Raw genomic sequence first — 115288 nt, forward strand, 5'->3', positions numbered from 1 at the left:
CGGCGCCCGGAGCAGACTCTGGGAGCTGGCAGAATATGCCCAGCGCCTCTGGGTCACAGTGGGAAGGCGGCTCAGGAAATGCGCCCTCCGCTGGCGCCGGGTCGCGGTTCTGGCTGCGTTACTTTTTCCTTGCATCTGTGGCCCGGCGCGTCAACCTGGACACTGGAGATCCCAGGGCCGGCTGAAGAATGAGAAGTCCGAGCTGCGGGGACTCTAGGTGTCTGCGCTAAGCGGCCACAGCCTGGCCACCCCGGGTCCCCGCTTTCCCACCTCCCTTCGCACCAGGGCAGAAAGTCCCAGGCGCCCATTGCGCGCCCAAGATCGAGCCGTGAACCCTTTTTCTACCCGTCCCGTTCCCCGCCAGGAACCCAGGATGACACCCCACACCCAAACACCACTCTTTCCAGGGGCAGATGCTCCGGCGCGTCCTGCGCCCTGGAAATTCAACTTGGAGTCCAGGTCCGCGCGGGACCCCGCTAGGCGGAGCACACAGGCTGAGCGCCCCGCCCGGGATCCTGGGTCTGTGGCCTCAGAGCGAGAACGTTGGCCCCCTCCCCACCGCGGGGCGCGGTCGGGAAAGCGCGCCCTGCAAGGGGGTTTTGTAGATAAACAAAAGCGTTTGCTCTTCTGGTTTGCTTTTATTTTCTTTATTTGCCTGTCACTTCCTTCTTAATCTCCCTCTTCGCTCTTGTTTCTTTAACTTCTTTCCCTTCCTCATTTTCCCTTTCTTTTCGTTCGCTTTTTCTTGTCACTCTCCTTCTGGCTCTCTTCTGTCTCTTTCTGTATCTTCCTCTTCCATTTTGGCCCCTTCTCTGCCTTTGGGTCCCTCTCTTCTCTGGCTCTCCCTTTCCCCGGTCCCTCACTCTTCCTGGGCTAGGGTGCGCCGTCTTCTTGCATCATTTTTCCGGGCTTCGCCGCCTCTATCTCACTTTTTCGTTCTCCCGGCGGCCACCGTCTGGCGGACTTGGGTCCGGCTCCCCCGCCGCCGCAGTGATTTATTCGCCTCGCCCGGTGGAATCAGGTGCTGAACCGAGCCCCGGAACGAGGGAACAGATTTCTCCCAGGAAGGGTTTTGTGAACTAAACGATGTTAATTACGGGGTGGGGGATGCGCCGCCCGGGGATGGGAGACGCGCTGGGCCGAGAGCCGGCGGCGAGGGGAGAGACCCGGGCTGGCCGAGGCACACCCGGGGCGCCTCCCCTGCACCTCTCGCCCTGGCTTTCGCCTTTCCCTGGGAACTTTCCTGTCTGAGTTAACTATTAACCGCCGGCGAGAGGCAATTTGCTTCGGAATTTCAGCGATTTCCTTTTCGCGGTGGACTCAGATTAACATGCAAACGATGAGAGTCTCGGCTTGAGTCTACGCGCGGGCGAAGATGCCTCTGTCGCCCCAAACAGTGTCCTTCGCAGCGGCGGAAAACTACAGCCCGCCCCCGCTCCCATGCCTGCCCAGGAAGCCGTGACCAAGCCAGTGCCCGCCGGTGCCCGGAGTGGAGGTGGAAAAAGCCGAGCGCTCCTGCTTGGGGGCGGGGTTGAGAGGGGGAGATTAACCCCGGCAAGCTAAGGGGACCTCAGACTTGCGGTCAGGGCCGCCACCCGAGGAACCCGCGACACAGCCTGGTCCCTGCCCCCCTGTAGGGACGCTCCTGAAGGCTGAGACAAACCCCGAGAAATGCCCTCCCCCACCTGCAGAATCCCCAGACCGTCCCTTACTTCCTCCCTCTTTGCCACTGCCGAGCTTACATAGGCACCACACACCCCTCTCTGGCTGTGACCGCAGCAAACTTTGTCAAACTTGAACCGCCGGGTGCAAACTCCTCGCCTTTTTCTCTCCTCTTGCCTGGGCCGGCTCTTCCTGGACCAGGGAGGGGAGAGGTTCTTGGCCTCCAGACCTGGGAGAGGAAAGTTTCCGAAAGTCAGAGCCTTGCCTCGCTGTGACATTAGACGCTTGCCACCCACCAGACCGCAGGACACCAAACACATTGCTTGCAGGAATGCGCTAGTAGTTGCAGCGGCCAGCCTTGGCGGGCCCCTGGCCCACCACCATGCCACTGTCCTGGCTGGACTTTCCCAGGGTGTGGGTCTCCTGCTCCCTCACTATTAAGTTGGGGCTGCTCTGGGCTTGGAGCCCGGGTTAGGGGCTGTCAGCCCCTTGCCAGCTGTCTGTGCTCTCTGCCTTTCTAGCTTATTTTCCCCAGCTCTGGCCCTGGGTTAGCTCTCTCCCCGCCCTCCATGCAGTCGCCCTCCATGCAGTCTCCGTCTCTGGTGGGGCTGCCATTGTCTCTCAGTCTCTCCATTTCTCTCTGTCTCTGTCTCTCTTGTTTGTTTCAACGCATGGACACTGATTGAGCCTTATGAAGTTCTAACTGGTTGTGTGTCAGGAAGATCTTTCTCGCTGCTACCCAGCCTGGCGTGACGGATTAAACATCAACTAGTTAAATAAAAATTAATATCAACTGCCTCCTAACTTCTAATGTCATGTTGTTTATAACTAATGAACTGATTAGGGGATAAACACATCACGAAGACATTCAACTCTCCTGCCTCGGCTCCGGCTCCGCTGCTGCCTGGTGCCCACTCCCCAGCATGGCCTGCGGGTTGCCAGGCCAGAAGGAGGTTGGGGAGGGGGCTGGAGGCAGGACGGGCTGGAGGGGTTGAGTGCTCCCTGGGGCTTGCTCCTCTTCCCATCTTGATCTCTTTCCTCCCTTTCTCTCTTGTCTTTCTTGCTCATTTCCTTCCTCTGTACATTTCCTCTTCTCAGTCTCTCCTTATTTCTGCCTCCCTCTCCCCTTTCCTTCCATCCATCGCCATCCTCCTCCTCTGCCCTGCGTTTCTCCGCCTCTGTCTCTGGTAGTGTTTCTCTCTCTCTGCCAGTCTGGGCCCCAAACCTTCCCTCTCTGGTTCTCCTCTCTTCCTCCCTCTGCTGTAGTTTCTGCCTCTCTCTTCCCTCTTGCTCCCCCTCATGTAAATTCATTCCTCCCTGGCCAGTGCAGAGCATAATGATTACCAGTCCTTGCGACTGGGCCTCTGCCCTGCTACCAAGTGGGGGGCTGCAGCCTCTCCCGCAGCACCTTGCTGGAAACTGAGGCTCCTCCCTGCTCCCAGCTATTTAGGGGAGAAGGAGGAAACTAGAAGAAGTGAGGGTCCTGCGTTTTATTCCTCCTCTATTTTATCTGGAACAGGAGTGAGGAAATACAAAATGATTTTTAAAAACTTTTGTTTTGCATCTGGTTCTAGAAGCAATTAATACAGGCTCAAGTGCTAAATTTAATTTTCAGGGAGAGAAACACTGCCCTGATACCTCTCCTTCAGGGGTTTCAGCTCTCTCCCCAACCAGCCCCAGCCTGACCCAAGCAGCCTCCTGCAGGGCCTTTTTCCTGAAGATACTTAAACCAAATCACAATTGTCATCATGACAACAATAAAGGCAGAGAAGCCAGTAATCACAGACCCAGCCCCAGTGATTTTTTTTTTTTTTTTTTCCCTAAGAAGCCACAACGTTTAAACTTGGTTTGCCCTGGACCGCAGGGTCTGACAAGACAATAACAACAGAAAAAGCTTTTAAAACCAATTTAGCACACGTGAAAATGTAATTCTAATGAAGAATCAATAGGCTGGCGGATCATTTTTCCTGGGACTCCTTGGAGAACGTGAGAGAGACTTTCAATCAATGGGGCGAGCAATGAGCAAGAGGGCCCAAGAGACAGTGCAAGACAGGGGTGAGGGCCAGGAGACAAAGAGAGGCAGAGCCTGAGGGAGGAGGCTGGAGGGAGGCTGAAGTACAGGGCTGGGCCCTTTGACTGACATCACTTTGCAGGCTTCCGGAGGAAAAGTATGAGAGCCAGAGGTAAGAAGGCACCTTCCTCTTCTTGGCCCCTCTGGTATGCGACAGGCGACTTTGCACAATGGCCTCAGCTGCCTTCTCCTAAGCCTAAGCCCTGGCCTTGGCACTGCCCCAACTCTGGGCCCTGTGTTCAGGTAACTGTGACCAACTGGCTCAGGAGCAGGTAGGGGACACTGAGTACGTGTGCTCCCAGTTCAAAACACCTGGTTCCCAGTGGGTGCTTCCCTATGTACGTGCTGGTACACTGGGTCTTAGTTCAAGTCCCTGGTAGAACAGAAGCAAAAGCACCTGAAGCATGTGTGGTCATACTCCACGTTTTACAAGCCACTTGCAAACACACTCTATCTCAAGAGAAACCTGCCACAAGGGCAAGGATCATCTTCACTATTTCAGAGAAAAAAACACAAAGGGGCGCAAAGAGCTGTGCAGTGAAGGTGAGACCAGCTGGCCACACAGCCCCTGTGCATGAGTGGGTGTGGTTCTCAGTAGGTGACAGTGAGAGGCTAATTACAGGTGTGATCATCTCACATGTATGCAATGGAGAGATCACGTGATGGTGCGAGATTTTTGTGTATGTGACTAGGGTTTCATGTGTACAGATTGCTCTCCATACCTGTCCTTGGAAATGTTGCTCTGTGTATAACAAACTGAATTTTTTTTTCTTCTAAGTATTTGTGTGCTTGGGTTGGAAAATCACTGTTTGGTAAAAAAGAAAAAGGAAAAAAACTCACCATGGTCTGATATTTTAAATCACAAATATTAGAGATGATAATTTGGCCATAAGTTACCTGAAAGGGCAAAAAAAAAAAAAAAAAAAAAAATCTCTCCCTGTAGGAAGATATTTAAATTTTAAGTCACAGAACCATGATGTAGGTTTTGTCTCTGGACTCTTGTACCCCTCTGGCTTCCTGTCCTTAGTTATACAACCTTTCTAAAAAAAAAAAAAAAAAAAAAAAAAGTTGAGCAGAAGTGGATGGGAGTCCCTTTCTAATTCCTGGAGGAAGCTGGCCCAGTGGGCCTGGTGAACTGGCTGCCTAGCTCGTCTTGGTGCCTTCCTGCCTGGGGCCTGGTGGGGTGTGCTCAAGATGGGGCAGCCCCAGCCTCTGTCTGCCCACAGGGGGTTACCCGGCACTTTGCTTGATGGCCTCTCAGTGTTCCTCCGTGGGTGTGAGCCAGGCTGTGTGAAGTGGGAGGCCCAGGGCACACGGATAGGGGTATTAGGTGGAGCAAATGAAGAAGGGGAACACTGGGGAAGGCAGGAGTGGGAACTGTGGTGCTCAGGAGGTGTGTGTGTGTGTGTGTGTGTGTATGTGTGTGTGTGTGTGTGTGTGTGTGTCAGAAGTAGGAGTACAAGAAAAAGGGTTTAGATGAGCAACGAAGTTGTGAGCATTTTGAGAGGGAACCTGTGACTGAGGTGTGAGAGGTGTCAGTTCCAGGCTGGGGGCAAAGCTAAAGTGGGCCTTTGATCAGGGTTGGAAGTGTCGGTGTGCTGCGAGAGGAGGGTGAGAGTCTGAGGGTACAAGGCTCTTGGGACCAGGATGCTATGGATGGGCATGGCTCCAGCGTGTGGTCCTGTGAGTGTGGCAGGAGCTTGGAAGGGTGAGATCCTCCTCCCTTCTCCCCTGGCCCTCACTAACTCTGTAAGGGCAAGGAAGCCAGAACTTTTTTCTTTTATTCGGAGTTTAAAAATAAAAAGGATCCCGGAGCAGGAGAGCCTGTGAGGGATTTAGCGAGCACTTCCACACTGAACATAGTGGGGACAGGGCCCTTCTGGAACCACTTGTGTGGCCCGAGAGAGTGAGGGCACGTCTGCGGAGATCCTGGAAAGGGAGGCTGGGACCCAAGATTGTAGTTGCAGGCTGTGGAGCCTCACGTTCCAGAAAGTGGGGTGAGGCGAGAGCTGAGAGTCGTGGGGAAGGCGAATCGCACCAAGTTGGGGAGTAGGCGAGAGCGGGGACGCCCCTGAGAGCCAGGCTGTGGGACTGGAGGGGGGCGTGTGACGGTGAAGAAGAGGGGGTGGGGTGAGAGGGTGTGTCGGCGTCTAGACTGGGCTGCGGTCCGTGGGCGCCTCAGGCAGCGAGGGTGGCTGCTTGCCTGCGGCTGGCTAGGGTCTCGGTGCTTGTGCGCGCGTGTGTGCGGGGAGGAGAGCCGGGGGATCCTCGGGGTGGCGGGGCCTCGGCGCGGCCGCGAGTGAGAGAGCGGGCGCGGGCGGAGCTCACAGCCGAGGCGGCGGGCCGCCCGGGTTATCTGAGACGCTTGGTCTTGGGTGGCTGCGCCCAGATCTCCGGGCGGCGGCGGCGAAGGCGAGACGCGTTGTCCGGCCGCAGAGGAGCGGGACAGCCAGACCCAGGCCCAGGACGCGGCGGCGGGGAGCAGAGCATGGAAGAGCGCGCGGGTCGGGCAGGTACGAGCGGGAGAGACCCGTCAGCGCCGCGGGCAAGGACGGGGCCTGGGGGCAGCCAGGGCCGGGGCGGGCTCCTCTTCTCTTTTATCCCGGTTCTCCGGCGACTGTGAAGCCTGGGGACTGAGGCTCTGCAGACTCTGCGCCCCGCGGCCTCCTGGGCCGTCCCTCCCGGCGTCCTCTAAATCTTACAAAAACTTTCCACTCAGGAAACGTGAGTTTTACAACTTCGCTTGGTCCCTTTGCAGAACTTGGCTTTTTCCTTTCGGCTGTGTGGTTAGGACTTTCTAGTTCTACTTTCGGCACACAGATATTTTGCAGAACTTCCTCCAAGTTGAGAGCATTGGGAAGGCCTTAGCATCCAGTAAGAAGCGAGCGTGAGCTGGGCCAGCGCCGATGCCAGAGGGTGGGGAAACGCTGTGTGCACCTGTGTGTAGGGTCTTGTGTATTTGATTATGAATACTAGTGTCTATGTACCTAACCTGTGTAGGGAGAAGGCTCTGTCCCTCAACTCAAGGGCAGCATAGGGGAGAGAGGTGGCAGGCCCCAGGGGACTCAATGGGGAGAGAAATCGGAAAATGTTTACCCAAAGGACTAAGGGAGTGGAGTGCTGCTCTCTTTTTCTTCCTTCCTTCTGTCTCCCAGGGCTGCCAACTCAGCTCTGACTGCCCTTTAGGTGCCCTGCTGATGTACAGGGGTGGGAAGCCAGGCACCCAAGTTTAGTTTTGGACTGCGGGGGAGAGAGAGAGTTGGATTCGGTTTCCAGAGTTTTCCAAATAATTCCACGGAGGTCAGAACCTAATTCGAGGCCTTTGTGGGTTTTTTTTCCCCCTCACTCCTCACCTTTCCCAAACCTCATTCCTTGCTCCCCCTCCCCCAGTTCAGGTTCCAGTTGATTCAGCTGATAACCCAGGTCCCACCCCCAGCTCTACCCTTGATCTAGCTTCTCGACCCAATCCCTGGGCTCTACCCAATTCCCCTCCTAAGGCCATGTCCCCACTGGGAAACCTGAACCCCCAGGAGCGTCAACTGTGGCCACCTGAGCTTTTAGGGCTCTGGGCAGACCCTCTGCACCAGAGGTTTAAGTAGGGAGATCAATAGCAAACAGTTGTAATGATCTAATTAATTATGGCAAAATTAAAAGCGAGTACAAAATCAATCTCTGATGGTGTTGAAGATGGAATTCAATTGAGAGCCCATCTGTGCACCCCCTCGACCGTATAAATATTCAGCCCAAGGACAGACCTAACGTCTGGGCCTTCCTGAGAACCTCTCTCCCCTTTCTTCCTCTCCTGCACAGGGCTTTCTCTCCCTCACTCTTTCTGAATCTGTTTTGCTCCTTGATGCCTCCTAGCCCCACCCCTCCTTCCTTCCCTGTCCCATTTGCTCAAGCTCCTGAGACTCCTGCTTTTCCATCTTCCCTCTGGGCAGGGCTCTGCCTGCATTGAGGCCTGAATTTTTTGAACCGGGTTCCCAGTCCCAGCAGGTCTCCCAGCAAGGCCTCTAGGCCCCTCCCCAAGACTGGGGAAAGAGAAGGCAGTGTGATGGAGGGCATCCTTGAGTGCCTGTCAGGGTCCTCATTCCAAATTTCCTGGCGCTCAGGAAATTCCAGAGGAGACCAAGGCACTCTTCACTTACCCAGGGGCGCCTGCGCCTACCTGTGCCTGGCGGGTCGGGGCAGCCGCTCCCCCGGCGCGTCTGGCACTGCAGCCGGCGGCCCGGGTCCACACCGCACTCCCTTTCCCTTCCCTCCTTACCAGCCTTTACCGGTGCGGGGCTGGTGTTCCAGGCGGCAGCAGCTCCGGGAAAGGTGGGGAGGAGTTGCGGGGCTGGGCAGGAACAGGGCTGTGTCCGACAGAAGGAAACCGCCCTTCGAGGCGGCCCCACCAAGCAGAGCTGCGGAGTCTTCTGCCCTCCCAGCCGCCTTCTCTCTTTGCCTCTTTCTCTTTTGACCGCCTCTTCCCTCATCTCTTCGGTAGCCGCGTTTGGCTGGGGCACGACTCCCGGGAGGCCCTGCCTCCTCTAGACAGCCCCAGAGCCCTTTTGGACCCCATCCGGCTAGTTTAAAATGACAATGACAGACGCGCCTGACCGAGTGTGCCTGCCGGATGCCGCGGCGCAACTGCCCCGCAGCCGGGTTTGCGAAGGATGCGGGTTTTACTTAGACTCGCTGAGCCTGTTCTGGAGCAGCGAAAACCATCAGGAAAGGGCGTGGGAAGGAGAAAGGGGATTGAATCAACAACTAGGCAATGGTGATCTTCAGCGATCGCTGCCTATTCCCTAGAACTTATAAAAACAAGCAGTTTATTCGATGTCCTCCTTTTCTCGGCTGCCCTGTCCCAGCCGGGTCTCTGGCTTTCTGACGCTGGTCCCCTGCCTCTGCCTTCTGGGGCCCTGAGCTCCCTCCCTGGCCTGCACTGAGTTCCCAGGTTTCTGTCTACCTTGGGAGGCTTCTCCCTCTCCCCACTGGGGCGCCAGGCCCTCAGAGCCTGGGGGAGACACAGCCTGACGACTCCCGGCCCTCTTTTGCCAGGCCTCCTCACCCCGTTATTAATTGCTGTGTTGACCTGCAGGATTGATTGGCCGCCCCGCTGGAAGAGGCTGCCGAGGCCTTGGCCTCGGAGCAGCCTCAGCAGGGAGGGGGGAAGGGGTAGGTGCTGGATATGGGTCCCCTGCTCCCATCTCAGCCCCGCCTGGATCACTGTCGTCTGCCTAAACACCCTTCGCCACCCTCTCGCACTTTTTACACACCCTCACAACACTCAAGCACACTCTCACGATCCCCTTATCCAGAGGCTCAGCCACCGAAGAGACACATCAGAAATTCCGCTTAATTGATTCAGAAATTGAAAGGGGCTTCCTCCCCCCAACAGTTTCTTCAATGTATTCGTTATCCGCGGGTCTAGACCTCCCAACTGGTCTAGACTTGGTGGAGCGAAAACCTGAGCTTTTTTCTTTCCATGATTTACTTTGCCCCTTTTCTTTTTTAAAGAAACAGTTACAGAAAGTTAGGAAATAATTCTGGAGGCAGGTGACCCTTAAAGTCTCAAACCAAAGTTTTTTTTTTTTTTTTTTTTCCAGAAAGAGACCCTGTCCTGGCTCCTGGGGGATTCGGTTCAGCTCTTTTGTTTCAAGTCCGGGGAACGGACGGCTCTGGATCTTAGAGGGCAGAGGCTGGCAGTCGCCTGGGGCAGGGGTCTCACCCTACAGCGAGGGTCCTCGGCTTCTCCCTTTCCCCGCGGGCCTAAACCGTCGCGCGCGCGCGAAGACACACACACACACACACACACACACACACACACACACGGCCCCCACAGCCACACCAACACCCAGCAACACCCCTAACCCCGACTCGAAGCCCCAAGACCTAGGGCCAGGAGGCCCCGGGACGTCCCGGCTCCAGGCTGAACGTGGGCAGAGGCTGCAGGAGTGGACAAACCCAGGCGGGTCCCCAGACGCCCCTTTCCTCGGGCCTCTTCCTGTCTCAGCCAGCCGCTCTCGCCCCGAGTCCCTTCTCCCTTGCGTTCGAATCCTTTGTCTCCAGCCACCTCGCAGCCTGCCCCAGCCTCGGCGACCCTGCCCTTCGGCCTCCCGGTCTCGCTGGAGGGTCCCCCTGCCTTACCCGCTCCCGGCTCTGGCGCGCTCTCCGCCTGCTCCTCACATCCACACAGCTGTTGGGAGAGGAGGAAGGGAGGGCGGGCGCGCTGCGGATGGATCCGAGACGGTAGATTTGGTGCCTGCTCGCAACTCCGGGAAACTCAGCCCGGTCCTCCCGCCCCTCTCCAACTCTCCCCAGCGCGGCCCGGCCGCGACCGCTCACCCGCGGGGCCCCTTCCTTATCCTGTATCTCAGCTGTGGCTGTTTCGTTCCCTCTAGTCTCCCCGCCTCTGGAGTGTGCTCCCCTGGCCTTGCACTCCGCTCCCTTTCGGCTGCCCCCGCTGTCGCGTGCCCCCACCCTCCGCAGGTCCCTTGGTCGCGGCGGCGATGACGGTGGCGGTAACGCCGGGGACGTCCTGGGTCAGCCTGCACTGTGTCCCTCGACCACAGCCCGATGAGGCCGCGGGCTCCGGGCCGGGCTGCTAAGAGAGTTAATCATTACTTCGCCACCAACTCTCAGCCTCCCTCCGACTCTTTCGCCCTGCCTAGGGGAGGAGGGGAGGGGACAGCTGGCCAGGTGGGGACTCCGGCTTCGCACAAACCAGCCTCTTCAGGCCTTCCAGAGACGGGTGGTGCCTTCTCCGTTACCTCAGGCCCTCTTAAGTCCTCTTTCTTCCCCGCTGTCTCCCCCTCCTTCAAACCTCCTCCCAGGCAGGCCTCTCCCCATCGTCTCCTGTCCGTCTGGCTTTGACTGATTAACTGCAGGTCCTGGGAGGACCAACTTTCTTTGTTTGGAACCGGACCGGACGGGATTTCCTTCCCCAGGTCTCCGCCAATGGGCCAGCTCCTCCCGACGGTTTTGGCGGACTGGCTGAAGGGGACTGCGCCTGGAGGCCACAATTAACCCGGCTGTTGGTGGTGATGGTTGGGGGGTGGGCGGTGAGGAATTTAACCGACCCTCTAGCGGCTGCGCTGGTGCAGTTGGTGGGGGGTGCAGGAAGTGGGAATGAAGGAGTGGCAGGAGGGCTAGACTGAGAGAAGAACGGGAAAGCTGGACAGGGTGTGGCATAGCCAATGGAAAGGGCAACAAACAAAACAGAACAGGAAGGCGGTGCGCTCAGGAATCCCCAGTAACCTTTATGGGACTGAAGCTGGGTGGAAAACATCACCTCCTGCCCTGTCTAAGCACTCAGATCCCTCCTTTACTTCTTTGTGGAAGGGGAAGAGTTCAGAAAGCTGGGCGTTTATTCCATCCTCTGCTAGAGAGATGTCTGGGTGCAAAATCCCTATTGACGAGCTCCATGGAGTAGTCAAGACCGGCGTAATCAACCCCATTTTACAGGTGAGAAAACTGAGGCTCAAAGAAGCAAAGGGACTATGTATGTAGTGGCTGTCACTTTTTCCTGAAGGCTGTGGGGTGAGTGGTCCCTTTAGCTGTGCAGAGGTCCATGGGTACGTAGGGAGGGGGTAAAGGCTGTGTCGAGTTCTGAGCCACGAGTACCAGGGCCTCACTGGGCTCCTAGCCCTTGAAGCTTGTTCTCTGTTGGACAGGACCTTCACTCTTACTCTCTAGATTTGCTGGCCGGGTTTCTCCCAGCTTCACTATTTTTTCAGCCTCCTAGCAGAGTGGCCCATGGACAGCAGCCACCTGGCTGGCCCGTGCCACTAAGAGGCAGCTTTGGTGGCCAAGTGGCTTGCATTGTCATTCCTCCTCAAAGGGCCTGTGAAGGGCCGGGCAGGTCGCGAGGACCTCTTGTGAGGGGAAGCTAGATTAAAGGGGGAGGAATCCTGGAGGATAAAGGCCCAGCAAGTGTGCCTGGACTCCACAGGACCAACAGACCCAGCAGGCGGGGCCAGCTGGGAGTCAGGCCCCCCGGGCTTCATGCAGGGAGCCCAAATATTGGGAACAAAAGCAGGAAAAGAAGAGTGAGAGCAGGAGGGAGGGAGGGAGCGAGGAAGCAGAAATTAGGGGGTCTTAGATGAAAAAAAAAAAGAAAGTAGCTTTAGGGGGAATGTGCTGTGGAGTGTGAAATTGCAGCCCATGGTGCTCCATATTGTACCAGAAGCTCTTCCAAAAAAAAAAAAAAAAAAAAAAAAAAAAAAAAAACCATCCTCCAACGTGACCAGAGGGCCAGGGGGGAGGGGCGGGGAGAGAATGGGGAAGAGGAGGGGGAAAGGGCCGGGCAGAAGCCGGTCAGGACTCTCTGCAGAGGAGGACGGGGGTGTGAGTTTCGCCTGCCTGAGATCTAACCGCGGAGGGTTGCGCCCTGGGGTGCACTGGGACCCAGAGGGAGAGTGAGCCTCGGTGGTTGGCCCTGGAGTTCGGTTGTCAGAACTTTCTTTTCTTTTTGGTGCTGAACTTTCAAAAGTGGGAATAATTCAGAAATGAAGCTCGGCTGCGAAGCTGCAGCTCTGCTCTCCCTCTCTCCCCTCCTTCCTGCGTCTCTTCCCTTCGGACTAGCTTTCCCTCCTTGGTTCTAAACAGCTTTGTCCCCCCTGAACTTTAATGCGTTTAATTTGGTCCGCGCTGTGGGGAGCATTTCCTGGGGAGATGCATTTAATTTCGGAATTTCTAAATCCCTAGCTCCCCTAGCCGCTCCCCGGGAAGTGGAAGGAGGATGGCAGGTCCCGGCCACGGGGGAGGGGCGCGGCTGGGATGCTCCTGCAGCCCCCCGCCCTCCCCACCCAGGCTCAGCAGCCTTCCCAAGCTGCTGGAGGCCAGGAGCCTGGGCCCCGGGTCAGGGCCCTGCAGGGGTGGGGAAGGCAGCCACGCCTCTGCCTTTTCTCGCCACCGCAGAAAACACCCGGGCCAGGGAACTGGAAACCGGAAAACGGGTGAAAGGGTTTCTGGAAGGGAGCGGGAGCGAGTGGCAGCAAACTGGGTCTACACCGGCACTTCACTTTTTCACAACACGCCCAGAAACGCATTTGAAAGCCCAGGAGTTGCGCTTGGCTTGGCTTGGGGCGCCGGTGCGTGGGTACATTCGAGGTGTGGGGTGCTTATCCGCCACCCCGACACCTATGCCCAGGCAGAGCGGGAGCGGCCCAGTGGAACCGCCAGGCAGGCAGTAGCTCGGCCTGCAGGGCGGAGACAAGGCTGGGGGCCGCCAGGCGCCTGGGCAAGCCTGGCAGGGAAGGGAGCCGAGAAGGCAAAGGAGCCGAGATCCACAAGGAAGATTTATTGGGCAGATCAGATGCACAGAGGCGGCTAATGAAGCAAATCCCGAGATGGGTATCAGAGCAACTCCCCAAAAGTTTATTTGCCTTTAAATTTCCGCAGGGAGGCGGGCGCCTTGTTTGAAGTGTAAATGCCCCTAGGTTGGGGGGTGGAAGGGCCGCTTTGAAAACACCAGAGAGAAAAGGTTCATTTAGAGGCAGACGGGAAAAGCGACCAACCCTGACAGGTCGGAGCCCGGGTAGTGTTTGGGGTTGGGTTGTTTTCTTTCTTTCTCTTTCTTTTCCCCTTTCCTCTTCTTTCTTCCCTTTTTGCCTTTCTTGCTCCTCGCCCCCCCCCCCACTTCTAGACTCTACAGAAGAAAGAGAACAGAAGAGGGGGAGTCGGAGGAGCGGCCAGTGACTGAATGAAGGCCAGCCCTTCCTCCTGGAGCCCTAGAAAGCAGAGCTTTGGCGAAAGGGGGTTCTTAATCACTAGGGAACATTGCTCGTTGACTTTCTAGACCCAGGAATGGGCTGGAGCTACGGAGGAAGGGGCCAGAAGCCGGCCTGGGGGGAGGGTGAGTGTCCAGCTAGTGCAGTGCTGGGGAGAGGGTCCCAGGAACAGGGGAACGCCTGGGTTAGCAGGGGCTACCTGGGAATCAGACTACCGGAAGGGTCTTGGCTCCTCAGAGGGTGCAGGTGAAGGACAGGTGTGTGAGAACAACTTCCAGCATACCTGGTGCATGAAGTCCCCTTCTCTACAAAATGGAAAATCCTTCTGGCCCAACATGTGAAAATGGTTGTGGGCACCCACATTTCGCGGTACTTGTAACATAGGGATCTGTCTAGTGGTTCTAGAAAAAGCTGTGTCTGTGTGGAAGAGGAGTGGTTCTACTCACAGCCTCCAATAGTTCAGATGCCTGGAGACAAATTCCTGGATGACTAACATGGAGAGACCTGGGGCAAGGGTTACTTTAGTTCCGAACGCTTCTAATTAAAGACCCTTTCTCAACGTTCCTTTCACCCCAATTGTGGGTTAATTACTTCCCAGAGGGAAAGCCAAGGCTGTGCTAGCTAATACTATCTGAGCTCCCTTGCTCTCTAGCCTGGAAGCTGTTCCCTTTAGGCTGCCAGGACTGTTTTCCTTCTTCGCTCCCTACGCGAAGTTAGTGCGTGTTCGTGGGATTGTGAGGCCAAAGCAAACCCGGGAGCGCCATCTGCAGGCCTTGAGAGGAAGAGACTGACCTTAGGGGCTGGGCCCTTCGCCTTCAACCTCTAGCCCAAGGGAACCAACCTGCGTAGCCACCCAAGGGAAGTGGGGTGGTGGGCTGGGAGGGGCAGGCGGGGAGGAGTTTTTTCCTCCCAGACTTTACTCCGCAGGTGGATTAAGTTTATCGGGCTCTGGAGGATACAAGAGGGAGGGCAAATGCCAGGATCCCGGTGGACCCAGGCCCCTCAGGAGTGAGAGGCTCAGAACCCCGTCCCACTGAGCCTGGCCTGAGCTCCTCCTGAGGAATAAGGGCGTCCCAAAAACCTGGGTAGTAGTAGTCAGGCTGAGTCAGGCAGGTGCACCTCTCCCCATCCAATCTGCCGCCCAGGCTCCGGCCAGAGGGAGAGGAGCGCGAGTCCGCGGCGCTTCTGCTGGGCGCCCGGAGCTGCAGACTGGGCTGGAGGAACCTCGTGTCCCGGCGGCAGGAGCGCGGCACAGGCTTCGCCTAGCCGCCCTTTCGAAGACTCAGGGAAGTGGCGGGGAGGAAACACCAGAGAGAAAATGTTCATTTAGAGGCAGACGGGAAAAGCGACCAAGGAGGGAGAGAGAGTTAAAACATCAGCTGAAGTGCCAAGATGATTTATGAGACGAAGGAAAATATTTCATAAAGATCTCCCGGATATTCTGTACTTAACCAGTTAGGAGACAAAGGGCTTCTCCTGTCTGGTGCGTGCGAGCGGACCCCAGCGAGCAAGGGAGCGAGTGCCGGCAAGAGCTGCGGAGGCTCCGGCAGGAGTGGGGCCGACCCGGCGCTGCGCCTCCTGCGCTCGCTCCGGATCCGCCAAGCTAGCAGCCAGCGGCGCTCAGCCGCCTGCGCAGCCTCCTCTTCTTCCCAGCCGGGGAGAGCCAGCCTCGTCTCCCGCATCCTCCTGCCGCCGGCGACCTGCGCTGGCTCCCTCCCCTGGCCTCCTCCCGAGGGTTCAGGAACCAAGTCCCCCTGCTCTCCCGCCTTCCGCCAGGTCCCACCCAGGCAGGTGGGTACTCGCCTGAGGTCTCCAGCTCGATTCTAAACCAAGCGTCTGGACTGCCCAGACCTGGTGGGCAAGGGAACTGGGGAGGCCCTACGCGCCGTCGCGCGTGGGACGGGAGAGGACAAGACAAACTGCTGGACACTTTTCCGTGGGATTGAGAAGTGGGGGTGGTGCGTGGGTGGGAAGGTACCTCCGCAGGGAAAGGCCAAAGGGAAGAACCAGAAAGAGGGAGGAAGAGCCGGGAAGGAACGGAAGGTAACTCAGAGCCGAGGATGGTGGGATTGGGGCTAGGAATTCGGACTGGGCCCGGGGCCGCGCGGCCGAGGCGGGCACTGGCCGGTGGATTGCAGGGCCGGGCGAGTTAGAACTGAGAGCCTGGCTTCAGAGCGCAGCGCGCTCCGAGGCCCTCTGTCGTTACCTGAATATTCATTAGACTGGCCGCTCTTTATCCTTATCTAACGTTTATCTTATCGGCGAGTTTCGTTTCTCAGTGTAGTTTTAATCCTGGGCTCCCATTCCCCCTCCCCCGGCCCGCTCCCCTCCCTCCGTCTTGCTACGCCCGCTGTTCCCTCCTTCCCTCCCTCCCATTTCCCCCTCCTCTGCCCTCCCCTTGCGGGCACCGGAGTGACAGGCGCGGGGCCCTCCTCGCCGAAGCTCGGGGCTCCGGCGCTGGCGAATCACAGAGTGGTGGAATCTATTGCCTTTGTCTGACAAGTCATCCATCTCCCGGCGCGGGGAGGGGGAGGGGGTCTGGAGGGGGCTTTGCAGCTTTTAGAGAGACACACACCGGGAGCCCAGGCTCCAGTCTCCGGCCGAGTCTTCTCGCAGCCGCAACCCACCTGGGGCCAGCCCAGGGCTGCCAGCGCAGCTCGGCTCCCTCCCTCCCTCCCTCCCGGCCCTTCGGCCGCGGCGCCTCGCACCAGCCTTTTCCGGGGGCGGGGGCCCGGCCCGCGCGCTCCCCTCCCGCAGGCGCCCTCTCGGACATCCCCGGGATTGCTACTTCTCTGCCAACTTCGCCAACTCGCCGGCACTTGGAGAGGCCCGGCTCCCCTTCCGGCGCCCTCGGGCCGCCCCCGCCCCGCGCGCTCTCGGACAACCGCCTCTTGGATGACCAGGTTCCAGGGGAGCTGAGCCAGTCGCCTCCCCCGCCCGGCTTCAGCCCTGGCTGCAGTGGCCGCACGAGCCATGCGCCCCCAGTGCCCCCCGGCCCGGCCCACCGCCCCGGGGCCACTCTGCTGACCGCCCAGCCCCAAGTCCTAACGGTGGCAAGTTGCGGCTACTGCGGTTGGAAGCTCCCGCCAGCCCGGAGGAGCCCCTGCGGCGAGCGCAGCACTGCGCCCCTCGGCCCCGCGCGCCCCGCAGCAGCCGGGCGCTCACTCACCCTCCCTCCCCCACCGTCCCTCCCTTTTCTCCTCAAGTCCTGAAGTTGAGTTTGCGAGGCGACACGGCGGCGGCGGCCGCGCTGCTCCCGCTCCTCTGCCTCCCCATGGATATGCACTGCAAAGCAGACCCCTTCTCGGCGATGCACCGTGAGTACCGGCGCCCGGCTCCTGTCCCGGGTCGGGGCTGTCCTTCCCAACCCGGTCCAGTTCCAGCGTGGCCCCGGCCCCCCGCACTCAGGTCCCATCTTGGAGGCCACCCTGGCTTCTCCTGGTCCCTCCTTTCGTTCTTCCTCTTTACCTTGCCTGGTGTTTCTAATGCCTCCAGCTTCTTTTCCTGCCTTCTGTCACCCATACTTACCTCTCTGCCTGCCTGTTTTCCTACCTTCCCTTGTGCCTATCACTTGCCTTTGCTCCTTCCATCCCCTCCTTCTTAGGTCATGGGATCCACAGCTCCGGAGTCCTGGTTCCAGCCGCTCTCTCCCTAGTCAGCCTCTTGCCCTGTGCTGGGGGAAAATTAGCAGGCAGTTTTCAGGGTGGTGTTTGTTGTGTTTTCTCTTTTCTCTCTCCCTCTCTTCCTCTGTTTGCCTCCCTCTCTTTTCTCCTCACATCTTTGTCTTCCTCAAACTCAAGAGTTGTGGGGTCCAGGAGACTCCAAGAGTGGTCAGCCTCAGTGTAAGGACAATTGGGCAGACGAGCATGGGGGTGGGGTGCCCCCTTCTGACCCTCATCTTTCAGCATCTCCAGGCCCTTCCAGCCCAGTCCAGGCTTCTTGTGGGCTGGTTTGAAATATTTCCTTCCTCTTCCTTTCTTTCCCACCTCACTTCCCTGAGCTTCGCCTTCCCTTCACATTGGGAATCTGAGGTTGTCAAGACGCGATGGTCATCTTTCCCTGCTTCTGCCTGGGAGATGCTCTAAAAACAAAGAGGAGTTCCGAGAAGAAATCGAAGTCAGGGAGAGAGCCGGCAGCGCAGCCTTCCAGGTGGGCCCGGCAGAGTGCAGCTCTGCTCTCAGCTCTGGAGGCTCCTCGCCTAGCCTCCCACTCCACATTGAGGATCCTGCAGCCAACAACATGGCCAGGGGGTCAGCAAAGAGCAAAAAATGAGGGGGAAAGAACAAAAGGAAAGCAAATGCCAAAGCTGGGGAGAAAGGAAGAGAAATCCAAACAAGGGAAAGGAAACTGAAAAAAGAAGGTTGAAACAATGTTACAGAGTAAAAGGGAGAAGGGGAGAAAAGAGAGAGTTATTTTAATGAAATTTGAATTTAATTTATATCAGTCTTTAGCTTGAAAAACTATTCCTAAAATTTTTTTTTGCAGGCTTTTTAAAAAAAGATAAAATTCTAAATAGAAAACTCCTCCCTATCTGCAGATTAATAATTAAGGATCATTTGTAACTTTTCACAAGGAAACTTTAGAACTGGCTTGGACCTGTGCTTAGGAGAAGAGAGCTGAGGAGGGAGAGCTGGGCTTTTCCTAAGCATATATTTAACATTACGGGGTGAGGGGGGCGTTAAAAATACTCCTGGGATAAAATATATTTTCCTAAGTAATTTCCAAGCGCAGGAAAGCCACGCCGAAGGCATCAGGCCGCCGCGGGTCTCGGCAAGCCGGCCGAAAAGCCTCGCTCCTTTTCGGGAGGAGTGGAACCGGGTCCACACGCAGTCTTCGCGCAGCCAGCCGGCCTCTCGGCCTCGCGGCCCGGCTGCCACAGCTCTCGCTCTCCTTTCTTGTGGATTCCGCTGGGGATCCGCCGAGTCCTAGCTGCCTACGGGGAGCCTCTTTGAAACCCAAAGGGGAGCACTGCCCAGCGGAAGGTGATCGGAGCGAGACAGCCGCAGCGCGGGCCCGCTGGCCTGTTCACTGGCGGGTGAGACACCGCAGCCCGAGTGGGTGCCGGCGGCAGTGGCGCATTCCGGGCCCGACTCAGGGCCGGCTCGGGGCCGTCCCCCAGCCCTGGACTTCCCGTCTTGGCCCCTTCCCATCCCCACCCCTTAGATTGGGGCTGAGGGGCCGGGCCTGGAGCCCGGGGAGGCTGAATTATTCATCTTTAATCTGCCCGCAGCTGCCGCCTTTTCATACCGGTAACGCGAGTTCTCCCGGGGCCTAAATTATTGATGGTTGGGGTTTGGAGGGAGGGGAGGGTTGAGGAGCGGGGCTAGAGATAGGGAGATTAAAGGGATGGGCACGGAGGTAAAAGAAGAGGTGCCAGTCTCTCCCAGCAGCCCGATCAGAGGCCTTTCGCCAGCGGTTTCACCCAAGCTTGTTCTAGGTCCCCCCGCAAAGGGATGGGATTGAAATGAGGGGGGCACAAATGTCCCCGCTTTCTCCGAAAACTCGCGTGAGGCTAGCGGGGCAGGGGCTGCAGGTTGCGGGCCCCTGCCGACCCGACTCGGCCGCTAGAAGTCTCCACGCTTGGATTGCTCAGTAACTGCGGCTGCGGGTTGATCGCTCTGGGTGCAGGATTTCTAGACTGCTGTAGGCCAGGGAGAATGGGGCACCAGGAAGCACCCTCAGGCCTGGCACCCAGTGGCCGCCTAGGCTCCAAGATCGGGAGCCCACGCTGGAGCCGGGTTGGAAACCCCGTGCCGTTCTCTTGGTCGGGAGAGCAAACGCCCGAGCCGCTCAGTTTCCTGGGAACCTGCAGAGGTCTGAGGAGTCAAAGGGACGCGAATCGGGCTTGGGCCAGCTACACAGGGCGCCCCGAGAGTTATCAACCCGTCGGCACGGCCTGTGCCGTGCCACCCGGGCGAGACAGTGGGCCCCAACTAAGCCCTGCGCTGTGCGGCAGGCAGGCAGGCGAGCCCAAGCAGCAGGCATTCTCGCCCGCTGCCTGGAGCCGTTCTTGGCTGCCTCCCGGTCTCCGAGCGCAGCAGACTCCAGGCCCCTGCCTCTTCCGCCTTCTTTGCTCCACTTTAGATACCAAGGAGGTGAGGGGGAGACACGGCCCCCCTACAGATAAATAACATTAGAAAAACTCCTCATCCAAAACAAACAAGACAGGATACGAGGTAGAAAAATTCCGATTGCAATTTAATACTTTTTAGGAAAGAGGCCGAGAGGAAAGGGGGGTGTGTGTGTCAGGCACTTATCCCCTCTCTGTGATGGGAGCTCTGATGAACAGTCAGCCGAGCCCCGACGCCCCCTGATCTTCCACCTCCAAGCCCCGCACGGACGGACAGCTCCCTGATTGCCGGCGGCTCAGGCGGGATGCTGCTTCGCACGATCCCATCCTCTGCCGGGCCCTTCCTCTCCTCGCTTTCTAACACTCTTTCCGCTGGCATGAATTCCCCTTTGCCATTTTTCTCCCCCTCTTCCCTCTTTTCTGTCGCCCGGTTTCTCTGCAGTCCTCCCTTCGCTTTCTACCCTTCGTTGCACTGCCTGAGTCCCCCTCTCGCCCAGCCCCCAGTCTTCTGCCCAGCGCCGGCGCTTCCCCGTCTCTACAGCCGGGCGGGGGTTCCAGTCCCTACTCCTCCTCATGGTCGTGGGGGTCCACCACCTTTCTTCTCAAGTTCGGGAGCATGCCCTTCCGCCCTGCCTGCTTCCTTCGCACGTCCCGGGCTTCGGACCCTGACTAATGGCCGGTCCCTGCTGTGTGTGGGGTGTTGTGTTTTTTTCTTGTCTCTCCCCAGCAGGGCACGGGGGTGTGAACCAGCTCGGGGGGGTGTTTGTGAACGGCCGGCCCCTACCCGACGTGGTGAGGCAGCGCATCGTGGAGCTGGCCCACCAGGGTGTGCGGCCCTGTGACATCTCCCGGCAGCTGCGGGTCAGCCACGGCTGTGTCAGCAAAATCCTGGGCAGGTGAGGGCTTCGCAGCTGTCCCGGGAGACGCCCTGCCTACTTCCCCAGCCAGTCCTGGGTCTCCAGCCCCAGGACTTGGCTAAAAATCCAGTGCCAAGTGGGAGAAGGAGGTCCTGAAAGGGGTCTGCAGAGGTGCTGCTTTTGGAAAGAGTGTTCAGATGGTGGCCAAAGACCCAGGAGTGAGGGTGGAGCAGGGTCACCCAGTGCCTGTCCTGCTTCTGGTCCCTGGTGAGAAGGCATCCCACTTTTGGCTTCGGAAAGGGAGGAATGACTTTTCTAATGGCGTTAAGGCAGTTAATGGGGTGGAGGGGGCAGTAGAGGAATGGGGTGGGGTGAAAATGGGTCCCCAAGAGGAGAAGCAGCAGCATTTGGGACGCAGGCGTGTCCTGGTTCCCATAGATGCTCTGTGCCCAGTAGGAAAGGGCTAGAGGTGGTGCCTCAGCCCTGGCCTCCCTGAGACGTTGCAGCGCTGCTCCCAAATGAAAGGCTGAGCTTTCACTCCCACGGGTGCCTATTCGGGCTGGTGTGCACCCAGCCCCTGGTGTAGCCATCTCCCCGAAGGGATGGTACACCTTTTTATCCTCCTCCATGGCACTCCTCATCCTAGCCAAACACCCTCGGGAAGTCAGCTCAGCCACACTGGGCCTTTTCCCTCCACACTGCTGCCTTGGCGGGCGGGAGAGTGGCTCAGCAGCTCTGGAATCTGCAGCCCCCCTGCCCCGCCACCATCCGCTTCTGGCTGACCCCGCCGGCTTTCCCGGCGCAGGTACTACGAGACGGGCAGCATCAAGCCGGGTGTCATCGGTGGCTCCAAGCCCAAAGTGGCAACGCCCAAAGTGGTTGACAAGATTGCTGAATACAAGCGACAGAACCCAACTATGTTCGCCTGGGAGATCCGAGACCGGCTCCTGGCTGAGGGCATCTGTGACAATGACACAGTGCCCAGCGTCTCTTCCATCAACAGGTGAGCAAGCCACTCGGGTCTTCAGGGCTGGACTCCAGCTCCTGGCTCCTGCCTGCAGGGGTGTTCCACACCCAGTCTTTGCTCTTTGTCCAGCCTCTGCCCTTTCTCCCTGCTCCCAGCCAAAATCCTTCGGTCAGGGAAAGAGGACCTGTGAAGAGAGAGATAGACAGACAGACAGGGCTGTCTCCCATTCAGGGCTGGGTATTCCCTGCCAGGCTTCTCCCGCCGGCGTCCTGGAAATGAATCCAAGTGTTTGTGGTAATTAAGACTCCAAGATTACGAGCATCCAGCCTTGGGATCTAGAGACAATCACAGCCTGCAGCCGGAGCCTTTAAAATGACCAGCGTCTATTCATCCCCTCCAAACAGACTTCCCTTTCTAAAGGCTGCTCCTTCCCCAGGGGCAGCCACCTGTCCTGGCTCCCCCACCCTCCCTGCCAGCCCCCACAAAGCTCACCTCCCAGGAGCCTGGTCTTGCCAGCCAGCTCCACACAAATTTCTGGCCTGTAAGCTCTGGGATCTGGGCTTGCAGAACAAATGCCGACCACCAGCCAGCAACTGGCAGGGAGTAGAGGAGCTGGACAAGGAAGGGGTGCCAAGCAGGGAGGGAAAACTCCAGACTCTGAGAAAGAAACTCAGGTGATACCCTCGATCACCTAAGGTGCCTGTCTCCAGGCTGAAGTCTTTGCACTGTTGACAGGCGCACACATGTGGGGAAAACACAGGTCTGAGTCAGCTTGACATACAGGATGTTTAGATCTCCTGGTCTCCAGACCACTCCAGTGTGCTCTCTGGGAGAACACATATGCACACTGCACACGCATCCACCCTAGCCAGTGTGCCAGTATGCCTATCTGTGGTAGCTGTAGAACGTACAAGCAGCAGTGGGCTCAGGAACCCAGGCTGGCTTCAAGATCACAGAACTGTACGAACTGACAGTTATTCACAGAGTTCCTGCACAAGTCACACTCCAGTCAGAAGCAAGTCCCACACAGGCTTGCCCCCCCAATTTAAGATACCCCAAAATGAAAAGAGAGCTAAGCATTTCATACCTTTGTTATTCTTTGCATTCTTCATAAGCTCATTATCAGGACAGCTAATAATTCAGATGGTGCCTTATTCTGAAACTGGCAACACGTATCAAGGATTTTTTAAATATTTTGCAAATGATATGGAATTATCCCAAATCATCCTGAAAACAGCAGGTAAAATTAGCTGGTAGAATGTACCTTGGCTAAAGAAGATTCCCTGTGCCACACTCGTGCTGTAATGTATTGCGAGGCGACCCCAGAAATTATCCCAGTGTGTGCCATCTGTATTAAAATGGTTATTCAGTTATGAACAGGGTAACATAATACTGATCAGCTAATTATACACCCTCCGAAAACCCTCCAGCTCCCTGGGCCTAGCTCAGCCAGGTATTGAAAGCATAGTGATTTGACATTCAGATACCTTCCAAAGGAGCTGGAGAGAGATGCTGGGTGGTTTGGGAGAGAAATAAGTCCTTTGCTTTAAAAGCCAGGGGAGGACACTGGAGCAGCTTTGGGCTGAGTGGTACTTCGGGAGGGGAAGGGGACAAAGCATTGTTTTATGAGCCATGTAGAGACTCAGCCTCTTGCCTGACTGCTGGTTCTGGGAGTAAGTTGGAACTGAGATCTCAAGAGAAGAACAGCCAAGGGCCAAGAGTGGCCCTGCTGAGCGCAGCGTCACTGGGACTGGGTGGTGGTCTTCTGCAGAACACTTAGGAGAAATGCTTGTTGTCAGTAACAGAATTTGCAAGACCTTTGGAGAAATCCGAGTCTTGTAGGGTTTAGAAAATCTGTTTCTCTTGAATGAAGTAGAGGAGTGGTGTGACAAGTCAGGTGTGGCAACCCTGTCAACACCCCCTGTCCCTTCTCCCGACAACACGCACCCCTCATTAGCTGAGATGATTTGGGAAACTGGCTTACGCTCAAGTTTGGAACTGCCATGGAGAGAAAGGGCCAGGTGACCCCAGGATCGAGCTCCAGAGGTCTTGAGGTGCACCCACCAGAATTAGGACCAAGTAGACCACAAGAGAACCACAAGTGAGATGAGGGTGGGGAAAGAGTAGCCTCAGCTTGTCAGCTATGATAGCTGCAGAACCTGCCCAGCATGGAGCCCTGTCACCTGAGGGGCACACAGGCTTCCTTTGGGTGTGGAGAAATAGCTATCTGTGGGCAGGTGTTGCTGGAGATGGAGAGGGAGTAGGAGGAGAAGAATGGGGAAGCCACCAACCACACGTTGGGTCCACAGTTAGGCTTCATGGCTGGCTTTGCCTACAAGGAGCAGGCAAAGTAGTCTCAATTTCACTTTTGGCCAGAATCCTCTCATGGTTCATATTTTGGAAAGAATTCTGGGGGCTTCCCAGTGTGCTGCTGAGTTGGGGCTAGAGAAATCTACCTGGGGTAGGTGGTTTGCTCTGAAGAGGTAAGGTTTATCTGAGGTCTGTTTTTTCACCCTAAATTCTGATATAAACAGGATGTTTCTGCTAGTGCTGTTTGTATCAGGAACTTTGCCTTTTCTCAGTTTTGGGAATTCTCACTCACTGTAGGAAGAGCCTGGAGATTTTCCTGTGTGCAGAAAGTGTGGTGCATCGGGGAACGGGTGGTTCTTGAGGTTAGAGCTTTGTTGGTGGTGACCTGCCCACTTGTGTTGGGTGTTTCATAACAGTTATGAGTAAGGTTGTGCATGAGCTGGTGGCTGGCAAGAAAAGAAGTCCACACATGCTCACCCACCTGAGCCAAAGGTTTTTCATCTTCTCCTCCCCAAAACAGATGCTGTCGCCGCACTTGAAATATGCTGTTATGGTTATAAACTAAATTGCTTTTTCATTCTTTAAAAATGGTTTTGGCATTCTCTGATCCTGTTGTGATAAAGGCATGGCCATCCAGCCTGTATTCTCCACTGGCAAATTCTCAGAAATGCCTCTCTGAACCAGAGGACTCGGTCAGGAAGGCCTCCCCACTCCCACAGACCACTGTCAAAAATCCCAAGGCTTGACTGGGCTGCTTAGCATGTGGAATTTATCTGAATCTTTCTAAATATTGGGTTGCCGATGACTGAGCGTGGAGTTGCCAGCTCTTTGGTTTGTGCACCGCTGCTTAGAGGGCAGGTGTTTATAAACAGGGGATTTTAGATCGAATCCTGGTATGGGAAATGGCCTGGAGCGGGGAGAGGTGGAGAGAGACCCATGCTACTGAAAAAGGAAAAGGTCACCTCGTTACATCGCTGAGCAATTGTCTAAGCAGGGGGGATTTTCCCGATTATATGCCAGAGTCTTCTGGTCTGGCTGTTACTCTAGGCAGGGAATACAGCTCCTTTGAAAGAACAGGCATAAACCCCAAATAAAGTCTAGGGTTACTGATGATCCCCCGAAGGTGCTCTTTTGGGAAGAGCTGGCAATAAGGGTGTCACCTAACTGTTTTAGCTTACCTAACACTCTTTGGAGTCAGGGCACTCTCTGCCCCTAGATCTTTGGAGCGAACCCTGCCGGAATCAACTTCTGACGATCTCCCATACCCATACTCCCTCGTAGCATGTTTGGCTCTAGGTGAGCATGTTCATTCTTTTAGCAGTGGCAACCCAGGGCTGTGTTAAGGAATTCCATCCTGTGTCATTTGGGTGTCCCTTTTTCTGTCATGCTCAGGTCCTTGAGTCATTGTTCCCCTTGGATCAGGCAGTGGGGTGACAATGGTCTACCAGCTGTTCCTTCAAAGGCTTTCCAAATAAGCTGGGTGCCACTCATCCTGGCCCAGGGAATGTTGAAGATACGTTCAGGGCTAGGGTCTGTTTCTCCCGCTCTGAAACTCGGGTTCCAGAATGTTGCCTATTTGACTCGTGGACCTGGCTGGGCATGAAGCTGGGCCAGAGGGGTGGTACCGCCTGCCACATCACCATACCTTTGCAGCTGTTTGGTGGTCAGGGCTGTTGGTCTCACGGCAAAGAGCCAGGACAAGTTGGAGAGTTAAGAAAAAGACTTCTACGCACAGAGGAGTAGGAGAAACAGGACAGAGAACTTGCCTTCTGTCGCCCTGAGCCTAGCAGATTGGTCCCGTAAATAGCAGACCAACGCACCAGTTTCTGTCGGAGAAGCCTTGCTCACCTGTCCTTTCCCAGAGACAGTCTCCTACGATGAGGTTGCCCATCATTAGAATGTTTGAAATAGGCGTGATGGTTGAAATCCGCATTCCTTGAAATGAACTGGAGTTGTCCTCCCGAAAAGCCTATTTTTGTTTTGTAGTTGTTTTAGCCTGGGCTTCCTGGCCCACAGTCTTGTTGGTCTGACTGTCTCCCTGTTGGCTGGTTCTTTGAGTGTTGGGGCCACTAGAAGGGTTTCAGGTGAGAGCAATGGCTGGTCGCCCTGTCTTCCCACCTCAGCTGGCAACTCTCAAGCAAAGGCAGACAGGAGGTGCTGGGGCTAACGACAGCTCCAGGTGCATTTCAGAAGGTGATGCAAAGAAGAAAAGAGAGGGAAAACCCGAAATAAATAAATAAATAGCATCCCAACTGTTCTGAGAACTCAATAAAACAATCACATCAGATATGAAGAGGCATAAATCTTGAGTCTGCCCAGGTAACCTACTCAATTGCTTTTATTATCGCTTAGGCTGCCTCCATTTATTACCGTTCATGGCCTGGGCAAAGGAGACTGCGTGGAGGGTGGTCTCCAGTGCAATCCTACACCCCGGAGAGGCAACAATCAGCCCATACAGCCAGGGATTTCGATGGGAGCCCGGGAAGGGCCCATCTGTCTGCATGAAAACCAATCAATAACTCTGTAACCAGAGCCCTTGTCACAGGGAAATGGACAGCACAACAGTTCAATAGAGGGGCCACAGGGGAATTAGCCAAGTAGAGATGGGGCCAAGCAGGAGCAGCCCCTAGAGAAGGGAAACAGGGGTGCCTGGAGTAGGGGAGATTAGGGAGGGGAGAGCAGTAGCTTCGTATGCATGTTGGTATTAGATGGGGATTATTGTGCAAAATAGACCCAGGGAATGAGCGGCAGTGTTGGGTGTTGAGGTGGTAGGGAACATGAGTTTTGGATGGCATTTGGAAAATGGGCTTGTCTGGCACATGGGATAGCGTGACTATGCATGATGGTATGTGCTTGCAGACTAGAATGTCACAGCTTGTAGAGAAAGAGAAACAATAGTAGTAACTGGTGTGGAAGATTAATGACACTCCCCACCACCTAAAAAACCCCTCTTAAAAGAGGGTCCCTATGAGCCCACATGGGTTGGGGGTCCTGCTTCCCAGTCTTCTAAGCAGGACTGATGAAGGAGCCCCGCTGTCCGCTCCCAGCTTCTTAGGTCTCTGACGATGGCTACTCTGCAGGTTGTCACTTAATACTCAGGTCTGTCTTCAACCCCTCCTTGTGTCTACCTGGAATTGGAGTTTTTATGTTAAGAAGAAAATGATGGTGTAAAAGTGGCATGTGTTCCATAGAAATCATACTCCAAGTACCCATACAACCATTCTGTTTTTCACTTTCAGTCCAGTATCCAATAAATTGCATGAGATATCCAACACTTTGGTATAAAATAGTCTTTGTATTAGATGACTTCGCCCAACTGTAAGTGTTCTGAGTGTGTTTAAGGTAGGCTAGGCTGACCTATGACTTGCTGTAGATTAGACGTATTCAGTGCATTTCCAACTTATTTTCAACTTAGGGAGCCATTACCTTATCGTAAGTTAAGGAGCATCTGTACACTGAAAAGAATTTCTTTTTCACTTCCTGTTCTTTAAAAGAATGCAGTATAGAGGGTGCTCATCTGACCTGCCAAGTCTCTGCATCCCTGCTGTTTCTTCCCACACATCCCCCACCTCTCCAGAAGCCAGGTGTCCAGGGCTCGGATTCTTGCAGGGGAAACAGCTTCAGGTGCAGCTCCCCAGCCATGCAGGTGAGCCTAGAGAAGGGGAAAGGGCTCCTGAAACTGAGAGTGGGCAAGAGAGTCTCACAACCGATGCCCAACTAGCAAGTGAAACATTAGACAGATGAGAAATTAAATCACGTTTGGTTTTTCTATCTACCACTGCACTACTGGGTTGAGGTGGTTTTCTCCTGTTGAACAGGCTATTTGTTTTGGGGCTAGGAAGGCATGGCTTGAATGTACTCATGAGGGTTCGCAGGTGTAGAAGTTGCTATCTTCTGTGTGTGTGGTTTTGTGTGCGTAGGAGGGTGCCTGCCTATGTCTGCTTTTAGGTGAAAGGGCTCTGAGGCCAAGAGGAGAGAAGGGAGGAAGGCCACAGGACATGACCTGAAGTCACAGACAAGGCTGGACACCCTGTACTTGGGCCATCAGATCAATCGGCGAGCAGGCATTGAGCCACTGGGCGAGGTGGCAGTGATAAGAAGGCTAGGCTGAAGATTCCTCATTTCATAATCTTGGCAAAAGGGGCCACATTTTCCTTCAGTTATTTGCACCATAACGTTCTGTAGTCCAGTTAACCCCTGATAAGAGGGGCTTTGCTACAGTGATGCCACCTTTGTGATGAAGAGCTGTGCGACCAGCTGTCCCTCCTCACTTTGCCACTTGGGTCCTAGCCCCACTAGCAGGATTAGTTAGGGACCAACTTCATAAGCGGCCAAGAAGTTGCTTTTCTCTGCACAATCCTTCCTCCAGAGCTGTGGCCCGCAGTAGGAGGCATGGCGGCGGCACGGGGACATGATGGTGGGCCAGCCTGCAGGTCTTTCCTCAGTAATCCAGGTGTGAGGGGCATAGGGAAGAGGCTCACTGTTTGTGAGAAATGCGGAGCTGGCCTCTGGAGAAGACTTGGGGTGTAGCTGAGGCGTGATGGCAGAGGTAGCCGCCTCGCGGACTCCTGACGAGGGTTGGGCACAGAGGAGCTACTGAGGGTATGAGAAGCTAAAGAAGAATGGTCTGGCCCTGCAGGAGAGGGAGCGGGCCTCTTGTAGGCTGGGAACTCTCAGGTAAGAGAGGAAGCTTTTGTGTTTTCTAAGAGAGAAGAAAAGAGGGAGAAAGAAAGAGAGCAGGGCACAGGGAGCGAGTCAGGTGCCATTCTATTTTAGAAAGGTGGGGGTTTATGGCAGGGGTGTTGGGGGAAGGAGAGCAGCACCCGGAAGTCCAGACTTTTCTTGGTTTGCCAAGAAAAGTGATGGAGGCATGCTGTGGCTCCAGGAGTCATGAGTCTCCCAGGCACAAATGACTCCTGGGCCCCAGGAGGGAGAGGCTCCAGAAGATGAGGTGAAAAGTGGCGAGAACTGGGCAAACAGCTGGTGCACATGCATAGGCCGGGCCTACAGGCAGCGATGCAGGAAGGCTGGATTTTTACAAACTCTGTATTGGCCAGAGCTTTGGTCTGATTCTGTCCATGGGCCAGCATTCAGCAGCCCCTGGTTGACCTAACTGCATGGACTTACCTCTCTGCCTTAGACTAGGGAAGTAACATCTGTGCAAGTAGAAGGGGATGGGGCATTTCCTGGGTCTCTTAGTCCAGAAGCTCCTGGGGAAGGGAGTGGAGGAGAGATGATGACTCCCTATAGCGGGGGCGTTGGTGGGGGAGAGGTGGGGTGTGGGCAGGGAGGGGCAGAAAGTGAGGATGATGGCTGGGAGAGTGAGGCAGGAGGCAATGAAGCTGAGAGGTGGGAGGATGGGCGCTGCCCTGACCTGGACCGGGTTGCTGGGGATTGAAGCGCATGGCTGAGGGCAGGATGCGGCACTGCAGAGCCTACAAGGGGAGTTAGATCTGCTCCTCCTAGCTGGAGCCCTCGGTGGCCTGGCAAGGTCTTGGGGGTGGTGGGAGAAAGCTGGAGCCCCAGGCAGCTGGTAGTCCAGGCTTATGGGCCCTGAGGAGAGGCCCAGAGGCGGTGAAGAAGGGGGAAGAGGAAGGTGAGCAGGTTTCTGAGAATGGTGTGGAGCAAAGGAAGTGGCATGGGAGGGGAAGCGGCCTGGCTGGAGCTGTGCAGCCCTTTCTGGGAGGAGCCTCGTGAGTGTCTGCGTGGCCCGGTTACAAGGCAGGTGGGCGGTGCAGTGACTCCAGCCTGGTCCCCGGCAGGCTGGAGAGGGAGAGTGGGAGAGCAGCCACAAGGGAGGATGGGAGGCCCCTGCCTCCTGGGGGTTCCAGATTCGAGAGCTGTCTCCACACACAGAGCCTTTGTCCTCGCTGCTCTGGACTTCCTCCTCTGCCTGCCCTCAGTCCTGCCTGAACCACAGCGATTTCTCTCTGCTGCCACCTGGGAACAGAGCAAGCCAGGGGACAGGAGCGGTGGTGGCTCCTGGCAGGGCTGAGGCAGGGCAGCAGGCTTGGAGGGGAACCGTGTTCACCTTGCAGGCACAGTAGAGTCAAGAAATCAGCGAGGAAGGATTGGCGAGGACTGGGCGAGAGGGGAGCAGGCAGAACGGGAGGACAAAAGCGTGAGCTGAGCGTGAGCGTGCCCTGAACGTGAGCCAAGCACCCCCAAGGGAGCACTGACGGCTGCTCTCCCTGGTCCTGGTGCTCCCTCTTGGCCCTGGGATCTTTGCCGGGCCCACCTGCCCAGCCTATACCTGGCAGGCAGGTGCTAGAAGCTGAAGGAGATGAGAAGTCTGCAGGCAGCTTCTGGCTTGCCGGACCCTCATTCTGCCTCTTATCCCGGAAGCTTTCATCTTACTTTTGGAGGGCAAGCAGTGGTGCCCGCCTTAGAGCGTTGTCCCAAGAGAAGTTGGTGAGGATGTGTTGGGAGCCTCTGTGCATGGCTCTGCTTTGGAAAGAGTACGTGTGCTGGTGGTATCTAGCTAAGCCTGGCTTCCATGCCCTGGGAAGCTGTCTAATGGCGCTGGCTCCCAGGGAGCTCTCAAAAGGAGTCAGTTGTGTCAAACTGGGAGTTGGTGGCTTGCTACTCAGAAGGCTTCTGGGTAAAGGGATTGTTTGGCCCCAGAATGAAAGTCCCTGCTGTCACTTGGATGGCCTGCCTGTTTGGGATGTTGGTGAATGTTTGCTGGAACATTCAGAGCACATGGTTGAATGACAGTAGACATCCTGATGGGTCCATGAGGCGGGTCCCGACACATCTGGTCTGCGCACATGCGCATGTTTGGGGATGTGAACACTTATGAGCAGTGTGCATTTGCTCTGCGGGATGAGTGAGTCAAGCTGCGTGTGATGGTCAGGCTGGAAGGAGTATGTAGTGTTGCTCCAGGAGAACTGGAAGCGGTTGTTTCATGCGTGTCTGCTGCCATCCTCAAAGGGAGCGTGTGTTCAGGTAGAGACAAAGGTTCAAGATAGTGGCCTCCTTTCATCATTTGCAGAGTGGATATCTCTCTCCCTTCCCCCAGTTCCTTACTCTCTCCTTGCTCTTTCTCCTTCTCCTGCTTGTTCCTCAGGTTGGGTGGTTGGGGTTAGGGGGCCAATCTCAGTAAACTATAACTGAAGAGTGAGGAGAATCTGATAAGGAAGGCCATCTTTCCTCTAGGGACCAGTGGGGGTTTCATGTTCCCCACTCTACCGTGCTTCTGCAAGGAGGTGACACTAGGGCGGGCAGCCTTCCGACTGTGACTGTCTAGAGTCTAGGAGAGCCAGAGAGAAGGGGTTGGAAATTGGGTTCCTTACCCCAGTTGCAATGGTCCTGGGAAACCCTAGCAGACTCCAGATGAGAGCAAGGGGAGGGTAGAAGAGAAGAGAGACGGCGGAAGACAGGAAGAGGGAAGTGGGAGCCAGATGTGATCGACACAGACAGGCCCCACTAAGACCTAATTTTAGGCCACAGAAATGGACTCTATGTGGTGGGAGGGGTGTTTTTTTTTTTTAAATTAGGGAAGGGGCTGTGATGCCGTGTAGCCCATGTTTGGGGCTGAGCACTTAGCTCCTGCAGGGGGTACAGCCCTGGTTAGGGTTCAGCTCCTTCTAGAAACAATGCTCACCTGCACTCTCGCCCTTCTGCCCTCCCCAGCACGTATGCTTTTCTTCCTCCCCCACCCTTGTTTCCCCTGAACTTGGCTCTGAGGATCAGGTAACTCCTGGCCCCAGGGAGATAGCCAGGAAGGCCATGCAGACTCCCTTAGGAGAGGACCTCCCAGGATGGGTACAAAAAAAGTTGAGGGAAATTCATTTCATGGCCAGTGGCTGCTTAGAAAAGGCGATTCCAGCATCTGAACGTGATAAATGTTAACTGAGCATTAATCGCATTAAAGAGGGCCCTATAAACTTTTCATTTCTAATTAAATTCGTCCAGTGATGCTGCCCAAGCGAGTACTCTGGGCCTTTGTTTATGTGGAAAATTAAAATGCAAATACAATGGGATTTATTTCCAGGAGTGGAGTGATGGCCTGGCCCCTCTGGCTACTGGTCTCCAGGCCTGTTAGGCCAGGTGACTGCTTCTTTGGAGATGCTGTCCCCTTTGTGACAGATTCTTGTGTGAAGGGAGAGGCCAAAGTTCAAGGTCAAATACCGTTAGTCAATGGGGAGAAGACGTAGAGAGAATTGGAGAGAAGGAGAAAAAAAACAATAGATAACCAGGAATATCGGGAGACATCGTCCTGGTTTCCCACCCTCCTTCTCCACCAACTCACCTCTAGGAGAATAGACCCCCCGAAACCTTACCTGTGAATATCACCAAAAGCCTCCTCTGCAGCTGTGAGATGAAGGGGTGTATGGGAGAGAGAATTTGGAGGAAGCAGTCCTGCTGGGCTCGGCATGGTGGCTCACACCTGTAACCCCAGCACTTTGGGTGGCTGAGTCAGGAGGATCCCTTGAACCCAGGAGTTTGAGACCAGACTGGGCAACATAGTGAGGCCCACCTCCATTAAAAAAAAAAACAAAAAACAACAAAAAAAAAACTCAGTGGCCATCAGGAAGGGTCCAGGGCCTGGATTTATCTCCAGCAGTTTGAGGGTCAGCTGCTGTCCACATTGGGGTTTCACTGTGCTCTTCCTGCCAGTGCCAAGTGGCATTGACATGGGGCAGTGAAGCATAGAGGCATAAACCGAGGAGGACATTGTGCAGGCATGCCTGCATGCACGCAGCCTCCTTGCACATAAGGAGAGCCGGTTTCTCGTAAGGGTAAACAAATGTCCCTTGCAAGGAGTCCTTTAGCGCCATGATCTCTTTGATGAAAGTGTTAACCCTAAACGCTACTGAATGGAACAATCTAAAGTTACTTTTTTTTTTTTTTTTTTGAGATGAAGTCTCACTCTGTAGCCCAGGCTGGAGTGCAGTGGCGTGATCTCGGCTCACCGCAACCTCCACTTCCTGGGTTCAAGCGATTCTCATGCCTCAGCCTCCTGAGTAGCTGGGATTACAGGTGCACGCCACTCCACTGGCTAAGTTTTTGTATTTTTAGTAGAGATGGGTTTTCACTGTGTTGGCCAGGCTGGTCTTGCACTCTGGACCTCAGGTAATCCACTTGCCTCAGTCTCCCAAAGTGCTAGGACTACAGGCATGAGCCACTGCGCCCCACTAAAGTTCCCATTTACTAAAACATAAATTAAGTCGAGGGGAGAGAAAACCCTGCATAAGAAAAATTAGTTGGGTACATCAGTTCAAGACACTGAAAGATAGCTATGTGCTCTCTGGATACGGAAGTTGTAAACAGCATTAAAAAGCCAAACAGGAAAGGAAATGGAGTAGGTGAAATGATAAAAGACAGAGCACTAAATCACAAGTGGGGTACATGTACAAAGTCACAAACCAGCTTTATGTCAGGCTTTGCAGAATTCGCAGCTTGGACTGACAATATGTAGAGATGCTAAATGCACAGGCAGGCAGCCTTCCATAGTCTCAGTATGGAGAGGGTGGATGGGTCACTTGGTGGGCAAACTGCTGTCTGTGCTGGACTCTGGGATTGATCCATCAGCTCCTGCATGCAGGGATCAGATAGGGGACAGTTTGGTAAGCAGTTGAGGATACAGCTGTATGAGATTTTTAAAGGTCTTTAAACACGCGAGTCTCTTGTGAGCTGGATCCACCTTCTAATGGATCTCTAAAGTAGCAACCCAGTCCCAGAACACTGCCTGCTCGACTGGTTTTGTCCAAAAGCTGCTACCCCTGTCCTCTTTGGTCTGTTTTATTCTGGGCTATTCTTTTCCTTTTTAGTGTTCACTTATGCCTCTTGGAAATGCATGAGCACTTGCTAACAAACAGGTTAATGACGGTGCAACTCCCAAACATCTGGATCAAAACCAAAACTTTAGTCAATCACCTATAAAGGTTTTCGACAGAATGCCAAAGATCTGGCGATTTAGAAATGTCCACGTAATTGATTGAATTTCTCAGTTTTTTTTTATCCTGGCACAGAATCAACACATTGGGAAACACCTGTTTTCAGAGAAGAATATTCCAGGGAACTAAGTAGTGTGGTTAGAAAGCATCTTTGATATGTCTGAGTCTGATTTCTGGCTTGAAAGGAGGCGGGCTATGCTCTAAGTCAGGTGGAGATCTGCTGGTTACAGTAGTTAGTATTGGAACGAGCACAGCTGGTGAGAGGTTTCCTTCCCTGGAAAGTTGGCCAGGAGGGCAGATCACTTTGTCCAAATAAGTTTAGGCTGTCTGGCTGGTTTCTCTAAGGCAGGCGTCCCCAAACTACGGCCCACGGGCCGCATGCGGCCCCCAAGGCCATTTTTCCGGCCCCCTGCCGCACTTCAGGAAGGGGCACCTCTTTCATTGGTGGTCAGTGAGAGGAGCACAGTATGTGGCGGCCCTCTGACGGTCTGAGGGACAGTGAACTGGCCCCCTGTGTAAAAAGTTTGTGGACGCCTGCTCTAAGGGAGTCCCCTTTGCCATTTAAGGGAGACTGTCAGGTTTTTAATATATGTGGCTTTTTCTTCATTTATTTTTTCATCCAGCCATTCAGAAAGTAGGTGCTTTCTTGCTAAGCACCTACTGTGTGCCAGGCAATTCACATAGTTATGTGTCATAGTGCTAAAAAGCAGGCTCTTGGGAGAAACTGCCAGATATTGAAGCTGGCTTCTCTACTCACTGGCTACAGGGTATTGGATCCATCTCGTATACTCTCTGGACCCCAGTTTCTTCACTCAAATAATGTGGGGTATAATCACGTAGGTCTCATAGGTTCTCATGAGGGTTAAACGAGTGAGTCCACATAAACCTGCTTAGAATTGCACCTGGCAGGCATTAGGTGCTCAATAAAAGCTAGTTATTATTACTGCAGTAGTCATCATCAAGTCTGCATTTCTTGTTAAGTGTCTCTGTCAGTGTGTATGCATTCTGCTTTATGTGTGCACAAACACTGAAATCTTTTTAAAGAAAAAAGTTTGAAGAGCCAAAAGGATATGCTATGAACAGAATTGTATATAATGAATGCCAGTGAGAATGCCTTGCCAGCCCAGATGGATTTAGAAGAGGGCCCACTCAGTGCATTTCCAGAAAAAAAAGACGCTCTATGATTCAGTTGTCTGACCATTGAGCAGAATTAGTCAGATAATTGCCCCTTTGTCCACTTTGAGAGCCCAGCCCTTGTGTGTGTGTGTGTGTGTGTGTGTGTGTGTGTGTGTGTGTGTGTGTATTTTGTATAACTGCACACTCCTTCTCTTGGATGAACCTGCTATTGTTTGAGGAATTGAAGGTTGGCATTTTCTGGGCTTCATGGCATTTTCATAGGTTGTGGTGCTTTGCATTTTGTAGGTTTTTTTTAAAGATAAAATGAAATGGTAGTGTGGAAAAATCCTTATTTGGTGTGTTCGAAGGGTTTCACTGATTCTTAAATGTCATCAAGGGAAGAGGAAAGGGAGGTAAACAGGAAGAGGAGGGGAAGAGAGGAGAGAAAATGGAGATAAGACAAAGGATGAAGAAAGAGGAAAGGGGGAAGTGAGCATATATTTAAATTCAAACCAAAGCTGTCTATTCTTGTCTAACATGTCTGGATATTCTAAGGAAGCATGGGAGTTTGACTATCATTGCAGTCATTTCCATTGCTAAGGAGTAAAAGTTTTAAGAAAAAAATTTCCGGCAAAAATTACTTTGGATTTAATCTATTTGATGCAATGGCTCAAAGTAATTGGACAACGGCAAATTCTGTTTCTTCTTTGCCTGACAAGAGCAAAGATGAAAACCAAAGTTTCCCAAACTCATGATGATGTGTTTTCTCATCCTTATGGGAACTTCCATGGAGCAAGACTGAGGTGCGACCCCATTCTTGCCTCAAGTTCTCCCTGTCCCTTTGGCTTGGTTAGGTGACCATGTTCAGTGGGCCGTAAGACCCACAGCCAAATACCTACACAGTTGCTTGTCTGATACCTTTCATACCCCTTGCATCATTTTCAGGTTCCTAGATTTCATTATTCCTGGTTTATAACTGTTAGCTGGTAAAGGTTCTGATTTTCAGATTAGAAAGTATTTTTGATGAGCAAAATTAGGATGACTGAAAACTCAATCATCCTTACATTTTTCTTGTAGCATAAAACAAGTCGGCTTGTGCGGTGGCTCACACCTGTAATCCCAGCACTTTGGGAGGCCGAGGTGGGCAGATCACGAGGTCAGGAGATCGAGACCATCCTGGCTTACACGATGAAACCCTGTCTCTACTAAAAATACAAAAAATTAGCCAGGCATGGTGGCACGCACCTGTAGTCCCAGCTACTCTGGAGGGTGAGGTAGGAGAATCACTTGAACCTGGGAGGCAGAGGTTGCAGTGAGCCGAGATCACACCACTGTACTCCAGCCTGGGGACAGAATGAGACTCTGCTCAAATAAACAACAACAAAAACAAGTCAAGATCTGCCTATTCCTTACTGGATCAGGGCCAGATGCTGCCCTCTGTGTAGGCATGGGCAGTGGTGAGCTCTGTCAACCTCAACCCTGCCACTGCCCACATGGAAGGGAGAGAACTACTCTCTGCCCCTTTGCTACCTGGCTGAAAAGTTTGCACTTATCTGCTTAAAACACACACACGCGCACACACACACACACACGCACACACACACACCTTGATTTGTCTTAGGATTTTTTGTATACTAGCACACACGTGTACGTGTTTATGCACATACGTAGGCCAATCTTATGGCTGCTTTACTCAGAAAACCTTTATATTTATCATCATCATCATCATCATCACAGTGGTTAACAAGTGTTTACTGCAGTAGGAACAGTTATAAGCATGTTACATGCATTAATCGATTTAAGCATCCTAAACAACCCCATACGGCTTTATAGGATTGTTTATAGATGAGGTAACTGGAGTACAGAGAAGTTAAATAACTTGCACAAGGTCACAGGCTAAGTAGCAGAAATAAGATTTGAACCCATGTAGTCCTGGCTCTAAAACCTGGGTGCTTATCCCCTATGCCATACTTCGTATCTCCTTTGGATCAAAGGAAGTGCAGTCATGGCAGTCTCTTGGGGAACTCTGTGTATTTTGCAGTCTCATGCCCAACTATCTATTCTCGGGCCCCTGTACCCTACCACATGCTCACCCCTCTCGTGTCTCTGTACTCTTCCATGGGGTGTGCTCCTCAGTGCAGGCCACTGCTGAGCCCCATCATCTGGGGATATGGGGAAGGAAGAGGATGCTAATGGCCAGAGCCACAGAGTGGGGTAGAATGGGGATTCTAGGAACTAGAGTTGATGTTGCTGTTCCCATTGGGATTGGGAAGTTTACTCCCGGCCGTCCCCCTCTAGCTCCAGCAGGGATCTAGACTCTTAGTAGGCGTAGAGTTGGGTCTAGGGGCTTAACTCTCCAAATCACGCAGACCTGTTCTTGTCTGGTAAAGTCATAACTGTTCAGCGGAGGAGGGGCACTTGCTTCCAAGAAGAATAGAATCATATTTTTGATCATCAAGAAGAGATTTGTCCTGCATCTCTAGAATCTTCCTTCTGAAAAGCAGCAGTGCAAATGACCAGGCTAAGAAAGCTAAAGGATGGGTCCTCTCACCCACAAGCACACCAAGAAGGCAATTAAAGCAATTACCTAATCATACACCACCACCCAGATCCAGCATCATTACTCAACCCACATCACCAAGGAGACATCCATTAACCTAATCTCTGAGACATACATTAGGGAAAAAAGATGCTGATATGATCAATGAACACAATAATTCAAAGCAGAAACACAGACACTGCCACCAAACAATGCTCAAATTCCTCCAACTCAGTGTTACACAAAGTGCAGCCACTTCAGTACAATACCACAAAACACCAAGTAACAAACCTTAAGCCAGCTGCTGGAATTCGTCAACACAATGCAATAATACACGATAATGCACAACACAATTCAAACGCTGCATCCCACGGGGACACCCATACACAAAGGCTGAAATCATGTGGCCGCTTGAGCAATAGTAAACACTGGGCAGGCACACACACAGACAGAGCCAGTAGCGCAGCACCCGATTCTCCTGCACACCCAGCAGTAAACGATCACAGCTGCAGTGCTCCCAAGCACAGTGCAGCCTGCCAGAAAGCAGCAGCACCATGCCGTTTCTCCAGCAGGTGGATGTGTCCAGACCATCACCTCCAATAAGTCCTCTGGGCTCTCATTGCTAGTAAGAGAGTAAACTGTCCCCTGAGCCTGCTTCCGGAGACAGGACGATTCAGTTCTATTCTAGTTGGGGTTTAATAAGACTTCGCTGTTACTGAAAATGACAGAGCTCCAAGGATAAAGGGGAAGGTGGTGGAGGAGGCAGGGAGCTCACCAAGCTGGGTGCAGGAATTCCCCTTCCTCTGCCCAGCCCCACCTTCTGTGGCCATTCCAGAGCCAAAGCCCTCTTGCTGGGTGTTCACGGAGTATCGATTCAGTCTGCAAGCAATTTTAATATTTCTTCAGGGACTTTCCAGCAACAGCACAAGTCATTAATTCACCCTCTCAAATTGCTTATTCAATAGCAGGAACATGGCTCCTGAATAAAGTCCCAGAATTTATGTGACTCACACGAGTCAGGAGGTCAAACAACTGTTATGGAGTGAAGTTAAAAATCCAAATAAAATATTGACACTTTTTTGGGCAGGGGGAGGGGGGAAGCAAAGGTATTTAAAATAGGTTTTTGTTGCAATGCCCCCAGGATAAAGAATGGAAGGAGACTGAAGACAAGTTGGAGTTTATAAAATCAATGGAATTTATTGCACAGCTACTTGGCATTTAATAATTCTCTCATTTCCACACCCCCCTCCCCCACCCCATTCTGGCCGTAGACGGAGAGATACACAGGTATACAAATGCACATTTATGTACATCAATACCCGTGCATGGACCAATATAAAAACACGATTGTGATGTGAAAATCTGAAACACCCTGGGAAGGAAACAATGGTGGTGTAGAGTCTCGCTGTAGCTTACAGATTTGACAGAAATGGGCATAACTTAGCAGATAGTCATGAAGTAGGTTTTGATAAATACATCCACTATTATAAATCTTGGATCAATGCATTGGAGCAGACCTGAATAGAAAGATACACTAATCATAGAAACTGATTCTCAAAACCGAAATTGAGAAACACATCTCTATGTAGTATGGTCATGCCGATGAAAAAAATTTGGAAAATTTGCCCCCCAAACCTACCAGTGTATAAAAATTCACTGAAACCTACAGCCACTTAATCTAAAATTGTGGTTTGTTTGTAACACAGACATGATGCTTATCAAAGACAGCTATGGCACATGGGAGAAGATAAGCATGTTTAAGATCACAGCTACATGCACTCTGTCAATCGTCTACATACATGTGCTCACTTTTCCAAAATCATGGACATGAAAAGACTGAAGGAAAAAATTGCTCATGTCCAAATAGTTAATAAATAAATATATATGTATGTGTGTGTGTATATATATACATATGTGTGTGTGTGTGTGTGTGTGCATGTGTGTGTGTGTGTGTATCTATGTCTCTATATATATTTCCCAAAGAAATGGTTCAGCCTACAGACGTTGAAGTCACAAGCCTGGACCTAATGTCTGGCTCTTACCTCACACATATGTATAATTATGTCAACTGAAAAAAATAAAATCCAACCAAACAAAAAAAGTCTGGCTCCAATGCTATTAAGCAGGTGACTTTGGGCAAGTTGCTTGGCCTTGCTGTTGTCTCTTAGGCAAAATAGAGAGGATGCCTATTTGCCAGAGTTATAGTTGGAATTTGAATGAGAAAATACATCCATTATAATGCTTGTTGTACAGTGAATATAAAATAAATGATAGTTATTGCTTTTAATATTATTAGAGTCAGCTCTTCTATTCAGGCCTAGTTTTCATAGATTCTACCATCTGTTCTTGATATCTTTGACTTATCCTACTCAATGGTTAGCAGCAGAAGTTCTTGAATGAGATACTCAGGTTTAAATTCCAGCTCTGTTATTTAACAGCTGTGTAACCTTCAGCAAGTTACCTAACCGCTCTGAGTCTCAGCTTCCACATCTATAGATTATGGATAATAATCTTCATAGGTGCTTGTGAGAATTAAATTAAATAATCCATATAAAGTGCCTTGCACAGTGCCTGGTACATAGTAAGGGTATGTTGGCCCACTGTGTCACTTAAGATTATGTCATTGTGATTATCGGCCGGGTACAGTGGCTCATGCCTATAATCTCCGCACTTTGGGAAGCTGAGGCGGGAGGATCACTTGAGGTCAGGAGTTTGAGACCAGCCTGCTCAACATGGTGAAACCCTGTCTCTACTAAAAATACAAAAATTAGCTGGGCATGGTGACACACACCTATAATCCCAGCTACTCCGAGGCCGAGGCAGGAGAATTGCTTGAACCTGGGAGGCAGAGGCTGCGGTGAGCCGAGATTGTGCCATTGTACTCCAGCCTGGGTAACAGTGCAAGAATCCATCTCAAAACAAAAACAAGATTATATTATTGTTATTTTTATTAGTAATATTCACTTGTTATTGAACAAATAGTTATCAAGTACTTACATTATACCAGACACCACTGCTAGGTGCTGGGGAAAGACAGTCGTGAGAAAAATAGCAGTGACATCTGCCCTTGTAGAGCTCAGAGGTCAGGGGAGGAGTCTATGTGAATTGAGTAAGCAAGAAAACAAGGTTTCAGCCCTGAGCTAGACCCTGAGAGGAGAGGGGAACAGAGAGAAATAGATTGGAAAGCTAGGATAGAACCAGATTAGGGAAGATTTTGAAGGCTGGGCTGAAGAATTCGGAATTTATCCTATAGGTAACAGGAAGTGATTGTAGAGTTTAGCCATATCACATTCTTTCAGAAAAAGACAGAAAGACTGAGGGACTGTTTTTGAATGCTGGAGTAGGTGAGAGGTGGGAAAGGGTAGAGGTAGGGAGGCCAGGCAGTCACTAGCAGGCCCTGTATCTGCTGCCACCCAGGTGACTGCAGAGGGAGGGAGACATGCCTGTGATGGGATGGGGGATGGACAGGTGCAGAGTGGAAGACTCGGTCCCAGCAATGAATTTATAGCAGTACCTTGCTCACCTTATATCAAGCCGTCTTCGAGCCTCTGGAGCTTCCCAAGCAGGACCACGGGGGTAGACAGCTGGTAGACTCCAGCTCTAGCCAGAAGCTCTGACAGATGAGGGCAGGGCCAGTGGCGAGAGGCGCGAGTCTGATCACGCTCTGGGCTTGGCATGCACTGCAGACTGGTTTCCAAATGGTTAGTTAAACACATTGCCCCTTAATTTTTAAACCTATGCATATCTTGAAGTTAAATAAATCCATATGCTTACCATTCATCATATAAACCATCACTATTGCCCCCTTGGGCCGCCCCATGGCCCATCTAGCCTGGTAAATTGTCTCTGGCCTGGACTCTCAGGGGCACATGGTGGAAAGATTATCGGCCTCAATGCCAGTCTTAGAGGGCTAAGTTGATGCAGAAAATATGCCTGGTATCTAAGTAACCCACTGGGAATTTATCATCCTGGAATGTACCAAAAACCATTTTGAAATTACTTTAATTTTTAATCTACGGTTTTATTTCTACAGAGCAACTGATAGCTTACTGAATTTTGGTGACCATGTCAGCTGGAATCAGGGTTAATAGATGGAGAAAAATGTGGATTGATAAGAGTATGAGAAAGGAACTTTCTTAACTCACTAACACTTCTTCCCACCTCTCACAAAGATCCCCTTGAGAAACCAACCAGAAGGATGGTTTCTTCACCCTCTGGCTTAGGCTAGCCTTCTTAAATAGAGTTCACAGAAATTCCAATTCAGGTCTGAAGTAGGACCCCGTGGTTTGCATTTTAGCAATACCCCAGGGGGTTCTAATGCAGGTAGTTCAAGAGCAGTAGTTTGAGGAAACCCTTCTGCAAGCCTTCTGGTAGGACTTTCATTTGTTGGAGCTCAGCTATGACTTCTGAGAGTCAACACAAGAGTCAGAAGCTCTTGACACATTTGGGAGGAATCCTGATAACCTGGAACCTGTGTATTCCAGCAATGCGCTGCCACAGCCAGAATGGACGGTCCTGTCCACAGTTCTGAAGAATGACCCTTATCAGTGGCCATTCTCATGCCCAGAACCCTGCCTAACAGGTCAGTTATCCAAACTGAAACCTGCAGGGCATGTGAGAGAGCATGGGCAAGAAACCGCTAAACTCTGCCCAAACTGCAGCCAGAGGCTACAAAAACAAGTGTGTTAAGTGATTCAGGGCTGCCTTAAAGGAAGCCATATGCAGCGGGGTGTTGTTTCCCTTGCCTTTCTGTGGAGACGAGGAAGTAAATTTCAATTTTTCAGTTCCTGGGGGTATTGAAGGGGGAGATTCTAGTTCCTTAGAGTTCTCAGGAGTAGGGACCATTTCCAGGAGAGGTAAACATTTCCTGGGTGATCTATGATATCTCACTCAAGGTTCTGCTGTGAAAAGTCTCCCATTGTTAGTGTTGCTGACTTGCCTCAGGGCCAAGCTGCGGATACGTGCCTGCTATAGGCAGCTCTCAAAGATCTGCACTGAAGTAATAACCACCTGCATTAGCTGGGCAAAATATCCTTTGCTGAAGCAAGTATCTTTTTAAATGTATCTTATTTTTATTTTTTTGTGACAGAGTCTCACTCTGTAGCCTAGGCTGGAGTGCAGTGGCACCATCTCGGCTCACAGCAACCTCCATCAATTCCAATTGTGGGTCCCACTTCACCACTGCAATCATAGGTTCCAGCAATTCTCCCACCTCAGCCTCCCGAGTAGCTGGAACCACAAGCGTGTGCCACCACGCCCGGCTAATTTTTGTATTTTCAGTAGAGACAGGGTTTTACCATGTTGGCCAGGCCGGTCTCGAACTCCTGACCTCAAGTGATCCACCTGCCTCAGCCTCCCAGAGTGCTGGGATTATAGGCAGGAGCCACCATGCCCGGCTGCAAATATCATTTTGTTCTCTAGGATGATCGAGTTTATAATGCCCATGTAGCCTGAGGCCACTGGCAGAGGCCCCCATGACCACTTGTCTGGCTCAGGGGGCACTGGGGCCAGCTAGTCTGGCACATTTGCTACCCTGGAGTGCCTTTGATTTACCAAATCAGGAAAGACTCTCCCCATACCATGGATTAAATATTTTCTGCAAAGGCTCTAAAGTGGGCAGTTTACTCCAGGACAATTTAAGCTGATTTATACATGTATGTAACACATATAGGCAGATACTTGACATCTTGCTCCTAAGAGCAGCCTTCCCCAAGCCTGGTCATGTCACTGGTTTGTTCAAGCTCGACTAAGAAGTAATTTTGTTCCTCTAGGGAATAATTCCAAAATTGGGAAGGAAGTATGTTCTAGGCAACAGGACAGAATTTCATGGCAACATACTCAGAGATCCGATGTATAGGGGTTGTGAGCAGCTGCTTCCGGGAGGTTTATCACTCCCATTTTCTAGTGAGGAAAACTGAGGTTCAGGGGAACCCTTCACCCTTCATTTCTCAGAACACAATAGAACAAGGGACTGAAAATAGAAGTTTAAATCTGGGGGGCTGCCTTTTGGTGTCTCTCCCCTGGAGGCAGTATAATTCGGCAGGTAAGGGATTAGTCCCTGGGATCAATCCCCTGGGATTAGTCTACCCAAATTCAAATCCCAGATTTCCTATTTATTAAATGGGTGACCTTGGGCAAGTTGTAATAAGCCTTATGTGCAAAATGGGTTGTGAGGATTAAGTGAACCATTTATTTAAAGTACATAGAACATTGCCTAGCACATAGTAGATACTCAGTAGACAGTTTTTGGTTTTGTTTTTAAACGGGAGCCTCTGCTGAGGAAGCATTGCTCCTGGAAATCCTGTTCAGCCTAGTCCTGGAAATGCTGCCACCTCACTCCTTCCAAGGTGAGCTGTCTGAGGTCACCTCAGTGCTAATAGGACCTCTTCTTGTCTCTACCTCAGGGAGTTTTTGCCACCATTTATTATCATATAATATAATGCAATATAATATCATACATAACGTAACATAATATGATGGGTAGGTTAACTTGGAAACCCTGAGGCGGACCGTGGATGGATGGATAGATGAATAGATACATTTGTACTAAGTATACATACATTATATCATTCTATTGATTTGTAAAAAGTTCCCGGTCTGCCTGGCTGTAATGAGATTTTTGAACTTTGCGTGGCGATCAATGAGAGGAATATTATTGGCCTGGAGAATTGATATACCTGCTCTCAGTGGCTTGTTCTGCTCCCAGGCTGCCCCGGCCCCCCAGGTGTACGATTCCAGCAGACACTTAACCTTTTTTACAGTGTCATCAGGCTAAAAGGAATCTAATAGTGACACAGGACTTGTGCTCAGCACTCTGCCACTATTGCTTTCCTGTCACAAATAATTTATAGCCTTCTATTTCCATCCCTGAGTCTGCACCCCAGCCCTGCCTCCTGCTTTCCCCCAGCTTCCAGGAATCGATAAACTCACATAGCCACGGTGGGACTTCAGGGTGCAAGGAGACAGACAGACAGACAAAGAGAGGGGAAGTGAAGAGAGGAGCAGAGAAAGAGAAGAAGGGAGAGACCGAGAGTGAGACACAGAGAAAAGAGGCGGGAAGGAGGAGGAAGAGAAAGAGCAGAACTGGAAGAGGAGTAAGAATGCCTGGTGCTCTCTTAGAAGGTGGAGGGCTTCTCTCTTTCTTCATGTGTTTAATACACTGTTAACAGGAGACTCATACAGGGCTTTCCTCCTCACTCACAGAGCCTGAGACTGTGTTGATACCCAAGTTGGCGAGAGGGTGGGGCCTTCTGGGAATTTAACCAACGAGGGAGTGGCCTCCCCACCTACCCTGTCACCCTTTGCTCTGAAGCCCTGCCACGACCCCTTGCCATCTCTTGGGTCCCCTGTGGATCCTTACCAGTGACCCCAGTGGGGCTTGGTCCAGTCCCCGGTCTGTCTTCTTGAGAGTCTGACGCGACCTCCTCTTGGATCAGGTGTCGCCACCACTGCTGCTGTTTCTTGTCTTCTCGGTGCTCTTCCCAGGGTCTCAGCGGCACCTGCATTGACCAGGCTGGAGCATACCGGGTAGGGAGGTCTCCTGCCTGCATCTGGCTCAACTCCTAAATTGAAAGCAGCTGGGCCTAGGGATCACCCATAGGAATAGCACTGGTCATCATTTTTATTACAGGTAGCATTTATCGAACAAACCATCATACTAATCACTTTACATGCAGTGTCCTATTTAGTCCTCACTGCAGTCCTATGAAGTGCATGGTAGTATTATCTTATTTTACAGACAAGGAAATAAGAAACTGCCAGGGGTTTCACAGGCAGCAAGTAACAGAGCCGGGATTCAGACTAAGGCAGGCTGAGCTCAGAGCCCATACCCTTCTTCTTTTTGCTGCTCTCACGCCCTTGCAAGCGTGGGAGACTCTTAAGTGCCTGGAAATCTCCATGCTGGGCCCAGGCCAAAGCCCTGGAGGTCCCCAGGAAGGGGTGAACCCTCATCTGAAATGGTGGAGGAGGAAGAGCATCCTGTGAAGGAAAGAGAAGTGGGGAGCGGGCACCCTGGCAGGGCAGCGTCTCTGTGGAAATGGAAAAATGACACCTCCCAGCTTCTGAGAAGAGCTGTGTCCTCCAGGGTCCCAGCTGCACCCTCCAGGGATCTTCCAGAACTTGACTTTGCAGGCCAACCCTGCCTGGGGCCATGGAGGTTTGGTGTGTGTCTGGCTGTCTTGTGAGGCCAAGAATGAAAAATAATTGGTGAAGGAGGAGGAGGAGCATGGGGAAGTCACATCAGGCGGTCATCATCAACAACTGCTTTACTTCATTCATCCTTTAGTCCCGAGTGAAATTGCCCTGAGTTGTTGGGTGACAGGAGGGCAACCGATGCCCAACAGATTTCCACAATCCCAGTTCTTTTTTTTTTTTTTTTTTTTGAAACGAAGTCTGGCTCTGTTGCCAGGCTGGAGTGCAGTTATGTAATCTCAGCTCACTGCAACCTCCGACTCCCTGGTTCAAGTGATTCTCCTGCCTCAGCCTCCAGAGTAGCTGGGACCACAGGCGCGCGCCATCACCGCGCCCAACTAATTTTTGTATTTTTAGTAACGACGGGGTTTCACTATGTTGGCCAGGCTGGTCTCGATCTCTTGAGCTTGTGATCCCCCCACCTTGGCCTCCCGAAATGCTGAGATTTTAGGCATGAGCCACTGTGCCCAGCCGATCCCAGTTTTTAAATTCTCCGAGATCAGCTCCAGGGACTGGCAAGTGCCCCCTGCCTGGGGTCATGGATGGACACCAAGAGCATTAGTAACTCACAGCAGGCACCCTGCCCACCTCCTCCCCCATGCACCACCAAGCCGCTGTCAGGGAGTAGTGATTTTCCATCACTTGCTGCCTCAGCTAAATTTGTGCCAGTGCCCTAGGGGTCAAAGGCTCTGGGTAACAAAGACAGAAACTCCTCAAGCCCGTCCAGTTCTCTCTCTCAGCGAGCCCTACCCCTGGAGTTCCCTTAGTCAAGAGCCCATCAGCCCTCAAGCCAGAGCCACTCACAGGCCCTGGGAGCTCCCAGAAGCTTTTGCTACAGTGAAGTAAGAGCAGCAGCTCTGAGCTGTTCAGCATCTTTCTAGACTTTCCTTGTAGGTGAGTGCACACTGCCTCTCAGCTACTACCCAATCTTTTCCATTGTAATCATACTCCAAACCTTCCCTCCAACTCTTGGGAGAAGACCTTGCCTTCTGCTTTTCTGAGAGCTAAAAGCCGTAAAAGCTCCTGTTCAAAGATTTGGCCACCTGAAAATATGCCATCTCCGGCTAACACCTCCCTGTAGGCCCCACTCCATTTTTCCTTGTTCCCCTTTGCTCTCTTAATCATCCACAGTCCCTTAGGCAACTTCAGTCTCTTCCTCTTCACTGATTCTTCCTCTTCAGTCGACACGCTTATCCAGATCTTTCTTACCCAAGAAGGTCTTCCCTCCACTTAGCTGCCTGTTCCATCCTCCCCCTTCCACACTTTCCTTTTCCTCGAACTTCTGAGGCGATGGTCTCCTTTTACTGCCCTGCCTCCCTTCCCTCCCTATGCATTCCCTAACCTGGTTCTGTCTAGCTCCTGCTCCAGTGGCTTTGCTGAGACTCCCCTTCAAGGTCACTAATGGTCACCAGAATCCCAGTTCTGTGCCTCTTCTTATTCCCAGTTCCCTCCAGTCTCCACGTTGCCGTTGGCACTGTAGGTTGTGTTTTTCCTGAAACATTCTTCTCCACCGACTTAAGTGAAACTGACCTATCCTGGTTCTGCTATTTCCTAGGAGCAGCAGCTCTGAGTTACTCAGCAATTCTCTGACTCCCTTGCAAGGTCATTTTCTTTCCCCAGTCCCTGGAAGTAAATGTCCTCCAGTATCCACTCCTTAGGCCTCTTGTCCCTTTAGACACTCCTTTCCCTGACAGTCTCCTAAATCCATCTCTGTGCCCGCTGATGCAGCGGCATTGCGCCTGGACTCTTCCCTTTCACCTGAAATGCTGCAGGTCTAGGACTGACTCCACCACCTCCCTCCACAACCGGTCACCTCCCTCCACAACCGGTCACCTCCCTCCACAACCGGTCACCTCCCTCCAAAACCAGTCACTTCCCTCCAAAACCAGTCACCTCCCTCCACAACCGGTCACCTCCCTCCACAACCGGTCACCTCCCTCCACAATCAGTCACCTTCCTCCACAACCAGTCACCTCTCCAAAACCATCACCTCCCTCCAAAACCAGTCACCTCCCTCCACAACCAGTCACCTCCCTCCACAACCAGTCACCTCCCTCCACAACCAGTCACCTCTCCAAAACCATCACCTCCCTCCAAAACCAGTCACCTCCCTCCAAAACCAATCACCTCCCCACAGCCTTATTCCTGACCTGCTGATGTGAACTCTACCAAGCTTCTAGTTACTCAAAACTGAGGTTGCAAAACCACGGCTGACTCCAGCTGGTTGCCAAACTGCGTCCATTCTGCCTTCCTCGTGTCTTGCAAATTCTTCCCTTTCTTTCCTGAGACCAGCTCCATATCGCCTCATGCCTCATGCATGTTGTTTTACTGGCATCTGTTTGTACAGATAACCCCCTAGTTTAGAAATCATTCATGGCTTGAGACCCTCTAAGCCTGGTTCCTACATGTCGGGGGCAGGATGACAAAGTAACGAAAAGCACGGATTTTAGAGGCTGCATTCTGAGTCTGCCCTACTAGGTAGTATGATTTCTTTATTAATTAATTAATTAATTTTTGAGGTGGAGTCTCACTCTGTCACCCAGGCTGGAGTGCAGTGGCATAATCTTGACTCCCTGCAACCTCCACCTTCCAGGTTCAAGCAATTCTCCTGCCTTAGCCGCCTAAGTAGCTAAGATTACAGGCATCTGCCACCATGCCTGGCTAATCTTTATATTTTTAGTAGAGTTGAGGTTTCACCATGTTGGCCAGGCTCGTCTCGAACTCCTGACCTCAGATGATCCACCCACTTCAGCCTCCTACAGTGCTGGGATAACAGGCATGAGCCACTGCACCCAGCTCCTAGTGTGATCTTGAGCGAGCTACTTAAACTTCTTTCAGCTTTGGTTTTCAATCTGCAAAATGAGGATAATAGTCTCTACTTTGGAGGTGGTTGTGTGAATTAACAATAATATATATAAGTCATACAAATTGTGTATAATATTGGCACATAGTAGATGTTCAGTAAATGGAAATGGTGATGGTTCTTATCATATCCAAGTTGTCACCCTTGTTTCCTCTTGGTCCCTTGCTTGCCTCCGCTCTTTCTGGCTGACCACTCTAGGCATTAACCCAGAAGGCAGCAGGCACACGTGGCTTCCTCTTCCACCAGCTTGCGATGCCCTTCCCTCTACTTCTTTGTTCATCTTAGGATCAAGTTATTTTTTTAAATGGGGAAAGAGACAGTGGAGACCCTGTAGTCCAACCCCTTCATTTACAGCTAAAGAAACTGAGGCCCAGAGAAGTTGAGAGGCAAGACCAAGGCTGTGTGGCTCCTTAACTGCAAATCAGAAGCAGGACTCAGGGCCCTGCCACGCAGCCCAGTGTCCTTTCTACCATCCTCTGTGCCTCTGATTTTAGCCCTACTTGGTTTTGAAGATACACATCAATTCTCCTGCAAGGGAAATGGTTCCTCTGCTCCATCTTTCCAGCACTAACCACCTGATTTCCTCGGGTAACTTCACTTTTTTGGGGGTGTAAGTCTCCCCTCCCCAACTTCATGTCCAGCACTGTGAGGTAGGGGCCTTCTCCTGACTGCCTGCAAGTGCTTAGGAAAAGCTTTTAGAGCTGACTTGGTTCATGGCTTGTGACTCACCCGGCTGGTGGAGGTGAGCTTGGGTCACACGCCTGTCTGTGGGGAAGAGCAGCACTGTCAGAAAAGTGGCTTTCAAAGGCCCTTTTTGACCAGTGGATGGGGCGGGGGGGGACATTCCTCAGTCCAGGCCCTGGGACGGGTCTTTGGCATCACTGAGCCCTGGGTTTTTCAAATCCCTGAAAAGCAGGCTCCAGGAATGCTTGATTTGGCCCCTTCTTCCCAGGATGTACAGGGAGAGCACCAGACCTTTCAACCAGGCTGGCAAAGAAGCTGCGATCCAAGTAAGACCCTCAGCAAAGGAGGCCAGCAAACCAGCCAGCCACACAGGGACAGGGATCTGACTTGTTTGAGGGCAGCAAGTAGGCTCAAGAAGAGCTTGTTCAGGGCCTCACGTCTGGCAAAGGGACTGTGTGCTGTGTGGGAGTCCTGGGGATGAAAGAGTCACCTGTGACCCAGCCCCTCCCTGGCTACTTCTCATTCTTTCAGAATACAGGGAAATCTCATCCTCTCGATTCTGAAGGACTGTGATACAGTCCCAAGTAGGAAAGCCAGCTCTGAAATGATCTCAAAACCCAGAAGGTCCTGGTACCAGGAGGAGATGTGTCTGTGGTTGAGGAGAGAAAAGTGGACGACAAGCCACAGGGCAGTTCTCACCCTGCAGAAAGAGAAAGAATGCTGTGCTCACTGGGGCTGCTGCCATGATCCTTGCTATCAAAAATCAAGCAATAATTCGGCTGATGCACCTAGCAGGACAGAAGGCAGGCTGCATCCACCCAGAGCTGCACTAGGTTGGATCTGCAGAGCCAACAGAAGGAAAACCCTGTGCTGTGCAGCAGGCAGTGAGGGCAGAGATGCAGGGAGCAGACGGAGGAGGAGATCGCTGAGGAGCCTGGGAGAGAGCCCCTTCACAGGGCTGGGCTGAATTGGCCAGGGTAGGAGTGGGCATATGATGTGTGATGCTGTTGTGATGCTGTTGCAGAATCATCCGGACCAAAGTTCAGCAGCCTTTCCACCCAACGCCGGATGGGGCTGGGACAGGAGTGACCGCCCCTGGCCACACCATTGGTAAGAGGGCTCAGGGAAGGGGAGAAAGCAGGAGCCCACCCAGAGAAAGGCAGGAAACGCGGCTCCGCCCCTGGGAACTGCCTGCCCAGTTGAGGTCCAGGGGCCAGTCCTGTTTGCCAAGTCCTCTCGCCTGAGCTCCTATCCACCTAGGGTCTCCCTGAGAGATGCGGGTTCACTAGGCTTGTTCTCTGCCTCCCACCCGTGTCACCTCCCTCTACCCTGCCTTAGCCAGTCCCTATCCTCTCCGTCCTCTCCTCTCTCTGTGTTTCTCTTCTAGCATGTCCTTCTTTTTCTTCTTCCCCCTCTGCCTTCCCTCTCCCGTCTTCTCCATCATCTTTTGCTTTTATCTGACTCTGTCTCCCTACCTGTGCCCTCTTTCTTTCGCATCAGCTTTCTTATTCAATCTTTGTTGAACGTCCCATCTTGTTCTTAACATTGTCCTTCTGTCTTCTCCCCTCGCCTCCTCTTCTTTCCTCTCTCTGCCCTTCCCTCTCTTCCCTCTTCTCCTTGGGTGTAGCCCTGGCTCTCTTCTGTCTCTCTCTTTCCTCCTGGCCTCTTTCCCCTTGGCCTATCTCTCTTAATTGCTCGGTCTCTGTCTCACCCACTCTGTATCTCTCTGCCTATCTCTCTCCTCCTCATTCATTGAGCTGTGCTCAGTGCCTCTCCAAGACGTGACCCGGGCCTACCAGAACACTCCTCCACTCTCCCCAACGCACACAGACTACCTTCCCCTTTGGCCCAAGGAAAAACTTGGTTGCTACTGTAGCCATAGATGAGGCCTGGGGATTGAGGGGCTGGGATGTGGTTACATTTTTTTCCTCCTGCCCTCTTGGCATTTGTCCTCATCTCTCTTGACCAGAAGGTAATAGAAGTGGCTAGTCCCAGCCCTCCGGGAGTTGGCAGGAGCTGTTGTTTACTAGGCCAGTGTTACAGTGTGTGCTGGGAGGGAGGGTTGGGCCGGGCTGTACCTGAACTGATCACCGTGGAGTGAATGGGTTCACTAATCTGTGCCTGAAGGGGGAAATTAGGAGCTTCTCAAGTGATTTCAAGTCCAAAAGCAGCTGAGAAAGAAAAATGCACACTCCTGGGGAACATCAGGACCCGTCTTGTGTCTCCCAGAGAATCAGGGACACATCTTAGAATGCCACAGACTCTAAATCAGGATTGATAAAGACTCAGCCCAGGAGACTGAGAACAATGAGCTGGGGCCTGATTAGAAGGGTTTGCCCAGCCCCAGGGATTGGACGAGCCATGCAAGGGGGCATCCTAGGAGGTGTGCTCTCTAAAGGACCATGGAGGTGCCTAGATGGAAACAGCTTTGGTGTTTCCTGGGCCTGTACTCCATCCATCTTTAGGAGAGTGAGTTTGAGAACCCCAGTGAAATCCACAGGTCCGCAGAGAAGGCCTGGGGTTGACTGGGCACCGCTTACCTCAGGGCTGGGCAGAGTGAATAATAGCCTGTATATGGCAGCACAATCCCCTCCAAAATAGACCTCAGAGGAAGTAGAGGAGCATGGACTCCTCATCCCTCCTATGTCCTCTGCTTCTCTCTGCACCCCCCAGCCTTGGGGCTTTGGCCTCCCATCACAACTGCCATCCTGATGGCATTTCCTCCTTCCTCTCATCCAGTTCCCAGCACGGCCTCCCCTCCTGTTTCCAGCGCCTCCAATGACCCAGTGGGATCCTACTCCATCAATGGGATCCTGGGGATTCCTCGCTCCAACGGTGAGAAGAGGAAACGTGATGAAGGTAGGGAGGAGGGAAAAGGTGTGGCTTCCCCTTTGCATGCTTTGTCCTTGGACTGCAAGCTCCGGTTTCGGCCTGGCCTCGCAGCTGCTCTGCTGGGAGATCAATTTTAGTAGCAAACCCCAGGTCCCCCCACTGCCCTGCTGGCTCCTGGAGAGAGGGAGGGCGGCTGCCGGTGGGGCCATCAGCTTCACCATCTGCTCAGCAGCCCTGGGTGCCTCACCTGCCACGGGGGCTCACCCTATTGATCCCTGTGGGATGCCAGGAGGAGAAGCAAGAACCGTTCACCTTGGGAAGGCTTTGGAGTTGGGGGAACAGCTGGTCTCTGACCTGAGGATGAAAGGCCAACTTACCTTGTCCTTACCTGATCCCAATCTGTCCAGAGGTGAGGGAGTGATGTCACGTGCAGCCGACCCTGGTGTCCTTTCTCTGTAACACCTGTCCACTGCCCCCAGTTCAAACTCCACAGGGAGCTCTTCTTCTCTATGAGTAGAGATGCCACTGCAAATCTCCCAGCCCTCTCCCTCACCTCCGTGGAATGCCTGAAGGTGCATCCAGGCTGTTAGGCAAGGTGTCAAAGGGAACGAGAAAGGAAGAGGAAGAACAGAGAAGAAAAGAGTTAAGGGGGAGCGTAGTGGTGACGAGCCTGGGACAAAGTGTTTTTCAAATGTCGTGACATTAAGGGTCCCTTGGTGACCATCTGGTTCTCTTCTGATGCATGAAGCTAGGCCACCCGGACCAACTGAGACACCAGTGGCTCAGGCCGGCTTCCTTCCCCCATTTTCTCAAGGCCCCTGCTGGAGAAGGGGTAACCTCCTGGCCTTTGGAGAATATCGGATTTTAAAGGTATCTCCCAGAAAAGAGGCAGAAGCCTCAAACGATGAGCATAAAGGGGTGACCGTATATCCCATGAGCTTAGGACAGTCCCAGTTGACACCCGTTGTCTGCATCTTGGCCAGTTAGCATCTCAGCGTCTCCCTTTTCTCTCAAAAATGTCCTGTTTGGACAAGTTAAGTTATGTGGTCATCCCGCACGGGGACGAACCCTCGGTAGGGAAGCCTAGTGGACTGAGAAGCAGAGAAAAGGGACACCGTTGAGCTGGCCTGGGCCCACAGTCCGAGATCCCACGGCCTAGGCTGAGAGAAGAGAGCGCGAGAGGCCTGGCCCCCAGCGGAAGGGACAGCGTGGAGGGGAGGCCTAGGCCTGGCAAGACCATGATGACCTGGCGCTGGCCTCCTTCCAGAAGCCCTAATGGCCTCGTTTCACAGGGAAACAGCTTGTCTGGCTCTATTTCTCCTTCTTCCAAAATATCCAAACCCATTTGGCTGCCACAGCCTTTGCCACTCACTAAATTTCATTGTGGTTGTTTTGGCGGCAGCCCCTGATGGGCAGGGGGAGGCTATGGGAAAGGCCTGAGGTCCCAATTCTCCCTGGGGTTCCCCGTGCTCAGGCCCTGGTCAAGCTCCCTGTGACCCCGAGTGCTTTGGTAGAATCTGCCTCAAACCCTAAAGGTCTCTCCTTAACCATCAGCCCCTGTGTGTTTTAGGGGGTGACAGGCCCAGAGGCCCGTGGAAAGCCACAGATGCCCCTCCATACTCTCCCTTTTCAGTCTGAGGCTGTGACAAGGCCAGCCTTGTGGCCAACCATGCCCTCTGCTGCATGGGCTCCTGTGGACCGAGAAAGGCTGGGGGTGGGGAGGCACTGGCATGAGGCTGTGGCCACCAAGGCTGCACCTGGCTGGCCCGGAACAGGGCGATCTCCGGAGCCGCTGATCGCCTTCATTGTTTCTAATCAAATCAGTTCAGTGAACCTTTCCTGCACATCAGTTTCAAGAAAGGCTTGGTACTATAGGATCCCAAAGCAGAACAAGATATGATTCTTGTCCTTAAGGGACTTACATTCTAGTGGGGCAGGTTCAGCATGTGAGCCAGGGAGCAGATAGGCCCATCAGATACCGTGTTGTGATGGAGGTCTGGACAGCAGGCCACGGGAACTGGGCTGCGGAGGGAGTACACGGCCAGGAAGGGCTGCTCTTTGAGGAGGGGCCTGAGAAGGCCCTTTGGCCAGCAGCTGCAGGGCAGCTTCGGCTGGGATAGAAGGCGCAAAGAGATGTGGAGGGCAGTAAGGCTGAGGAGACAGGACATGTTGCAAGAAGCAGGGAAAGTCTCCAAAGCAAGAGATGATGGGGCCTCTAAGTTTCTTCCGAAACATTTACCTGCTAGACCTAGCCAGGTAGCAAGAAATATCAGAGGCATCACTCTTTTTTGGGAGGCAGTTGTCCTCCTCTTCCTTACTCCTCTTGACCAATGCCAGGCCAAAGGGAGCTGTGTTTTCCCTGGTGGAGCCCAGCCCTATGAAGGAGACCAGTTCTCCCTGACCTCCCCCTCCAATCCTGATCCATCAGCCCTGGGTGGGAAGGGAGAGGAGACCGCAAAGGTAGAGAGAGCTGTGGCAGCCCCTCCTCCCCTTTCCCCCACTCCGGATGCTTCTAAGCAGCCAGGCCCGGTTCACATTAGGGAGCAGCTCAGATGATTAAGAATAGGGGAGATAATTATGTGTCAAGATGATGTAGCCCAACTCTGCAGTCAGGCCAAGGTAGCAAAGCAGCTGGCAGGCCAGTCACAGAAGGCAGCCTCGGGCATGGGCTGCAGACACCCAGGAGTGTCCTTCAGCGATTGGGCCAGGACTGCAGCAAAAGAGAACTGACCTGGGACTGAGGGGTGTTGGGATGGGGCTGGGGATGCTTATTAACGGATTAGACCCCAGAGGGAGTGGAGGGGGGCATCTCCCTCCAAGAGGACCCTTGAAGACCCTGCCAGACTGGCTCTCCTTTGGCCTCAAGCATGTGGCATCTTCCTGGAATTGTCATACCCCGAGGGCAAGCTGTGAACCTCTTTGTCCGCCAGGAAGCTGCTCGAGCTTCTGCTCTGGGTACAGTTCGGCCTATTCGCCAGCTCTAACAATGTCACGGTGATGGACATTAGTGAGGACAATCGCTGCAGTGCACGCTGGCATTATTGGAGACAATCTCAGCAGTCGTTACTGGTGTCCCCAGTGATAATGCCCAGAACGTTATTGGCATTGGCACTCAAAATATGGACAGCATTATCAGTATCTGCAGCAATCATTTCCGTGGGGATATCAGGAAAGGGCTGATCAGCAGTGACTCTGGGGAGAAACTGGCAGTGACTGTGAGCCTGTTTGAGACCCCTTCCCATGCCTTGGCCTTTGAGAGTAAGGAACCCCTCCCTGACTTTCCTTTGAGAAATGTGCTGGTCAGGAAGCTTTGACCCTCATCGCAAAAGCCCAGAAGCTCCCAGAATGAGACAGGTAGACAGGCCAGAGGGATGAGGAAGTTATATTCTGAAGCACTCGGAAGACAGGCTGTCCATCAGTCTGAGAATGTAGGATGCCCATTCGTATCGTGCAAAAGTCTTCACTTCTTAGCTGTAATGATGGGTGGGCATAGTAGTGCTGGATTCCCTGGGCCCTTTGAAGGGATGCCAATTCCCTGAACACTGTGTGAGCTGGTTTATGTGGCTGGAGGAGAGAGATTCTTGTATTGCCCTATGTACAATCAGGCTGGAAATCAGAAGTCCTTCACCTTCACCCAAGTGCTTTAGATTGGGGCCCAAAACGTTACTGTTCATCAGTGGTGGTGTTGAAGCACAGAGCAGTTACGTAGCTTGTCCAAGAATTCAAATGAAGTCATATGGTGAGAGTCTGCTGACCTTTGTGAGGGAGGTGTGTTGGGATCATCCTTTGAGGTGTGGGATTGCAGGGGGCCGTGAATTTGCATTCCATTAATTAGGCGCACAATGGATTGTACTGTTGAGCGGTGCCAAGCTGGTGCAGTTGTGCGTTTGCCGGCAGGGCAGGTTGCATGGCTGCAAATGGCCGAGCCCTGTCACTGCCTTTAATAGCTCCCTTCTGCTTTGGATGAAGCCATAACTGTAAGAAGCAGTTTCTTTCCTTAGTTAGCTCCCCTCCTAGAGATCCCCAAGAGTGTTGCTCAGGTTAGACCTGGAGCAAATGAGAGGAGTAAGCTGTGGAAATCAACAGCACCTGCCTTCTCTAGGAGCCCGGCTGGAGGCAAGAGAAGGCTGCAGAGACTCCCACCAGGAAGGAAGGCACGAGGAGGAGTGAGCATGCCATCCCTGGAACCGGGCATCGATGGGCGGTGGGGCTCAGTAGGAACAAATGTGGGCTCTGGAGTGAGCACAGCAGAATCTGAATCCTGATGCCCCTACCTAGCTGGGCAAGTCACCTTCATTGGCTCAATCTTCTCCTCTGTAAAATGGAGCCCATAATGGCACTTCCTTCCTGGGTACTGTGGAGAGGATTTCATGAGATCATGAATTTAGTGTTGAGCTGACTTCATCTTGGAAGATGCATCCTTGTGTATCTGGGAAAGAAAGCCTAATTGGCAGGTTTATGTTTCATGGGGAAATGAAGTTGTGTCAGGAAGAAATTTATCTGGGCACAGGCTCCCTAACCTTGGTGCGGCTCCTTGGAACTAGAGCAGACGTTAGTGGATGCTGGGATTAGCTAACCTGGATGGGACCGGTGCAGTGGAGGAAAGGCGTCCTCATAGGGGGATTGGGAGGACCTTTGTCCATTTCTATCTGTTCATTTACTCTATGGTTACCCACGTGGGCCACTTCAGCCTCCACAGGCATTTTAGATGTGTATAAATAAATAGAAGATCCCCTTCTTTTTCTCATGCAGGCATCTTTTCCTCTATTTATCTGTGTACATTTCTGCTCCCACATGCAGCTTTATTTATTTACCTTGGAAAATGTATGTTTGCTTTATGAACCCAAATGTAATTTTTTTACACGGTTTGTGCAAGTGTGAGTATGCGTGTGTTCTACCACTCTGAGACCTTTGGGCGTAAGGGGATGGGGATGTCATGCGCTGGAAAGGTGCGCATTTACCTGGGTACTGGATGTGCTTGGAGACAGTGCCAGGTGTGACTGTGTGAGCAGGGAGAACTTGAAGCCAGGCCTGAGAGTGTTGAGCGCCTGTGGTCCTGGGCACAGGCATCACCCTACTTTCCGCTGATAAATGGAGGGGCTGTCCTGAGCCTGCCTCCAGGGGTGGCCTAGGGCTCAAGGCTAGGGAGACTGAGGCCCTGACAGCCAGGCTGTGTGAGAGTTGCAGCTCAGAACCCTTGTCACCCCTAGAAGAGGAGCCTGGTCTCCCAATGTTGGCGTCCTGCCCCCAATCTTCTGCCTGCCTGTCGTTCGGGATCTCTCAGTGTTTGTCTGTCTCTTATTTGCTCTAGTTGAGGTATACACTGATCCTGCCCACATTAGAGGAGGTGGAGGTTTGCATCTGGTCTGGACTTTAAGAGGTATGAGGGCCAGAGGGAACATGGTGTGGGGGTGAAGGGAAATTAGCTTTGGGGTGGCGGTTAGAGAACATTCAGCAAGTGGGTTCCTAAGGGCCAGAGAGTGGAAAAGGAGGAGCTGGCTCAGGCTTCCGCTGGGAAACCAGGAGGCTAATAGCATCTCAGGGCCTGGATTACTTCCGCCTTGGGCCACTGATGGGGTTTGGGGGCTGAGGCCCCGGTGGCCTGGAGGGTCAGGCACTCACTGGATGGGGGGCACTTTTTCCAGCCCTTGGAAAAACAAAGAGCAGATCGGGTAGTAAAACAAAAGCAAAGGAGACCTGGAAGCACCTGACAGCCCTAATTCATCACGGCCCAAGTTTTTTCCTGTGTTCCCATTATATTTGTTTGTAAAAGTGGAAATCAATTTTGAAGGTAATTTTCTGGAAAGAATGGAAGGGAGGTGGGAGGGCCGGATAAGGCAGAGATGGTAAAAGGAAAAATTTAGGCCAGGCACAGCCCAGGGGCAGCTCTTGGCAAGGTGAAAGAAAATTGCATATTCAATCTCCATCCATGAATCTCCCTCACTGCTGCCCGCCTCCTGCTTGAAAACAATGAAGGCTTTTTCCCAACGCTGGGCAGGGCCTCAGTATCAGCCTCACTTTAACTTCAGGGTCATTAATTCCCTGATTATTGAAGGAGAAGAGAGGGTTGCAGCATCGTCAATTCCAAAGGCACCCCGCCCCCCCCATGTGATTGGGCACCGGCTGGGGTGGGGTCGGGGGAACCCAGGACAAAGTGAGGTGCTGTTTGAGAAGGGGGTAGGGAGAGAGGAAATGGGGGAGCCACTGGACTGGGGGGAAGGAAGCCAGGAGGAGGGTGGAAGAAGGCAGTCATTACTGCATACCTCTGTTGTGTTGTTATTGCAAATTAAAAGTAGCATGTTCCACTCCACAGCTATCTTTGGGGAGGGAGGGGTACCGAGGGAGGTGGGGGATCTTATCATTGCTTCTTCAGCAGACCAGCCGTGGTGTCACCGTGTGAGGTGACATTTGAATTTACAATTCCGCTGAGAAAAGCCATTAATTCACAAATTAACATTTCTCCCTCTCCCTCTCTCTTTAACACTCTCTCCCTCTCTCACATGGATGTGCAAGCAATTGAAAAGACAAAGGAAATAGCCTTAAGGAAGAGACTTTACTGCTAGTCTGTCTGTGCTGAGATTGCTCCCCCTGCTTCCAGATAGATAAACCAATTACCTGAGCAGCTCTGCACCCTGGCCGCCCGCGATCGCCTCCTTTTGTAGGCTGCTTCCATGGCTGGATTACACTCGGTGTATCTCATTAATGTAAACTAGGTGCGCCCTGGTCACCAAGCTCTCTTCCCCGCTCTCCTTCTGGAGGGGCAGCGGGAGGAGGGCTGGGGTCAATAAAGGCAGGCAAGGAGGACCCCGAGGAAGACCAGAGGCTGCCACTGCCTGGCTTCCGAGGCCCTGGACACTCAGGTGCATCCTGCTGTGTTGGCTGAGGCTGATGGGAGAAGTCAGTGGGTGACTGCTGCTTGGTGGGCTTGCTCTGAACTGAGTGAGGGCTGGGTATGGCCCAGGGCAGAGGCAGGAGCCAGAGCCTGACTCTCGGTGGCCTTTTGGTCCAGATGCAGGGGGCTGGCAGAACCAGAGAGGGACCTGAGCGCTCCCTGCGTGGGAAGAGCTTGGGCAAGTTTTGCTGAATACGCACTATTTTAGTGGGATGGAATTCAGCCTGAGGGAGCTTGGAGAGAGGCTGAGGAGGGCCCAGAAGACATGGCGAGGTTGCACCATACTGGGTAAACAAAAATCCGGCACTTGGGCACAATTATGTCTGTTTACTACCTAACACACACACACACACACACACACACACACACACACACACACACACACACACACACACACACAGAGCCGTCCGATTCTTTTCCTAGAGAAGACTGGGGAGAAAAAGCGTGCTCCCAGGGTTCTAAAGTGAGCTTATATCCTGGTCAGGGAATTGCAGGGTCTCTCTCTCTCTGCTTTTGCTCTCCTCCCAGGCCCTGGTTCAGCACTGTAAGAAGGCATTTTTGTTGGCAGAGGGCAGCTGAACAGAGGAGTTTTGCTTTTGTTACCCAGGCTGGAGTGCAGTGGCGCGATCTTGGCTCACTGCAACCTCCGCCTCCCAGGTTCAAGCGATTCTCCTGTCTCAGCCTCCTGAGCAGCTGAGATTATAGGCACCTGCCACCATGCCTGGCTAATTTTGGTGTTTTTAGTGGAGACCAGGTTTCACCTGTGGGCCAGGCTGCTCTTGAACTCCGGAACTCAGGTGATCCTCCCACCTCAGCCTCCCAAAGTGCTGGGATTACAGGCAGGAACCACTGCACCAGACCTGAGTTCATGCTGCTCTAAGGAGAGGTGCTCTGTGGATTACTGGTGGGATTCTATGATTTCACGCACTGTACTACCTAGTACATCACAGACTCTGCCCTCCCTAGGAGATAGGCCCTATGAAAGTCCAGAAACCAAATATGTATGACGGTAACTGTCTGTCTAGACCAGTGCCTGAGTTTCACTGCATTGGCTCAACCTATGTTCATTTTCCAACTCATACCCGAAACCTGGTTAATGTACACTCAGTCCAAGAAAGAGCTGAGGTTCAAAGGTCAGCACTCACCAAAACATGGGGAAAAACCCTCCATATATGAACACACATTCATTGCTATGATTGTATCTTCCTGGTAACCAAGGAAATTAAACTGTTCATACCTGAGGAGGGAGTATTTCTATCTTAGTTGGATCACATATTTTAGCCAAACCCTCTGGGTAGAGTTGGCCATGAGCCTGCTGAATACCGACCATGTCATTAGCCAGAGGTAGGTGTAGGTTCTGTCGGTGTTTTAGTAGGAGCTTAATCTTGGGCCCTGTGCATGAGTGACTTGTATTTTTTTGAGGGGAAGTACAGGGGTTTAGCCCTGGCCGTGTGGACAGACCTAGGCGCATGCATCTGCACATAGGCCCTTGCTTTATATCAGAGACAGCAGCCAAACCACGGACTACCTTTGCTTCCCAACTAGTTAATGCTGTTGTGGATGAAGAGTTTCATCTGGTTGTTTGGGGAAGTCGTTTGAGATTTAGCGCAAAAGAGTATATATTTTTTTCATAAAGTGCCAGAAATTCAGAGTAGAGAGGTCAATTCCACTCGCCTAGGAGAGCATGGACAGCATTGCCCTAGCGAGGGCTGTATGTGTCCATCCACCACTGGAAATTGGGGTGGGTGTGGGGTGGGTACCGCTATCTCAGCAGAGGCTGTCAGGTACTCCTGCCCAGCTCCGCGTTTGCACCCTCGTGGATGAGCACCCATCTTGTCAGATTACATCTTCGACCTCCTAGTCTTTCAGGTAGGCACTGTTCTCCTCCCCCCACTGGCAAGGGTGCCAGATGGGAAGTCCGCTGCCTCCGCTCTGCCCTTCTTCCCCAAGCGCAGGCTATAGAAGCAGGAAGGAGGAGATGGGCGCCGAGGCTGCCCCTGTGCCCTGCTGCTCCTGACTTCTCCTCCCGGGGCACCTCCTCCTCTGCAGACAAGCGGGCAGCTGAGAAGGGCAGGCAGCCGACATGGGGACCCACTAGAAAAAGGGTTTGGAGAGAAGGTAGGCTGGGGAGACCCTAGACCCCTGCCTGCCAGCCGAATGGCCCTGGCAGCCTCCTTGACCACTGCTGCCCACCCTGGAGCCCAGGAAAGGACCCTTCCTGCCCTGCCTTCCTCAGGGCCATGGTGGCCTTAGGGCTCTCTGGGACCCTCTCCATTCTGCTTATGGGGGCGGAAAGGCACAGAGGGCTGGGGGGGGCTGGGCCTGGCTCAGGGGCTGTGAGACAGATCACGAGCCTCAGAGCCGAGTTGCAGCAGAGCCAGTAATTCAAACCATCCTGACCCTTCGGTGAACCCGAACCTGCTGACCTTGACAGCACTAGACAAGAGAGGCCTCACAAACCTCAACCTGCGCGGAGGCCGGGCCTGCCCTCCCTTCCGTTCTGGAGCCCTGTGGCCCGTCCTCCAGGTGGCTCCTAATTTGGCTGCCCCCATGAAATGTCAGCATCCCCTCCCTCCCTGAGGCTCTGCCTGCGGCTTCAAAGCACCCTTTGTGCTCCCCTGTACTGGAGACAAATGTGTGGGCATCTCCTGGGGACCTTTCCAGGACTGGGGCTGGGGCTTCCTCTCGCAGGCAGAGCTTTTCCACCTTGCTGTTCTCCTTCTGCCCCAGGCTTCACCTTTTTCAGGAGGACTGGGGGGAGTGTATGTGTGTGCGTGTGTGTAAGGTCGGGGTACACACAGGGGCAGGGGTAGAATGTGATCCAGACCGCAGACAAGGGGAGGGAAGAGAAGCCAGAGGAAAGCAGCTCCAGGAACCTGCATTCAAGTAAATGCAGTTTATGAAGTTTATGCTTTCCTCCTAGGGAGAGCTGGATCCCATCCAACAGCCTCCCAGAGCCTGCCAACCGGCTCCTGAAGCAGAAAGTGCGAGCAGGAAAGTGAGCAAGCCAGTGACAGGCAGAGATGCACGAACACGCTCACACACACGCTGTGGCTCACACAGACACACACATGCTGTGGCTCACACACTCACGCACATGCTGTGGCTCACACACACACACGCTGTGGCTCACACACTCACACACATGCTGTGGCTCACACACACACACGCTGTGGCTCACACAGACACACACACGCTGTGGCTCACACACTCACACACATGCTGTGGCTCACACACACACACACGCTGTGGCTCACACACTCACACACACGCTGTGGCTCACACAGACACACACACGCTGTGGCTCACACAGACTTCCCTCGGCCCTGGCAGCCTGGGCAGCTGGGATGGAGGCAGTGGTTTGCTGGGAGTGACTCCAGGAGCTGCTCTTTTCCCTCCTTTCTTTCCCCCTCACCTGCCATCTCCATCTCTCTAGGCAGAGTGCCTAGCATGGGCAGTTGGGCAGTGTGGGCACCTGGGTGGGTTGGCGGTGTCAGGAGCCAAGGGCACTGTGGGCCACCTGGGGCAGAAAGCTTGTGGGAGCCGCCCGGGCAAGGGACAGTGTGGGTGGCCTTGGGCAGTGGGTATGTGGTCTAGGCAGCAAAAGGGACCAGAATGCCACACCAAGGAACCTCTAGTGATTTGCTTTTTCTTCTAATGCTGGGGACCCATTTTTCTCTGGCATTTTGGTCCGAACCACGTGGGTGCCTTACAGCTACTATAGTTGGCTATTGGAGTCTTTTAAGGAGAAATAGAGACCATATTGTTTTCCTCCTAATTCAAAGGAAATAAGTGGTTGACAAAGTTAAAGTTTGAAAGCTCACAGAGGGACTTAAAAGCAAGTTGGAGTATTGGAGTATCTGTTCTTCCGGACACTTCCTCACATGCACGGGCCCGTGGGTTCATGCGTGTGTGCACTGATAATGTGACCGAGGGCCAGGAGCTTGACTTGAGATGGAAGGAGAGTGTGGGGGACAAAGTGCCTTGAGAGGAAGTCTGAAGCACGGGCCTTTGCTCTGGCCTGTGGGCTTGGTACCATCACGTTGCTTGCCCCTGTGGCTTCTGCACCATACCTCCGCTGCGGACAGGCAGTGAGAAGTCTGTCTCCCTTCTCTTTCTGGGAACTTCGTGTCTCCATCAAGTTCTGCCAGGAACGGAGACAGAGGAGGAAGACAGAGGTAGAGCCATCCAAAAGCCGAGAACGGGGAGAAGAGGGTGGAAGGAAAGCGCAGGATGATCAGAAATTGCCGACTGTAGAGGACGCCTTGGGAAGCCAGGAGGTGCTAGGCAGAGAGGCGGAAACTGGCCATGGACGGCGTTGGCCCTTTCCCCCCTCTGCTCTCTCCCTTCCCCTCCCTCCCCTCTTCCCTCCACACATCTTTATTGGTGCTGGTAATAGCGTTGATTTGCATGTCAGGCAAAGCCTTGCTACACACACAAAAAGAAAACCCCGGCCGTGGCGGTGTGGCAGTGTCAGCTCTCGCTGTTGTTCGACAGTGTAAAATTAAATTAATAAAGCCCCCAACACAGGAAAACATAACAGGAAATTAATGGCCTTTACTGTCGCTCTGATGCAGTCATTTGCAACCCTGCTTTCCGCACCAAAGACTTCATAAATGCAAGCAGTTTCTCTAAACAAGCATACTTAGGGCGGCCTGGTATGTAATTTTTCGCCTTGCTTGTGTCCTTTGAGCTAACAAAGCCCCCTTTCCTCTTGGCTCCAGAGATTTCTAACGGGTTCTGGCCCCTGCTGGAGCCACATGGGGACAGCACCAGGCAGAAGGCTCCACCCCCTCCCTGAGAGCCCAGAGAGGGCTGAGGAAAGGTTAGGGTCCCAGGAGCTGGATGCTCTGTGAGCCCTCCTTTCACACCAGCCTCTGCAGCAGGCCAGGACTGCACACCCAGCAATCCCAGGCGGGAAAGTTCGTCGCCTCGGGGAATTCCCCTAAACCCACTCGAGGCTAACCCCTCTCCTTCCTCCCCGGGATCTGTCTTCCCTCTCCCATGCCCCGTGTGTTCCCTTCCTGAGGCCTCTGGCCTTCAGCTCCCTCCTCCTGGTCGGTACCCTCTCTCCCCCATTCCACTTCTGCATCCATGGGTCGCACGCATCCAGGCTGACTGTGACTTGGCAGTGGGTGCCATGCTCTTCTCTGCAGGTAACCAGGGGGCTCGTTTTCACAGGAGCTAAGTGACTCAAAGCGAGGAAAGTCAATGTGCTGGTCCAGTTCCCTGGGGTTCTAGGTTTCCTCCATATCTCCCTCTTCTCTACAGTTTGGTTGCGAAATGCCAGGGCCCTAAGGGGCCCCTCGGACCATCCCTCTGTCCTCGGGCAGTTTTCAGAGAGCTAAAAGTCCTTGACTGCTTTGGTGTGTACATAGGTGCAACATTGAGGAAACTGACATCTTCCTCTCTGGGGATCTTTGTATCAGGGTGGGCCCAGGCACCCACTGTGTTGGGAGCTGTGAAAGGAGCAGAGAACCGGGATGTGGCTCTCAGGAGCTTGCAGTCTACTGGGGAAGGCGAGGCTATGACACTCGGACAGTTGGCTGTTGGTTAAATGCCCAGCCATGTGGCTATGTGTTCTACAGGAATCTGGGGAAGTGGGCTAGAAGGGCGAGCAGGAAATGGGGCGTGAGCCTGGGAGTGGCTGGGATTGAGAGAAGCCTTGGCTGGGCTGAATGGTGATAAGGCAGAGTGTCAGATTCTTCAGAGTCATCCTGTCTTATCTGCCACTCACCGTAGAACTCTCTCCTCCAGCAGTTCTGCCTGAAGGGCCACAGCCCTGCCTGGACATAGGTCAGAGATGGACAGTGGCCATGGTCTGTTTACAGCACTGCTTTATACTGAGTCAGCCATGTGGGTTGAGGGAAAGGGACGGGACATGGGATCCAAATGTCCAGGTGTGGGTCCAGCTCCACCCGCTACTTGCTCTGGGACCTTTGGCTCATTACATCATATCTCTGAATCTCAGTTTCCTCACCTTTAAAATAGAAGTAAAGGCATTTGCCACATCGAATGGTGGTAGTGGTAAAGCTCTCCATTCGACACCCGCCCTTCCCTTCCCTTCCCTTTCTCCCTTTCATCACTTCACCTTATTTACTGAGCCCTTGGCAAACACTGGGCTGGGTCCTGGGTGGATTTCAGATTCTCATGTGATATGGTGCATGAGAGGGAGTTCCCTCACCATCCTGGTTACCCATCTCTGAATTCGTTATTGAAGGCTAAAGTTCCTCCTAAATAAACGCTGAACTCCAGAGACAGTCTAGCCAATGCCAAGCACAGCAAAGCTATTGCCACTCTCCCATCTGGAGATTCGACATTCATAATGTAGCCTAAGATTACATTCGATTTTTTAGCAGCCGTGTCAGACTCAAGCTCATATGGAGTCCGTGGTCAACTAAAACCTCGAGATCTTTTTCACATCAATTGCTATCGTGCCAGGTCTACCCCATTCTGCACCTGTGTAATTGATTTTTTTAACCTAAACATAGGGCATTCCATTTATCCCTGCTGAATTTCATCTTGTTGGTTTGGCTTCTTAATTCTACCCGATTAAGGTCATAAGGATGTCTTCTATATCATCATCCAACTGTTTTTTTTTTTTGTTTTTTGGGTTTTTTTTCAAAAGAGTTATTTTCCTTGAAAACACAGGAAAGCCACATGGCCCACCAATGGAGACCTTCTTCTAGCTGCTCTAAGTGAATGAATGCTTTAGGAGCTACTGAGCCCAACAGCCATCAATCATTTTCCTTTTCTTCATCTTGTGCATAATGCTAGGAAGGAGATTCTTTGTCAAATGATAACATTCACTACATCCACAGAATTTCCTTAATAAATCAATTTTTAAAATCCAGTCTACATTATGAGCAAATTGAGTGCCTGCTATGTACAACACATGGCAGGACTGATTTACAAACATAAATAGGACACAGTCCTTGACCTCAAGAAACTTACAATCTGATAGGGAGGTAGACGTATACATCATTATACAAGCAGAATGTGATGAATGCTGTGATCAAGGCATGAAGTCATATGATGAACGAAAAAAACAAAGGAGCAATTGCTTCCAGTCAGGGCAACTAGGGAAGTGTTTACGAGGCAGGTATTTAATCTAAGTGTTGATATCGGGTCAATATGCCACAACTTATTTTTGTGAGTGCGTGTAAGCTCTAGAGCATCACCACTGTTTTTTCTTTTTTCTTTTCTATTATTATTATTATTTTATTTTTTTCTGAGATGGAGTCTCGCTCTGTTGTTCAGGCTGGAGTGCAGTGGTGCAATCTCCGCTCACTGCAACCTCCACCTCCTGGGTTCAGGCAATTCTCCTGCCTCAGCCTCCTGAGTAGCTGGGATTACAGGCACGTGCCACCACATCCAGCTAATTTTTGTATTTTTAGTAGAGATGGGGTTTCACAATGTTGGTCAGGCTGGTCTCAAACACCTGACCTCTTGGTCTGCCTGCTTTGGCCTCCCAAAGTGCTGGGATTACAGGTGTGAGCCACCACACCCAGCCCCATCATTTTCTTTTCTATTGCTCATAAAGTAACTATATCCTAATTTCTTTTAAAAGATTTCCAGAGCCTGATCATGAATTTGTGATTCTGAGTGTCATTTGCGTGTGTACCTCTCCCCGCTTTTCTGACAGGCAGGATGGCATTGGGCTTGTCACTGCCTCACCCTTTCTTTGTGACATCTCAGGATTATCAACAGCAGTTTTAGGGTCCTATCTGGACCTGGGAAAGTTCACTGGAATGGCCAGAGGCTACCTGCCTTGCCCCCTCCCTGACCAGGGCACCAGTGTTCCTACTGTAGGGCTCATTTTGAAGATTCTTTCCTTTGGTGAAGACAAAGGCAAGCTGAGTGTTGGGAAGATCTGCCTTCTCTCTCCATATTATATCCTCTTCCCAAGGACTGAGCCAAAACCTGCCTTTCTTTTCTTTCTTTCTCCAAACACGGTGACCAAGGCCTTTTTTGTTGTCTCAGCTTGTTCCGAGCTTTTGTCTTCCTGACAGGCTTGCGCTCCTCTCAAATCCATCCTTGGCTATGGGCCTCCCCCCTCATCTGTTGTGTGTCCTGTATAGGAGGGGAAAAAAAATGATTTTTATGCTCATAAGTGCAATACATGATCATTGGGAAATACTTGGAAGAGATAGTAAATTTTTTTTTTGAAAATCACTCACAATGTCATCGCCAGGAGATAACCACTGTTGAATCTGGTATATTTTCATAGTCTCTTTCTTTTTTTGTGTATATATAATTTTTTAATCAAAAATTGAATGATACCCTATAAGCAGCTTCGTGTCTTGCTGTTTTCACCTAACATTACATAGGACCATTTTCACATATCATTAAATATTCTTTGAAAACACGATTTTTTTAATGGCTGCATAATCTTCCGCTGTTCGATGTACATGTCCTTTTAAAAGCTGGGCTCATCATATTTTAAAGCTTATCTGTGTGCAACAGTGATTTTCCTTAAATGTCCTTCTCTTTTTACCCCTCCCCCACTCCCACTCCCTTTATGCTGTCAGGTTGATTATTTGAGCTTATAGAAGCAGAATTTCATTTTTAGAGCACCCCGTCCTCGTGGAATTATGGTCTCATTTAGAACCTCTTGCCATAGAATCCCAGGCCATGTCTTTCCCCCAGCATGGGGCATTTTGCTCTCTTCAATTCAGATTCTGCCCAGCGCCCCCTTCCCGAGCTACTGTCAACTCTAGACATGCTTGCTTTCTCCCTGGATCCGCAGCATTTCTCTGGCATCAATTTTTCTTTCTTGGTCAGAATTAAGTGGCCTGCACTGGTGGAAAGGGCTCTGAGCTAGGAACCTCGGTTCCCATTCTTATGACGACTAGCTATGTGACATGGGAAAATTACCTAACTTCTCTGAGCCTGGCTTTGGTTTTTGTCTTACTTTTAAATATGGAAGAGGGAATCCAATTAAATTCTCTTCATGATATTTTCCAGCTGTAGAACGTGACATGGAATTCAGAGTAGCAGTTTCCTCTATTGCTTCTTTTTCCTTCTAAAAGGTAAAATGTTGAGCATAGCAAGTTAAGAATTGATTGGTCTTTGCTTTTGGAATTCTTGTCAACAAATCGGCCAACATTTAGGATCACCTCTAAATGAGGTTTACAAAGATGAAAACTATGGGGCCCCTGCCTTCAAAATTCACAGTTCAGAGGCGAAAACAAACATTAAAAAATAACTATGATATGTAGTGATTCTAAATTTGGCTCTGCTGCCTATTGGCTATCATAAAGTTGTTCTGGGTAAATTACCTAATCTCTGCCTCCTTCAGTTTCTCCAAGTTAGGAGCTTAGCTGCCAGAGGCATGTTGCAGGGGTTGAGTTCCAGCTCATCCGTAAGGTGTGTAACCTTGGGAAAGTTCCTTAATCTCTGCACTTTCATTTCCCCATCTACAAGATGGGGACAATAATGGCGACTTCCTACTTAAGTCCTTGTGAAAATTAAGTGCGTTAAAATATGTAACATTGTCAGAGGAGTGCCTGATATATACAAAGCACTTAATAAACGTTAATTGCTGTTATTGTAAGGATTAAATCAGTGCATGCACATTAAGCATAGTGTCTGGTATCCAAATAGAAACTGATATGTTTTAGTTATTGTTAGTACTGTTTCTGCAATAGAGGTTTGGATAGATGGCTGTTGGAATGCAGAGAAAGGAGAAATTAATGGTGAGGGAGGAGCTAACAGCCCTCTTGTATATGTCTGAGGAAATAATCCAGAAAAGCTCAGGAGATTTATAGCAAGTGGCCAACAAAACTAGGATTTCAACCCAAGAGATGTTACTTCTGGTCCAGCATTGTGTTAGGGTCACTAGTACAGTTAGTGTCCCTAGAGGCTGGTGGGTGTGAATGGGCACAGCAAGCCTGAGGTCAGGCAGGCAGGCAGGCAGCCACCCCAGCCTCTCCCCGTTCATGAACTCCCTGAGTGTTTAGAAGCTGGGCTTGGTCAAGTATAGCAGGTGGTTTTCCAGGCTAGAAAGCCGGGCAGAACCTGGTCTTACCCCTTACCAAGGTTTGGGCCAGATTTCTAAAGGCTTCTTCATACCCACTTTTTTTTTTTTTTTTTTTTTTTTTTTTTTTTAGGCAGTGTCTCGCTCTGTCTCCCAGGCTGGAGTGCAGTGGCATGATCTTGGTTCACTGCAGCTTCCACCCCCGACACCCTGGGTTCAAGCGATCCTCCCACCTCAGCCTCCTGAGTAGCTGGGACCACAGGCATGTGCCACTATGCCCAGCTAATTTTTGCATTTTTAGTAGCGATGGGATTTCACCAAGTTGGCCAGGTCTCGAACTCCTGAGTGCAAGCGATCTACACGCCTTGGCCTCCCAAAGTGCTGGGATTACAGCCATGAGCCACTGCACCCAGCCCACTTTATGCCCACCTCTTGAGCTTGGCTTGAGAACTGTGGCCAGGCCAGACTTACTGATGTCCATTTTAAATATGGGAGGCAATAGGGAGCATCATCCATCTCCCTGGACAAGCTGTGTCAGCTCAGCCCTCTGGAGCCCTTTCCCTCCCCTCTCCTTTTTCCTATCTATTCCTCCCTCACTTCCCATCCCACTTCCCCCTCATCCTCTCTTCCTCCCCGCAGCTCCTATCTCCTTACCTCTCTCTTCATTCTGGAACACTCCTTCCTTTCCTATCCTCCTCCACTCTCCCTTGTGACCCCCACCCCCCAACCCATCAATCCTCCCTCCTCTCTCAGTCTGGACAGCACCTGACCTCTGGGGAGCCACCCCATTCCTCAGCTCCCAAACCTCACTCCCTATTCCCAGTTGGACCTCCACCTCCCTGGTCCTGCTGTGCCGCCGTGGGGGTGGGGCTGGGGCTGCCCAGGCGGCCTGCCCTGAATGACAAGCGGGGATATTGATCGCGTTCTGAACTCAGCCCAGCCGATAGAAGGTAATTAATGACTCCATTTACCTCACTACCAAGGAGAACAATTGAGTTTGAAACTGCAACAACTGGCAGCTAGGGAGACTGGGGGACAGCCTGGGGGTGAACCCCTCAGAGGCAGGAGTAATGTGTGGAGTAGCTAGGCAGAGAGACCACTGTCTGGGCAGAAGCTACCATCAGAACGGGCAGAGCCCCCATCCCCAGCAGAGCTGGCCCCTGAGCCCCACTGCTCCTCCAGCCCTGGAGGTCTGAGGCCCATCACCCACTGTTCCCTTTGTCTCCACACTTTTCTCTTTTCTTCCCATATCACCTCTTTTTTTTGAGATGGAGTTTCGCTCTTGTTGCCCAGGCTGGAGTACAATGGTGTGATCTTGACTCACAGCAACCTCCGCCTCCCGGGTTCAAGCGATTCTCCTGCCTCAGCCTCCCAAGTAACTGGGATTGCAGGCATGTGCCACCATACCTTGCTAATTTTGTATTTTTAGTAGAGATGAGGTTTCTCCGTGTTGGTCAGACTGGTCTTGAACTCCCGACCTCAGGTGATCTGCCCACCTCGGCCTCACAAAGTGCTGGGATTACAGGGGTGAGCCACTGCACCCAGCCCCCATATCACTTTTTGAGGTCATTTTCTGCCTGCGGATGAAGACTCACTTTCCCCAAGACTGCTGTGCAATCTTGCACGTATCTTGAACTCTCCCTGAGCTTGTTTCCTCATTTGTAAAACTGCACTAATAGTATCACTTTTGCAAGTGTTCTGTGAAGACTGTGGATAATGTGTATAAAATACTTTGAGCCTTCCCAGAATATAGTAAGTGCTCAGTAAATGATGATGGTTCCTTGATAGAGAAGGCAAACGTGACAGAGTGGAGAGGGCTCTGGAGTCTGACATCCCTGAGTTCACAGCCAGGCTCTGCTGCTTCCTAAGCTGTGCAGTGTTGACAAATAATTTTGCCTCTCTGAGACTATGTCCTTCTCTGGAAAATGAGAGTAATAGTAAGTACCTCATAAAGTTCGAAGAGGTGGATAAGTGTAGTGAAAGCCCTAATATTATCACTTTCTCCCCAGACAGATATTTGTACTTGAGCTTAGAAAACTGAGTTAGTGTAATTATTTGCTATACTTAAATTCTTCTCAAATACCTCATCTTGCTTCCTGGGATTTGATGGGCAACCCCATTCATACATTCTGATTTTGTAGACTTTGATGAGCTTTGGTGCTTTCTGACCAAGAAAATGACATCATTTCATTTTCATTTTCTTTATTTTTCTTTCTTTCTTTCTTTTTTTTAGGCAGGGTCTCATTCTGTTGTCCAGGTTGAGTGCAGTGGCACTCTCTTGGCTCACTGCAGCCTTAAGCTCCCAGGCTTAAGCAATACTCCTGCCTCAGCCTCCCAAGTAGCTGAAACCATAGGTGCACACAACCATGCCCAGCGAATTTTGTATTTTTGTAGAGATGGGGTCTCACTATGTTGCCCAGGCTGGTCTCAAACTCCTGGACACAAGCAATCCTCCAGCCTCAGCCTCCCAAAGTGTGTGGATTACAGGCAGGAGCCACCATGCCTGGCCCATTATTTCACTTTATCTATTACTACCCCTCCACACACAGTCTCTTGTCCCTTGCAGTGAACCTTCTGGCCCTAACCCTGTCCCCAAGACAGTGTTCAGGGAATGTCTCCCCCTTCAAGCTGCTGAGACCCCACTGGACAACTCCATTCATAACTGGCCCTGGCGTGGGGTGAGAGGTGTGAGATAGGGCCCCTACTCCAGGGCCCCCCAGGAATAGATGGAGAGTGAGCAGCAGGGCTGAATGAATGAGGAGGTGAGATGTTTTGGTTGAGAAATAAAGACATTTTTAATAGTGATTCTACAAGTAGCACACACTCATTGCACAAGGCCTAGAGCAGGCGTCCCCAGACGTTTTACACAGGGGGCCAGTTCACTGTCCCTCAGACCGTTGGAGGGCTGCCACATACTGTGCTCCTCTCACTGACCACCAATGAAAGAGGTGCCCCTACCTGAAGTGCGGCGGGGGGCCGGATAAATGGCCTCAGGGGGCCGCATGCAGCCCGCAGGCCGTAGTTTGGGGACGTCTGGCCTAGAAGATATGGAAAACCTTAGATGAAAAGAAAATAAAAATTGCGTGTGATCAGGAAATAACCACTGTCACCATGCCGGCAGCTCTCCCTCCAGTCAAGTTGATCATTCATTTTGTAATTCTTTTTGTTTGCCTGAAGACCAGGGTCCTGCTGCCATTAGCCTTATACTCTGGGCTCTCTGGCTGGCCAGACAGCCGCTCTGTCCATCCGTTCAGTCCACAGCTGTCAGGGCACCTGCCCTGTGCCAAGCTCCTCAGCAAACGTCCCCTTGAGCCAGTCACTTGTCCCCACTTCACCTGCACCTCATTTGCTCTGAGCCTCAGTTTCCTCCCCAATAAAAAGGGATTAGAATTCCTACCTACCTTGGAGAGTGGTTGGGAAGCCCATATAACCTAAGGTCTTTGAAGATCTTTTGTTAAATGCTAAGCTAATATGAAGCAGTCGGAGGAGAAGACAATATGAGAATTGTCATCCTTGAAAGAATAATCTATGTCAAAGTTTTGACTCAGCAGTTTATTTAATTGAATTCATTTATTTACATACTATCCATGTTTCAAAAAGGACATGTTTCAAAAAGGACTCCTTTGAGAGTGCTCATGCCACAGTGGACAGAGCACCTGGAATGGTCCCAGTCCTGGGAGTCCTATTCCTCAGTTGTGTGACCTCAGAAAAGTCACTGCCCACCCCTGCTAGTTATGGTAGCATGAAGAATTTGGACCCGACATCCCCTCATCATCTGGGCACAGTCCGCATTCAGTCAGCACATGTGCCACAGGCTCTAGCCTCTATTTGGGGAGGGTGCCAGGCAGAGAACTAGGGATAGCGAGAGGGAGGCTGTGCCCTGGATGGAGCCAAATGGCCTTCAACTGAGCCCACTGTGTTTGGCACCCAGGCTGCAGAGTGTAATGATTTAAAGGGCAGGCTCTGTACTCAGATGCAGATTCAAATCTGGCTGTCATTTACTAGCTGCACGGCCTTTGACAAGCTACTTACCCTCTCTTTGCCTCAGCTTCCTTATCTTTAAAATGGGTATCATAGCACTTCCCTCACAGGGTTGTCGGAAGGATTAAATGAGCTCTGTAGATTACAGTAAGGGCATGTAATCAGTTCTTGATACTTGTGAGCTGCTATGGAATGGGAGCTAAGCAGGGGGCAGATGGAGAATGAGGCTGAACCCTCCCTCTATGGAGACTGACTAGCACAGGGTCCCTTCCTTGATGTGTGTGGTCTGATTAAATCCACAGCCGCCACATTTTCTAGCTCTGATCTAAAAATATGACCTGAGAGTGGGGAAGAAATACTGGAAATCAGAATTGCTCCTGAAATCCCAGGACACCTGGCCAGCAGCCTCCCGCCCTCTTGGTGTGGGGAATCCAAATCTAGACGCATTCTCCAGGCCCTGACCTTAAGCAGCCTCTGCCACTTGCTTTGGATGGCAGCTCAGCAGCCCCAGGGTTAAGTTCCGCTGCTCACCAGGAACACAGTTTTCTCCGTCTGTTGGTAGAGGCACCAGAGATGGGCACAATGAGTTGAGGCATGATATTCATTTCAAGTTCATTTTGCATTGCTGAGAGTGGGAAAGGCCTGTGGGTCAGAGCTGATGCTGTTAGAGGCTAACAGGCAGTGGAGGTGGCACATCTTCTGCTAGCCAGGGATGTGAAGGGCTTGCCTGAGGAGATACTGGGTGTCCTGGGGTGCCAGGCCAGTCAGGTGGCCAGTCCCAAAACCTTCTGCCAGAGGTATGGCTTTGAATGCCACCCAGGAGAGTCTGAGGACCTACTCTGGGCCATTCCTGACACTGGAGCTGCAGAAATGCGTGAGTCACGGTCCCTGCCCATAAGGTGCTTGCAGACTGGCTGCTGGGCACAGGGGCAAGGGGGCTGCTGGGCAGGGGATCTTCTTTGAAATGGATGGTGTCTAATCACTCACGTGCTTTCCTTCCCTGCTCACTAGATTCAGAGAGTCTTCTGCTTCCTAGAAACCCAGATTAAGATTGCGTCCAAGCCGGGCGTGGTGGCTCAAGCCTGTAATCCCAGCACTTTGGGAGGCTAAGGCGGGTGGATCACGAGGTCAAGAGATCGAGACCAGCCTGGTCAACATGGTGAAACCCCGTCTCTACTAAAAATACAAAAAATTAGCTGGGCATGGTGGCGCATGCCTGTAATCCCAGCTACTCAGGAGGCTGAGGCAGGAGAATTGCCTGAACCCAGGAGGCGGAGGTTGCGGTGAGCCGAGATCGCGCCATTGCACTCCAGCCTGGGTAACAAGAGTGAAACTCCGTCTCAAAAAAAAAAAAAAAAAAAAAAAAGATTGCGTCCTGCTGCCACCTGTTTCATCCCAGCTCTGCCGGACAGCCCTTCGACAGCTGCGCCTAACAGTGGCCTCTTCTTCCCGCTTTCCTTCCCCTCTGAGACTTTGCCCTTAGAAAGTCCCATGCTGAGCTCTCTCCTCATCTTCCCGGGAGGACCCTCCAGGTGGTCAGCACTGACAACTGTCTTCCTTCCTTCCTTCCTTTTTAACTCTTCCTCCTGTCCCCTCCTTTTCCTCCTCCTCTTCTTCCTTTGCAAAGCCCCCCCCGCCCCCGCATCCAGGCGCCGGGCACCGGGTAGCAGGACACCCAGCCTTCAGCAAAAGCAGAGCCAGCTGGTTTTATTCCTGCAGTAAGTGTCCTCGTCCCAGCCAGAGCTTCCGGCTTCTGGTGCGGAAGCTTCTTCCCTTCCTTCCCCTCCTTCTTTCTGTCCTTCTGTGCCTCTGGGCTGCCAACTTCCCTGAGCTTCTCCTCCTTGGACCTTCTGATCCAGGGCTTCTCCCAACCTCCTTTCCTCATTCCCTTCCTGCCCTCTCTCCTTGCCTTCATTCCTCCCTTCCATAGCTGAGGGAAAGACACCACCCCCTCCTCTGGAAAGAGCCCGTGAAAGCCTATGGGACATGTGGTGGATTTGGGGAGCTGGCTGGCTGTCTCCCACCAGTAACGCTGCTGCCCTCTCCCCGGCCCTGCAGCTCACCTCCCTGCTCCCCATAAGTTTCTTTGTGCTCCTTCGTCATTCATCATGACTGCTGCCTTCCCTCTCCTGCAGGAGTTCCCGCAAGCCTCCTCCAGCTTCTCCCGGGGGCGGGGTTCTCTCCATGCCTCCATCACAGCACTTTGTTTTCCTTCTCCTCTAGCACCTTCTTTCTCCTCCCCACTTCCCTGTCCTCTGCTTCCTCGCCTCCCACTGCCACCTCTTCCAGTAGCAGGCTGCCTTAGCCTTTGCCTCCCCTCCCTCCCCCTTCCCCTCTGTTGTAACCTGTCTTACCACCAGGGCCTGAGTATACAAAAAAATAAATAAATAAAAAGGTCAGTGAGTGGAGGGAGCAGCAATAACCCCTAAAACAGTACTATCAGTGGAACATGATTGATCAATTGAATTCCATAGCGGCTGAAAAATGTGGGATTAAGTAGTGTATTATACGCACAATGAGTTGAGGCATGATGTTCATTTCAAGTTCATTTCGCCGGCCTCTGCCACCAGATCAGGCAATCAATAGGGGCAGCAGATATCATATATCACCTCTCTGCGGGCTGGGGAGAGAGCACCATAATCTCTCGCAAATTTAGAGTGACAGATTTGTCAAGATCTGAAGGGCCCCTGAATAAATGAAGGCAAAGAGACTCCTCCAGCCAGTGACCTGAGGACAAAGCTTCAGTTCAGCCCCTCCACACACACACACACACACACACACACACACACACACACACACAGTGAGCCAAGCCACACACAGACAGGCATATACACAAATCTACACAGAGGCGTGAGGGAATCCTGCCACACATGCACACGTGTACATAATGCGTGAACACACATTCGCAAATACATACACCCCCTCTGCCCCTGCAATAATCATATATGAAGACACTTGATGCCTCCCTCAGCCCTGACAGCCGGGTTTCCCCGAAAGGTAGGAGGCCTCCAGGAAGGGAGAATTAGACATAATGGGACACGCAAATAGCTACAGGGAATGAAATGAGGATGATGGCACATCCCGAAAAAAGAAGCAGGCACAGGAAAAACAGAGCACGTGGCCTCACAGTCCCCATGCAATCACACATAGACACACATATCCTTTCAGAAAGCTTCTCATTCTCAACACACACAGACCCTTGTTTATCTGGAGGTTTATTTATGTATGAGTGCATATATATGGAATACTCACACAAAAGGGAAAAATTAATTTACCATACTTCAACTTTCGGCTCATACGTTGATGCATACATCCCATACGACTGAAATGATTCCCGAGGCTTACACAGAAAAAAAAGCACCACCACCAAGTTTTGTGTCCATGGGAGCAAATACTATTCAGGCTGCCTCTGTCTGTCTTCATCAGATGTGGTCCTGGTCTTGATCTCTGTCCTTCTCTCCCTCTCTTTCTGTCTCTCCCTCTTTCTCTCTCTCTCTCTCTCTCTCTCTCTCACACACACACACACACACACACACACACACTCTCTCTCTCTCTCTCTCTCTCTCTCTTTGCTTTCCCACCCTCTCCAGAATAGATATGGAAGATGGGAGGTCATGTTAGGAAAGCAGAGCAGACCCCACGCTCCGTCTGGGAGGCCAGCGAGGGAGGATGGCTGCAGGTTGAGTTAATCAATATGTAATATTTTCTATGGTCTCCTGAATGATACTGTACGGTGTTACTGTATATAATGCAATATTGATTATATCATATTGTATAATCACCTATAAACTGATATATGTAACAGTCCCAGAGGAAAACCCTTGGGCCTCCAGCATGGGCTGGCCTCAGGCCCAAGGCTCCTCAGCTGGTCTTGGGCTGAGGGAAGCCCAGAAGTGACCAAGCTGGTACGGGGTTTGGGGAGAACCTTACTTTGGGCCAGGAGAGTTGCAAGGTGTGGGTTCAGGGAGAGGCTGCAAAGCAGGGGCATTGCCCACTGTACACCTTGAAAGCTTTAAGGAACCAGTGCTGGGAGACTGGGGTAGGGAGGGGTGAGGACACTTGAAGACAGGATTGGCCTGCAGCCTTGGGGGAGCAGGCACCAGTGTGACAAATCTCTGCCCCCTCCGGAGACCTGCAGGAGGAAGCAGGAGACTAAGAAGCCAGCTCCTGTAGGAGGCCTGAGCTGGGTCCAGGTCGGAGACAGAGCCAAGAAGGTGGCGGGGGCACAGCGGCATCTGGGGGCCCTTCTGTGGGCTCTGCCCAAGCGGGAGCTTTGCTGCTCTAGCGACATCTCTTTCCTCCCGCTTGGCTTCCCTCCGGCCTCAGTCCTGGCCCAACCCAAGCAGAGTGCCTCAGCTCTGCCTCAGAGCCCCTCCTCCCTTGGGCGAAGTTAATTACTTCACCCGATCTCCAGGTTACACTCGGCCTTGGAAATTTGATGGTTTTCAACCCTTGGAATCAGTGGAACTGAAACTCATCTCGGAGCCAAGTTCAATTCTCCACGGGCTCAGTAATGCCAATCTGAGACATCCAGCTTCTTTCTTCTTCAGGCTGGCCCTGGCTTGGGGGCAGGGGGTGGCTCAGGGAGACATGCCCTGGGGAGCTGGCCCCCAGGACCCACCCTGGCTCCACCTCTGCCTAATCCTTCCTGACCCCAAGGTGTGACTGCTCCATCTCTTCCCAGGTCCTCAGATCTTTCTCTTCCCTGAGCTTCCTCAGCCACATATCTGAGGCAGGACCACCCTCCTGTGTCAGCCCCGCTGGCCTAGGGGGATGAGGGTAAGGGGTTCCATAGGGGTGCAGAGCTCCATGGCCCAGAGCCAGGTGGCCACCCCTTTGCCCTGCACTGTTCCTGTGCCTCTGCTGGTCTGGCACTAATGCCTCGAGTGTCCATGTGTCCTCCAGATGTGTCTGAGGGCTCAGTCCCCAATGGAGATTCCCAGAGTGGTGTGGACAGTTTGCGGAAGCACTTGCGAGCAGACACCTTCACCCAGCAGCAGTTGGAAGCGTTGGATCGGGTCTTTGAGCGTCCTTCCTATCCTGACGTCTTCCAGGCATCAGAGCACATCAAATCAGAACAGGTGAGGAGGGAGCTTACTGCTTGCAGTAGAAAGGAGATGGGCAGAGCAAGTCCTCTCAAGCTTGTTCACCAAACACCACATGCACGGCCAGCATTGTATGTGTTACACAAGTGTACTCATTGTGTGTGCAGTGTGAACAGACTCACACGAGACAGTATGGTATGATTAAGGCAAATTATTATGGTCGGTATACAGTAATTCGAAATGATGAGTTCTGGGTGTGAGAGTATGGCCCTGGAGAAATCTCTGTTCAGAGCCTCAATTTCCCCATTTAGAGAATGGAGGGCTTGGATGTAGCATTTGTCAAGTCCCTTCTAGCTCAGCCTTTCCGTGGTTCTGGCATGGAGTACTCAGGAACATCCTCTTGCTGTGTCCCTTGCCCACACCCACTCAGGGTCCCACAGAAAGTCTATGCTGGTCTGTGGAGCTCTCCTTGCCCAGTGTCAGGAGAGCCCGCCTGTGCCTGCCTCCTGCTCCCCAAGCCAACCATTCAATGGAACCCTAGGCAGGCTGGCAGCTTACCACTTACACCCAGCACTTTCTGCTTACACTGAGCAGCCCAGAACACACAGCATGGGACACAGCACGCAACACACCAGTAAAACACACGACGCGGAAACCACCTCCAGACTTTTCCATGTGCTGGCATGCATATGCCCACACACCACCATCCACCTGTTCCCCTTCCCCACAGCCCACAGTACTCACTAGCCCTGATAGCCCCATAGAGCCAGTGGGTGTGTGCTGACTCCAGATCACCAGGTCAGTACACCTCTAGCACAAGCTTCCACCCACATATGCTGCTGGGTGGAGCCCCCAGCACACCCGCTCAAACACAGGGGCACACTCCCATCCCTCCCACACATGCAGCCCAGGCCAGGCCCACAGTCACAGCACAACACAGCATCGCTGTGCCCGCACGCCTGCACGCGCACACACACATGCACATCCGTGCAGCCCCACAGGCGTCGCACGGCACAGTTCCATTCTAAGACTCCAACAGCTCCCAGCCACTCGCCTTTCTCCCCGCCCGTCCTTTTATCCCATAAGCTGTTTGTCTTCATAAAACAAAAATCAAAAGTCTTTTTAAGGTGCCCTGAGCCATAAACCAACAAAGGAGGAGCCGGCCGAGGCGGGCGGCTCGGTGCACCCTCCCCGAGTCCCCGGCTGTATTACAATGAATAACCTTTATTTACTTTCATTAGACTATTAAACACCAGCACAGTCATTTTTCCCCCTGAAACTCGGAGCAGGGCCCATAAAGCAAATCCGAAGCCTAATTGAGTTCATTTTAATTTCTCTCCGATCACAGCGAATTACTCTGGTGATAAATCAGGGGGCAGCTTCACCCCCAGTAGAAGGCCTAATTTGCAGCTAATTACAAAACTGATTTCTACAGGAAGATCAATACGAGAAGGAATTGGAAATGACTAGGCAATCCCGTCCAGCCATGGAGGGGAGGGGGTCCTCTGGGGGGGCCAGGAAGCGGAAGGGAAAAAAACAGACCCGAAAGAGCAGAAAATCAGTTTTAATTTAACGTAATATTAATCAGAGCAACTTTTCCTGCTTTGTGCAGGCCCCTGGTCTGCCCAGCTCTGGGGTCTGGCTTGGCGGTGGCTGCAATAAAAAGGCAATTACCCGAGTGTTTCGGGCAGGACACCCTTTCAGAGTCAATGACTGGCCCCCTCCTACCCTTCTGTTAGCCATGTGGACTCTCCCCCTCCCCAATTTCATACCCCAGTGCACAGGCAGAGAGCAAGGGGCCCATGGGGCTGTCATTGTTTGTTTTTAAAAAAGGGGCACCCGTTCCCGATCAGCCAGCAGTGCCAGGCTAGAGGCCCCACTAGGCCCTTCCCCTGGCTACTGGCTCTGCCATCATGTCATGGTTCCCTCTCCTCCCCAAGGCTGCTTGACATCCCGTGCCTCTCAGCAAGGGGATCCCCACTCCTACACCCTACCTTCCCGCCTAGGCAGGAGATGCTCCACCGAGGCAGGGTGCTGGCATAACTGCCCAAAATGGTAAAGGGCACTGCATCTCCAGCTCCACCAAGTCAGGTCTGCTCCTACCAGCACAAAACTTGCCATCATCTGCCAAGCCCCCGCCATCTCCCCTCCCTCTGTCCCACCATCTCTTTCTACCCCATCTGGGAGGGCTCCCCGTTCCTCCTCCCCATCTGCACACCGAGCTCTTTCTCTGTGTATGCATCAATAGAGAGCTGTCACTTTTCTCTCTCCTCCCAGGGGAACGAGTACTCCCTCCCAGCCCTGACCCCTGGGCTTGATGAAGTCAAGTCGAGTCTATCTGCATCCACCAACCCTGAGCTGGGCAGTAACGTGTCAGGCACGCAGACATACCCTGTTGTGACCGGTAAGAGGGCTTCCAGGAGGGTGGGGGCACTGCGTTCAGTGGGGGGTGTCTCAGCCCATGCCATCTGGGGCCCAGTGTGATGGTCAGGTTCTCCACCATGATATTTGCAGAGAGAATGAGGCTCCTAAAGTCAGGGTCCTTCCTGAACGGGTGTGTGCAGATGTGGGGAGAAAAAAACTGGGGTCAGGTGTCTGTGGGCTCCAGTCTGGAAAGGAAAGGCTGACGCTAGGAGGGGCTGCTGCCAGTTCTTCCTCCTGTCCTTTGCCTCTCCCTCTGCCTGCTTTTCTTCCCTCTCCCAAGTTGCCCAGAATCATGACTCTGGTTAGGACATCTGCAAAAGGCAAATAGAACAGGCTGGTAAGAGCGGAGCTTGGGTACCCAGTGTCCAGCCTCCAACACGTGTGTCCCCAAGGCTCCTGGGGGACCTGCTTCCCGCTTCCTCCAGGCAGCATGGGTGACCATAACTTTGGGCTTGAGGGCATGGCACCCAGCTCTGTGGAGTTTGAGATGAGTAATTATTCCGGCCTTCCTCTTGCTTCCCAGAGAAGTCACTGGCACCGAGGCATGATTTAAAGGCCAGGTAGGATCAGGCTTGGCCTACAGTCAAATGCAGGGCTAGGGGCGCATGACCAGGAGGCCCTACATATGAAGAGTAGCGGGGCAGCTAGTTTGGAAGGGGAGGTGGGGTCCAGGGAAGGCAGCAGAACTCCAGGCTGCGGAAAGCGGTGCCACTGCAGAAGGGTTTCCAGGCCAGGAGAGTGCCCAAGTGGGAGAGACACACATTGAGGTGTTATTAAAATTCACCTAATTATTCTGGAGACACTAAAGCCAATGTGCCGTTTGTTCCTTGGGAGACAGGATGATTGAGAAGGATCTCGGTGGGGATTGGGAGAGACCGAGGCGTTACCTGCCGAGCGAGGCGAGCGGAGGCGGGCTGGGGACCCGGCAGCCCGGCTGCACAGCCAGCGGCAATCGCAGGGAACAGGTGCGGCCACTCTAAGACTGGGCCCTGGTTCTGCCTGGGAGCTGGTCTGAGTGTGGCTGCCCTTGAGCCTGACCTGGGCTACCAGTGGCCACCCAGCCTCCACCTGGGGGCTTAGGAGAGCCCCGGCAGCTTTCCCAGCCTCTCCCTAAGGGGCTGTACTGGTCCAACTGTTTCCAGCCTAGACGGAGTAGGGCTCTTTGGCTAGGGAGTCAGGTTGAGTTCTGGAAGTGCTAGAGACCTGGACTGGGCTTTCCAGAGTGACAACCTCAGCTGGGTTAGCTGGGTGAGGACATAGCCCATGACCAAATGGTCCTCCGCATGAGCCATCCTTCGCCCAGCTGGGAAGCTCTCTGACGTGCTAGGTATTCTGACTCGAGGCAGAGCGATGGCCCAGGCCAGGCCACCTTTCTCCTGACCTTCTCGGAGGTACAGCAGTCACTTCCCAAAGATGGCCACTCCAGGCCCTGGTAAAAGAGAACCCGGGAGACTTCTCTAACCCCATCTGTGCTGCCCCATGCTGGCCACAGTCCAGAAGGCGAGGACTTCCTGGGATGGAGATACGGATCTTCAGGGTAGGGCTCCTGCCGCAGGAGACCCAGGGGCTGGTGCAGGGAAGAGCCTCCACCTTGAGCAACCCCCACTCGCCTCCCCCCCCATGGCCCTGGAACAGTCCCAGCTCAGCCTGGGAACATCTCCGGCTGATCCATCTGGATCCAAGTGTGAGAAAAGTTCATTTCAGACCCAGCTTGACATTCCCAGGTGGCAAGTTAGCACTAACATCTCAATCTGTATGCGACATTTCAATCAAGCGAGGAGTAACAAAAGCAGAACCATTAACATTCGGAGCTGTTCACCAGTGGTAATGACGGGGAAACTCGCTCAGAAACTGGAAATTACCAAAAAGAGAGAAGTGTGTGGAGAGGTGGGGGAGGGGAGATGGGGATAGGGGTAGGGAATGATTTTTCCACACTTAGGCCAAGATCCAGTGTTTGGATTAATAGTGCCATTACCCGAGAAAGAGCTGCAGATTATGCTCATTCTTAAAATGTTTTTGCTGGCAATTAAACTGCTGCAGTTATTGATCTTTGTTGATTTTATGTCCTCCTAATTTGCATAATCTATTAAAGATGAATGATTTATGATGTGTTTATTATGGGGACAAACAGAATTTGCTAGAGGTACTGTCAAGGTGAGCAATGGGGCATTGCTTAGAGACTCCGTGGTCCATCTCAGCAGTGGGTCCGGCGTGTTGGCCTTCAGGCCAGGACACTGTGGGTAGCAGTGAGCAGTGAGCAGTGATGCAAGGAGAACAGACACAGGACAGTGGATCTTGGGTGAGCATCTGTGAGAACTGGGCTCTAGGCAGGGCTGGGGTGTGGGAGAGGCCCTTAGTATATTTGTGGACATTGCCCTCAAAGAGTCTTTAAAAGCTTATTTTGTCGGCAAATATCAAGGGCTTTGGTGGGAGAAGAGAAAAGGAGGCTCTTTCAGGTGGGTGGGTGATTCTGATCAGGTGTGTGCTAAAGGTAAGGGAGCTGTCAGGTCACCCTGTGCCCCTAGCCTGGTATAGGAGTGCCAAGCTGTTTGAGGCGCACTCTTCATTCTCCACGTCTCAGGTACGCTGCTCCTCTTCTTTCCCAGTCCTGGCCGCTGAGGCTGCGAAGCTTAGGGGATGAGGGAATGCCCGAGCCCAGCCTGAAAAGCCAGACCTTATTGAGATTCCTGCCACCTCCTGGCACTGGAGGCTGATTTCAAACTTCACCAGCCACTTGATGCAGCTGTTCCACAAGGTCAGGACTGAAAGGAGAGAGGAACCTGGACTATTGTGTGGAGGGAGCGTGGGGCCCAGTGGGCCAGGACACAGCTAATCACATTGCAAGCAAGGGTGGCTGCTAGAGGCTAGGGCTCAGCCCCATAGCACCCCCCGCTTCCATCAGGGAACCAAGGAGAGAGACTGATTTTGCTGGGTAGTGTTTGCAAGTTCTGCCGAGATTTTAATTTCACTGCATCACAACTCAGCAAGCTGCCAAGTCAAGCTGGTTATTTAAATTTATCACCCACTTTTCCTTCCGCCGCTGGGCTGCTCTAGCTCAGCGGCCTCTCTTCTCTCCAGCCCACGGCTCTAGGCTGCTGGTCTGGAACGGAGCCGAGTCTCTCCTAAGCGTTAAAGAAAAAGGGACTAGCTACATGAGAGATTGGGTCAGGGGCACTCTGGCCCCAGGCTTTTTCAGGTTGGCTGGCTGTGGCTGGTACCTTTCACTACCTTCTTGACCCTCCAAAGGACCCCGAGGGGGCTGCCATCCACCTCTCAGTAGGCTCAGGGCTCCCCGGGTCAGGCCAGCTACAGTGAGGACTCTGGCTCTAACTGCATGCTGGCGCCTTCATTCCTTCAAGTCTCCCATCCGTGGTAGAAAAGATAGCCCCTGTTCCCCATGCCTTTCTCACCTTGACCCCTCCCTCCCCATGCGTGGCCGGGGCTGCAGTGAGGAGGAGCCTTCAGAGATGCTGGCAGTGATGTTGATCTGGGAGGAGAAGATGAGAATTGACTGCAGGATTCCCAGTCGCTGGGGATGTTTCTGAGCATTAGAGAGTCTCTTGACCCAGTGCAAGTCCACTCTGAAGGAGAGAGCACAGATGCAAGGGACCGTGCTGGAGGAAATCAGAGACTGCACAGTCCCATGCTCCCTAGAAAAGGGTTGGCCAATCTTTTGGCTTCCCTGGGCCACTTTGGAAAGAGAATTGTCTTGGGCCACACATAAAATACACTAACACTAAGATAGCTGATGAGTTGTTGTTTTTTTTTTTAAAAAAAAACACTCATAATGTTTGAAGAAAGTTTACGAATTTGTGTTGGACCACATTCAAAGCTGTCCTGGGCAGCATGTGGCCTGCGGGTTGTGGATTGGACAAGTTTGGTCTAGAAGCTAGGGAAAGCACCAGTCCCTGGAGCCACTGTACCCAGCCGGCTTCACTGGCCTCTAGTGGGCATTGCTACCACGCGCTGGCTAAGCCTTGAGCAAGTATAGGTCTCACCGCCTGTGTTTTAGTCACAGAGTGGTAACGGAGGAATGAGATTGATGTCCAGGAACTAGGCAGGCTAAACTTACCAAAACATAATTGAATGAAATATAACAACAAAAAATGTTAACACACGGCCAAACCTCACTCTTTGGTGCCAGAAATAGAGGGAAACCCAAAGCCAGATCAGTATTGGAGAGGCCACTGGTATCACACTGGAGGCAGACTCCGACTGGGAGAGGACAGGGTTAAAACACCCCAGTCAGTGCTGGTGTTACATTGGAGGGATAGGGGGCTGGGAGAGGACGGGGCTGTAACACACCAGTCAGGGAACGTGACTTTGGGAATCAGGAAGCTAGAAGCGAGTATCATCCTGCATAAAGCAAGGAACAGAATAGGGACTACACTGTCCGTGAAAGACAAGCACATACACTCGTCCCAGTAGCCCAGAGAAACAAGGAAGGGGGCAGCTGGGACTGTCACCATAAGACAGGGAGACCCCAAGCCTGATGCCAGATCAGAGTCTAAATTTATACCATGAGTTTGTTGCAAGAAACCCAAGCCAGGAACTTACATAAAAATTTGCCCAGGATAGTAACCCATTCTGAAGCCTCAGCAGGAGCAGTGACAAACCTTTGTAGAGACATTCTACAATCCAGGCCACATGGGACTCCTACAGGGGAAAAGAAATCCACCACTAATGATGAGCTTACTGTAAAAAAAAAAAGCTCACACGTCATGTGACACAAACTATCAAAAGGGAAAGTTAGTAGAAGCAATAAATAGAACAGTTAACATCCCCCCAGGAACTGGAGACAACAGAATACTCCAAAAGCACTGTAAACTCATGTTTAATATTCTAAAAAAGATCAAAGGGAAGCATCAATTGTATCTTTATCACAGATCCAGATCCCCCAGATCCTTCCCACCAATGCTCAGCAAATTGTCAGATAATGGAGATCAAAAAGCGCAGAGAATGAGGGCCACACCTATAGCTAATTGCTTTGGAGTCCAGGAGCCTTGGAAAGAGCTGAGCCTCAGGCAACTCTGAAAGTAGAGCCTGTTCAGGATTATCCAGGCTCCCAGACTGCTAAGTCTCAGCAGAGAATCTTATCTTTTCTTTGGGAAAATGTCTGAATGTTAGACAGCTAGAGACGGGGACAGTACCTTCTTCCCCAGTGGGGCGGGGTCAGGTGGGAAGCCTCATTAGCTTCCCCATCCTGGTGGGGGGAAGGTATTTTATTCAAGAGCTTGGGAGAAATGTCTCTTAATTCCTGGAGACTCCAGTTTTGAAGGAAGCTGTACAGAAGTTGGCCGATTTGAGCAGAGGTGGGGGAGGCTGGAGAGGCAAAGCTCACAGCTGGCCAGCAGCGGGGACCAATGTGAGCGGTGTAGCTTCTGAGAAAGGATCACGGACTCTTAGAAGTTCAGCCTCCTCGCCCACATCTGAGACTATCAGCAATGTGGCCTTTTAGCAGACAGAGGTGTGGACCCTGGGAAACCTCCTCCTCCTACTCAGGGCATCCTAAGGACCTCCAGGAACTGCCTCTTTCCTGTAGTTAACAACCCCCTTCCAAGGCAACTGCATTTCCCTCCATAAAACAAACAGCTTAGCCCTTGGCCAGCCCCTGGGGGAGGAGAGGGCAATAAAGACTGAGAAATGTTTCTGAAGGAGGCTGGGAGTCTCCTGGTCTTGTCTGTCAGCTCAAAGCCCCTGATTAGCTAGAGGAATTTAGGGCACAGACATCACAGTTCCTCTCCTTGAAAGGAGAGGGCTAGGGCAACTTTAGACATGTGCAAGTCAGATAGCCCTTTACTGCAGAGGCCAAAGCAAGCCAGAGGGCTGCTCCTCAGCACCCACATGCCCTAGACCCTTCACTTAGGCTGTGAGGGTTCCAAGAAAAGAGACTGGCCTCCTCCAGACATCCCTGAGTCTGCTAGCCACATCCCCAAGGACCTCCAGCCCCCAACCTCAGCTCTGATTTAATTACAGGGGCATTTCCATAGCAATGAGACATTGACAGATATGTGGCTGCCCTGAGTCTACGGCCTCGGGAGTCATTGGATCAGACCTCCTTCCCTTCCTTCTTTATCCAGTCCACTGCTAGAGGTAAAAGATGTTGAAAAGAAGAGGCATTAATCCACCCTAGGGATCAGAATCGGAGTCAGGCCAAATTTGACCAGAATAAAAACTGTGCCACCCAAATCCCGGGTCCCAGCCTCATGTCCTTGTCTGTGCCTGCCAGCCACCCTGTGCTGCTGGGCTGCCTTCCCCAAGAGCGTGCCATGGCTGAAGTACGCAGGCTAAGAATGGGGCTACAGAGGGAGGAGCATTGTAGGGAGGGTGACAAAGGTAGAGTTTGCGTCTTAGCAAAGATGTGATTCTGGTGTCTTCTACGCTGAGCTCAAATTTGGCCCATAACCTTAGGACTTTCTTCTTACCTTCTCCCTTCATCTCTTCCCTCTGTCCGTGAGGCCCAAAAGGTGAACATGCCAAACAGAGTGCTTATTCCTCTAAGGATGATCTTACTTGTTCATTTAGAGATAAGAGAGAGAAAGAGAGAGAGAGAGAGAGAGAGAGAGAGAGAGAGAGAGAGAGAGAGAGAGAGAGCCAGTCTGAATTTGAATCAAAATATTTTCTAAGAAATAATGATCTTGCTATCAAGTGCATAACAGTAGCCAACTCAGGCCAATAAGGGGTTGCCCAGTTGCGAATATTGGCCACTGCTTTCATGATTCGCTAGGTTATAGGGACCCTTTCAGCTTCTGTAGATGTCATTTGGATGATTGGGGTGTCACACAGGAGAATTCTCCAAAAAAGGATCACCCAGCACTAAGCTTATTTAGTCCATTGTTTGGTACTTTTTAAAAAGAATGTTGGCTAAGTAAAAGTAAGGTCAGTCAACCCAACATTTGTTGAATGACCAGAAATCCTAAAAAGTGCTGTCCCAATGAAACAGGTATGTATTGGTACCAAGGGCTCCAAAATGTCCCAGTGGCCTCAAAGCCACCTAGGCAAGACCTGAAACCTGTTTCCCCCAGAGGGCCAGCCACCTCCAAGGTGACAGAAAGACCCCTCACCCCTTTCCCAGGGTAGCCAAAATCCCTTCCTCCTCCACAATTAGTTGTAGCCTCAAGACAAACAAGCCAGTGCTTTTGCAACCCTGAGCTTTGGGAGGCAAGCTCCGCCACTATTGTCACTTCTGAGAGGGCTTTGCGTGCCTTCAGCCTGAATCCTCCCCTCTCCTCCCCTGTGGCGGTGGCGGCTGGGCGGGCAGGCAGGGAGGGAGGAAATCCTGCCGGGCTTGGAGAACAGCCTAATGCTGCAGAGGCTTAAGTGGCCGTTTTCCTTGGGATTAGGGTTTCACTTACACAGAGCGCCTGAAAAACACTGCGCTTTCGGAAGGATTAGAGCTGACAATTCAGTGCTCTCAGAGAACAAAATAAAGCCAGAGAGGAACTGGGAGGCCTGGAGTATCAGGAGACTGTGCAAACAGGCTTAACCTCCGCCCACCCAGCACGAGGGTCTCTCAAGCTCTGAGCCCATCTGGGAGCCTGAGCCCAACCTCTTGAGTGCCAGCACCTGCCCAACTCATCTTCATTTGTGTTTCGCTCAAGGAGCCAGAGAAGGCAGCATAGGGACATGAACTGAGAAGAGGACTGGAAATATGCAGATAATTATTTTCCTCTCTTTTTCCTCTCCCTGAGCCTCAGTTTTCTCCTCTGTAAAACGAGAGAGTTGGACTAGAAGATAGCCAAGTTCTTCTCAGCCCTTCAAAAATGTGATTCTCCCCAACACTTCCTAGTGTTATCCTGGGATGCAGAGGCTGCATTTCCATCCATGGTCCAGCTGAATTAGAAGGAAACCCGCTCCTGTGAGGCCCTGAGCCGACAGGCTGCACAGCCCAGAGGAGCGCAGGATGCTGGGAGAAGGGATGGAAACAGCATGACCGGTTGTGTCTGGCTGGTTGGCTGTCAAGGTGTGACCTCACTAAGCCCCTGCAGATCTGGGTAACATCCCTGCCTAGGACACAACCAGGGACTCAAGGTGTCAGTGGCAGCCGAGCTCATCTGGAAGAGCAGCCGCCCTGAGCTGGTACAGCCCCCTCTGCTGGAACCTGGAGCAGGCAAGCCTCAGGTGGGGTGTGGGGCTGAGGCAGAGCCTAGGGCTGGGGGCCGTCCCATAGTCCCTTCTGCCCCAGAGGACAAATCAAACCCTAGGAGGATCTGGAAGCTTGGGAAATAAGAAATGAAAGAAAGTATGTAGATAATTTTTTTCCTCTCCTTTTAAAACATCTTGTATGGATTTACAGTTTGTTACTTTAGTGTACTAGGTATAAGTTGGATTGGTCATAAGGTGATCATAATTGGTATGGTACATACCAATTATGCATTTATATATTTAGGCAGCAATTACAAATTTAAAAACTGTGTATTCTTGTAAGTATTGTAAATGCCTGTGTCAAATACAAGCACAGACCGCCAGCCTTGAAGAAATCTAATGTCTTCATTTTTGCTATCTTATGAGAAGCAGACAGAACTTGAGGATAGGGTAGTAAAACAAGTTATGTGTTCTGGCCTTAGGGTCCTCCATGGTGTCAAGTGGGTAGCAAAAGCGCTCATTTTCAGAGAAAGATGCTGAGGAAAATCAGCTCTGAACTCCTCGATAGAACTTCTGCTGTATAAATCTGTGTCTAATAAGCCTCATCTGAGCCATCACCAGCAGCAGTTTTGCCTTCTTTGGTGGCTTCCTTTTTATTTCTTTGATCTTCTGAATGCTGACATTTTCCTTGACTTGAGAGAAACCTCCCTGCTACTTCACATGTTGTTTTGCCGTGCTTTGTATGATCTTGTTTATTGATACAATTCAAGTCGTTGAAAACAAATCAGTGTCTTACACCAAAGAATGGTGGTTCTTTTGTTTTGTTTTGTTTTTTATAAACAGTGCTTATTAACCTTTAAGCCATATTTTTGAGAATATGATAAAAGTCATGTATCATCTAGACAGAAAGATACAGATATATAATGTCTATAACATTTTATGTATGGATTTATATAGATCCCTTGATCTATGGGTTCCTAAGGGATCAGTTAACCCCAATTTAAAACCCCCACTGTAAAAAAGTGGAAGAAACGGAACACAGGAGAAACAAGAAGTGGCAAGACGTTCTGTTACAGGAAGGATTCACTTAGCATGATCCCATGTTACTTTCCTGGACCAAACACCTATGTATTTTCTGGGTCTGCACTATTTGAGAATAATATTATTCCAGGATCAATTCCCAAGTATACTGCTTATTCTGTAATCTAGGTTCTGCCATCGACTCGGCAGTGAAATCTTGGACATAATACTTGGCCCCTCTGAGTTTATTTCTTACCTATAGAATGGGGATTCAAAACATATCAACGGCCGGGTTTGGTGGCTCATGCCTGTAATCCCAGCACTTTGGGAGGCTGAGGCAGGCAGATCACCTGATGGCAGGAGTTCAAGATCAGCCTGACCAACATAGAGAAATCCCGTCTCTACCAAAAATACAAAAATTAGCCAGGCATGGTGGCGGGTGCCTGTAATCCCAGCTACTTGGAGGCTGAGGCAGGAGAATCACTTGAACCTGGGAGGCAGAGGTTGCAGCGAGCCAAGATCATACCACTGCACTCCAGCCTGGGCAATGAGATCAAGACTCTGTTTCAAAAAAAAAAAAAATTAACATCACAGGGTTGATATGAAGACTGAGATAATACATCATGTAATATATCAAGGACACTGTCCAGCATATAGTAGGTGCTTAATGACTGCTAGCTAGTCCTGGTACAAGTAGAAACACAGGTCTGCCCTTGAATCTTAGACTTGACAGGGAAAGTAGCACAAATTATCTGATGACTACAATTTTTCAACTTTCTTAATAAAGTCTTTCACTTTGTTTTCCCTGTACTTGTAAGAGGAGCTGCACTTAGATTCTCCAAAACAGTTTATTTGATCTGGCCCATTTGGTAAGGAATGTCTGACACAAGTGCGCTGTCTGATGCAGAGGTAGTGATTGCTGTAGAAATTGACTTTAGAATCTTCAGGGATTTCTGCAGTTGAACTGAGAAGACATCCTCATCAAGTACAGTGCTTTTAACACTTCTGGGGACTTTAAGATTCTCCACTACCACCGTTTCTTGATGACCCTCTTTGTTTTTCAGAAAACTCTCCAGGAGAGTAATACTCCACCCCATGGAGTTTTATTACAGAGTTTTGGTGTTGGGATTTTATTCTTTGAGTTCTTTTTATTGACAGCCATGACGTTATGAGATTTTGTTTGTCAGATGACTTCTTTTTCTTTTCTTTGGCTCTCTTGGGGAGTATCTGGCTTTGTGTTGTTAAAAGGCAGTGTGGTATAGACATGGCTTCAAATTTGGGCTCTATCATTTACTAGCTGGGTAGTCATGGGAAAACTATGGTGCTTCTCTGTGCCTTCATTGTCTCACCCTTGAAACAGGGAAGTTACATGATCATGATCATCTGCCATGCGCTTCATTTTTAAAAAATTTGTAACCTTGGCCGGGTCTGGTGGCTTATACCTGTAATCTCAGCAGTTTGGGAGGCTGAGGCAGGCAGATCACTTAAGGTCGGGAGTTTGAGACCAGCCTGGCCGACATGGTGAAACCTTGTCTCTACTAAAACTACAAAAATTAGCCTGGTGTGGTGGCAGGCACCTATAGTCCCAGCTACAGGCTGAGGCATGAGACTCACTTGAACCCAAGAGCCAGAGGTTGCAGTGAGCCAATATTGTGCCACTGCACTCCAGCCTGGGCTATGGAGCAAGACTTCATATCAAAAGACACAAAACAAACAAACAAACAAAAAATAACAACTTTGTAACCTTGGAAAGCAAATGTCCAACATGAAATGCCCATCCTCTTGTGATAGTATGTGGGCTTTGTCCATTTGTAATTTTGGATGCTGTTTTATGTTATTGGCATTGTCAGGGAGCAGCGAAAATCCTCTACTGCTGTCTATTGGGTGGCACATACTTTATAACTGGTGTATTCTGCCACATAGCTGTTTTCTCCTTTTTCTGTGCTTTGCTTGTTTGTATAAAGGAGGTGGCTATGCTGTTGTACAGTTCTAGACTCTGTCTGCACTCCTATTTTTCCATCCATCTATAGTACAGCAAGGCCCAGTGCTCTGTCGATTCATGCTTGCACGGATTCCATTACCCATTCATATTCTTTCACTAAAAGAGGCTAGCTCAAAGAATGCTGCTGGGCAAATGGTATGGCAGTCTTAGTAATTTGAAAACTTCCTGCAGTATGTGTTTTCCATTATTGACAGTGGTGTTCCCGAAGAATATATGGCTCTGGCAAGAGTTCGGTCAATTCTTTTCTGCTCTTCAGGTACCTGTCTGCTAATGAAGCCATTGAGAGCACTTTGTATGCAGTGGCTGGCACCTTTGTTGGCTCAGGGGTCCCGAACTGGGCACCTCTTTGCTGTGATACTGGTGTTAGAGACTCTGTGGCCCATGCACAGCTGCATGCAGGACCCGAGGAAGGCTGCGTGCTTCTTCCTCATCTCAGGACTCTTCTTTCACATTTTCAAAATTTCTACATGGCACTGCCCAGCTTCAGTTTTCTAAATGGAATTTGGCAATGTGCCTTTCAGTCAACCATTCAATGGATGACTTTCAGCATGCAAAAGTTCTTACCTGCGGGAAGTTGCCATTTTGCAGGAGAGAAAACCAGTAGAAATAAAACTTTCCAATAGGACTACATCCAGGTTAGCTGGAAACATGTCTAGTCATCCAGCATTTTTTCCTTCCTCTTGAAGCGAGGTAGGAGATTTTGTGACAAAACCTTAGATTACAAGGAATTCATGTGTGACAGCTTGTGGGAATCATGCAGCTGAAAACCAGAATTCAGATACATTTAAATTCTTGTTTATTAAGAAAGAGGCATACTCCTTTTCCTGGCTGCTTTGTAGACTTGAAGATGACAGAGAAGGAACAATTAGGTTTCTGTATCTGTTTAGCTTCAAAACCTCTGCACCTTCCCTAACTCTATCCTGTCCTGGGTCTTATTTGACCAATACATGCCATATTATTAATCCCTGTAGGAACTGATTTTGATATTGTTGTCATCGTCTACTTCAGGTCCACTCCACTGAGAGACAGTCAGGAGGAGTGTAGCTTTCATTGACGACAGCAGTCAATAAAAGAAAACCCACATCGGAGCAAACACAAATCCTTTCTTCTGTCTCTCTAGGAGGCAGAAGTGATCTCCTGTTTGGCAGTTTTAGGAAATGAAAGATATTAGCTGTATTAGATAGGTATAGAGGAAAATCATTCTATTGCATGATAAAGCCACAATATGTGAGTTCCTCACTGTAAACCTCTCATCAGTCTATAAAAATTCATAACCTATTATAGAAATTATTTTTAAAGAAAAAGCATATTCAAATATTTACATTCTATCCCAACCTTTACTTCTCTAAGGAGACCAATATATATGAAACAATATAAAAATTATAACCCATTAGGAATTGGCTGCTAAATGCAATAGATTGATAGAGGATTAATCAACAAGTGTTATACTGAGTATCTGCCATGTTCTCAACTATGCCAGATAAAGCAGAAGACAGGGTCCTGCCCTCAGGTTGCTTATAATCTGTATGATATGAAACATCAGAGCTGATTCATTATAAAATATAATGGCATGGTAAACCATGCAGCACAGATGCTGTGGAAGTTTGGAAGAGAGAAACCTCCCCAAAGGGTAGAATGGTAGGGATTTTAAGTCTTCAGCTAGAAGGAGAGGAAAATTGTAAGGAAGAAGAAAAGGTCATGGCAAAAGCATAAAGGGTTCACATCACACAAGCCAGTGAAAATCGTCAAACCAATCCAGGAGGGGTGAGAATCTAAGTTGGGTGAAGAGAGTACCTTAGCAGCTTTAAAAGCCACAGAGTTTCATTTCAAACTGTAGACTACAGGGAATCGCTGTTGGTTTTTACAAGGGAAGTGGTGTGATGAAAGCAATGTTTCATGAGGACTAGCTGAGCAGCCACGTTTAGAATAGAAAGAAAGGGAAGAATGTGGAGGCAAGGAATGCAAGCAAAAATACTGTGTAGCAAAAAGCAGGTGCTTAAGAGCTGAGCTATGAATGTAGGGGAAGAAATGGCAACGGGTAGATATAACAGATATTGCCAAGGAGAACTGACTATACTTGGTGACTGACTTCATCTAGAATGGGAGGAAGAAGGCTATGTCAAGAAGGACTCCAAAGTTTTTGGTCTTATGATCTTCAAGATCATAAGAACTGATAGGGGGAAGATGAATCTGTTTTTATTCCAGTTCGGTTTGAGGTGACAGAGGGACAGCTAAGGAAAATGTTCAGAAGGGTGCTGGAAATGCAAAAACCAGAGCTGTAGCTCTGTATACTTAGGAAAGCATGAATCACTCAGATGTGTCAAGTAGGGGTGAGGAAACTCATACAATCTCTGGAATGCAGAATGTGAGGTCATCCTCAAAGGGAGAGTAGCAAAAAAAGAGAGATGTTTTGGAGTAGCCATCGGGAGGATAATGACTATGGCCCAGCTGATGAAAAGAAAGTGAATGGGCCCAGGTATGCATAGTTCTGTGACTTTCTCCAGCCAAGCCTTGCCTTCCCAGGGATGGACAAAGACATTCCAGTGGTAGAGTGTCATTGGCTGGTGAGGAGGGTAAGGGGAATCTGGGGGGGGGGGGGGGCGGTGGCGTTAAGGGGGTTCCAGAAGGTCCAGGAGAGGATAAAGGGATTATGGCAGAGGGGAGAAAGCAAATTATTATTAGAGATCAGAGCATGCTAAATTGCAAAGGGAGGTTGTGATCCCTTCATATCGATGGAGGGCGCAGGCAAGGAAGGGAGGCCAGTCGTGTGCACATGTGTCCCAGAGGACATGTCTGTGGACCAGGGGTAGCGCCCTCATCTTGACTCAACTTATCTCCCACCCTCCAGGCTCTAGCTGATAGAACCCTCCAGGGACAGAGAAGTCCAGCAGCTGGTGGGGGAGCAGATTTTGCTCATTGGAACTTTATCTGAGCCACTTACACTGTTGGCTCAAAGCTCCTGATTCACTTCAGGGTGGTTTTCTATCATTTAAATGCCATAAACACTAACAGCAAAATAGCCCACTGGCTGGCCCCCTGCTCTCCACACCTGCCAGGCCCAGCACCTGCAGCTCCACTTGGAGAGGAGAAGGAACAGCCATCAGCCCCTGTAGGAGTGATGGTGGGGTGCCATCCAAGCCTGAAGGAAGGATGGGGTGTTAGGGAGAGGAAAGATAAGTAAGATGGTAGAGGTCCATTTGGCTACTGGAGAGATCACAGCTGAATATCTTGCTGAGAAGGAGGAGTAAAACCAGGTCATCCTCCTCCCATCTCCATCTGGGTTTGGAATGCAGAGACACAGGCAAAGGCAGATACACACACACACACACACACACACACACACACGCATGCACACACATGCACACACAGAAACACAAAGAGCCATACAAAACAGAGATGCATACACACAGCTGATCATAGACATGTAGCTAACATGCTTAGACACACGCAAAGGCACGCTTGGACCTGCTCGTTCAGCCGTAGAGCTGCACACGCATCCCCGCACGTCTGCACAGAGTTCTTTCCTCTCCAAGAGTTTCCTCTCCGTGCAGTACGCTGGTGTGAGTAGAGGCAGGCCCCTCTCTTCCAGGCCTCACCCCTTCCCCTTTGTGTTTTTCCAGGTCGTGACATGGCGAGCACCACTCTGCCTGGTTACCCCCCTCACGTGCCCCCCACTGGCCAGGGAAGCTACCCCACCTCCACCCTGGCAGGAATGGTGCCTGGTAGGTGACAATACTGCAGCTGCCTCATCTAGGTGGGGGGAACTAAATTGTGGGTGAGCTGCTGAATGGTCTGTAGTCTGAGGCTGGGGTGGGGGGAGACCCAATGTCCCCTCCCTGCAAACCCCTGCTATTCTGTCCCTCTCTCTCCCTAGAGGCTGCAGTCGGTCCCTCATCCTCCCTCATGAGCAACCTGGGGAGGAAGCTTGCAGAAGTGCCCCCTTGTGTGCAACCCACTGTATGTCATGGTCCCTCCTCAGCGCCCACCCACCCGAGCCTGTGCCCGAGGAGCACTCAGCCTCAGCTCCACCCTCAGTGCCCAGCCCAACCCCAGCCAGCTGACACTGCTTGGAAGCGCCTACCCTGGTTTCCATGGAAACTTGGAGCCAAGAACCATTTCCAGGGGCATGTCAGTCACTCAGACAAAGCCACCCTGGTCCACACCAAGCCACAAGGGAAGATCAATGTTGAGAACCAACCCCAACCCAGAGAGAGGAGGGAGCTAGTCCACTAAGAGCAAAGGAGGCCAGGCTGTGGCAGAACCAGGGAGACTCTGGCTAGAACACCCCCATACCTCTTCAGAGGCACCCAGGCTTCCATTGCTCCTCTGGGGCTCTGACCCATCCCTTGTCAGAGGAGTCGGGTTTGGGTTGTTTGGATCAGAGAGGCAGAGGCGGTATTTAAGGTCTGGTGATTGCAGCTGGAGGTTGTGCTGTCCTCAACCCCTCACACCAGATTGGGAGCCGGGGCTTGAAGCCAAAGAGAGCTGAAGTTCCTCTGTGCACAAACACCAACACTCTTGTCTTCAGGAGGGTTAGACTCACTCAGCCAGCAACCACTCCCTCTGGCCACCCTCTGCATGGCCTTTCGCTGAAGTTCAACTCTCATTGGTAGGGAAAAGGGGGAGGATAGCAGAGAGTGGTCGGCCCATCCATCCAGGGGCATTTAGGGACAGCCTTGGGTAAGCAGAGCTTGGGGTGGGGGCAATGACAAAGAGAGAGATTGCTGCTGGGTCTTATGGACTAGGGGCTGGAGGGAGATAGAGATGTGGGTGAAAGGATTCCTGCCCAGATTTAGGGGAAGGGAAGTAGAAGCCTTGTTGGGGGACAAGGAGATTTGAGAGAGATGCTCCCAGCAGTGAGCAGGTGGGGGCTGGAGGAGGTCTTAAAGAGGTGGGGGTGAGAGAAGAGTGGGGAGGTGGGGGCAGGGAGTCTGCAGGGAGGTGGAGAAGAGGGGAGCCGCAGAGAGCTCATGGTGGCGAGGGGGGAGTCGTTAAACAGAATCTAGTGCTGATGAGGAAATTACACTTGTTTCATTAGCGATAGGGAAGGAGATAGCTCAGTTCCTCTTGGTCACAGTTGAGCTCAGAAGCTCATTATCCTGCTGCACGCATGCTTTCCCTCCTCGTCAATAAACAGGCTTTCCAGTGGCTGCATCCCCCACCCCCACCCCAGCTCCCTCTCAGAGAGGGGCCCCTTCTCCTCTACTTAACCCGCGGTTAGGGATCACTGTAAACAGTCTGGGGTCATCACACAGGAGAAAGGGCGAGGGGGAAACCCGGAGGCCTGGCCTTTCTCCCGCAGAGGGAGGGAGGCAGCTTCCGACGGCTCCCAGCCCACTGGCCCTCCGCTCACTGCTCTTGGACCAGCGGGCAGTCCACCTGCTTCCCGGCTCCTCCATCCCCTGCCGCGTGGCCCACTCATTCACCCTCTTGAGGGAAAGGCGGGAGGGCAGTGTCTCCCAACAGAGACCCCACCCCTTGCGTTGGCACTGGGCATTGATGCCATTCTCAGGACTTTCTGGGGGAAAAGCGTCCCGAAGGCCTTTCTTCGCCACTGCCCCCACCCCGGCTTCCACTCATTGGGGGTCATGCCCCCTAGAACCCGAGTGGCCTCCAAAAAGGCCCTGGCTCTCAGCGCGACGAGGTGGGCGCGCCCCAGTACAAACTCATCGAGGGTGGCCGCTAGCGCCTCTGCTGGGAAGCCCCGAGCGGGCACTGGCCCACAGGTCCCGCCCTTTGGTGTGCGAGCGCGTTGGTGCCTCCCGCCTCCCCGGGCTCTCCCCACACGGACGCAGTGATCATCCCACCTCCGCCCGTCACGCCCGCCACGGCCATTACCCTGCCCGCGACACCTGCGCCTGAGACCCGGAGGGAGGAGCGGGCGGAGAAGCCACCGGCCGGACTCGTGGGGTCCGCCCCGGTGTGCGCGCGTCTGATCCCCACTCCCTTACCCTCCCGCAGGGAGCGAGTTCTCCGGCAACCCGTACAGCCACCCCCAGTACACGGCCTACAACGAGGCTTGGAGATTCAGCAACCCCGCCTTACTAAGTGAGTACGCCACCTGGCTGGCCGGCGGCTCAGCGCGGCCGCGCGGCTTCCGGGCACGGTCCCACTCCTGGCGACCCGACCTCTGGGGGCCTGGCATGGCCAGGGGGACAGGCTTGTTAGTGCAGCACTGAGGCCCGGGGACCCCTCGAGGACGCCCGCACCTCCTGCCCACCCGTCCCCTCCCTGGTCGCTCCAAGGTTCTGCGCCGCCCTCGCCCTCGGACCCCCTGGAGGGTGCGCAGCCGGGCGTCACCGGATCCGGTCCCTCTCAAGCCCAGTGAACGCAACTGTTCTCCGGGGCCACTGGCTTCACCGCCCAGCCAAGGTTTCCCAGTCCGGATCCCGCTGGACCCCAGCCAGGGGAGGTCTTTTCTTTGCTTTTCTTTCCTTTTTTGTTCTCCTGTTTGTCCTCTCACCCAGCCCATTCTTCTCCTGTGTTAACTTCCAGGTTCCCCTTATTATTATAGTGCCGCCCCCCGGGGCTCCGCCCCTGCCGCTGCTGCCGCTGCCTATGACCGCCACTAGTTACCGCGGGGACCACATCAAGCTTCAGGCCGACAGCTTCGGCCTCCACATCGTCCCCGTCTGATCCCACCCCGGAGGGAGGGAGGACCGACGAGACGCGATGCCTCCCGGCCACCGCCCCAGCCTCACCCCCATCCCAGGACCCCTGCAACCCTTCACATCACCCCGTCGAAGGCCGGACAGGACGGGTGGAGCCGCAGGCGGGATCCTCAGGACCGGGCCCGCCGCCCCCAGCCCCGCCCGCCGCCCCTCCCCGCCTGCCTGGACTGCGCGCCGCCGCGAGGGGAACTCGGCCCAGCTCGCCCCGGGTCTCCCGCGAGCGAGCCCCGGAGCCCGCCAGCCACCTCGCGGGACTCGGGCGCGCGCCGGATGTTTCTGTGACACACAATCAGCGCGGACCGCAGCGCCGCCCAGCCCGGACACCCGCCTCGGACTCTCGGGCACCGGGAGGCTGGAGGGACTGGGCAAAGGAGATTAAGAACAAAATGATTTTCTGCATACGGAGGAAGAGCCCCTGCCGAATCCTTGGGGAAAATTATTTTCCCCCAGTGCTAGCCGGACTGCCCCCGCCTTCTGTGTGTGCCCTGCCGCAGGAAGTGGAATGGGGGCGTGGGGGTCCGGCGCTAGGAACGGGCTTTGGGGACTTCAGGTCTCTCCAAGGTTGGGACCCCAGGAGCGCGGGCCCCAGCAGCCCGCACCTACCGAGCTCGACTCTCGGCTCTTCATCGCTCCGCCTGGACTACCTAGTTCCCCAAGGCCCGACACCTCCTGCTGCGTGACCTGGCTCTCAACCCTGCCTTCCCCTACCTCAGCGTCTCTTCCACCTGCTGGCCTCCCAGTTTCCCCTCCTGCCAGTCCTTCGCCCGTCCCTAGATGCCCCGCATCCTCCGCCCTAACTCGCAGCCCCATCGGACGCTCCCCCCGGCCCGCCGCAGGATCAGTGTCCGCAGGCCGCGGACTGGGGTCTTCCTCCGGCAGTTACTTGATGCCCCCTCCCCCGACACAGACTCTCAATCTGCGGGTGGTGAGAGCCGGTTCTGAGCTTGCGTCTGAGCTGCTGCGGGGTGGAAGTTGGGGGCTGACCACTCCACTCCGCCCACCCCTCCCAGCCTCCTCCTCTGGCGGGAGCTGAACAGAACCACAAAAAGTCTACATTTATTTAATATGTTGGTCTTTGCAAAAAGGAACAAGACAACACAAAAGCCCACCAGGCTGCTGCTTTGTAGAAAGACGGTGTGTGTCGTGTGAAGGCGAACCCCGGTGTACATAACCCCTCCCCCTCCGCCCCGCCCCGCCCCGCCCCGCCCGACCCGGTAGAGTCCCTGTCGCCCGCCGGCCCTGCCTGTAGATACGCCCCGCTGTCTGTGCTGTGAGAGTCGCCGCTCGCTGGGGGGGAGGGGGGGACACAGCTACACGCCCACTAAAGCACAGCACGTCCTGGGGGAGGGGGGCACTTTTTGTTACAAAAAAAAAAATTACGAAAGAAAAGAAATCTCTATGCAAAATGACGAATATGGTCCTGTGGACTCCTCTGGCCTGTTTTGTTGGCTCTTTCTCTGTAATTCCGTGTTTTCGCTTTTTCCTCCGTGCCCCACTCTCCTCTCCGCTTCTCTCCCCCTCTGTCTCTGTCTCTCTCCGTCTCTGTCGCTCGTCTCTCTCTCTCTGGTTCTTCCTCGGCTTCTCTCCCCAGCCCTGGCCCGGCCGCCCTGGCCCTGCAGGCTGGATCCGAGGTGGCAGCTCCAGCCCCCGGGCTCGCCCCCTCGCGACCGAGCCCCGCGCACCCCCGGCGGCTGAAGGCCGGGCCGCCCCGCCCCACCCCACCCCGTAGTTGCTCTCTCGGTAGTGGCGATGCGCCCTGCATGTCTCCTCACCCGTGGATCGTGACGACTCGAAATAACAGAAACAAAGTCAATAAAAGTGAAAATAAATAAATAAAAATCCTTGAACAAATCCGAAAAGGCTTGGAGTCCTCGCCCAGATCTCTCTCCCCTTCGAGCCTTTTTATTTGAAAAGGAAAACGAAAAAAGAGAATCGTTTAAGGGAACCCGGCGCCCAGCCAGGCTCCAGTGGCCCGAACCGGGCGGCGAGGGCGCTGAGGTCCTGCCCATCCCAGTCCTGTGAGGCTGGCCTGGCAGAGGCCCTGGACCCAGCCCAGGCCTAACCTGTGAAAGGTCACCGGACGGTTCTGGTCTCCTCGGCCACTTACAGCGCGTCGGTTGTTTTGATTCTTTTTCTTTTTCTTTTGTGCACATAAGAAATAAATAATAATAATAAATAATAAATAATAAAATTTTGTATGTCACTCCCCGTGGCTCCAGATTTGTCTCTCCCTGTCTCTGGGATGGGCCTCCCCTCCACTGGTCGATCCCCAGAAGCCCCTTCAATGATCCTCCCAACTACATTCCCCCTGCGACCTCCAACTCCTTTGCGGTGACGTCCTTGGCGGCAGCTGAACCACCGCAAAGGCCGAGAGGAGCCTGCCCTTTGCTAGCCACCCTCCCCCATGCACCCCGGGTCCCGGGAACAGTAAGTTCTTACTCTCCGAAACTTCAAAATAACCCCGAGTTAGGCGCCTAACCTAGGCTGACTCTGTGGTCCTACCAGTCCACCCGCACCCAGATTAGGGTGCTGGCTCTCAGAACCCGACGTCTGAGGCCCTCTCCACGTGGGTGGTCCTCTGTCCTATCTCCTCCCTAGGTTCCCCATTGGGTGCAGTTGCGCATAGGCCCCAGGGGCAATTGTATCTTATGGGTCGGCAAGGAGATGCGGAGATTGCTGACGCTTGCCACTTTTCCACGCTCTGCATTTACTTCTGGGCCCGAAGAGTGCCCCGCAGAGGCCCGGGGAGCTGGTTCCTGGGACCTCAAGCGCCCCCAGTGTCTCGCGGAGTCCCGGGCCCTAGCATGCAGCGGCTGAAATTGATGCGCTAGTGCGGTGGTCTGGGTGTGTACCCGAGAGGGCTCGCAGGCGCCTCCGTCTGTCGGGGCGCGGTCGTATGCTTCCTGCATACCTGTAGCTTTCTGTTCATCAATTTGTTCGTCTATGTGTCCCTGGGTGGGTCTGGGTGTGCGGTAGCAGGAGAGTTGTGTTTTTTTAACCATCCTTGATGTTCTTGTGACCAGGCGTCCAGTGAAAGATCTGTATGTCTCCACCTCTCTGTTCTCTGTTTGGGTAGGGTTGTGGGGGGCATGGGGCTGTGCTGTCTTGTCTAAGACTGTTCTGCTGCATCAGAGATACTTGGGAGGGTCTTCTTTCCATCCCTTCAGCAGCTTCCCTGCTCTGGCCCTCCCACACTCTTGCCAGCACCAAGGCCCTAGCTTCCACCTGGAAACTTTCCTTCTGTGCCCCTCCGAGGCCTTCCCAGCTCAGCTTCCATCACAGCTTCCTCCCACTTGAAAGGTTCTTGAATCTCTGAGCTGCTGGAGATGCAAGCAGGATGTTGGGGCAGACTCAGAAATTACCTTCCCCTTTAGCTTGGGACAGTGTCTCCCGGACACCTCCTTCCCACCAGAATCCCAGAGACCTTCATTTCAAGCCAATCTGCCCAGCCTCACTCATATCATGGCACCTCTGGGGAATGTACAGGACCCCCAACAAATTGGCAAACCCTCAATCAAGTGCATTCCATTTCCCCTCCCTCTATACCTGTGTCTCCTCCCTCTTCCCCATCTCAGCAAACGGCAGTTGCATCCTCCACCCTGCCTGATGTCAGCTCTCTTGACCACTAGCCTCCTAGAAGAGTGGCCTTCAAAATTCTTTGGTCATACACCCTCTCAGCCAAAAGAATTCTGAATGCAGACTCCCAACAGAAATATATTTACTGATTTACAAATTCCATAAACATACTATATTATGAATCTTATAAAAGATAAAATAGAAAAAGAACAAGATTGGAATACATACAAATAGAAGTTCTAATGTTCTCACACCGAAATGGATTACCTTGCACTCCCTGGAAGATGTGCACCCCACTTTGGAGATCCTGCTCAGAACCCATGAAAACCTAGCATGGCAGAACTTCTGACTATTGCCTGGTGCCCAGAAAGTGTGTTTCTGGAAGTTTCCAGGGCACTGGGTTGGGCCAGGGCAGCCCAGTGAACGCTACCCTCATCATATATAGTGAGTACAAGACCCCCAGCGCCTGGTTTTGCCTCTAGGTCCACTCCGGACAGGGAGCCCTGCCCTGCCCAATCCATCAAATTGGGAGCCAGGGCCTCTTGTGTGGGTCTCAGTGGAACCTCTTCTGTACTATTTCTGGTCTCTCACATACTGAATTGGACAGCAAACATTCCACTGTTTACAGTAAGCACCTCTGCCCAGAAGCTTCATTCGGTGTCCCTCCTGGAGTGCTGATTTCAGCTTGTAATCAGCCTGAGGGCCCCAAAACATGATCTATATCATCCTTGGCCAGTTGCCTATTCTAACTGCAGCCCCAGTCACTCACCACAGACACCCACAAGAGGGCTTGTTCTCCTGTCTCACTTTGTTTTCTACAGCAGTCATTTTGATTCTGCCGGCTCTGTCCTCATCCCACCCCTACAGAGTTCCCAGCTGAGACGCACCAAGTATGACAGAAACGGATGAACCGACGTGTCCTGGGTTGAGGGAACAGCAGGAGCGAAGACACGAAGGCATGAAAATACACCAGATACAATGTGGCTGGAGTATAAAGTGCCAGGGGAGGGGTAGGGTGGAGGGAGGTGGCAGGAGATGAAGCTGCAAAGGTAACTAGAACACTGTGGTGGACATGCCAAAGTGGTAGCTGTCACACACACGGCCCCTTTAAGGAACCTGCCCTACCCACAGCCACCTCCTGCCCATATAGACAACATATTTGTACCAATGACTCTGTTACTGCTACAGAACTGGATTCGAACACAAATCCATGCTGAACCAATCAATCCTCCTCTCTCAGAAAACCAAACAAGGAAGTATGGAAAGAATGAGGCTGTTAACTATGAAAAGAAAAGCCCAAAGGAGGTCTTGAGGGAATCGCCCAGTCCTCCTCATCTAAAGGAGAGCTCCATCCTACCAGTCACTCAAGCCCAAAACCCACATCTTCCCTGCCTCCTCCCTCCTGTCTTCTGCATCCCACATCTGATCCATCAGCAAAACCAGACAGTTCTACCTTTAAAATCGATCTCTTCCAACTACCTGTGCCGGACGATCCCGGATCAAGCCACCCTGGTCCTTCACCTGAACTTGCAAACAGAAAGTTTGAATTGGCCTTCCTGCTTCCATCTTTGCTTCCCCTCCAGCAGCCAGAATGAACTCCCAAAATGTACAGCAATTCATGTCCCTCCCCTGCCTCCTTCTGTGGCTCCCCCTCTCTCTCAGCATCAAAGTCAAAATCCCTCCCCATCCCTACCATCACCTTAAAACTCACCTCCCGTCACCTCCCTCGGCTCACTGTTCTCTGAGCCTGATGGTAGGAGCCCTCAATCTTGTGAAGAGGTGGATGACCCACAGAGAGTAGCTGAGTCGCTAATGAGGAGGACTGAGAAGGCAGATGCATTCCTGCCTCTCCTGCAGCCCAGAGGATGGAGACTCCATCAGCACTGAACTCATCAAATAACTCCCACCATTCTTTAGGGTGACTCTCTGTTCCTTACAACCCAAAGCACCTCCCACAGTCCCCACGGAGGGGGGGCCATAAGAGTGCATCCCTCATTCTATTTGGAAATTGCCCCCTACCATCCTGTGTAGTTCTTGTGAACCTGTCAATCACAGTGCCCCATCAGCTCCTACCTAGATTTGGGCTTGTGACGTGCCTCTGGCCAATGAGGACCCCATGTCCCTGGCCACAGCACAGAGATCAAAAGTTAGAAACAATAGGAGTTCTCTCAGGAGCATTGTTATGGAGTCACAGGAGGGGTTTTCGGCCTGTGAGCTTTGATGATGAGGGCTTAGGACTTCACTATGTGGAGAATACCTGCCTGAGGATGTCATGCTCCGAGTCAAGCAGAGACCAGCAGAACTGAGAGGCAGAGGAAAAAAAAATAAACCAACTCTGGTGCTATTATTCGAACTTCTGGAGCCAGCTAGGCCTGAAGCAAGCCCCATTTTCAGATTTTCAGAGTCAACATCCAATACCTTCTCCTTGTTTTGGCTTAAGCTAATGTGTTGGGGCTGTCATTTGCAACCAAAAAAATTCTGATTTAAACAGTTCCGAAGACATACATGCCCTGTTAAGAGCTTTGGGGTTTTTTTTTTCCCCCACTCTGGAGGCAATGAGAGCTATGGAGAGTTTTTGAGCAAGAGAAAATGGCTTAATAAGTCTACATTTTTGGAAGAGTGCTCTGCTCATAATGAAGAAGTGGGATACAAGGAGAGACAGTGGGTGCAAGGAGAACTGTACGAGACCACTACCATGGTCCAGGCAAGAGATCATGGGAATCTATGCTAATGATTAGATTCGCTCCTGAAAGAAACTGACAAGGAAGCATGGTACAGTTTTATTTTTAAGTAAAAAAGAAAGACAAGTGCAGATCAACGGACATACTATATGAGAAAGAGAAAATAAGAATCTTTCTTGCATTTGCTTATATACACATAAACAGAAAGAGAAAATGTTTGTCTTTGAGCTGGGAACAATGTGGATGAGGACAAGGCAAGTAAACTCATTTCTGTGACTATAATTTTTTTAAATCTAATTTTGACTTTATGGAAAAATAAAATGTCATTTAAGAAAGGTAAAGAGACAATCAGCTTCTTGTCACGTAAGCATAATGAATAATCCAAATTTGGCTCTTCGGGATGTTCTGTGACTGAGAGAAAGGCCATTTGATTGGAGAATAGCAGGTACCTGGTGACCTCCAAGTTAGTGTTTTTTTGTTGTTGTTGTTTTTTTGTTTTTTTGTTTTTTTGAGACGGAGTTTCGCTCTTGTTGCCCAGGCTGGAGTGCAATGGCGCGATCTCGGCTCACCGCAACCTCCGCCTCCTGGGTTCAGGCAATTCTCCTGCCTCAGCCTCCTGAGTAGTTGGGATTACAGGCACGCACCACCATGCCCAGCTAATTTTTAGTATTTTTAGTAGAGACGGGGTTTCACCATGTTGACCAGGATGGTCTCGATCTCTTGACCTCGTGATCCACCTGCCTCGGCCTCCCAAAGTGCTGGGATTACAGGTTTGAGCCACCGCGTCCGGCCCAAGTTAGTGTTTTCTGCAGATGGAAGTGGAGTGTAGCTAAAACTTAAGGATGTAGAAAGGGGCAGAGTGTAGCCGATTCTTTTGAAATGTCTGGAAGGGAGGAGAACAGGGTAGGGGCCTAGAGGTGGTGTGGTCTGTGAGCACAAAAGAAGGTTCTTTCTGGCCAACGGCTATGTGGACAAGCCCGTGGCTGCAGCAGAGGGTGGGAGGCAGGCATATGAAGAGAAGCTGCTCGTGATGGACACAAAGGGCCTGAAAGAATGGGATGGAGGCATGTGGGGAGGGGTGAGGAGGAACCAGAGAATTCTGCTTGGGGAAGGAAGGTCTTATGGAGTCCACTAGATTTGCTCAGAGAGACCATAGGAGCCACAGCTGCTGTCTGCTGAGAGTGAGGGGAGCAGGACTGGATCCAGCCTTGAGTGGGGTAGAAAATTTTGGAAGAATCTCTTCCGGGAATTCAGAAGGAAGTTGTGAGAGCAGCAGGAACACATGGCCCACAGCAGTAGGGAGAGTTCACGCTGGGGGGAGATCCTGGGCTCCACCTGCAAGACACAGAAGCAAGGCCCCCAAGATTACACTGCCCCCCTCCCAAACCCCATCCACATCTCCCTTCTCCAACAGGCCTCCCTCTCTGACCGAACTCCGGCAGCACCTGGAGCCCAGGCTCATAATCTGATCACTGTGACTGTTCATCCTCAAACGTCCAGGCGTGGCCTCAGCTGCCTTATGTGGGAGAGCCTCAGCACCCTGCTGAGGAATTCCCAGCAAGCAACCTAGAGGCTGACCAAAAGCCGTATGTATATGGAGGCATCTCCATGCTGAGGGCAGAAGGGACCCACAAGAGAATCACAAGGCTGGCTCAGAAGGTCACTATGTGACCTTCAACATGCCTCACTCTCTCTCTCTGTGCCTCAGTTTCTTTGTGTGTAAAACCGGATGACCACCAGGGACATTCTAGGCTTCCCACTGGACATTCTAGGCTTCTGTAGTTGTATGCCATAGGTGCTCAGACAATCTCTGTGACCAGAAGGAGTTTGAGTAAGCGCTGTAGAGGTGGGATGGGTGCATTCAGATCAGGAAGGGGATGGAGGAAAGCTCTTTAATCTAGAGAAGGAGGAAGCATGGATTTATGTGTTGCCATCTTCCCCATCTGGGAGTTAGGACTGCCTTTTCCTATCTCTCTTCTCACTCTCTGGCCAGAGGTCTCTGGGGTGGGTCTCTGTAAGCATTGAGGCAGATGAACAGTGATCTGAGGGGACCTGTGAGGGTACAGGGTAGGGCACTAGGGGAGGGAGACAAAGGAAAGGAAACAGCTCTTTGGAGCCAACTACACTTCCAGCCTCCCCCACACCCCTGCATGGCCAAACCACTCCAATACCCTAATTAGCCAGTCCCTTAGGCCCCTGTTAGCCAGGCCGGCTGAGCGCCCAACTCCCTGGGGACTAGCCCCTTTACCCCGCAGACTAATCAGTTCTTCACTCTTGGAGCGCATGAGCGTCTTCATCACACACGCATGTGCACACACACGCATACCCTCCCTTATTCTCACTCAGAGCTCCAGGCTCCGTTCCAGCCTTCAGAGTGTGAATGTCGGGTGCTGCTGAATTTCCCCAGTGATGATATCCCCATTTGGGTTGATTGAAGAGTTGAGAAGAGACCAAAGTTTGGGGACTTCTCCCCAATTTGGGGTTTTCTTTCAAACTTGTGGGTTCAGGATGTGTAGCCAAGGATGAAGCCATGATTGGGGTGCTCTATGGTCCCCCAAGCCCTTGCACTGGTACCATCTAGGGTCAACATTCACCCCAACTCAAACCCCCTCCTCCCCCTCATCCTGCCCCCCTCCAGTCCATATCCCCACTCCCTACCCCCGACACCCGCACTGTCAGCCCAAACACATGATAAATTGCCCTGTCAACAGAATTCATTCAGGGACCAATTAATTCCACAGAAATGAACCAGGAGCCATCAGTTGCTGAAAAACTCAGAGTGCAGGGAGTGGAGGGAGGGGGTACAGGCGGGAGGCGGGCAGCAGGGGAGGGGATGGGAAGGCTGGGGAAGTTAGTCTGACAGAAATTGGTCATTTAATGCTTAAGTGCACGCTAGACAGCCCTGTCATCGCCCGCGGCCCCCACACAGGATTAATTATCGGAGGAGGAGAGGGCAGCCCAGCCCAACCTAGCCGTCTGTCACCAACCAATGCTGGAGTCACCCGAGCCTTGGGCCACCCTGGGTCCCATATAAAATCTCCAGGCCTCCTGCTCCTCTGACTTCTAGGTGTTCCCAGATCCCAGTCCTAGGCCCAACCTCATATCTTGGCCCAACCTCATATCTTGGCCCCTCAGCCACATTTAGTCATAGCCTTGCCGTCAGCTAGTCCATCCAGGAAGACTTCTTCAACCCCTTGACTGAGCGAAACTCAAACCCCCTACAGTCCCCTGTCATTATTCTCAAACATCCTAGGTAAACACATGTGCAGAACCCAAGGCACAATTTTGCCCCATCCATTGATCCTAATCTGAGAGAACAGCACCATCACCCACTCCATGGCCCAAGCCAGAATCCCACCGTTATCCTTGACTCCTCCCTCTCCATCATCTCTCTCATCCAATCAGAATCCAAGGCCCGAGAGTTCAGCCTCCTGTAAATACATCACATCTGGTCCACATGCTTCAAGCTGTCTGCCACCACTCAAGGCTGAGCCATAATCTGCTCTGCCTGCTCTCCTGATTCAGGCTCTTGCTTGTGGCTAATGTTATTTTTTTCAATGCAAATAACATCCCACGGCACCGCCTCCCTGCCTGATACTAACATCCAGCTTAACACACTTTTGGGGATTATCATGGGCCTGCAAGAGATCAAGTTCAAACTCTTAACTTGACTTACAAGCCACGAAGCTTCAGCCTCTGCCCCCCGCCGGGCTCACCTCCAGCATGCTCCTTTGCTCTCTCTGCTCCAGCCCCACCTTCCTTCCCTTCTGACCTTTACACAGGCTGTTCTCTCAGCACGAATTTCTCCTACTCTGCAGCCCCTGAATTCACTTAGATGAACTACTGATGATCCTTAAGATCTCAGATTAAATGTCACTCCTCCAGGAAGCCCTCCCTGACTGCTTGATATGATTTTACACCTCCCCAAACTTTCCCATTTATCAACATGTCATCCTGGCAAATACTTGTGCATTATTTGTCTTTCCACCAAAATGTTAAGTTTCACAGAGTGGAGTCAATGTATTTTTTTCTCAGAGCCTGGCATTTAATGGATACCAGAAAAAAAATGTATTGAATAAAAAATTGTGTAGACCTGTCTTGGCTCTACACCTTGTCTGAGGCCAAGTTCCCCAATGTCAGAACTCTCCTGACAGCTCGAGACAAGTTGGATTGGCTGGAGAACTGAGAAACTCTCAGAGAATACTTGTGAGCCCACCAAACGGACCCAAATCAGCTGTGCTGGGTGGGCTCAGACCAGGGAGAGGCAGCTGAGAGCTGGAGAGTAGAATGGCAGAGAGAATGGTTGGGAGGACTTCCCAGAAGAATAAAGCCTGGGGTCAGAAAGGAGCAGGCTCTGTGCAAATATATGAGCTGACTGAAGCATGGGCTTGTTCAAGGGAGAAGGGAGGCAATAGCTGGAAAGGGAACTTTTCAAAACTGATGTTTATATATTTACTGGAGGCCGAACTGACAAGACTTGAGTACTGACTGGATACGAGAGATGAGAGCCAGGGAGATCAGTCTGTGAAGGGCAATAAATGCCAGACTGAGTTTGACCATTTTCTTATCCTTAATTGGGAGGGGGGAGGGGTGTCACTGACTGCTTCTAAGGTGACCTGATGCAAAGTTTTATTTACAAGTTAATTCTAGCTGCCAGACAAGGTGGTCGAAGGGAAAGTTTGAGGCAGAGAGCCCATTAGGAGGCCAGTGCAATAATGAGATGAGGGATAGAGATGGAACGAGAGCAAGAGAGAGAGAGATGCAAGTTGGCCTGTGGAAGGAAGGTCTGTGATAGGGAAGTCTCCCTGAGGGACAGAGTGGGACAAGTAAGCCGGTGGGTTCCATCTCCAAGTGTCTGGCCCAAGAAGGCCTGGTGGTAACCTCACTGAGGTAGCATATCTGGACTATGAAGGCGAAGAGGAGAGATAGGCAAAGATGATTGCCTCCAAGAGTGTTCGAAGAGCCTGGTGGCTGATTGGGCCACCAGCAGAGGTAAGAAGAGAGGCTGACTTGGGACTAGAGATGTTGAGATGCCTTTGTATACTGAGTATATGTGTCTGAGTTTCACATCCCAGGGCATGATGTCCAATAGACAGAATTACAGGGAAGTAGCTCAGGGGAGTATATTGGCCTCTGGATGTGGAATCGGGAGATACACCCTCCTGCCCCACTCTCTTAGTCTCCAGTTTTGCACGGCAGTTTGGATGGGCCAATTTAATCCTGTAACAAAGTAACAGTATAGTATTAACCTGAAATAATTCTGTAATACCATAGCGCAGTAAAGATGATGTGTCACCGCCCAGATGCAAGAGATAGTATGTAGGGCTGTAATGATGTAATCCAGAAACAGGATAACCATATGGCAATTTGTTAATATCAACCAGGAAATGATGGGTTAGTGCACTATGGGTTAACAGTACTGGGCTGTAACAAGGTAACAATGTAATCAGTGGTATTGTTGTGTTGAAATGACTGTAACAAGGCACGCAACCCAGCAAGAAAATGACAATCTGGCAGTGTGATTGTGTTAACTTAGTAATGGTTACTGATATAATGATGCAATGACATGATGGCAGAGTGTGGTGATGATGTTACATAATCATAAAACCTCAAAGGCAGTGGAAGGGAAGAAGGCGGAGCTCTTATCCTAAGCCCCAGAGCTCTGAGAGTGGAGTAAGAGACCCCATTCCAAGTTTAAAAAGAAGCTTCTTTAGGATGCTGCAGAGGCTGGAAGCAGCTCCTGGAGGGACGTTGTGGCCTGGGATAGGAAAGAGCTAAGCCAAGAAAGAAAACTGGAGGCTGGGTGCCGTGGCTCACACCTGTAATCCCAGTACTTTGGGAGGCTGAGGCAGGTGGATCACTTGAGGTTGGGAGTTCGAGACCAGCCTGGCCAAAAATGGTGAAACCCCATCTCTACTGAAAATACAAAAATTAGCCAGGTGTGGTGGTGCATGCCTGTAATCCCAGTTTACTCAGGAGCTTGAGACACTAGAATCACTTGAACCCAGGAAGTAGAGGTTGCAGTGAGCCAAGATCATGCCATTGCACTCTAGCCTAGGTGGCAGAGTGAGACTCTGTCAAAAAAAAAAAAGAAGGGAGGGTGGAAGAGAGGAGAGGAGAGGAGAGGATGGGAGAAGAAAAGAAAAGGAAAAGAAAAAAAAGAAAAGAAAAGAAAAAGGGGAAGGCAAGAAATCGTGTTGGCTCTGCAGGACAGGACACAGATCTGTGAGGCTGGCCAGAATGGAGGGGCCTGGACTTGAGTCAATACAAGGCAGACCCTGACTGTGGATACTATCTGAGCAGCCCTGACCCCATTCAGTGTTCTGACTGTTCACTTAGACTGAGAGGTCTGCTCCCTCAGGAGCTGAAATAGGGCAAATCTAGTACTTGTGAGAGTCTTGGAATCACCACATTGACAAGACTATAAGAGAAAACCCAGAGTAACACCATTGAAAACAACTCATGTTCATCTGACCTTTACTATGTGCTGGGCACTGCGCTAAGGGTTCTTCCCCAGATTATTCACCATAACCTAGGAAGGAGGTTTTATTATTTTCATTTCACAAATGAAGACAAGGAGACCCAAAGAGATTAACATATTTTTCTAAAGTCACATAGCAAGTAAAAGGCAGGGCTGGAATTCAGACTTAGATCCATATATGCCTTTAAAGCAGATCCGTGCTCTTGTCACTGGGTATGTGCTTTAAGAAATGTGTGACAAACCAGTGGAAAAAAAACAGTTGAGTCACAAGATAAACATATGACATATTCCTAGACATGAATTTTTTAAAAGGCCAATATTAAGGTAGATTAAAATGTGTGTAATGGGCAACAGTTTAAGAAAGAAAGGATGGATATGAATATATATTCTTACTTTCTTACATCTCTCACAAGGAAAAGATAAACAAAATGTTTTTAAAATAATTATTGGAAAAGGGAGAAAACGAAGTGGAGAGGATGGGGTAGATGGTAGACATCACAGAATATACATTTTTAATAGATTTTAAAAAATAGATTTAACTTTAAAACCATATAGATACTTTATATAATAACACAATAAATTCGAACACATAAATAAGTAATTCATTAAAAAATCAAAAGCAAAATGAAACAAATGAACTTAGCTACCAAGTTGGTATTATAGTCACATAGAGAAATTATTTCAAGTAATTCAAAATCCAGTAACAGACTCTACGGGTATCCCTATTGAGATGTACACTAATAGAGCAAATAAGTAACAAGACTGTTGTTCTTAGAGTTTTTTGGTGAGGGAGATATAAACAAACAAAAGCAGATGGAAGATCAACAGTGATTAGTAAAATCCTCATAGTCTTGCATTTGAGTTGGAGGTATCAGTAATAACTGTTTGAACTTTATCTTTAAAAAATGTATTTCCTGGCTCTGTGCATTAAAAAGAATAGAAAACCAACCAACCCAGTAGCAATAAGCACCTCTAGTCTTCAGACTGTGGTCTTTAAATACCACTTTGCACTAAAAGAAACCAGGGCTCTTTGGGGAAATGAAAAATTTCAGATCTGGAACAAGACATGCACAAGATCATTCTGGAAATCTTATACCAGAAAGCAAGGAAGCTATGAAAAACTCCTAGGGTCATATCAAAAGGACTGCACGAATTAGAGGCTCCCATTTGCTGAAGATGATACAATTGAGCATCAGTGAGGATAGTAACTGCAATTGATTGAAACTCATCTAATAAGACCGGGCGCGGTGGCTCAAGCCTGTAATCCCAGCACTTTGGGAGGCCGAGGCGGGTGGATCACGAGGTCGAGAGATCGAGACCATCCTGGTCAACATGGTGAAACCCCGTCTCTACTAAAAAAAAAAATACAAAAAATTAGCTGGGCATGGTGGTGTGTGCCTGTAATCCCAGCTACTCGGGAGGTTGAGGCAGGAGAATTGCCTGAACCCAGGAGGCGGAGGTTGCAGTGAGCCGAGATCGTGCCATTGCACTCCAGCCTGGGTAACAAGAGTGAAACTCCATCTCAAAAAAAAAAAAAAAAAACTCATCTAATAAATTTAAATCCATGAATAATAATTCTACTTAAAAGAAAAACCTTACTAATCTTTGAAGGATGGTAGAAAACCAACTCATTATTTGGTAAACTGCTAAGAGGAAAAAAAAAACAAGCATTTCTACTGCCTTTCTTATATAAGCTATATATACCTTGGGTCATCAAATAGTAGGTAAAAGAAAGTTTCTCTTTATAAAAACCTTGCAGGTAATAAACGGAAAAGGAATGGATAGAATTAGAATATCACCATTTTGCAACTTCTAATGAAATAATGGATCTAGGTAATGATTATCAGTGGCTGTTAATTTTGCAAAAAGAGAGACAAGAGAACATGAGATGCTTCACGGAGAAAATACAAGACAAAACGAAACTCCATAAAATAGTATTTCCAGGCTGGGCACGGTGGCTCACGTCTGTACTCCTAGCACTTTGGGAGGCTGAGGTGGGCGGTTTACTTGAGGTCAGGAGTTTGAGACCAGTCTGGCCAAATGATGAAACCTTGTTTCTACTAAAAATACAAAAATTAGCTAGGCATGGTGCTGCACGCTTGTAATCTCAACTACTTGGGAGGCTGAGGTGGGAGGATTGCTTGAATCCAGGAGGCAAAAGTTGCAGCGAGTCAAGATTGCGCCACTGCACTCCAGCCTGGGCAACAGGGCAGGGTGAGACTCCATCTCAAATAAATAAATAAATAAAGTAGCATTAAGAAAAGGATCTAAATCTAATCAAGCCTCTAGATGTAACTACTATTTTGCAGAAAATACTGTGAACAGAGGAACCACAAGGATGCAATCCAAAAACTCCAGACTGTGGGTAAATATCCTGGCTTCTTCAATTAAAAAATTGAAAGAGAAAAAAAAAGTGGGTAGACTAAAACACACTTGAGAGATATACCAAGGAATTGCATTATATTTGAATCTTGCAAGTAATTAAAAGGAGGAGGAAGAGAAAGAAGAGTAGAAGACCTTCTGAGGCAATCGGGGATATGTAAGTACTGCATTAACTGGACACTATGAAGTTTTTAGATGTGCTAGTGATATTATGGTTATTTTAAAAGTTATTTTACTTTAAAAATATAAACTGAAAAATTTATAAATTAAATGATGTAATATCTAGGATTTGCTATAAAATGATCCAGTGGGTGGCTGGGCTGAGTGACTCATGCCTGTAATCCCAGAACTTTGGAAGGCCAAGGTAGGCATATCATCTGAGGTCAGGAGTTCAAGACCAGCCTGACCAAAATGAAGAAACCTCACCTCTACTAAAATACAAAATTAGCTGGGCATGGTGGTGTGTGCCTGTAATCCCAGCTACTCGGAAAGCTGAGGCAGAAGAATCGCTTGAACCTGGGAGGCGGAGATTGCAGTGAGCCAAGATCACACCACTGCACTCCAGCCTGAGTAACAAGAGAGAAACTCCATTTCAAAATAATAAAATAACAACAACAATAATAATAATAATATCATCATCATCATCATCATCTAGACCAGGTGTCCCCAAACTTTTTATACAGGGGGCCAGTTCACTGTCCCTCAGACCGTTGGAGGGCTGCCACAGACTGTGCTCCTCTCACTGACCACCAATGAAAGAAGTGCCCCTTCCTGAAGTGCGACAGGGGGCCGGATAAATGGCCTCAGGGGGCCGCATGTGGCCTGCGGGCCGTAGTTTGGGGACTCCTGATCTAGAGAGCAGAGTTGGCTGAAGAATATATAGAATAAGACTGGCCATAAATTGATAACCATTGGAGCTGGGTTCATTATACTACTCTCTATTTTTATATGTGTTTCAAGTTTTCAATAATAAAAAAATGTTTAACCTGTGTTATATTGAAATGAGCTGGCTAAATTTGTGGAGTAGTTATCTCCCCCATCTTGACTTTCAGAAAGCTGGCAACTGTCTTCCATTGTTCAGCCCTCCAAGCTGGAAACTAAACAAACTGGCCAGCCCAAAAAAAAAAAACCTCTAAATACTGCCAATCAGAGTCCCCCCACAAAACATCTGGGTCTCCAACTGATCATTCTTCAGTGATGTCCACTAATCAACAGGTCCTAAACATTAGCACAGAATGTTCATGCAGTCATTTAGTGCCCTACCTTTGTGTATTGATGGACAATAAAAAATGCTAAAAATTTAGGACAAGTTTCTAACATGAAAGATAAAGAACAGGCTGGGCCCAGTGGCTCACACCTGTAATCCCAGCACTTTGGAAGGCTGAGGTGGGTGGATCACCTGAAATCAGGAGTTTAAGAACAGCCTGGCCAATATGGTGAAACCCCATCTCTACTTAAAATACAAAAATTAGCCAGGTATGGTGGCGGGTGTCTGTAATCTCAGCTAGTTGGGAGGCTGAGGCAGGAGAATTGCTTGAACCCAGGAGGCAGAGGTTGCAGTGAGACAAGATCACACTATTGCACTCCACCCTGGGTGACAAGAGCAAATCTTCTTTTAAAAAAAAAAAGAAAGAAAGAAAAACAAAGACCAGAGTGAACAACTATAAGAAAAAGAACTTGGAGGGCCAGGCGCAGTGGCTCACACCTATAATCTCAGTATTTGGAAGGCTGAGGTGGGCAGATCACTTGAGGTCAAGAGTTCAAGACCAGCCTGGCCAATATGGTGAAATTTCATCTCTACTAAAACTAAACATTAGCCAGGCATAAAAAAAAGTTAGCTAAGTGTAGTGGCAGGCATCTGTAATCCCAGCTACTGGGAGACTGAAGCAGGAGAATCACTTGAACCCAGAGGCAGAGGTTGCAGTGAAAAGAGATCGCTCCACTGCGCTCCAGCCTGGGCCACAGAGCAAGACTCCATCTCAAAAAAAAAGGATCTTGAAAGAATCAAAGAATATTCAGGGAAGAGAAGAAAACTTAAAAAAAAAACAAAACCCTACAATTAATAGCTTCAGAGTGGTAAAAGAAACACATCCATGAAACAAGATCAGGGTGTGTTTTTAAGGTATAGAGAATAATAAGTGTTGAAACTTTTGAAAATTTGTATCTATGTACACATATTACATATGATATAACATGTAAAACATTTAATGGACTATTATGAAGTTGAGAAAGCCTCAAAAAAGGAGAACAAATAGCCACAGAGAAAACTAGAAAAGAGAATATGAGAAAA

At 51.4% G+C, this 115288-nt stretch overlaps 1 protein-coding gene across 6 annotated transcripts; it reads left to right on the forward strand.

The window, feature by feature from the left end:
• The first annotated feature begins 5869 nt into the window (after positions 1 to 5869).
• On the forward strand, positions 5870 to 100069 carry PAX2 (paired box 2). 6 transcript variants are annotated; one of them, XM_039465011.2, is made up of 12 exons: positions 5871 to 6246; positions 16656 to 16766; positions 20247 to 20415; positions 21182 to 21379; positions 49972 to 50057; positions 51687 to 51806; positions 57091 to 57159; positions 77537 to 77712; positions 79954 to 80080; positions 94828 to 94929; positions 97169 to 97255; positions 97703 to 100069. In XM_039465011.2, exons 1-12 carry the CDS (start codon positions 6222 to 6224, stop codon positions 97777 to 97779), a joined length of 1347 nt encoding a protein of 448 aa, XP_039320945.1. In that variant the 5' UTR covers positions 5871 to 6221; the 3' UTR covers positions 97780 to 100069. The 6 variants fall into 6 exon arrangements, with proteins under 6 accessions (XP_039320947.1, XP_039320945.1, XP_003922343.2 ...); XM_003922294.4 differs by having other exon boundaries at positions 97722 to 100069; XM_039465013.2 differs by lacking the exon at positions 94828 to 94929 and having other exon boundaries at positions 5870 to 6246; positions 97722 to 100069.
• The last annotated feature ends 15219 nt before the right edge of the window (positions 100070 to 115288 follow it).

The sequence above is a fragment of the Saimiri boliviensis genome, chromosome 12 (assembly GCF_048565385.1).
Source record: "Saimiri boliviensis isolate mSaiBol1 chromosome 12, mSaiBol1.pri, whole genome shotgun sequence".
Taxonomy (NCBI): Eukaryota; Metazoa; Chordata; class Mammalia; order Primates; family Cebidae; genus Saimiri; species Saimiri boliviensis.

What these genes read in the sequence shown, in the direction of transcription:
- PAX2 (XM_003922294.4), top strand. Translation starts at nt 6,222, where the DNA reads ATGGAAGAGCGCGCGGGTCGGGCAG. An exon ending in GTCAGCAAAATCCTGGGCAG is followed by an intron (nt 20,416 to 21,181) that starts GTGAGGGCTTCG and finishes TTCCCGGCGCAG; the next exon opens with GTACTACGAGACGGGCAGCA. An exon ending in AGCACATCAAATCAGAACAG is followed by an intron (nt 77,713 to 79,953) that starts GTGAGGAGGGAG and finishes CTCTCCTCCCAG; the next exon opens with GGGAACGAGTACTCCCTCCC.